At 43.7% G+C, this 144,179-nt stretch overlaps 2 protein-coding genes and 1 long non-coding RNA gene across 3 annotated transcripts in view; 1 reads left to right on the top strand and 2 right to left on the bottom strand.

The window, feature by feature from the left end:
- Window positions 1-13,419, bottom strand: part of sema5ba (sema domain, seven thrombospondin repeats (type 1 and type 1-like), transmembrane domain (TM) and short cytoplasmic domain, (semaphorin) 5Ba) — a 120,735-nt gene extending 107,316 nt beyond the window's left edge. The window contains exon 1 of the mRNA XM_084179907.1: window positions 13,184-13,419. Coding sequence (XP_084036033.1) covers window positions 13,184-13,382 — 199 coding nt within the window. The 5' untranslated portion in view covers window positions 13,383-13,419. The remainder of the gene's footprint in view (window positions 1-13,183) is intronic.
- A 24,575-nt stretch (window positions 13,420-37,994) lies between these two features.
- Window positions 37,995-74,659, bottom strand: LOC311143995. Its single transcript, XR_014614460.1, has 3 exons — window positions 74,530-74,659; window positions 44,546-44,619; window positions 37,995-38,045 (listed from the first exon to the last, which is right to left on the bottom strand). It is a non-coding gene; the product is annotated as an uncharacterized lncRNA (long non-coding RNA).
- Window positions 74,660-76,522: 1,863 nt separating this feature from the next.
- On the top strand, window positions 76,523-137,552 carry LOC311144121 (protein disulfide-isomerase A5-like). Its single transcript, XM_084180096.1, has 17 exons — window positions 76,523-76,606; window positions 82,879-83,008; window positions 85,277-85,364; window positions 95,852-95,935; window positions 96,131-96,176; window positions 98,845-98,937; window positions 103,430-103,490; window positions 106,495-106,562; window positions 108,652-108,743; window positions 111,157-111,228; window positions 112,759-112,895; window positions 115,724-115,794; window positions 116,514-116,677; window positions 117,304-117,434; window positions 121,709-121,779; window positions 135,205-135,339; window positions 137,091-137,552. Exons 1-17 carry the CDS (start codon window positions 76,541-76,543, stop codon window positions 137,160-137,162), a joined length of 1,581 nt encoding a protein of 526 aa, XP_084036222.1. The 5' UTR covers window positions 76,523-76,540; the 3' UTR covers window positions 137,163-137,552.
- Window positions 137,553-144,179: the final 6,627 nt, after the last annotated feature.

Genomic DNA, 144,179 nt, shown 5'->3' with positions numbered 1-144,179 from the left:
TCTTACTAGCAGCAATATCCTTGCCTGTGAAGCCCTTTTTGTGTAAAGCAATGATGACGGCACGTGTTTCCTTGCAGGTAACCATGGTTAACAGAGGAAGAACAATGATTTCAAGCACCACCCTCCTGTAAAGCTTCCAGTCTGTTATTCTAACTCAATCAGCATGACAGAGTGATCTCCAGCCTTGTCCTCGTCAACACTCTCACCTGTGTTAACGAGAGAATCACTGACATGATGTCAGCTGGTCCTTTTGTGGCAGGGCTGAAATGCAGTAGAAATGTTTTTTGGGGGATTAAGTTCATATTCATGGCAAAGACGGACTTTGCAATTAATTGCAATTCATCTGATCACTCTTCATAACATTCTGGAGTATATGCAAATTGCCATCATAAAAACTGAGGCAGCAGACTTTGTGAAAATTAATATTTGTGTCATTCTCAAAACTTTTGACCACAACTGTAGAGTGCAAACAGTACAGAAATCTACCAAAAAGCAATTAGTAGTCAAAAAATACAATCTCTCCTGGACAACATTTTAGCCTTAACATTCTCCTACAGCAATGAAGGTGTACATTTGTCCGTTTGGAACATCAACTTTATATTTGACAAATTAGCCTCCTTGGCTAAAATAAAGAAACATAAGAGCAAACCAAAAATAATAGATAATGAAAAATGGTTTGATAATGATTGCAAAAATCAAAGGAAGTCATTGAGAAATATATCTAATAAAACACACAGAGAACCAGACAACAAAAATATACACCTTCAGTATTGGGAAACACTGAAGCAATACAAACATACCCTGACAACAAAAAAAGGAACAGCACATTAGAAATCAGCTGGATGTAATTGAGGAATCCATAGAATCGAACCACTTCAGGGAGATTTTGAATAAATTAAACAAACCTCATCATGAGGAATTGGCTATCCAAAATTGTGATATGTGGAGAAATCACATTGCAAACCTCTACAGCAATATAACAAAGATACTGTATATATACAAGAAAAATTACATATCCTTGAATCAGCAGTCAAATACTATCAGAATCCTGTGGATACCCCAATTACAGAAAGATAATTATTGGAAAAACTATACACTCTCCAACCCAAGATGGCCTGTGGTGCTGATGGTATTTTAAATGAAATGATCAAATATACAGACCACAAATTCAAATTGGCTATACTCAAACTCTTCAACATTATCCTCAATGCAGGTATTTTCCCCGATATTTGGAACCAAGGATTGATCACACCAATCTATAAAAATTGAGACAAATTTGATCCAAATAATTACAGAGGAATTTGCGTTAACAGCAACTTAGGGAAAATTCTCTGCAGTATCATAAATAGCAGACTACGTCATTTCCTTGATGAGCAGATTACCGCACAACAGACCACATTTATATCCTCCACACTCTAATTGACAAACAAGTAAACCAAAACAAAGGCTAAATATACTCATGTTTTGTAGACTTCAAGAAAGCATTTGATTCAATTTGGCACAAAGGTCTTTTTCATAAACTAATAGAAAGTGGTATTGGAGGGAAAACATATGATGTTATTAAATCAATGTACACTAAAAACAAATGTGCGGCAACAAGTAAACAGACTTCTTCTCTCATGGACGTGGAGTGAAACAGGGCTGCTCAATAAGTCCAACACTATTTAACATCTACATTAATGAATTGGCAAAAACATTAGAAGAATCTGCAGCACCTGGTCTCACCCTACACAACACTGAAATCAAGTGTCTGCAGATGACCTGGTGCTACTGTATCCCACTAAGGAGGGGTTACAGCAGCATCTAGATCATCTGCACAGGTTCTGGCTCTGACAGTTAAAAATTTTACATTTGAGCAGACGCTCTTATCCAGAGCGACTTGCATTATTTTTTTATTTTTCATATTGGCCCCACGTGGGAGTCAAACCCACAACCCTGGCATTGCAAATGCCATGCTCTACCAACTGAGCTACATCCCTGCCGGCCATTCCCTCCCCTACCCTGGACCAATTGTGCGCCGGCTACGACAGAGCCTAGATTCGAACCATCTCTAGTGGCACAGCTAGCACTGCAATGTAGTGCCTTAGACCACTGCGCCACTCGGTTAACCTAAAGAAAACAAATATAATGATATTCCAAAAGAGGTCCGGAAATCAGGATCACAAATATAAATTATATTTAGACACAGTTCTATTAAAACACACCAAAAGCTACACGTATCTAGGACTAAATATCAGCAACACAGGTAGCTTTTACATGGCTGTGAATGAGCTGAGAGACAAAGCAAGAAGAGCATTCTATGCCATTAAAAGGAACATTAAAATCGAAATTCCAATTAGAATCTGGCTCAAAATATTCCAATCAGTTATAGAACCAATTGCTCTATATGGCAGCGAAGTATGGGGTCCACTCTCTAATAATGAATTTACCAAATGGGACAAAATACTGCATGCAGAGTTTTGCAAGTGCAAAGAAAAACTCTAAATGACGCATGTAGAGGAGAACTGGACCAATACCCCCTCCTTATTCCAATAGAATTTTACAACCATCTAAAAACAAGCAACCCCCAAAACATTTAATCACACAGCCCTACAATGTCAAGAGATGAAACAAGAGAAGAGTCCCCTTAGTCAACTGGTTCTGAGGTTCACTAACCCAAACCAACCCCATAGAGCCTCAGGACAGCACTCAGAAAATCTGGCCCAACCAAATCATCACAAAACAAAAGTAAAAATATATCACCTATTGGAAAGACACCACAAAAAATCGAAGTAAACTTCAATGCTATTTGGTTCTAAACAGACAGTACATGGTGGCAGACTATCTGACCACTGTGACTAATAGAAAACTGAGGAAAACACTGACTAGGTACAGACTCAGTGAGCACAGTCTGGCTATAGAGACCGGTCGTCACAGGCAAACCTGGCTGCCCAGAAAGGACAGGCTGTGCTCACTCTGCTCCAGGGGAGAGGTAGAGACAGAGCTGCATTTCCTATTACACTGTCACATACTCAGACCTAAGAGAATCTTTCTCTTCCCAAATTATCATTCAGTACAAAGAATTAGAAAATATTAAAGATTAAGAAGAAAATAACATATTTATTGGGTGAAAAGCCAAAATGTGCATGTCATGTGGCTTCTCAGTCAGGTTGAGACTGGTCTACTACTATTGCTTTAATGTATTGTTATTCTCATTAATATTGTAGTTGCTGTTAATGGTAATCCCATTTCCACTACTACTATTATTATTGATGCCTTATTGCTGTTGTTCCCACCATTCTTTGTTATATGTTTACTTTGACAATGTAAGTAATTTAACTTGCCATGTCAATGAAGTCTACTGAATTGAATTGAGAGAGAAAGAGAGAGAGAGAGAGAGTTATGTTAATTAAGGACCACAGAGACTGTTTCTCTACTATATTGTAACATGATGAATCTGTCAAACTCTTGGCCTCTTGGGGCAGCGTGTTCAGTAGAGTTAAATTAAAGGTGACAGCAGCATGAGTAATGTCTGTGATATAATTCTAATAAAGAGATTCAGAACATGAACACTTCTAATTCACATTGAAGTGGGTTACAATAGATGTCCTGAAAACACACTGGAAACACCCTCTGCTCTGATATGGTTGTCATGATCCATTTTGTGTTGTTATAGTTTCAACAAAACATAGTGTATCTTTCTTTACATTGTCATAGAAACAAACAGCACATTATCACTGATTTCCCCTTTGCATATGGTTTCAGTAGGCCTATAATGTAAATGTATGAAGTAGCATCTAAGAGGGACACAGATGTCTGTTAGTGCGAAACGACCTATGCTTTGTGGCTTGCAGCAGCAGTGAATGAGTGATTGGGAAGATTGTGATTGTGTCCAGCTACTGGCAGCCTCCTCTGTTCTGCTCCCTTCTGCCCCGTGCCCCGAGCTCGGAGCCCCCTGTGGGATCCAGCAGAGAGGGACAATGCTGTAGCCACATCAAGTCTGTAGCCACATCAAGCATACGGATCCTAATGCAACACAATGCCCAGTCAAAACGACCCCTTCCAGGACACACGCCAGGCTCCCAACCACAGCCACAGTGCCCGCCATTTCAGACATTTGGCACTCGCTTTCACAAATCAAAACAGTTTCTCCAAGCAGAGTCACAGGGAGTCACACAGTAGAGTGGTGGGTCCTTTAGTGTAGCAGAAAAAAGACACAAAAAGAACATTTTCTACCAAAAGGGCCCAGCTGATCTCCATGTGACCTGAGCGTGGGTTTACTAAATGGATTTCTCCACATGGGAGACTGTAAGGCGAATGGGATTTATAATTTTTTGATGTAGAACACAATATCACAGCAGTTGGTTGCTTAGATTCATCATTGTAGTTGATGTGTAGTGTGTTTAGTAGCATATAACATGACAGAAAGCCTTTTAAGACATTTTCATAATTCACTGTGGACTTCAAAAACTATTTCATTTTTGCCCCTTGCAAGACAACTTTGGGAATCCTCATTTTGTTTACTGCATGAAGCTACAAATGCATTTGCCATTTAGGGAGGAAGTGAGTGTTTGAATTTGAAAAAATAACAAAACTAAAGAGATTAAAGAAACAAAAGAAAGCTAATTCTGATTAATCTCTCTCATGATATCGTGAACTAAAATACAACCTCACTGTCAGCTTTAGAGAGGAAATTCATAGCTGGGATGATATAACAATTCACACTTAACTGAATTCTTGGCAAAGCTCTTGGGAAAACCAATTAGACCCACAGATTTCCAATACATTACAGCCTTTAACTAAACCAGCGAATGAAAAGACTACAGTAGGATTGATTAGAACCATATGGCCCCATTATCCTGAGCATCCTTTATTAAGACATAGTGAGACGGGAGCAGAGTAATCATAGGGATGGATTATTAAGACAAAACTAGACAATAGCAGAGTAATCATACACTCTTAGAAAAAAGGGTTCCAAAAGGGTTCTGCGGCTGTCCCCATAGGAGACCCCATTTTGGTTCCAGGTAGAACCCTTTTTGGTTGCAGGTATAACACTTTTGACTTCCATGTAGAACCCTCTGTGGAAAGGGTTTTACATGAAACCCAAAAGGGTTCTACCTGGAACCAAAAGGGTTCTACCTGGAACCAAAAAGGGTTCTTCAAAGGGTTATACTATGGGGACAGCCGAAGAACAATTTTATGTTCTAGATGACACCTTTTTTTCAAAGACTGAATGGTGGAGCTGGTGGTATCTCATCCACTAGGCATGGCATGTATCTCTGATATGTTTGCAGACACACTTTAAAGGGACAATCTGCAATTCAAACAATAACAACGCAGGCACCAATGCTTTGGTACAAAGCTTAAGGATGGGGCTTAAAAAATGTAACCACTCTAAAATTCCTAGACAGAGCTATGGATGCAAGAACTGACAATCCATGAGAAATTATTGTTTTAACCATGTGTTGAGGGTATATAGTACAATAACACTGCTTACAAACAAAGGAGTAAAGCAAGCTTCTATTTTGGGTTCTGAAGGTGTATGACAGTTGAACTAAGCTCAAGAGGCATTTATAAGTTAAGAATCAATAGGTATATATCATTAATTAAAAAGTCTAAAAATAGATGTACCAATTGCAGATTGCCCCTTTAACACACATCCACAAAAACTAACATCCAACCCTCTCAGGTTGAACATGTAATTATGTGGTTTAATGTCTTGTATGGGGATGTGCTCGTCTAGAAAACACACACGAAACAAGAACACACACACACACACACTGAACGAGAAGAAACATCTACATGTCAAACTGTGTGATTAATGGCTGTGGATGAAGCCTGGAGCGAGGGGGAGAGAGAGGGAGGGGAAGAAGAGAGAGAAGAGGGGACATTTCTCTCACAGGCTTATCCAAAAACCTCCTAAACCGTGTTGAAGATTAAACATCGTTATAGGGGTGGGGGTGGACTGTGCAGAGAGCAACAGAGTGTTTGTGCTGTACTGTACATCTTCTTATACAATCAACTCCCAAGATGGTAGTCAGATCAGAACAGATCAGATCAGAACAGAACAGATCAGAAAGGGTTGCCTTGGCTATTTAAGAACCTCCACACACCACATTCCCTAAACACTGTCAACACAGTCACACATTGCAACAACCATGTCAGAGTGTGGTTAAGTGAAGTGGTTCCCCAGGGGCCTCAAACTAACTAGCACGTGTACCCAGCATACGATGGCTGTCTGGGCATGCTGTACCGAGTGTGCGAGGAGAGACAGGGGGAGTGGGAGTGTAGTATACTGTATGCATGTGTGTGTGTGTGTGTGTGTGTGTGTGTGTGTGTGTGTGTGTGTGTGTGTGTGTGTGTGTGTGTGTGTGTGTGTGTGTGTGTGTGTGTGTGTGTGTGTGTGTGTGTGTGTGTGTGTGTGTGTGTCAGTGTGTGCATGCAAACATACCAGGAGAGACAGTGTGAGTGGGAGTAGTGTTGACAGCAGTGTGAGCTCTCCGGGTGTAGGAGGTTGTTGATAACCTCTGGGTCATCCCATACACACGCACACAAACACCAGCCAACAAACACATAGAGACACATAGAAAGGACACCATGTCTAATGTCTAATGCAATCCAGTTGGATCTGTGTCCAACAAGTGAGTAATGTTTAATAAATAAGCCAAGAATTTGCTCTGTTGCCAGGTGTAGAAACCGATTTTGATCTTGTTCAGAAATTGTTCATGGGTTACATATCCTTTCTTTGATTGAACTGTAATAACGTCACACAGAGATAAATGTTCTAGTACATGCAGGAGCACTTTATAAGCCTGCAAAGTGGCCAGCTGAATTTGATTCACTTGTGACAGCTTGGCTTGTTTACTTTGTTAAAAGGCTTTCTGACAGTAAAGGCCTTTCTATCTTGACAGACATTTATCCCCACGCTAACAAATGGTCTTATATGGGTGTCCAGCTCCCTTCACCTCATAAAGTCTGTCGGGCAATCCATCACACACACACACACACACACACACACACACACACACACACACACACACACACACACACAGCGACAGACAGAAAGACAAACAGAGAACAATTAAGAGAGATAAATATGAAAGCCCTCCACCCCAGTAGTCGCCCCTGGCCTGGATCTGCAGTTGATGGACGATTATTAAATGTTTTCACTGATCTGCAGAGCGACAGATTAATGCATTAGCCACCAGAGCTGGCGGGAGAAGACACTGCCTTAGACACTCGAGGGACATGAATCATAACCTTTATATACCCGCATTGACAGAATTTAAAAAAGACACAGCTTTTCTTCACAGAAAGACAGCCTCTACTGAATAAGAAGTAGTGTCTCTGTCTCGCCGCAAACACTGTATAATAGGTATACACAAGAGGGCTTGGCAGCTACAAAGGCAGCTTGGAAAGCCCACAAAATTTGTTCTTAGTAATTGCATAATTAGACGACAGACAGTTGAGGGAAAGGAAACTCAAACTCTCTCATGAGCGTAATCCAGATCCGTTCATCTCATGCAATCTGATGGAATCCCTCTAATTTGTACACAAAAACAACATGAAAGGACAGCCCGATAAAGACAGACAGACCTCATCATTCTGCCACCACAGTCTTCCTTTACCTAATCCAGTAAAGTGTTGTGGGTAGCTTGTTGAGTTAGCTACTATCATATCTGTTGGGCATCAGGGTTATGATGTAAACACAGTTTAAGAGTCATGCAATTTGTTGATCCTGATCCTGATGATTAGTCCTATCTAGTCTAGGAGGTCTACTCTGTGATGGCTGTTGTTTGAGTGTGACCCCAGATATCCTTCAGAAAGACAGGGCCTGGATACAAAGTTTTTTAATTAATTTCTAATAGGAGATTATAGACAACTCTTTATTTCAGGATTCAAATCAAATCACCACAGTTTAATTAGAATGAGAGAGAGATTATGTTTTCTCTCAGTTCTGTGCAGGCCTCGATCGTCAGTAAGTTAATGCCTTTTGTTGACATTCAAATCCCAAACCATAACAAACCACTGGCAGTTGACCTTGGGGTCAGTCCGATAACCTTGGAAACCAAACTATTTATTTGGAGTAAACGTTTTTTGGAGCCTTATGTTACATTTTGGCTTCTGGGGGCAGAACTGTTTACTTAATTACATAACATTTCCATCAGAAATAGAAAACAAATATGAGAAATGCTTTTTCTCATTAGTACATTAATTGAGCATGGTGTTGATTGCTCTGCTCAGGGGCTAACTTGTTAATGATGTATGAATGACACATATTGTGTTGAAGGCACCTGTCTGTCATCACAGACTCAAACATGTGAAATAGTTACCCTGCAGACAATATAACGGTTAGATAGCAGGGTATTGTTTATGCTAATTCTACTGTATTTCACAGATTATGTATATATCATTGAGTGAATGGACATTTTCACATACTAAGTACTACTAACATGGCTACTAACATGGTAGGACTGAGAAAGCATCATTTTTGTCAGAGTCAATGAACAGTGGTGTATCAGGAAAGCCGCTGCATGCATGAAAAAACAATGATCCAAATGTCCCAGACAAACAATGCTAATAGACAGCATTGGTCGTGCCCTACTCAGGTAAAAGTCAAAGCGGGTGTGGCACAGCCTGAAGTATTCAGATGCTTCCTGCTCTCTGCCAGATGATCTTCCATTCTCCTCTCCCACACAGGGGAACATTCTGACCTCCCTCCCTCCCTCCCTCCCTCCTCCTATCCCATCCCTCTCCCTCTCTCCCTCTCCCCTCTCTCCCTCCCCTCCTTCTCTCTCTCCGGAGACCTCAAGATCTTATCAGACACAGCAGATTGCTGCAGCTTATCTTCCCAAATTCCACCCAAAATGTTTTGTTTAGTCTCCCCTCTCTTCTTCTGTCTTCCTCTGACTTGGTGGATTTCCCTTGTATTTTCATGTGGTTTGTGTTGCAGTGTGTGTGTGTGTGTGTGTGTGTGTGTGTGTGTGTGTGTGTGTGTGTGTGTGTGTGTGTGTGTGTGTGTGTGTGTGTGTGTGTGTGTGTGTGTGCCTCAGTGAAGCACATCCCTCCTCCAGAGTGTGCAGTGATAATGGAGGCCAGGGACACAGTGTTTGTCAGCTGAGAGAGGGCCACTCCGGAGAGGGGAGAGAGAGAGGGCTGAGGCTGGGCTGGGCTGGATGGACACACACAGGACCAGGGGGGTAATCGGCATGTCAAGCAGCCAGCCAGGCAGAAATTTTAAAGGAGGTGTCTTTTCAGAAAACATCTAGGGCTGCTAGCAATTTGGCAAAGGTGCCTGGTGAGGAGCATCACACCTGTGTCTTTGAAACGGTGGGAGAGAATGTGTGTTTGAGGACAGGAGTGAGGCTCACAGAGCAGGGACCACTATGACTCATGTTCTGCGACAAAGAGAGACAAAGAGAGAGATAGACAGAGAGAGAGCGAGAGAGCGAGAGAGCGAGAGAGAATACCGCTCCCGCTACCTTCAATTCAACTAACGTGCCATTAAAGGCCAAACTTTTTCCCCTTCATCCATTATTATCCTCCTTCCCCAGGCTCTGAGTGTGATAGCCAATCAGAAGAGAACATCACTCTCTCTCTCTTCCTCTTGTGCTCTCTCTCTCTCTCTTTCTCTCTCTCAAGAGGCCCTTCGGACGGTGACACGGCTTAGACGACAGCGTCATTATCCAGACAAGAACAGATAGCGAGACAATCCTGCCGGAGAAGACTAACACTGCCTATTACAGCAGCTTTGGGTTGAGAGATGAGAGAAGAAGAGGGGAGGGGAAAGAGGAGAGAAGAGGAGGGAGGCAGAGATGGAGAGGCGAGGGAGAAAAGAGGTGAGAAGAGGAGGGAGGCAGAGATGGAGAGGCGAGGGAGAAAAGAGGTGAGAAGAGGAGGGAGGCAGAGATGGAGAGGCGAGGGAGAAAAGTGGTGAGAAGAAGAGGGAGGCAGAGATGGAGAGGCGAGGGAGAAAAGAGGTGAGAAGAAGATGGCTCTGCAACTTGGTTCACTGAGTTCATGAAGCAGATGAACTGGCTTTAAGAGCGACGACTCTGAGAGGAAAATGTGCGATCTTCAACTAAAACGCCTATTTTTTCGTCACAAGATCCACTTAGCCGTTTAAGCCTTTTCAAAGCAAAGGGGCCTCCAAGGTATAGCGGTTAACACACCGCCACAGGAACATCTTAAGAGGAAGCTTCACCATGCTCCAGTGAAGTGCACCAGCTTCAGAGGCTAGAGAGGCCAAGAGAAGCCCCCTGATCCTGATCCCTTCTCCCTGCTCAGACACACACACACATCACCCCAGCCAGATTAAAAAGGCCCCCGTCCCGTGTGCAACCCACCCCACCCCTCCACAAGGTGACTTGGCTCAGTGACCGCTCCACCACCCTACGATAAAACGTTCATCAATCACTGGGTCTAATCTCAGGTTCAGCCTGACACCTTCATTGTTACGGTGTTTCTATAGCTGCTGCCCCCACATAAAGGGTTATACTGCCAGATATGCTAAGCAAATGGGCCATCTGCTCTCCATCTGTGAGAGCCATTCTAAAGTGGGTATAGTATGCCTTTGATGTGCAGTAGGCAGCACTGACAGCAGTCTAAGGATTATCTGGTAGCTGTAAGCACACTGTGAAGGTAGGTAGGTATGAATGGAGCTGAGCGAAAGGATATTTTTGATCCAGGTAACTTACCATTACAGATACAGAGAAGGTCTTGAGAATGGTGCTGAAACGGTGACATTTAATAGTCTTAATTATATCCCCTGCTCTTTCTATACTTTTCTACTGATTCATTAAAATCTGAATCTGTAAATGGAAAATGGAGTTCCTGAGTTTTTTTGTAAAGAAAGAAAGAGTCCTCCTTGGCTTCCAGCCCTCCTCCTGGACCCTGGAGGACCTCATGATAACATTAATAAACTGGCCCCCGAAGGAACACCATCAGGTGATAATGCTGCACTGCAATAAAAAGCAGGCTATAGGGGCCCCAGGAAATGTTCATATGACTCATTGATTTTAGAGAGGTTTGGGCATATTTCCAATAATAAGTAAACCTTCTAGCTTTATCACTTCACTATTTCTTTCTTTCCTTCTTCCTTTCCCCACACTGAATTTATTTTACCAATCTATCTATCTATTCATGGCCCTTGGAAAGGTTAACAAACACACCATCTCCTGAAATAAACACAGCCATTTCAGTGTCCATCCTCCCTCATTCACTCTGCATGTCTGTTTCTCACTAAGGAGAACACCTAGTTTCTTGACCCGCTGCATAGATGAACAGAGAAGATAAAGGGGGTATCACTGTACACAATGTTCTCTCTGTATCTCTGTCCTGAATGATGTATGTATGTGCGTGTGTGCGTGCGTTTGAGTGTGTGTGAACCAACCAACATGAGGAATTATTGAAGCTGGCAGACAGAGAGATTGAAATGTTATCTCCCTGTCTTACTGGTGTGTCTGTCAAACGGTGCTGGCATCAACATAAAGCATCTCTGTTTCTCTCTGTATAACAGGGTTCTTCAACAGGTAGATAACTAGCTACCAGTAGCTTGCAGCCCACTTATGAGTAGCTGTCACGCCCTGACTCAGGGGACTCGTATATGTTGAGTCAGGGTGTGTAGTTTCTATGTTGTGTATATCTATGTTGTAGTTTCTATTATGTCTAGATCTATGTTGGCCTGTGTGGTTCCCAATCAGAGGCAGCTGTTGCTCGTTGTCTCTGATTGGGGCCCATACTTAGGCAGCCTATTGGCACTAGTGGGTTGTGGGATCTTGTTCCGTGTAAGGTATGTTGTTTGTGTGCTACCTTGGACTTCACGTTTCGTTTGTTGTTTTGTTGTGTGTTTACTCGTCAAATAAACATGTTGGCATATCACGCTGCGCCTTGGTCCGTCCCGTCTATAAACGATCGTGACAGTAGCTCGCCAATCAATTCTGAAAGTATGTGCATTTTTTCATGTGTTCCATCGCAAACTGTCATTAACATAAAGCGTCCGGCTACCCAATCAAAGCCACACTGACATTATCCTACCCCTGGTTACCAACTATTGGTTTAAAAAGCCAAACGTAACACAATATCTGCCAATTAATTTCCAGCAATATTGCCCCTGTCTGTCTGTTTGGTGTCTATCACTCATTAGCGATGCTAATGATAACCGTCTTGTGGGTAGACAGAAAGACTTTCCCCACAAACCTTTTCAATTAAATGTTAACTGTTAAATGTTAACTACAAAGTAGGCTTACCTGACAAAACTATATCTTGATTATTTGTATCAATTGGGTTGCCATTGTTTTGCAAACAGCCATGACGTGCTGAAGCAGTAGGCCTAACAGCAGAAACATGCCAGACTGACACATTTCCTCTCTTGCTAAATGCGCAATTAAAGGGGAATAACACAAAAAAGCTCAAAAATGGTTTTCTGATGTGATTTAAGCATTGACATGGACTCATAACATCCATTTTCGTTGTTTCTTTATGAATAATTGTAATATTAAGAGTAAAAAACAGAAAATAATCCAAAACCAGGAAAAATAAAACAGAAAACAGCATTTGGGAAAATACAAAAGAGAATTCTATGGGGCCAAAAGACTGTTTATGAACCATGATCCTACCAGGTATATTGACAGAAAACACATCTCTTGTACACCAAGAACCCAGGGAAGAGTTTCAGGGTAGAGGAGAAGAGAAGAATGTGCCTATTTGAAAGCTATAAAAAAAATGTAGCTTGCGACATGTTTCATATTTTTTAAGTTGCTCTCATGCTAGAAAAGGTTGGAGACCCCTGCTGTATAGTATAGATACGACAGAAGGCTATAGAGCTTGTCTGTACAAAGGGCTGCTCCTCCCTGTAACCTGTTAGGCTTGGAGTCTGTTCAGTAATTCTCTTCATTGATTTAATCATAATGGGTGTACATTTCCACACTGATCCCTTTGGCAAAACATTCTTAGGTAAAACAATTTAATCCAAACTTTTGTTCAAGAAGAAGAGCCTTTAGGTAATGACACTCTGTATGATAGAGGTGAAAGGATTGAGAGTGTTATTATGGGGGATCTAAGACCAATGTGATGTCTAGTAATTAAATGGGTTTAAGTCTACTGTAAATAGACAAGTTTGCATACATTCGTTAGAGGAAGGGCCTTGTCAATAGCTCTGTCCAGTCAGGAGGGTGTGTACAGTGTACAGTATATTAAGACTTACCTTGGAAGGTGACCACAGGGTGTTCTCTCCGTGTACACTCCGGCCGGGACAGGTACTGGGGGGCGGGTGTGGGGGCAGGTGGGGAGGGGAGCAGGTGTTTCTGGGACAGTGCGATGGGGAAGGGCAGCAGGAGCAGGGGGAGGAGCAACAGGCCAGGCACAGACAGGGGGGCAGCGTTCCGCGGCAACGCTGCTGTCATGGTGATGGGGGCGGAGCCTCTCCTCTAACTGCCAAGGTGGGCCTCTGGGATACAACTGTGAGAAAAGAAGAAGGGAAGAAAGAGAGAGAGTTCGAAAAAGAAGACGTGTTGTGCAGAGTCTGTAGTTGCATGGTAACACTTCTGGTTCTTGACACATATGTACAATCCCGGAGACTGGGGTTTGATCCCCGCATCCACCCTGTTTTTCCCCCTTGTCCCACTGTTTATCCCACTTGCCTATTTCTCCCTCTCCCTGTCTAAATAATGCGTCAAAATATGAAAAGGAGACAAGTGAAAAACAAAGAGACAGGTCAGAGAGTGAGTAGAGAAAACTGCAAACAGAGACACCTAAACATCAAGGAGCCATGTCTGTGAAGTACCTAACCCCTGACCTCACCATAATCATTCAAAATACGCAATTAAACCTCAGAAGTTAATTTAACGGCTGATTAAAATCAGAAAATTGAATAAGAAGGTAGTGGATTGTTCAATGGGGTGCAAGTTACCATGAGTTAATGTACCAGAACCCTGTGAACTTAAAATCTATGGCTCATAGAAATGTGCTTAACACAAGAAAAATCCCTATCCTTAACTAAATGTTTTAACTAATGGTTTTGAGTAGATGACGCACATGAATAGCTGAAATATCTTACTCATCATTTCTAACTTCCTGCTCTCACATTCACAGGGTTAGGTCTCCTTGTAATAGTATTCCTTTTAATGGACCGATCAATAACACATCATTAGCTTGGTTGAGTTTAAAGTCAACCTTATTGCCCACAATCAATTAACCCACTCTCTCTCACTACAGCTGGTAACTAATTAGGCACATAAGAGGCTGGGGTGATTGTCATTATAATACAGTAACAGTCAACAAAACAGGCTCAGGGTAAATGCCAAGGAACACAGATGTGCCACTAGACATACAGTACCAGTCAAAAGTTTGGAAACACCAACTCATTCCAGGGTTTTTCTTTATTTGTACTATTTTCTACATTGTAGAATAATAGTGAAGACATAAAAATAATAAAAATAACACATATGGAATCATGCATTAAGCAGAAAAGTGTTAAACAAATCAAAATATATTTATATTTGAGATTCTTCAAATAGCCACCCTATGCCTTGATGACAGCTTTGCACACTCTTGGCATTCTCTCAACCAGCTTCACCTGGAATGCTTTTCCAACAGTCATGAAGGAGTTCCCACATATGCTGAGCACTTGTTGGCTGCTTTTCCTTCACTCTATGGTCCGACTCATCCCAAACCATCTCAATTGGGTGGAGGTCGGGGGATTGTGGAGGCCAGGTCATCTGATGCAGCACTCCATCACTCTCCTTTTTGGTAAAATAGCCCTTACACAGCCTAGAGGTGTGTTGGGTCATTGTCCTGTTGAAAAAACAAATGATAGTCCCACTAAGCCCAAACCAGATGGGATGGCGTATCACTGCAGAATGCTGTGATAACCATGATGTTTAAGTATGCCTTGAATTCTAAATAAATCACAGACAGTGTCACCAGCAAAGCACCCCCACACCATAACACCTCCTCCACCATGCTTTACGGTGGGAAATACACATGCGGAGATAATCCGTTCACCCACATCGCGTCTCACAAAGACACAGCGGTTGGAACCAAAAATCTCAAATTTGGACTCCAGACCAAAGGACAAATATCCACCGGTCTAATGTCCATTGCTTGTGTTTTTTGGCCCAAGCAAGTCTCTTCTTATTATTGGTGTCCTTTAGTAGTGGTTTCTTTGCAGCAATTCGACCATGAAGGCCTGATTCACAGTCTCCTCTGAACAGTTGATGTTGAGATGTGTCTGTTACTTGAACTCTGTGAAGCATATATTTGGGCTGCAATTTCTGAGGCTGGTAACTCTAATGAACTTATCCTCTGCAGCAGAGGTATCTCTGGGTCTTCCATTCCTGTGGCGGTCCTCATGAGAGTCAGTTTCATCATAGCACTTGATGGTTTTTGCGAATGCACTTGAAGAAACATTCAAAGTTCTTGAAATGTTCTGTATTGACTGACCTTCATGTCCTAAAGTAATGATGGACTGTTGTTTCTCTTAACTTATTTGAGCTGTTATTGCCATAATATGGACTTGGTCTTTTACCATATAGGGCTATCTTCTGTATACCCCCCTACCTTGTCACAACACAACTGATTGGCTCAAATGAATTAAGAAGGAAAGAAATTACACAAATTCACTTTTAAGAAATGCATTCCAGGTGACTATCTCATGAAGCTGGTTGAGAGAATGCCAAGAGTGTGCAAAGCTGTCATCAAGGAAAAGGGTGGCTATTTGAATATATTTAGATTTGTTTAACACTTTTTTGGTTACTACATGATTCCATATGTGTTATTTCATAGTTTTGATGTCTTCATTACTATTCTACAATGTAAAACATTTTTAAAATAAAGGAAAACCCTTGAATGAGTAGGTGTGTCCAAACTTTTGACTGGTGGTGTACATTGAAAAGCCCTAAGCATACAGCATTCCATGCGTTTGCATGGAAAACAGTTTCAAGAAGGGATGGGTTACTGAGTGCAATATTCCTCATGTCAACCCTAGCTAGAACATCATTTGCGATGAAAAGTATGCTGTGAATCTGCAAGTAAGCAAAACACTACTGTTAGATACACTGCTATGTAAAGTATATTCAAGCCTAATAGTAGTCCCTTCAGTAAAATAGAACTGGTGTTAATTAAAATAGTGCTTGGCTGGTGTAGAGAGAGAAGACCAGGAGGGGCAGCAGCAGCTCTACAACCCACAGAGCAGAGCTGGTCTTGGCACAGACACAGTCAACTAGACCCGTGGGTAAACGCTAACAGCAGGTGGAGGTGTGAGTGTGTAGACTAGGCTCCACTGGCACTTTGGGTGGACAGATTTGGTTTCATTAGTCCACATACACACATCATCAAATCACACACACGCACGCAAGCATGCACGCACTTATGCACACACGCGTCTAACTCACAAAACTGGCGAATTAAACCCTTGAACAGCTGGTCACAGTCCCTTCTGGGTCAGCAATCAGGCAGACCTGGCACCAAGTGTGTGTGTGTGTGTGTGTGTGTGTGTGTGCCTGGGTGCGTGTGTCCACCACTGCTCCCTTAGTGAGGACACTAAAAGAAGAGGCCCACTACACTCTTAGAAAAAAAGGTTCCAGAAGGGTTATTCGGCTGTCCCCATAGGAGAACCCTTTTTGGTTCCAGGCAGAAGCCTTTTGGGTTCCATGTAGAACCCTCTGTGAAAAGGGTTCTACATGGAACCCAAAATGATTCTACCTGGAACCAAATAGGTTCTACCTTGAACCAAACATTGTTCTTCAAAGGGTTCTCCTATGGGGACAGCCCAAAAAAACGTGTAGGTTCTAGATAACACCTTTTTTTCTAAGAGTGTATGACAGACCCTCTCTGATGTTCTCCTGCTTGAATGCTATTTGCCAAGATGAAACCAAGGCGATTGCTCCTCTGTGGCACAGGTACTCCTCTCAGCTCTGTCAGCTGTCTATCCAACACTTTTCCATCCCACTTGTGAATCCAAGCCTTCACCACCACATCTACACTTGTCTCTGACACACACAAACACAGCATAACAGACTGCCTGGCTGGGAGAAGGAGTCAGTCAGTAAATGATCCATGGACTGTGGACAGTGTGCTCATGGATTAGAGGGGAACTTCCAGGGGTTTTGACTAATGAATGCCCAGACACGTCCCCTGTTAATAGCCCTCTGAGGATCGAGCAGAGAGACTATGGTTGGAAGCAGGAGGTACAATCATTGACGCACGCACGCACACACACACTGGAGGTGGGAGATCCAGTCATTGAGATTGCTCTGATTTCATATAGTCTCTCAGCTCACTCACTGCCATTGGATGCCATCCTGTAGCTATGGTAACAGTGAATATTTTGAACCAGGTCTTCAGTAGATGGGGCCAGGTAGAGTAGAGTGTTTGCACTGAGCCCACAGCGTGTCAAGACACATCAGAGAAACCATCCTGAGAAATAAAGAGCAGCTCAGAGATTGATGATGTAACGTAGGCCATGAAAGTAACCTCATAGAAAAAGGTACGTCTTCTAGACCAAAATGCTAAATATGTTTTCTCTATCCACTAAGTGATACCCACATACTGCGTGTCTGAAAGCAAGGTGAGAGAGAGTGAAGTCTGATAAATGCCATGAAATGTAAATAGTTGCATAGCTTGGCTGGTGCAATAGCAAGTCATGGGCCCTGGAGACAGAATAATAGTCTATGAGGAGAGACACTTTTTAGCTTGTCTTCTTTCCCTTGTTCATATTCTCTTTCTCTGCTGTGTGGGGGTTGGGGTGGGGTGCATCTTTTTTACCCCCCGCTCCCCTCAGTCTTTCAGACCTTTTAAACTTAACAGCCTCATTCAAAATGATGCCTTTTCACTAAAACTAAAGCAACGGACAGGACGGGAGAGGCGGAGCGGTAGGGTGGAGGCCATAAAAAACTCATTTAAAACACTCTGTCTTTAATAATGTCAGAGGGCTTTTATCCCATTCTATAAGGCCGCTGGGCCAGCAGGTGTGTCAGACAGTTTCCCTCTCCCTACTAGCCATAAAGGTTGAGGATGAATCACTGGCTCCCCTCTCCGGCTCCACTCTGCTTCGCCATACCGGAGACGGATGATTTAGGGCCCTGAGCGCTCTGCCTGCACCTTCCCTCATCCGGGTTGGTGATGGGTCTACTCTCTACCCTGTTGCCCAGGGGACTACTTCTAATTACAACTCAATAGAAAGTCCTTCAACCGAATCACATCTGAATCAATTAGGACACTGATTAAATTGCTTCCAGCCCATTGGGAAGACAATGCCTGTGTCCCAAATGGCACCCTATTCCCTATGTAGTGCACTACTTTTGACCAAAGCCCTATCGGCCCTGGAAAAAGTGCAATAAATAGGGAATAGGGTGCCATTTGGGATGCAACAATCACTGGTGCTGTTCATAAAAACCAAGGTAGGCTAGCTACCCCATATCAGAGAAATAAAGTGTTTAACTGCGACTGAACGGATGTTGCTATTGATGTTTACGCTTCAAAAAAATAACAAGAAAAAAACTAATCTAAATTAAATTGGTAATTTCCGTTGGGAAAGTCTCCAAGGAGGACTGGTTCCGCTCCAATGGGTTCTTTGATGCATTTTATCTTAAGCTATGTTGATTGGATGTGATTGTTAAGCATCTTGTATTATTGAGGCCCCATGAGCAGTAAGTGTATGAAAAATGTACCGTTCTCACTAAGCCTTCTGTTGCGCGCACACACACACACACACACGCACACAAAAACATACACGCACGCACACACACACACATAACCACACACACACACATAACCACACACACACATAACCACACACACACGCAAACGCGCTAACATCGACATTAGCTTTAGTACCAGTGGAATACCAACACCAGCTCATCAGATCAGAAGACGCTCCCAGGTATCCTGTCTGGCAGAGATGCAGACAAATAGAGCTGATTTGCGGCAGAAGTAAATACAGCACCTGTTTCTCAATTAAACCTACATAATATCCACGTTTCTCAATTAAACCTACATAATATCCACATTTCTCAATTAAACCTACATAATATCCACATTTCTCAATTAAACCTACATAGTATCCAAGTTTCTCAATTAAACCTACATAATATCCACGTTTCTCAATTAAACCTACATAATATCCACGTTTCTCAATTAAAACCATTTGATTTCCCAAATGGGTTTTTTAGGAAATTAGATGCTGCACACTTCATTTCCCACTTCTCATGTTTGTTGTTCACTTAGGGAAATAACTAAGCTAAGCAAACACACACAGCAAGAACGCAAAGCATACCAACCTACTGTACAGCACCAAGAGACATCTAGGAAGTAAGAAGGAATATCTACAGCCCACTAACTACTAACACACTATAGCATTTGACAACTTTGACCAATTATAAGTTAAACTCACACTGTCTTTTACTGCCTTAACTCATAAATAACTAGTAGGCATGAGGCACCACACAGGAACAAACATACTGCTACCATACTCTCATCCCTATTCAACCCCCCCTCTCTCCCCCCTTCTCCCCCTTTCTCCCCAAGGGGTTTGGTCCCGTCGGGGTTACATTGACCATGTCTAATTCTATTCAATAGCTGAGCCTCACCAATCTTTTTAATGTCTGCTCTGAGATGGCCCATAGGTGTCTGGGCAACGGGCGATGGGGGGGGGGGGGGTTGGGGGTTGAGGGGGGTGAGGGGGGACAATTGGGGCCCGTTATGAGCCAAATAGGAGGGGAGGATGTGGGGAGGAGGGGGGGGGGGGGGGGGGGGGGGTTAATAGGCTACACACTTGGGGAAGACCATAGGAATGTGGGACAAGATGGGGAAGGGCTGATATAAAAGGACCTTTTTGGTAAAAGGGTGATGGGAGGGTCGTAGAAATCTCTTATTGAGTCGCCATGCTCACGCTTGAGTAGGTCTGTTAAAATAGAAGAAATGGCTTTCCCAAGGAATGTGCTTGAATGACCTCGGAGTCTCGGACACAGAAAAGAGCCTTGGGACTGACTGGGGGTGAACATAGGAATAAACATTCTATTTATAATTCTATGGGGGTGACGGCATTAACAGGGCGTGACGGGGTTGAATCAAACGATATGGAATGTGTATGATATCATACCATCATTACTCAGTGTCTATATCATAACCATATGATAACACATAGAAAAGGCAGTTGGTGTCTCCATGTGCAGATACAATAGTAGAAGGATAACACAGTTATTTGACTGTGATCTATCCTAGCACAAAGGGCCAGACAACAAAATAATATTATTGTGTGTTTGTCTGCACTTTGCATTCTCCAGAGTGGAGACAGTCCACAGAGCACAAAGTGTATTTCTTCGTCTTTGTGTAGTGCTACAGAATGTGTGTCTGTGGGCTGTGTCTTTCTAGGAAGTGAGTGCTCATACACAGCAGCCAGTAGAATCTCAGGGAGGGCAATCATCACTTGCTGTCTGTCTACATCAGTGAAAGCACCCACTGGCCTCGCTGCCAATCTGAGAAATCCCAGTTTTGAAGAGCCTATTACACTCTTACAGCACTCCTGTTCTGTTTCCCCAGACTGGTCTGGTTACGTATTCTAGCACTGCTTCAGAGTCTGGTTGCATCCCAAAAGGCACCCTATTTTCTATAGTGCACTCATTTTGACCAGGGCCCTATGCCTATGGGCCCTGGTAAAAAGTAGTGCACTATATAGGGAATAGGGTGCTATTTAGGACACAGCCTCTGAGTGAGAACAACTTGCATTACACCACTCAGACTCCAACACACAAAGAAAAGTCCTGATTGTAATCGCAGATTGCACCTCTTAACGTTGGCTGATTTATATTGGAACAAAACAATTAGTTACAGCACCTCCAGGGTTTTATTACGGTGCATGAAGCACAGTTCAAAGAGCCCAAATAGGCTCCAACAATGAAGAAATTAGATTTTGATTAGGACACAAAGGCCTGAGGCGAGAGGGCCACTTATTGAGCTGTTCTAAACGTCCAATTACACTGCCCCACAATCACACAGCCCTCCAATCACACTGTCCTCCAATCACACTGTCCTCCAATCACACTGCCCTCCAATCACACTGCCCTCCAATCACACTGCCCTCCAATCACACTGCCCTCCAATCACACAGCCCTCCAATCACACTGTCCTCCAATCACACTGCCCTCCAATCACACTGCCCTCCAATCACACTGCCCTCCAATCACACTGCCCTCCAAATCACACTGCCCTCCAAATCACACTGCCCCCAATCACACAGCCCTCCAATCACACTGTCCTCCAATCACACTGCCCTCCAATCACACTGTCCTCCAATCACACAGCCCTCCAATCACACTGTCCTCCAATCACACTGCCCTCCAATCACACTGCCCTCCAATCACACTGCCCTCCAATCACACTGCCCTCTAATCACACTGCCCTCCAATCACACTGCCCTCTAATCACACTGCCCTCCAATCACACTGCCCTCTAATCACACTGCCCTCTAATCACACTGCCCTGTGAGCGGCTAAAGTGATTTGATATGGCCTGTAATGTAGTGACGATTTGAGAACCGTTTGTATCATCAGACTCCAGATAGTACTGCTGTGTGTGTGTGTGTGTGTGTCTGTGTGGTCTAGAATGATGTATGGTTGGTCAGAAGCAATCTGCTGGCAGAGCCCTGGGAGGGAAAGGGTATCTTCCAATCTCTGGCCTGTCAGACCGCATCACACACACACACACACACAGAGACACATACACCCAGACACAGAGACACAGACACACACAACCACAGAGCTCTCCACCCAAGTCTGATCTGTAATAACACACGGTGCCTGGCCTTCAAAATATCTATTATGACATTAGTTGGCAGACAGTCTCACACCTTATATGTTCAGACAGGGTGTGTGCCAAATGGCATCCTATTCCCTACATAGTGCACTACTTTTGACCAGGGCCATTTGGGTGCCATTTGGGACACAGACAGAAGCCACATGAAGTGCATTTCTCTAGTTTACCTGATACCTCTTCATTGTGTACAGTCTATGAGCCTTCACTGTGAGAACTTTAACCCTGGTTCTTGTATTGATTTGTTTGGGAGGTTTGCAGGGAAACTTGAGTGTTTTAAACAAACGGTTTAAACCTTCAAAGTGAAATAGTTAAACATTGGTCCAAGAGGTTCTGCTGTACAGGAGATACTGCTGCTATATACTTTCATTAAAAGTTTTTAAAATAACTTGTTGGAACTTGGAATTGAAAGGACCCACTCCTTAATCCAACAATTTGCCTTGAACCAATACTGAGAATCACTGAACCAATACTTTGATGTGTTCCACATTAACCTATGACAGTATGAGTCAACATACCCATTTCCAATCTCTAAGCTCCAATGCAAAGCCTGTAGTATAGAGCACCATCTTGCATTTGACTTGTCCCCCATTGCCTTTGATTACTTCCAAAATTCACCCATTCTGAGAAAAAATAGGCTGCACTACTCTACTTCTATAAAAAATATTAATGGTATCAAAATAAATTGTGTCTTCAATTGTTCTGAATAGGCTTCCATCTAGGTCTCCATCTCTCAGTGGTCAGTTTCTTCCATAGTGATACAATGGCCTATTTATCTAACGTGACCAACGCACCACAGCAGAGAGTTCAGGAGGACAGGACCCAGCTGCAAGGGACAAATAGGGCGGGGCATGGGTGACCGCCAACAAAGAGTACAAGTGACCTGGGATGACAACCTCTGATTGGCTGGGTGTCCAGGGGGGAGGACCTCTGATTGGCTCCCACAATAGAGGGGTGTCCATCCCACAAAACCCAGGTTGTTAACAGGATTGGAGAGGTCACCACCTTTCCTCTCTTTTGCTCAATAGCTTTCTCTCTCTCTCTCTCTAAAATAAGCTGTTGATTTTTATTTATTGGCACTCATCCCAAAAATAGAGACTCTTTCTGAAGTTAGGTGTGTGTGTCTCTGTGTCAGTCAGTGTATAATAGTGTGTGTGTATTGAATGAAGGTTTTCCTTGCAGTAATTACTCACTGCCATCCCCGGTGGAATTTAGAGCGTGAGTGCTGAGACCTCTCTCTCTCTCTCTCTCTCTCTCTCTGTGCCAGGGTGGTATGCCACAGCTGATAAGAACTATGACCAGGATGGCTGCGATACTCAGACAAACAGATGTGGGTGGGGCTTACTTTCAATCTGCTTCCAGCCTTGGAATTGGTCGATTTGAAAAAAAGTCCAGAGCCTATCCTTGGAGCCATGCAAACCACCATACACCACCATTTCAGCGGATGGCAGTGAATTATCACACAGTTTTACTGGGCTGTATGGCATTCTATGGGAGTGAAGCTGGAATTATGAAACCAATGATGCAGAGACGGCTCAGCCTAATTAGCTGCTATCTCAAGGACAACAGAAGGAGTGCTGTTCTCATTAACTGGAGCGGACACAAAACAAAACACACACACAAGGGCCGCCAGACACTTTAAATGATGAGCAAATTGATTACAACAGACTTCAAAAGGACAGCTGCATAGATCAAAAGATAACTCTTGATATGATTAACAAAACTCTGCACACTCCTGAATAGACTCATGAATGCATAGAAAACAGCTGGATGGATGCACACATACACACACACACACGCAGGAACGCACACACACATGCACACACACACACAGACACACCACCCACACACAATTTCCTTACAGCTAATAATCACAGGTATCGATGGCAATGCTCCTGAGTGGCGCAGTGGTCTAAGGCACTGCATCGCAGTGCTAACTGTGCCACTAGAGATCCTGGTTCGAATCCAGGCTCTGTCGCAGCCGGCCGCGACCGGGAGACTCATGGGCGGCGCACAATTGGCCCAGCGTCGTCCAGGGTAGGGGAGGGAATGGCCGGCAGGGATGTAGCTCAGTTGATAGAGCATGGCATTTGCAACGCCAGGGTTGTGGGTTCGATTCCCACGGGGGGGCAGTATAAAAATATATGTATTCACTAACTGTAAGTCGCTCTGGATAAGAGCGTCTGCTAAATGACTAAAATGTAAATGTAAATGTAATACAGCGTGTGTGTCTGCTGTGGACAGTGACCCGATAGCCCAGTGTTCCAGGAGGCTGTGGACAGTGACCCAGTAGACCAGGGGTCCAGGAGGCTGTGGACAGTGACCTGTTAGACCAGGGGTCCAGGAGGCTGTGGACAGTGACCTGTTAGACCAGGGGTCCAGGAGGCTGTGGACAGTGACCTGTTAGACCAGGGGTCCAGGAGGCTGTGGACAGTGACCTGTTAGACCAGGGGTCCAGGAGGCTGTGGACAGTGACCTGTTAGACCAGGGGTCCAGGAGGCTGTGGACAGTGACCTGATAGCCCAGTGGTCCAGGAGGCTGTGGACAGTGACCCATTGACCAGGGGTCCAGGAGGCTGTGGACAGTGACCCGATAGACCAGGGGTCCAGGAGGCTGTGGACAGTGACCCGATAGACCAGGGGTCCAGGAGGCTGTGGTTGTTATTAATGGTACTGAGCCTCAGTCCTGATCCCATCAGCAGAAGGCGGCCTGGGGGGCAGACAGGGGGGCAATGGAAACACCCTCCGTCAGAGAACCTGTCTTGTCCACTAGTACACACACACACACACACACACACACACTGATTGAAGTGAACACACACTTGCAGACACACACACACACACACACAGACAGACAGACAAGACAGGGGGGCAATGAAAATACCCTCTGTCAAGACCAGGAGTGGGCTGCCTGGGAGAGGCCTGGCTGAATTCAATCATAGAGGCGTCTTAGCTACTTGGAGACACACACACGGAACGGACATACACACTTGAATCCCTTTAAGCCTGCAGAGGCTAAGCTTGTACGGCAGTGCAGTTCAGAGTAAGAGGAAAAGCCTTCCATGGGGACCTCAGCATTCAGTCCCTGTTGTAGTAGTTTTTCAACTCATAACGACTGATTGAACTTCTGAGTCACCCAGGAAAGGGATGTAGCTCAGTTGGTAGAGCATGGTGTTTGCAATGCCAGGGTTGTGGGTTCGTTTCCCACGGGGAATAAATAAAAATAATAATGTATGCACTCACTAACTGTAAGTCGCTCTGGATAAGAGCGTCTGCTAAATGACTAAAATGTAAATGTAAATGTAAAGCACTATAAAATGAAGCGAAGCGACACATTTCACCATCACTCTATTCAGAGAATCAAATGTAGCTGGAAGGACACGGTGAGCCCTGTACTGTATAGTAGAGAAGTAGGCAGTACCGTAGTTGCATGAGAAAAACAGATGCCTCCATTCCAGGCACTGAAGGTCAACCTTGGCATGTCATCGTCACCAGTATAAAAAGTCAGATTAGGGATGCGTCCCAAATGGCACCCTATTCCCTTTATAGTGCACTACTTTTGAAAAGGGCCCATAGCAGACAAGTATTTAATGCCAATGTAATCTCATGTGCAAATGTTTTATTTCCATCTCCCCTCTTTTCCAGAGCACTCCTCCATAACGCCTCATTATCAATTCAATTATGAATTGTCTCTAAGCATGGATCCCATTATAGGGAGGCTCCACTGGAGCAGGCCAAACAACACGTTTAATAGACACCAAGCACATATGGGCTGAGGAGTATGCATGATATGATTGGAAAACAGGTCATTGATACTGTACAATGATTTGATTGCACATCACATACTGAGTCCTTATATTATGATTGTCCATGGAGGCATGAGGGTGTCCTAAAATGTCAACTATACAGTGGTGTGTTTTGATTCTTCTCATAACACTTAGTGTTGATGGAGCTATGTACAGTATATCTGCTTCCCCACCCATACACAATGGAACCATTTCCTTGTACCAAACCGATCAATCAATCAGCATGATGAGACAGACTGGTATCATTACTGAGTGAAAGGAGATACTATTGTATCTCTAAGGGGAGGATGTCACTGGTAGGACTGCATAATTAACAACACTGAGGTCATGTAATGGCCTCATTGACACAGGCTCTAAGACATAGAGGCTGCATTCAGGCCTGTCTTTTCTGATTCTGTCCTAATCATCACTCGTGCCACATGGCACTGCAAGGCAATGGCTAACACACACATATTAACCCTCATGCCAAACACTCCAAAAAGTAAATGAGTGTAGTAAAATACATAGCACTTTTTCAACTGGAGGCGAGGTCAGGTCAGGTCAGGTCACCAGAGATTTAATGAATTGTGAAAAACATAATTCAAACCCTATTTCACCCTCTCTATTTTAAAAGGAAAACAGGGTGCTGGTGTTAAAATGTACAATCTCACACACACACACACACACACACATATATATACACACACACACACACCCAGCCGAACAACTATTTCATCGGAATTCAATATGAATCCTAGAGTACTCAAATTAAGTTCTACCTTGTTTCATTTATTCCAGTTGATTTGGTGCTAACTTGTCCGTCCACTCATTGTCTGTAGAGGTACTAACAGGACCGCATTCTCATGCCACTGAATCAGCCTGGCACATAGAGACAGATAGACAGACAGGCTCTGATGTCTGTGCACATATGTGCTCTAGCTTTGGCTTCCTGAAACCAGAGAGAGACACACAAACACACACACACACACGTCTGGTTCCTATGCTGCGGCTGCCTGAAACCACAGGAGACGTGGGCAGGCAGCCAGGTAGGAGGAGGTGGGAGGAAGCATTTCAATAAAGCGCCGCAATTTGGCTTCTCTGTTTGTCAGAGCACATTGATCACAGCAGAACAAACGGCTGGCTGATTTGGACCATGGTGGCAGAGGATGGATGGATAGAGATGGAGGGAGGCATGGAGGGATAGACAGAGAGATGCCGTACCACCCTATTCCCACTCTACGTCCCCCTTATTGGATTTTGGCTGAAGGCATTAATCACTCAGCGCTATTGTGCTGCCCGGGGATAAAACACGCCACACACGCACATATGCGCATGCACACACACACTCACACACACACTGAGGGAACGAACATAAAACTTATAATAAAACTGGCCCACCTCCCACCGGCTCCAAAGGGCCTGTCTGGAGAGCTTTTGTGTTCCAAAATTAACGTTTTAGAAAACGCATACATTTTGTTGTTGATGGTCGCATAACAATCTATCAAACAATTGCAGTCAGAGTTTCCAATTCTACCGAGATAAGGAGATATTCTAAAAGAGAATGAAGAAAGTTGATGACATTGAGAAGTAGTCTGTCTGGTCAGTCTCCACCAGGGGAGGCCAGGACAGGACAGTAGTATCTCTCTGTCTGGTCAGTCTCCACCAGGGGAGGCCAGGACAAGACAGTAGTATCTCTCTGTCTGGTCAGTCTCCACCAGGGGAGGCCAGCACAGGACTGTAGTATCTCTCTGTCAGGTCAGTCTCCACCAGGGGAGGACAGGATGGTAGTATCTCTCTGTCTGGTTAGTCTCCACCAGGGGAGGACAGGACGGTAGTATCTCTCTGTCTGGTCAGTCTCCACCAGGGGAGGACAGGACGGTAGTATCTCTCTGTCTGGTCAGTCTCCACCAGGGGAGGACAGGATGGTAGTATCTCTCTGTCTGGTCAGTCTCCACCAGGGGAGGCCAGGACAGGACAGTAGTTTCTTCTGTCTGGTCAGTCTCCACCAGTGGAGGCCAGGACAGGACAGTAGTATCTTCTGTCTGGTCAGTCTCCACCAGGGGAGGACCGGACAGGACGGTAGTATCTCTCTGTCTGGTCAGTCTCCACCAGGGGAGGACCGGACAGGACGGTAGTATCTCTCTGTCTGGTCAGTCTCCACCAGGGGAGGACAGGATGGTAGTATCTCTCTGTCTGGTCAGTCTCCACCAGGGGAGGCCAGGACAGGACAGTAGTTTCTTCTGTCTGGTCAGTCTCCACCAGTGGAGGCCAGGACAGGACAGTAGTATCTTCTGTCTGGTCAGTCTCCACCAGGGGAGGACCGGACAGGACGGTAGTATCTCTCTGTCTGGTCAGTCTCCACCAGGGGAGGACCGGACAGGACGGTAGTATCTCTCTGTCTGGTCAGTCTCCACCAGGGGAGGACATGATGGTAGTATCTCTCTGTCTGGTCAGTCTCCACCAGGAGAGGACAGGACAGGATGGTAGTATCTCTCTGTCTGGTCAGTCTCCACCAGGGGAGGACAGGATGGTAGTATCTCTCTGTCTGGTCAGTCTCCACCAGGAGAGGACAGGACAGGACGGTAGTATCGCTCTGTCTGGTCAGTCTCCACCAGGGGAGGACAGGACAGGATGGTAGTATCTCTCTGTCTGGTCAGTCTCCACCAGGACAGGACAGGACAGGACGGTAGTATCTCTCTGTCTGGTCAGTCTCCACCAGGGGAGGACAGGACAGGACGGTAGTATCTCTCTGTCTGGTCAGTCTCCACCAGGGGAGGACAGGACGGTAGTAGCTCTCTGTCTGGTCAGTCTCCACCAGGGGAGGCCAGGACAGGACGGTAGCATCTCTCTGTCTGGTCAGTCTCCACCAGGGGAGGACAGGACAGTAGTATCTCTCTGTCTGGTCAGTCTCCACCAGGGGAGGACAGGACAGTAGTATCTCTCTGTCTGGTCAGTCTCCACCAGGGGAGGCCAGGACAGGACAGTAGTATCTCTCTGTCTGGTCAGTCTCCACCAGGGGAGGCCAGGACAGGAAACTCTAGTCTGGGAAATATGTACGCCTCTTAACAAGTCTCCTCAGACTCTAAAACCACCTTCAAACGGGACGCCTGCAACAGGTCTCTATGCCAGTGTTAGCCTGGGACATCAATGAATTGGGTTCCTTTCACATTAATTGGTCTGTCTCTAATGCCTTGATTACGCCCTGGTAACCTGTGGGAGCTGCTTTGTTTTAGAGTCCGAATGGAGGCTCAGTGACAGCACACACACACACACACACACACACACACACACACACACACACACACACACACACACACACACACACACACACACACACACACAAACACTTGTACACACCAAAACCCCATTCCAGGGGGATCTTTAGCCTGTAGTTGTATCTGCCACTCAAGGTCCTATTCTTCAACCCCCCTCACCTCCTCTTCCCACTTTCCTTAGATGCTCTTGGGTGTCAGGGGGATGGCCGAGCCCCTTGAGGACATCCCCTTCCTCTTCCTCTCTTCCTCTCTCTCGATCTATCTCTCTCTGAGTACCCTTGCATCCTTTCATTCCTCTCTTTTAGATGCCCACTCCCTCTCTTCTGAGTGTTCTGAGGGGAAGGCTGCTGTCACACACAAACACACACATAAACACACACACAAACACACACACAAACACACACACAAACACACACACAAACACACACACAAACACACACACACACACACACAGACATACACACACACAAACACAAAAACACACACACACACAAAAACACACAAACATTCACACACAAACACACACACACACACACACACACACACACAAACACACACACCACCTCTGATCAGGATTACTACTGGATTTCAGCAGAACAATGCAATGTGTTCCGAGGATAGGGAGAGGCTAAATCAATAATATTGAATATCACAAAGGCTATATTCAAAGTGCTTTGAGAACATTTCCTGTTTTATTGTCAGATGTTAAAATGTCTTTAAATTTGCAGACCAACTTTGAACTGTGGTATTCAAATGGCCTAATTCAGATGCCTCTTGCAGAACTGTGTCAGCTGAGAGATTGAATGAACAATGGCTAGTTAATCACACCAGTATTTATGTAGACTTACCTATAATGAGATTATGATGGGAATATTTTTCCTCAGGTCACTTTTATTCGATCTTGTGATCTTGGTCCCCTCAGCTTTCCACTCATACACGGGTGGCAGGCTATGATGTTTGTGGCATCCCTCTCAGCGACAGACACACACACACACACACACACACACAGTCCTGTGGTAGGTAGCTAGCTGACATGCTCTCCTCTGTGGTTTGAGGTTAACCACAGACCACTAACACCTGAAAACAGCAGCCAATATCACCTTTCTACCAGGGCAGTCAGAGCCTCTGTTGATGTTGGAGAGCGAGGGAGAGGAAGGAGAGATTAGGCTGCTGTTAGGCTAATCACTTGAAACATCCAATAACACACTTTGTGAATGGATAAACAGGTTGTTTTATACGGTCCAATCAGCATTACAAATTGGACATGCATGCAGAGTAGTGAAATTACAAGGCATGACACGTGAGAATGGAACAATGAATTGGCATGTGTAAATGTAACTATAGATTTACATACGCACTCAATAAACAGTCTATAAACACATAATGAGCTAGTTTGAGTTTGAGAATGGTCATTATAGTAGAACGAGCAAGGGGAGGGGGGCATCATTTTACAACAAAGTTATTGATCAAACCCAATGCTGCTTCAATACACTAGACAACAACAACAATGTTCCTGCTGGCAAAGCACACAACAATAATTAAATTCGTTGTGATATAACTAGAAAAAAACATCTTGCTTCCTATTTTAATTGCTTTGTGGTCTCACAACACGATTTCCCATTACGGACGTCTTGATGCATGACCCCGTCTTTGTGCCAGGAAATGTGGAGATGAAATGAGAACAACACACTGTGATCATTGTCTACAATGTCTCAGCTGCTGTGGAACAACAGCTCATCTTCCGCTGCTGGATTTCAAAAGGCCAGACTGCTCTCTCTCTTCCTTTCTTAATTGATCACTTTCTTTTTCTCTCTCTCCCTCTCGCTCACTCTCTCTACCGCTCTTCCTCTCTCTAGCTCTCTCCCCCTCTGAAGAGAGAGCCTGTTGTGTAACTGTAATTGTAACATAACATTGTAAAATAAATAACTTCTAAAGACCTTCCTAATTATTTTAAATTATTTTAAATTATTTTATTTAACCTTTATTTAACTAGGCAAGTCAATTACGAACAAATTCATATTTACAATAACAGCCTACTAAGAGACAAAAGGCTTCCTGTGGGGACGGGGGCTGTGATTTCCAAAAAATGTTTTAGGACACATAAAGAGACAACACAGCATGGCAGCAACACATGACAACACAGCATGGTAGCAACACCACATGACAACAACACGGTAGCAACACAACATGGCAGCAGCACAAACATGGCACAAACATGGTTAGGCACAGACAACAGCACAAAGGGAAAATAGGTAGAGACAACAATACATCACGCGAAGCAGCCACAAGTGTCAGTAAGAGTGTCCATGATTGAGACTTTGAATGTAAAACTGTCCAGTTTGAGTGTGAACTCAGAATGTGACTGGCAGAACGTGTGTTGTTGTCACGATCGTCGACTGATGAAGACCAAGGCGCAGCGTGATAAGCGTACATTCTTTATTTAGTACACACATGAACCAAAACAACAAACCAAACGATACGTGAAGTCCTAGGTTATACACAAAACCTTACGGAACAAGATCCCACCAAATTAACATGCCAAAAGGCTGCCTAAGTATGGTCCCCAATCAGAGACAACGAGCTACAGCTGTCTCTGATTGGGAACCACCCTGGCCAACATAGATATAAACGATCTAGACGAAACACATAGAAAACTAAACAATGAAAATCCACACCCTGGCTCAACATTTAAGAGTCCCCAGTGCCAGGGTGTGACAGTACCCCCCACCCCCCAAAGGCGCGGACTGCGACCGTGCCACACCAACACAACGGGGTAGGGGCCGTGTGGGCATTCCGCCTCGGAGGCGGATCCGGCTCCGGGCGTGACCACCACTCTCTCTCTACCCCCCCGTAGCGCCCCTGGTCTGGTCCGAGCTGGACTGGACACCGGTGGAGCGGATTGCTCTGGCTCCGGTGTGGAGCAGCTGACCGGTGCTGGACCAGGCACCGGTGGAACAGGCACGGACCGTGCCGGACTGACGACGCGCACCACTGGCTTGGTGCGGGGAGCAGGAACGGGCCGGACCGGGCTGGCGACGCGCACCACTGTCTTGGTGCGAGGGACAGGAACAGGCCGGACCGGGCTGACGACGCGCACCACAGGCTTGGTGCGAGGGACAGGAACAGGCCGGACCGGGCTGGTGACGCGCACCACAGGCTTGGTGCGGGGAGCAGGAACAGGCCGGACCGGGCTGGCGACGCGCACCACAGGCTTGGTGCGGGGAGCAGGAACAGGCCGGACCGGGCTGATGACGCGCACCACAGGCTTGGTGCGAGGGACAGGAACAGGCTGGACCGGGCTGGCGACGCGCACCACAGGCTTGGTGCGGGGAGCAGGAACAGGCCGGACCGGGCTGGCGACGCGCACCACAGGCTTGGTGCGGGGAGCAGGAACAGGCCGGACCGGGCTGGCGACGCGCACCACAGTCTTGGTGCGAGGGACAGGAACAGGCCGGACCGAGCTGGCGACGCGCACCACAGGCTTGGTGCGGGGAGCAGGAACAGCCCGGACCGGGCTGGCGACGCGCACCACAGGCTTGGTGCGGGGAGCAGGAACAGGCCGGACCGGGCTGGCGACGCGCACCACTGGTTTGGTGCGAGGGACAGGAACAGGCCGGACCGGGCTGTGGAGACGGACTGGAGGTCTGGAGCGGAGAGCTGACACAACCCGTCCTGGCTGAATGCCTATTTCCACACAATCTGTGTGAGGCATCAGCACAGGAAGTACAGGGCTGTGCACTCGTACTGGCACTACAGCACGTGGCACTGGCGCAGGATATCCGGGACCGAGGAGGGGTACTGGAGGCCACGAGCGTTGAGCCGGCACACTCCGTCCTGGCTGCATGCCCACCTTAGCACGACACGTGCGTGGTGCTAGCACAGGACGTACAGGACTGTGCCGGAACACTCGCGGCACAGTACGTGGCTCCGCATAACACGGAACCTGCCCAGTCTCACGCTGCCTAGCCTGAGTACGGGGAGTTGGCTCTGCTCTACCTCCAGGCTCCGCCAACCACCCTTCCAGCCCCCCAAACCTGGTGGCCTCCTCTCCTAGTCCACCGATTCGTCCTGTAGCTGCCTCCAGCAGCCCCGTCGTCCACGCCGTGTGCCCCCCCAAAAAAATTACTTGGGGTTGCCTCTCGCGTGTCCGTCGTCGGCACGGTTGGTGCCGTTTCTCCTCTCCCGCCTGGGCATTTACTTTTGCCCATGGCCCTCTGCCCGTGAATATGTCCTCCCAAGACCACCATTCGCCCACCTGGGACATCGCCAACTTCTCCTCCTGGGCACGCTGCTTGGTCCTCTCTTGGTGGGATCTTCTGTCACGATCGTCGACTGATGAAGACCAAGGCGCAGCGTGATAAGCGTACATTCTTTATTTAGTACACACATTAACCAAAACAACAAACCAAACGATACGTGAAGTCCTAGGTTATACACAAAACCTTACGGAACAAGATACCACCAAACTAATAAGCCAAAAGGCTGCCTAAGTATGGTCCCCAATCAGAGACAACGAGCTACAGCTGTCTCTGATTGGGAACCACCCTGGCCAACATAGATATAAACGATCTAGAACGAAACACATAGAAAACTAAACAATGAAAATCCACACCCTGGCTCAACATTTAAGAGTCCCCAGAGCCAGGGCGTGACAGTTGTACTGTATGTGGAGGATGAGGGTTGCAGTAGGTATCTCAGATAGGGGGGAGTGAGGCCTACGAAGGTTTTATAAATACGCATCAACCAGTGGGTCTTGCGTCAGGTATACAGAGATGGCCAGTTTACAGAGGAGTATAGAATGCAGTGATGTGTCCTATAAGGAGCATTGGTGGAAAATCTGATAGCCGAATGGTAAAGAACATCTAGCCACTCGAGAGCACCCTTACCTGCCGATCTATAAACTACATCTCTGTAATCTAGCATGGCTAGGATGGTCATCTGAATCAGGGTTAGTTTGGCAGCTGGGGTAAAAGAGGAGTGATTACGATAGAGGAAGCCAAGTATAGATTTAACCTTAGCCTGCAGCTTGGATATGTGCTAAGAGAAGGACAGTGTACTGTCTAGCCATACTCCCAAGTACTTGCATGAGGTGACTACCTCAAGCTCTAAACCCTCAGAGGTAGTAATCGCATCGGTGGAACCACATTACCTTTCTTTTGGAAGTGTTCAGAACAAGGTTAAGGACAGAGAGAGCTTGTTGGACACTAAGAAATATTTGTTGTAGAGCGTTTAACACAAAATCCGGGGAGGGGCCAGCTGAGTATAAGACTGTATCATCTGCATATAAATGGATGAGAGAGCTTCCTACTGCCTGAGCTATGTTGTTGATGTAAATTGAGAAGATTGGAGACCTAGGATCGAGCCTTGGGGTACTCCCTTGGTGACAGGCAGTGGCTGAGACACCAACACTCCTTAGCCAACACACATGAATGGAATGGTCTACCGTATCAAAAGCTTTGGTCAAGTCAATAAAAATAGCAGTACAACATTGCTTAGAGTCAAGGGCAGTGGTAACATAATTTAGGACCTTTAATGTTGCAGTGACACATCCATAACACATTATTATCAATTTTTATTTTATTCTATTTTTTACACCATTTTCTCCCCAAATTAGTGATAACCAATTGGTCGTTACGATCTTTTCTCATCGCTGCAACTCCCCAACGGGCTCGGGAGAGGTGAAGGTCGAGACATGCGTCCTCCGAAACATGACCCGCCAAGCCGCGCTGCTTCTTAAAACACTGCTCGCTTATCCCGGAAGCCAGTCGCACCAATGTGTTGGAGGAAACACTGTTCGACTGATGACTGAAGTCAGCTTGCAGGTGCCCAGCCCACCACAAGGAGTTGCTAGAGCGTGATGAGCCAAGGAAAGCCCCCCGGCTAAACCCTCCCCTAACCCGGATGACGCTGGGCCAATTGTGCACCGCCCCATGGGGCTCCCAGTCACAGCCAGCTGCGATGCAGTGCACACATCCATAACTTGAGCGGAAACCAGATTGCATACCAGAGTGAATACTATAGACATCAAGAAAGACAGTCAGTTGATTGTTGACAAGTTTTTCCAGCAGTTTTGATAAACAGGACAAGATAGAAATTGGTCTATAACAGTTAGGATCAGCTTGATCTCCCCTTTAAATAAAGGATGCACCATGGCTGCCCTCCAGGCACTGGGAACCTCCCCAGAGAGGAGACAGGTTAAAAAGGTGAGAGATAGCTCTGCAATGATAAGGGCTGCAACCTTAAAGAGGAAAGGATCTAAACCATCTGACCCAGGGCCCTATGAAGGGAATAGGGTGCCATTTAGGACACAGCCTAACTCTCCCAAAATACAATCATGTATCTTTTTCCCTTTCTCAAGCCATTGTAAAGGTTATAAACTGAGTACTTTATGCGTTTAAGGTTTTCTGACGGCAACATAACCACAGAGAGAGCCAAGCTAATAAGGCCTGTCTGTCAGTCGGTCCTGCTGAGGTTAACACAGGGAGACACAAAAGAACCACACGGCTCAGTGTGAGAGAGAGAGAGAGAGAGAGAGAGAGAGAGAGAGAGAGAGAGAGAGAGAGAGAGAGAGAGAGAGAGAGAGAGAATACAAGGCTTTGAGTCCTCAGCTAGCCAGTCCCAAACCTCAGAGTAATTAATTTGGTGAGAACGCCAACTTCCAACTTCCTTTACAGAAACAGAGGACTGGGTGTATTTCTGAATGTAGGCCTACATAAGTGATCAATGGCTTCACATCACACTTTTCACGATTTGAAAGAAGGGGCTTATCTGGAAGTATTTTATATAGAGAGGACATGTTTGATTTGAGGGGAGGGACTTTTCTGAGGGTACTTTACACAGAGGGGAATGGTCTCCAAAATTCTATTGGCTGACATGGTTCCTTCCACATCAATGCCTAATTATATGACTTTGGTGGGGAAAATACAGTGCAGATAATCTTACAGTATTTAAAGTCATTCGACATGATATTTATGATCAAATATAGATTAAATCATTACATTCATTATATGGGGTGCCTTGAAGAAGAATGTAGCTTTAGATTCCCCGTGACTTAATATCAACCTTAGACCTGAACAAAGCATGCTGCTGTAACACACAAAAAATTCAAAAAACTTGTGAATTAATGGCAGACTGAAATCTCCGCTTGAGAGGAAAAAGGAATAACTTTGTAAAATGTAATATTATGTTTACATATTCACCAAATTATGTTAAAATGTTCAACAAACTACTTTCATATGAATTTTGAATTAAAATGTTGAGTCACTGCTGTTTATCAGCCCACTAGACAAGCTAAGTTAGCTTGTCGGACGTGATGGCTAGCTAGCAGGCAATCTCGTCCTGGTTATCAGCTGTTTAGGGATGAACAACTAAACAAACTAATCGTAAAATCAGCAGCGTCAATTGTGAAGAACCGGACAGTTTTTTATTCTCTGAATTGGTGAACTTGCTAGCCAGTTAATGACAAATTTAGCAAGGGACAGATGGCAACTGATGCGTTCATTTCACTCCATGTCATTGGCTTGGCAGTACAAAACAGTTGTGCCCGATTAAAAATGTAGGAAATGCTGCTAGCTATGTTCTGTTCAATCTAGGCTTGCTAGCCAGCCAAGTTACTTGTGCATTTTTACATGATCAGTGTGGCACTGCACAGTGGACAGCGGCACTCAGTTCAGCACTGTGGAAGGCTGCATTACCTTCAGCACCAGGCCAGCTGAAGACAGCGCCACAGCTCTGCTCACCCAACACACCTGTGCAGGATTCCTAATCAGCACACCTCCAAGGCATTCCCTAATCAACTGACTGGCACAAGAGTGCAGGCTGGACATCACTCAAGTGGAGCAGTTAGGAAGACAGCCAGAGCGTGCCTACTCTCCCACTTACACTGAGTTTCGTGCTACTTCCACAGACTCCTCAGAAGGAGAGTTACGGACTCTGCCAGTGAGGCCACACCGCGGTCGGCGCAAGAGACTACTGGTGGCAGTCATTTTTAACCACCCTCTTGCCTGAACAGCTTGTGGAATAGAGAGCCAGAGAAACTAAAAGCTAAAGTAAAAGCATCTGAAACTTGGAACTCTTTTGTTGTGTGTTTACACATTGCCTCTTGTGTAGTCGGGCACACCCCACTGTTACCGACAATCAGTCAATACATGCATGCAGTGTCTGTTTACCTAACGTTTGTTAACTTTCTTTTTGTCACTTTCCCCTCTTGTGTTTCACCATTGCATATAAAGAAAATGTTTTGAATAATGAAATTATCAATTAAAAGTAAATCTGTGACCACTTAAGGCTATGAATGTGCAAAACTGTTTAGAAAACATTGCACATTAACAAAGGTAGTTGTGGTTCTCACCAACTTAAACCAGCACTGAAATTTGAGCAGTGAGGTTAATTTCTCCCCACTTGGCCTTATGTTTCTGCTCTGTTCTCCTCAGGTTGAAGCACATCCCACCCCATCACCCAGACAGATGTAAAGAACTTGGGAACCTCCCGTCCACCAGGAAAGTCACCCTATCCCAGGAGTTTAGTCAGGAGTTTATTCGGCCGTGTGCAACATCACTGTAGAAGTAAATCCACACGTTAGTCTCTATCATGCAGAATTGTGAGCTCATTGTAACATTTGAAGCTCATTCTAAAATAAAGACGTGGGTGATTTCTGCCCCAGGGTACTGCACTGTGTACACGTTTTTATTCCTTCCCAGCACAAACACCATGTTCAACTATTCATGTTCTACAATTTAGATCACAATTAGTTGAATGAGGTGTTAGTGAAGGGCTGGAACAAAAACCTGTAAACTCCTGTCCTATGTATAAAAGAACATGTGGCTGTCATGACAGAATTTGCCCTCATGTACTGAACAAGCATATGAATGTTAATCTCCCTGATGTCCCTCACTTTGGGAAGCTAAAATGTTTATTCTATTCTAGTAAACTATTTACTTTGTTCGTATTCTTATATTTTATTATTTCTTATTGTTGTTGCATTGTCAAGAAGGAACCTTTATGTATCCTGTACATATGTTGGACCATGTGTATCCTGTACATATGACAAATACAACTTGACTTCTTTTGTTATGATGGACTGTGTCACAGGAAAACCAATAGAGTTCATATTTATTCAAAATGACAAGTGTTGATGTTTCCCCACTGTTCTGGTTTTGAGGCTTGGGTATCTGGGGGCTGCAGTTCATCTGTCTATTCCCCTGCAAGGAGAAAGAAAGGCATTTATAATATTACGATGGTGTATTCATTTAATTAAATATATATTCCTGTTTGACTTGCATCCATATAATTAAATTGGACATGCTCTCCTTTATAATATCCCAATATTTGTTTTGTATCCCATACATTTAGCTTACATTAGGATGAAGTACCCTAGGCCTTCTAATCTAGTTAGATTGTATCATATCGCCTATCAACATTAGTTATCAATGCATAAGATGAATATAAAACCAAGCTATCTTGCACATCAGTGTCATTTAATAATAGGCATTTGGTGTTATAGTTGTATGAATTTTTCACAATGCAAGCCTGCTAATTGGAAATAAAACACCAGCAGTCCTAATGCAATGCAATATTAGCTTCACAGTGAAACACCACTACTCTGCCTCTTTATCATTCTTAAACAGTAAGCAAATTATTATTTTTTTGCTTCAGCCTCTGTACAATGCATGAAAGCTTACCTGCAATTTGCGAGAGGAGGACCCCACATACAATTATTCTGGTCGGTGTAGCTTAACTCACTAACTAACAGGTACTGAGAAAATCGATTCTGTTACTTGTTTACTTGTTATTCATGTTAAATATTTCCATTCTGGGATAGTTGTTCACTGAATTGCTAGCACTAGTTGCTCACGCTGCTACATTGGCTACAATGTAAACAGACGTAGCTAGCTAGCATAAAAGCTAGCTTTGTTGATGCCAGCTGCGTGATGATGCTGTTTCCTGTTTAGGTTAGAGGTCACGCAGAAGCACATTTAAAACGTAACAGATTTTAAGCGCTCTGCGTTCTCCCATACTAGACAGTATACTCTCTCAGGTGTTCTTGGAAGATCACCTTTGAAAGAACGGGAGAACACAGAACGAAAGTGCACATTTTGGAACACTGCCACTGGCTTGTTTCTGAAGTCTGTCAGAAGTATTAGACATCTCTGTGCAACCATGGAGAAGATAAGAGAGGATATGAGGAGGAGGGTGGCACCTCAGATCCTCCCATCTCTGCATCTTTCACCACTGCCCACCTCACCTTTAAAGTCTCCTTGAAACTTCCCAAAAAAATGCTAACCTCCCCTGTTATTGGGGGTATGATATTTGTGCGTCTGTAACTTTCTCACTCATCATTATTCACGATTCATTCAGGACTATCCGTAATCATGGTAGCGTCCACATTAATGTAGAAGTGTTTAGTCACTGTCCCAATACTTTTGGAGCTCACTTGGATGTGAGATATAGGATGTACATACAGGCTCTCTCAAGTCATCTATCTTCAAGGTAGACTCAGCGAAATGATGTTGCCACGAGCAGCACCGCTTCCTAATACATATTTGAAATGGAAATAGAAGTGATAGAAATAGGGTTGGGGGGTTTCTCAAGTAGTACTAATCAAACCTATTGTTCTTCAAGTGTGAAAAGGATGTGACGGAACAGCGACCGGTTTGGTTTGATTGTGTTCTAAGAAGAAAAATCCCAATTTATTTTTGGTATTGATGTTTTTTGCTCTATCTTTGATAGGAAGTGATTTATAATAATGATGCTTATTTAACTCAAAATGAAAGTTATTTGTTCTCTCTCTCTCTCTCAGACCAACTAGAGGATGGAGAGAGAGAGAGAGAGAGAGAGAGAGAGAGAGAGAGAGAGAGAGAGAGAGAGAGAGAGAGAGAAAAAGGAGCTCCAGAACACAGACCCTCTGGCTCCTCTCTAAGATGAGGTGTACTGTGTGTATACCGCTACATGAGAGGCCAGCTCTATAATTCCTGAATGATTAAGCAGAAACACAGGATTATGGGAGTAATTGACATCTGGCTGGGCCGAGGGTTTGGTGCTTCGTTGCTCCATTTCCCACAATTCTCAGGGATCTGGAGGAACCCGAGAGACCCAGTGAGAGACAGAGAGAGAAAGAGAGAGAGAGAGAGAGAGAGAGCAGTCTAGATTTTGGTTTAAGTTCAGACAAAGCCTCTGAAGTCATGTGACCAGACCTGTTGGAGCATCATGCCTGTGAATGTTCAATGCTGTTAGATGATCTTGAGGATTGTAGTCAGAGTTCATGTCGAATATTCTGAGCCAATCACACGCCTCCTTCCAAAGATCAAGTCGTAATTGCACATTATCGACATCTAACCACATTGGTGGCAAATATTTGTTTATAAATGGACAAGACAGCACTAAAGAATCGTTACCATTCCATTGTATTCTAACAAGACTGTAGAGAATTGAAATAAATTAATGTTCACATGGCAGGAATGTCTATACTGAGAGTAAAGGTGATTATATGGTTTCCTTATAGAGCACACAGATTACAATAATTATCCAAAACACCAGTCCTGCTCTGCTCTTTCTCACTCTCAGGATTTCCAATCATCTTTCTCTCAGACTCACTCAGCCCTACCGGCCTCAGACTGAACCATCTGTTGACTTACTATGACTGTGATATGTGGTTGTCCCACCTAGCTATCTTAAGATGAACGAACTAACAGTAAGTCGCTCTGTGACTAAAATGTAAAATGTACTTTCAACTGAAAGAGAAAAAAAATACTGTTTGACAGATTCACTAACACACAAAGTAACCTGTATACAGGCATTTACTTCCAATTACGACAAGTTTTAAAACCGTTCAGGTCCTGTGTTTAATCACACACACATACCAATAAACATATATACACAGACATAAACCATTACATTATTAATCACTACATTCAAATCCACTTCCAGCAGTTATCCTCACTGTCAGCTTAAGACACCAGCTCTAAACATCGCAATCAGTCCAATATGGAATAACTCTCACAAGAGTCCTACAGAGAGAATGTCCAAGCTGATGTATATGTTTTCATAGCCTTTCCCATCCTGCAGTAATGGCACATCAGAACTGCTGAGGACAGGACAGCTAATCATTAGCCAGTTAGCCACTGCTCTCTTCTGGCTGCTGATCCAGGGCCAGGGAGGATGGTAAAGATCCGGAGGACAAGAGGACCAGGGGAGCTGCCAACTTAATGACCCAGAGAGAGGAGCTGATTTACGGGCTCCGTGGCCCCATCGTGGCCCATAGACAAAAGCCCTCCCTCTATTCTCATTTACTGCTGGAGAGAGACGTAGTTCATAAAGAAGAAAACAATGTTAGAGGAGTGATGAAATGTTCCTCTGAGAAAACCAAGACGCTCTGCATCACCTCCTGATCGTAATCCTCCAGGCCCATACAAAATTTAAAAAAGGCAGTTCTGTGTGATCTGTTTTTTTTTGTATCTTCATCAGAATCTCGTAAGTGATTGCATATTTTGTATGCAATGCAAGGCTCAAGATCAGTCAAAGCAGACAATAAATAATTGATAGATAAAGACATTTGATGCTGCAAGTCTTCGGCAATGTCTGAAATTCTGAATACTGAATGAATGAGAGGGGCCAAACACTGTACCCCATGAGGACTACAAGCACTTCATCATGGATAGAAAGTAGATGGATCTGAACCTGTCCAATCACTTTGACTGACCTGTAAACCCAGGTGATTGGTCACATACATCCAAACCTACACTGTTCAAAGACATCATCCACATAAAATCCTCACCTCTATCATAACTCACATGGCTAGATGAAGCTGTGGAAGCCACTGGGGTGGCTAGATGAAGCTATGGAAGCCACTGGGGTGGCTAGATGAAGCTGTGGAAGCCACTGGGGTGGCTAGATGAAGCTGTGGAAGCCACTGGGGTGGCTAGATGAAGCTATGGAAGCTACTGGGGTGGCTAGATGAAGCTGTGGAAGGCACTGGGGTGGCTAGATGAAGCTATGGAAGCCACTGGGGTGGCTAGATGAAGCTATGGAAGCCACTGGGGTGGCTAGATGAAGCTGTGGAAGCCACTGGGGTGGCTAGATGAAGCTGTGGAAGCCACTGGGGTGGCTAGATGAAGCTATGGAAGCCACTGGGGTGGCTAGATGAAGCTGTGGAAGGCACTGGGGTGGCTAGATGCAGCTATGGAAGCCACTGGGGTGGCTAGATGAAGCTGTGGAAGCCACTGGGGTGGCTAGATGAAGCTGTGGAAGCCACTGGTGTGGCTAGATGAAGCTATGGAAGCCACTGGGGTGGCTAGATGAAGCTGTGGAAGCCACTGGGGTGGCTAGATGAAGCTATGGAAGCCACTGGGGTGGCTAGATGAAGCTGTGGAAGGCACTGGGGTGGCTAGATGAAGCTATGGAAGCCACTGGGGTGGCTAGATGAAGCTATGGAAACCACTGGGGTGGCTAGATGAAGCTGTGGAAAACACTGGGGTGGCTAGATGAAGCTATGGAAGCCACTGGGGTGGCTAGATGAAGCTGTGGAAGGCACTGGGGTGGCTAGATGAAGCTGTGGAAGGCACTGGGGTGGCTAGATGAAGCTGTGGAAGGCACTGGGGTGGCTAGATGCAGCGAACCTTTCATGGTTGTGTAAGTAAAGAACCAAAGCTCATCATTGGTAAGACTCCCTGCGATCCTCCGTCTCGTGTGAATGGCTCCTCTGTGTGACCGGCAAAGGTTCTGCCAGAGGCCCCTCTCTTTGTCCCCTGAATGGACAGCGCTAGGCCACGTTTTTAAGGCACACTAATATACCATAGCTGACCGACAAAGGCGATGTGGTAATTTGCTAGGGATAATGACGCTCTCTTTAAATCGCCTGGGGGTCAATAACAGACATAGTCTTTAAGGCCAGGGGCGCCTCCAAATTGGCATCCTATTTCCTTTATAGTGCACATAGGGCTCTGGTCAAAAGTAGTGCACTATACATTTACATTTTAGTCATTTATCAGACGCTCTTATCCAGAGCGACTTACAGTTAGTGAGTGCATACATTTTCATTTTCATACAGGCCCCCCGTGGGAAACGAACCCACAACCCTGGCGTTGCAAGCGCCATGCTCTACCAACTGAGCTACAGGGTGCCATTTGGGACATAGCCCTGGACTACAGTTGAGATGAGCCCTTAAACTGGGTCTTCTTTCCCTCCATCCTCCCTATATCCTCCCTCCATTCACAGTTGAAAAGCTGCTTGTTTTCTTCCAGCTCGTTGTCATCCTGAACTAAATATCAGCAAACAACAGCGGGAAGAGGAGGGAAAACACGTTAACACGGCCCGTGCTCCTCAGGCTTCAGATAGTCCACATAGATCTGGGAGAAAGGAGGACAAAGGAGGACAATGCAAACAACAAACAGAAAGGAGCTTCTTCACAAGCTTTTACACAAGGCCCAAATGGGATGGGGCATTTCTGGTCCACTGACAGGGTTTGGGGAAACATTTGGGGCACAAATCTAATCAAGCTGGGCAAATCAGAGCAACGGAGGAGAAGGGAATTATAAAATGCAATAGAAGCGAGTGCCAGCCAAAAAGGCTTTCAATAGGGTAGACTTTCTACAGAGTTGGCCCATGCGCCTCATCATGACAACTGGGTGAGGTAGTTGGAAAGTTGGCGTCTGAAGCTTTAGGTGTTCAATGAGCTCAAATCTTTACTTCCTGGGCAAGCATTCTTTCTACACTCAAAGGAAGCGACCTCTCTGGCACCTGAAAAAAACCCATTCCTCAATCCTCACCTTACAGAAATAACTATCTCAATAAAAAGCTTTTAGAAGATAAATAACAGATAGCTGCATACAGTACACTTATCTATTACATAAATCTATTACATAAACTTCCGCATTCTTGGAGAGGAGCAGAGAGAAGATATCACAGGCTGTTTTTTTTTTAACACATCACCTCTGAGCTTTGATTCTTTGATTAGCCCACATAGAGCCAATTAGACGAAGTTCCTGGTGGACTCCCGCCTGCCGCCAAACACTCTTTGTGGGGTGGAGGAGAGAAGAGAGTGAGAGAGAGGAAAGAGACAGAGAGGAGAGAGGAGCTGTAGGCGAGAGAACTTCACCATTAACAGGATTGAATAACAGGTTTCACCCCTCCTCTCTCCATCTCTCCATCATCACCACGCTCCTCTTTTCAAAACACTCATTTTCTGAGTTAGAATAAAGGGATTTTAGATAAAAGGCTCCCTGCCTCAGGCAATTTACTACAGGGGCTGTAGAGAAGAGGGGGAGGGTAAAAATAGAGTGAGAGAGAAGGAATGATAGATGGCTTTGAGCTTCCTACGTTTGGTCTCCACTGGGTCCAATGATCTCAGAGGTATGGGACAAGGGGACGTGTGGGACGCAGTCGGAAACTAAACGCTGTCCAATCTAATATACACACGTACCAAACAAAACCAATACCAAGATCAATCACAACCCGAAAACTTCTACAAAAGCGTAACAAAAAGTGTAGGCTGGAGAGTTTGAGAGGACTTTGTCTAATGAGCCATATACTATAGAAAATACATGATCAGTTTGAGGAGTGAGGGCATAAAACAGACATAAAGGACATTCCCTGCTTTCTACCAGAATAATAAAATAGGAAGATATGCCTGTAAGCCAAAGATACATTTCCATTTTAACCCAAAAATGGACAATCAAGTTTTGAGGAAACTAAGAATAGTACTCACCAGCTAGTCATCACTGGCACATGGTCCTGTGGCTACAGGGATTGGCTGAGAGGGCTGTTCTATCCTTTAGATACCTATTTCAGGGAGAGAGAGAGAGAGAGAGAGAGAGAGAGAGAGAGAGAGAGAGAGAGAGAGAGAGAGAGAGAGAGAGAGAGAGAGAGAGAGAGAGAGAGAGAGAGGAGAGGAGAGGAGAGGGAGAGAAATAGAAGGGGGAGGGGTGAGTCTTTCAATTCACACTAGTCGTTCACCTCCTTCCCATAAGTGGTGTGCAGTGCCACAAAGAACCACTCACACTCTTGTAAACAAACCGCCAACTTTTTAATGGAGGGGAGAGGGCGTTTCTTATGTTCATGGGCTGTGGGGGGTGGGGGGGGGGGGGGGGGGGGGGGTCTGGGAAAAGATGGATCTGCACATACCGTTTTTGAGAAAGTTCCCGTAGCTAGAGTGTGGAGCCATGACGATAAATTGCAGATTGATGCCTGCTTCTCTGCTAGTTCTGAATATCCTTATTAGGGAGCAAACACAAAAACAGGTGGACCAATGCAAATAGGGATGTCTGGAGGATTTGCTATGGACACAGACCCTGAATTTGGATGTAGGCAGCACAACTACAGACAGACAGTGGCAGGAATGTTATGGCTGCACAAGGCAAGCACCCACAGCCTACTGCTCGCTCTCTTCCACCAAATCAAGAGGGCAGAGAATTCTCACAAATACAAAGATGAACAGGGGTTAGGGCTTTAACATTGGTTGTGTCTAACCTATTCTCTTCAGCCACTGTCAAATGTTGTATCTTCCTTTCTTTTTCTCTCTCTTTCCCTCTCACTCTCTCAATTATTCATGCACACACAGACACACAGAGAGACAGACTGAGACAAACTCTTAGACAAACATGCACATCATGTCTAGAAACAAATATTTGTGAGATTGACTAGAATGCTAATGGAAACTGTTAAGAGAAGTGTGCTGATTCACCTCATTCTTATCGCCACCTCCCACCTCTGAAACAACGGCTCACAGCGGGACAGGACTAGAGGGGATATGTTCTCCACCATCAGACTACCCCACTGAATACAGATCACAAACACATCCAACCATTCATGCAGAACCAGAGTGATGGAGAGGATTGGTTGTGGTGGGATACCACTTAAAATCCCAATTAAAATCACAGCATGCTAAATAAGTGGTGTAAATCACAGCACCAGAGGCTCCACTTTGGTCTTAATTGGAGAAATGTCCATGTTCTGTCCCCTGTTGGGAGCCTGGTGCCACTGTACCCTGCACGATTACAATGCTCACACACTGTAACACGGTCCAGCAGGAATGCAATAGACTCAATGGGGGGCAATAGGAAATCAAGGCAATGTGAATGAAATGCTTATTTAGTGGTTAGAAATTAACACGATAATGAATGATCTTACACATTGTAGGTTGGGTTTTCCTTTATTAAACTCACCGTGGAGGGTCTTTAAAAAAGTCTGGGACTCATAGACAAACATAACTCATGGTCTTAATGGAGAATAAATTCTACTCCCATACAGCCATTCGGACTGCCCTCAGACTTTACTTCTTTACTTGGACAGGGAGCCGGTGCATGAAGATTATATAAAGGTTAATGGATATGAAAGTCTGAGGAAAGTACCGACATATGTCAGACCAATTAGTTTGACCTGTTCACTGCTCAGTCAGTCTGACTGACTCAGGGCATTATCAATCCACACACATTCCATTTGGCCTCCTCAGATCTCCTAAGGGCACCATCCAACAGCACCACGGCCCCATCGGTACACACACAGCCTCCCAAACTGATGAAGGAGGAGAGGAGCGGCAGTCAGTGAAGGACTTAATTAAGATTAGAGGAGGACAGAGACAGAGCTGCAGTTAGCCTGCCTGTGACGTGCCAGCTGGGCACAGGGTTTAAAAGTTTTAGAGTTCTCCCTGAGTCCTCCCTGAATACCTGCCTGGAGGTCACAGTCTTCTGTAGAGAAACTGGAGAGCGAGAGGGAGGTAGGGTGGGAGGGAAAGAGGGAAGGTGGAAGAGAGAAAGAAAAAGAGAGGAAGAGAGAGAGAGCAGAGATAGGGAGAAAGACAGAGAGAGAGAGAAAGTGCAAAGCTAAATTCAGGGAGCTGGGATGGAGAGATAGAGTGTGCCAAATAAAGAGTGAAATAGTGAAAGAGAGGGATAGTAATTAGAGAGTAGATAATAAGACTGGTCCAGAAGGCTGAGAGCTGGGAGCTCAGGATGATGTGATGAGCTGAGATGAGATGACCGCATCAGAGGGCCACGCTCAATAAAACCATTAACACACAGAGAGACGCTGCTTTAAAAAGGTCAGCCTGACAGAGGTAGACAGCCTCTGCGTCCCAAATGACACCATATTCCCTACATAGTGAATTTGAATTGGGACGCAGCCAGCATCTTAGCTTCCACAACCTAAAACCATGGTATCACTCTGACAGGGGAAGTTATACATTACCCTATTCTTCTATTCTCCCTCCCAGTGGTCTGTCCCTGTAAAACGGAGTCCTATATCTCAGACAGTCGCCTGTCTGTGTTGGCAGAGGAACATAGTTTCCAGCCCAGTTTCAGATGTCTCTAGCCCTTCATCAAAGCTCTTGACAGCAGTGTGCTCTAGCTAGTTAACCACCACTGAAACCAACGGTCACACCTTGACAGAACTATGGAACTGAGGGCTCTCTATCTCTCTCTTTTTCCCTCTCTCCCGCTCCCTTTCTCTCGCTCTGTCTCCTCTCTTGAGCTCACAGGCAGTAAAAGATAGGAGCTCAATTATAAACTTGTGTAAACTTGTGTAACCACAGTCACTAGTGAATGAGTGAGTGAGAGAGCGTCGACAACAAGTCTGAGCTTGTGGATACAGAGAGAGCCGTGTTCAGACTGGCTAAGTAAAACCCCCCTAGTGCCTTGTGTGTTTCTGTTTCTTCACTTGAGTGTGTGTTATTGGGCTGGAGACTGGAGCACTTACACACACATACACACACATACACACACAAACACAGGAGACTGAAGTGGCACTCTGTAGTAATTAAATAGCGGAACCATTAGAGCACCCTGAGGTATTAGCATCAGCCATGGCAGCCTCAGTCTGCAGCTACACGCATGCACACACACACACACACACACACACATGCACAAACACACATACATACACACAGGCAGCTCTAAAAACCAACCAGCCAATACACAACTGTTTCCAGATAAACAAAATCAAATTCATTTCAATGTTTCCTATCTGCATCATCACAGATGCCTGGATTATACAGCAGGATTAAAACTTTACTTTTTTTAAAGTTGGGAGAAAAGCACTACTACTACTGTGTTTCCTGTGAAAGGCCAATCTTTGCATGAGGTAACGAAGGTAAGAGTCTCTCAGACAGACAGCGTCTCTCAGACAGACAGCGTCTCTCAGACAGACAGCGTCTCTCAGACAGACAGCGTCTCTCAGACAAACAGCTACTGATTACAGGAGTGTGCTAGCTGAGTAAACATTACAACAGCACTGCTGAGAGAGGGGCTGGTTTGATTACAGTTTGTTTTGGGCCTTGAGGGGCAGGTGGACTGTTTGATTATTATGTGGTGACTGTAGTGACTGGTTTACCTTAGGTAAAACTATTATCAGGCTCACTGATCCACATGTTATTTCAGCCTTGTATCGTCTGCAGGCCTGGTTATCTGCTGTTGGAAGAAGCCCAATGGAGAGTTGATACAGCGATGGACTTGGAGTCAGGGTAACCTTGACACAGATCAAATCCCCCACACTGACACAAATCACCTATGTTATGTAGTAATTAAATCTCCATTATGATTTTTACATCTCTCTCTATCCCTTTAACCATCTCCTCTCTGCCCCACATAGCTGAAAAGCACTAACAAGAAAGGCTTCCAATACCAACATTTATTTTTCCATTCCCTCAGGCTTCCCACAGACCTGAATTTTTATATTTTTTTATTTAACTAGGCAAGTCAGTTAAGAACATATTCTTATTTACAATGACGGCCTACACCGGCCAAACCCGGACGACGCTGGGCCAATTGTGCGCCGACCTATGGGACTCCCAATCACGGCCGGTTGTGATACAGCCTGGAATCGAACCAGGGGGTCTGTAGTGATGCCTCAAGCACTGAGATGCAGTGCCTTAGACCACTGCGCCACTCGGGAGCAATCAGGCACACAACTCTGATATAGAAACATGTTTGATATGCTGCAGACCCAATCATCAGAATGTTTCATGTTTGCCAATCTTTCTCCCAGCTAGGCATGCAAGGAACTGAGGCGAGGCCCAGAACAAAACAGTGCCTCTGGGATAAGAAGATTCACGACACGTTGCGGAGGTGGGACATTGATCCAGGAGAGACTACCTGGAGGGGAGAACCAGGCACCACACCGCTCAGCCTTGTTTTGTTCTCCCTACCTTCCTTCCACTGCTGGCCTGGAAACAGCCGTAGCTGGAGTGGAGGGGGAGCGTCAGTAATTATGACCCCGACTGAGGGCGTAATAAGGCCCCTGCGCCTGGGAGAGAGAGTGGGTGGAAAGGAGAAGAGGACGCAGTGCGGCACACGGTACCTCACTATAGGGGGATTCAGTACAGATGAAACACATCTCATAGGGGAAGCCGAGTCTGCAGAGAACTTGCAATGAACATGCAGAGCTAGGGCTGTGACGGTCATGGAATTTTGGATGATGGTTATTGGTCAGCCAATTGACTGCAGTCACCGTTATAATAATTTGAATAGCAAATGTGCATCTTTTTTTATATATAAACTCAGAAAAAAAAGAAACATCCTCTCACTGTCAACTGCGTTTATTTTCAGAAAACTTAACATGTGTAAATATTTCTATGAACATAACAAGATTCAACAACTGAGACATAAACTGAACAAGTTCCACAGACATGTGACTAACAGAAATTGAATAATGTGTCCCTGAACAAAGGGGGGGACAAAATCAAAAGTAACAGTCAGTATCTGGTGTGGCCACCAGCTGCATTAAGTACTGCAATGCATCTCCTCCTTCTCCTCCATCTTCTCATGGACTGCACCAGATTTGCCCATTCTTGATGTGAGATGTTACCCCACTCTTCCACCAAGGCACCTGCAAGTTCCCGGACATTTCTGGGGGGAATGGACCTAGCCCTCACCCTCCGATCCAACAGGTCCCAGACGTGCTCAATGGGATTGAGATCCGGGTTCTTCGCTGGCCATGGCAGAACACTGACATTCCTGTCTTGCAGGAAATCACGCACAGAATGAGCAGTATGGCTGGTGGCATTGTCATGCTGGAGGGTCATGTCATAATGAGCCTGCAGGAAGGGTACCACATGAGGGAGGAGGATGTCTTCCCTGTAACGCACAGCGTTGAGATTGCCTGCAATGACAACAAGCTTAGTCCGATGATGCTGTGACACACCGCCCCAGACCATGACGGACCCTCCACCTCCAAATCGATCCCACTCCAGAGTACAGGCCTCGGTGTAACGCTCATTCCTTCGACGATAAACGCAAATCCGACCATCACCCCTGGTGAGACAAAACCGCGACTTGTCAGTGAAGAGCACTTTTTGCCAGTCCTGTCTGGTCCAGCGACGGTGGGTTTGTGCCGGTGATGTCTGGTGAGGACCTGCCTTACAACAGGCCTACAAGCCCTCAGTCCAGCCTCTCTCAGCCTATTGCGGACAGTCTAAGCACTGATGGAGGGATTGTGCGTTCCTGGTGTAACTCGGGCAGTTGTTGTTGCCATCCTGTACCTGTCCCGCAGATGTGATGTTCGGATGTACCGATCCTGTGCAGGTGTTGTTACACGTGGTCTGCCACTGCGAGGACGATCAGCTGTCCGTCCTGTCTCCCTGTAGCGCTGTCTTAGGCGTCTCACAGTACGGACATTGCAATTTATTGCCCTGGCCACATCTGCCGTCCTCATGCCTCCTTGCAGCATGCCAAAGGCACGTTCACGTAGATGAGCAGGGACTCTGTGCATCTTTCTTTTGGTGTTTTTCAGAGTCAGTAGAAAGGCCTCTTTAGTGTCCTAAGTTTTCATAACTGTGACCTTAATTGCCTACCGTCTGTAAGCTGTTAGTGTCTTAACGACCGTTCCACAGGTGCATGTTCATTAATTGTTTATGGTTCATTGAACAAGCATGGGAAACAATGTTTCAACCCTTTTCAATGAATATCTGTGAAGTTATTTGGATTTTTATGAATTATCTTTGAAAGACAGGGTCCTGAAAAAGGGACGTTTTTGCTGAGTTTATATATACTGTACGCACATTTTCACCTCTCATCCGCTCCTGACTGCATGAGCTGTGCTGTTGCATGGAGGGGGGCATTGCCTAGGCAACCAAATACTTTTTTACTACAACACTTTGCATGTTTCAGCTAGGAGCAACAAAGTTTCATCACGTTGTACATAGTCCATGTTACCGCTGAAATGGACTCCACTGTACTAATGCCTGGCCGTCCCGTCTCCAGTCAGCTGTTTTTTTGAAAAATTCAACCGTTACGATGGTTATTTTATTTTCATGACGGCTTTCATCCATAATTGTCAGTTACACAATTATACGGTAATTGTGCCAGCCCTATGCAGAGCAGACCTAAGACAACGTTTTCCCTCCATGCCCAGCTGTGCTAACTGACAGAACAAGAGGAAAGCCTGTCACTCAGTTGACTTCAGATCTGCTACATAGGCCTAAGACAAAGTTCTCTCCATGCCCTGACCCAACACCCACCATAGCATCCATTTTGGATCACAGGCCAGAGGCCCTTACAGCTTCACATGGCTCTGGCCTTGCCACAGTTTGATCTGATCTGTTTGACGTGACCTCTCACCATCAATGTGTTAGGAGCTAAATCCAAGCCAAGCCACACACTGACCCCTAAGCTATCTGATGTATGATGTGCTTAGGGCCCTCCCATATTCATAAAGCATCTCAGAGAAGGAGTGTTAATCTAGGATCAGTGCTGCCTTTTAGATCATAATGAATGTGATTATATTGATCAGCAGTCCTATGAATACGGTCTTAGGCCTCCCTATCGCAGTAGTAGTCCCTCTGCCACTCAGTCATGCCGCTCAGTTGTCTTAGAGACTCACCTGATTTTGTAGCTGACAGCCAGAAAAGGAGGGAAAGTGGGAAGAAGTGAGGCGAAGTAATATTTACATTGTAATCATTTAGCAGATGCTCTTATCCAGAGCGACTTACAGTTAGTGAGTGCATAAATGTTTCATACTGGCCCCCGTGGGAAACGAACCCATAACCCTGGCGTTGCAAGTGCCATGCTCTACCAACTGAGCTACAGGGGACTATATAATATAAAAGGCTTCAAGGTGGCTTCAGGTGGACTCGGACTGGACTCAGACGCGAAGGACTGTCTGACTCTGTTTAATAAAAACAAAGCACTTTGGGTAAACTCCACTGGGAGATAGCGAGGGAGGACTTCTGTGGTTCAAACAGAGCAAACAGAAAAAGACCAGCAAGAGACAGACAGACAGAGACAGAGCGAAACAGAGAAGAAATCAGACTGAGGGCGTGGGACTCAATTCCTTTCCTTTTCTTTTCATTTCACAAGCTAGAATTCAACACCATTCATCATCAGCTTGAGGACCATCAAACCATTCAATGCTTTGTGCCATTGCCTTCTCCAGTTAACTGCATGGAACATGAAAACACAGACATTTCAGAAGAACTTCACTTATCTCTGAATGAGTGAAGGAAAAAGAAGAGGAATGATTGAATAATTTGATGTTTACTGCCAGAGACTCATCAGTCATACATGTCGTTTGCTTAACAACTCTTGAAATTAAAGCACTTAGCAATTAACATTGAATACCCGAGCCAAGAGACAGGTTCAAATTATATGTGACATACTAAAGGAGGCCATTCATCTGTGTTCAAAGAGAGCGTATCCTAAGGGGCAAATAAATAGACGAAGAGCCTGAAAGGTATGTGTGTGTGTGTGTGTGTGTGTGTGTGTGTGTGTGTGTGTGTGTGTGTGTGTGTGTGTGTGTGTGTGTGTGTGTGTGTGTGCGTGTGCGTGTGCGTGTGCGTGTGTGTGTGTGTGTGTGTGTGTGCATGTGCACGCGCGCGCGCGGCAATCGTGTGTGTCCGCACGTGTGTCTCAGTACATGGGAGTGTCTCTGTTTATTTTTTTTAATTTTATTTTTATTTTTTTTTAACATTATTTAGCAGACGCTCTTATCCAGAGCGACTTACAGTTAGTGCATACATTATTCTTTTTTTTTTTTCATACTGGCCCCCCGTGTGTCCAATTGTCTCTGGCTTTAAAAGATTGATAATGGCTGCAGTATAAAAGCTCAAACAATATGTCATTCTTGGAGCTAACTTTATTAGCTTCTCTCCTGATAACAACAGTTATGACTTGACTTATCCCCTGTGGAGCATAAAACCGACAACACAGAGGGGAATGTAATATAATATTAACACAGAGATTTCATCAGCAAAGACACACACACACACACACTCTCTCTCTCTCTCTACGACTCAATCACGTCCTCCCATTGTCTGTCTGATTAAAGATCACAGATTATCAAACACAGACCAGATGAAACCACCACCTGTCACCTCACAGCTCTCCAATCTGTCCCGAATGGCCCCCTATCCCTATATACGGCACTGCTTTTGACCAGGGCCCATATGGTTCATTATATAGTGCACTATATAGGGAATTGGGGGCCATTTGGGACACACCCCTCCTCAAAGCTGCACTTATTGCAATTAATGAAGAACCCCATTTAAGTTACTTTATAAAAAATAGGTACTACTCCTCTAAAACAGATCCTCTGTCTATGCTGCCTGTCTGGAGTACTGCCTGAGCCTAATAAACCATGTGAAACACTGAAATAATAAATTGTAATTGAAGCCACTGAATAAAGTGCCAATCCAATAAGTAATTACCGTCAGAGAAAGACAAGGACTCAAAGCCAAGGGAGGACGTGCTCAGTGCTCCACTGTCTTTCCCCAATAGACACGACTGCAATTAATGCCATAGTCTAAATCCCTTAGCTTAGAGGGAAAACAGTCAGGTTGTGTCCCAAATGATACACTATTCCTTATGTAGTGCACTACTAACTATATAGGGGATAGAGTTCCAAATGGGAAATACCCTTTTGAGACAAACCCTCAGTCTAAATGGAACACAGTTAAAGTAAGACCATGTGGATCAGGAGGATGTAACAAATCACCATGGGCCATCAATTACTGCTGTTGGCGAGAGTATTCAAGTAAAACAATACAAAATGACCACGCATCAAATCGAACACCATTAGATTAGAAGCACATTTCTATGATAAAGAAATATATGATAATTTATCTGTTCAACAGAGCTTATGAAATCCACAAGACTGAGTGACAAATCATCGTTTTTCATCGAGGAATTGTTTGAACGCAATCTTTTCCCCCTTTGACAAGTTTTCACTTCACTTGGATTCCAAAGTAGTTGCATCAGGTGTGTAGATCACTGAACTAGCCCAACAAAAGTGAATCAACTTCTGGCAGAGGAAGAGAGATAGAGTGAAATGGAGACAAGGAAGAGAAGGAGGGTAGAAGAGGAAGATGACAGAAGAGTGGGCTCCTTTAGTCAATGTCAGAGTGTCCTGGCAGGTTTCTGTTGCAGTGACCCTGAGGGCTGAGCAGAGACACTAGATCACTGATTTTGGCACCACCACCCAAGCACGCAGGCACGTCACACGCAGGTCACAGGCACACACGCAGGTCACAGGCACGTCACACACAGGTCACAGGCACACACGCAGACAAACGTGGACGTACTCCACACAGGGTGGGCCAGCATGAGACTAGCGCAGAAATGTGTGTGTGTGTGTGTATGTATGTATATATGTATGTATGTATGTATGTATGTATGTGTGTGTGTGTGTACTGAGTGTTCAGAACATTAGGAACACCTGCTCTTTCTGTGACATAGACTGACCAGGTGAATCCAGGTGAAAGCTATGATCCCTTATTGATGTCACTTGTTAAATCCACTTCAATCAGTGTAGATGAATGGGATGACACAGGTTAGAGAAGGATTTTTAAGCCTTGAGATAATTGAGACATGATGTGTGCCATTCAGAGGGTGAATGGGTAAGACAAAATATTTAAATGCCTTTGAACGGGGTCTGGTAGTAGGTGCCAGGCGCACCGGTTTGAGTGTGTCAAGAATTGCAACGCTGCTGGGTTTTTCACGCTCAACAGTTTCCCGTGTGTATCAAGAATGGTCCACCACCCAAAGGAAATCCAGCCAACTTGACACAACTGTGGGAAGCATTGGAGTCAACATGTGGAATGCTTTCAACACCTTGTAGTCCATGCCCCAACAAATTGAGGCTGTTCTGAGGGGATGCAACTCAATATTAGTAAGTAAAATATCCTAATGTTTTGTACACTCAGTGTATGTGTGGTGTCTAGCATCAGCGTATGCTGTCAATGTCACAATTGAGACTTCACAGGCCCAACACTTGGGGGAAGGAGACCTAACTGGCATGGAGATATAAATGCAGAGTTTACACTGCCATACATAAATCTACATCAGCCCAGGAGGAGATCCAATGACATACAGTGGGTGACTAGCCTCTTCAGGATACTCCCACCATCTCCACCATGCCCACCACAGTAGGTTTGATCTCAACATCAAACCCTGAGATCCCAACAGGAGAAGCTGGGCTAAATTAGTTGAAATTATGTCACAGTGACCTACTGGGATTAGACTGGCACTAAAAGACTTGCAAACCAGTTGATACAGTATATCACTGGTCTCTGTTGTCCTAAAGCCCCACCTTTCTGTGGAAGACAGACAGAATAAACTACAGCCTTTAGTATGATTGGCCCAGCGTCGTCCGGGTTTGGCCGGTGTAGGCCGTCATTGTAAATAAGAATTTGTTCTTAACTGACTTGCCTAGTTAAATAAAGGTAAAATAAAAATAAAAATAACAATGATGATATCAATCAATTAACCAGGAACCACTCTGGCCATTCTTCTCTATGAACCTGTTCTAGAAGAGAGGATCACATCACTCATTATAATGTGAACTTTATGCTTACAATACATACACATTAACTGTGCGAGGGTGATGAAGAACTTTTCTACTAAGTAATGGGAAAACAATGGGAGCGAGACAGATAAACAAACAGTAAGAGTGCCCAAATCTCTGACTCAGTACTGACGTCAGTATTGTAAATCTTTCAAAATGACACAAGGCCACTAAACAGTTATTGTAACGGCCTGCCTTGCTCTACTTATTTCATATAGATATAGCACTTCTCAAAGGAGGTAGAGAAGTTAAACACAGTGTAAGACCGGCAGAAATTGGCTGTCTGAGTCTTTAACAATCCCCTGTTTAACATCTTGTTTACTCCTCTCACAGCAGAAACAGAAGCAGACTCTGTCATTGTCCAAAGCTTAATGAATAGGAGCGTTGAGGCAAAGTCAAAGAGCGGGCCGCCACCATCACCACTGCTTTGTTAACTGCTGAGGGTAGCTCGGTGGCTGGGCTCTACGCCAGCAGAGGCACAGCAGGGCGCATCATTGTGTGTGTGTGTGTGTGTGTGTGTGTGTGTGTGTGTGTGTGTGTGTGTGTGTGTGTGTGTGTGTGTGTGTGTGAGAATTGGGAAAAACCCCAGTTTAGAGGTGAGAGGGGAGAAACTCAATTGGCCCATGCAATAGAGGAGTGCAGCGTTGAATCAGAAACTACTATGCATTCCCATGGGAATTATACATGTAATGACTGGTTTACTGCCTTGACACAGTGGGGTAACCTAGCTTACTGCCTTGACACAGTGGGGTAACCTAGCTTACTGCCTTGACACAGTGGGGTAACCTAGCTTACTGCCTTGACAGTGGGGTAACCTAGCTTACTGCCTTGACACAGTGGGGTAACCTAGCTTACTGCCTTGACACAGTGGAGTAACCTAGCTTACTGCCTTGACACAGTGGGGTAACCTAGCTTACTGCCTTGACACAGTGGGGTAACCTAGCTTACTGCCTTGACACAGTGGGGTAACATAGCTTACTGCCTTGACACAGTGGGGTAACCTAGCTTACTGCCTTGACACAGTGGGGTAACCTAGCTTACTGCCTTGACACAGTGGAGTAACCTAGCTTACTGCCTTCACATAGTGGGGTCACCTGGCTTACTGCCTTCACACAGTGGGGTAACCTGGCTTCAGCCCCACATTTAAGTTACTGTCATCCAAACCTCTTCTATGTCTCTCTTTTCCTGAGGGCATCATAACTCACTTACAACATGTTGCTAAAATGAGAGAGCAGAGTGCAGCTGAAAAACACATACACCTGTGTTGGAATAGTGTAACTACAAGTACTACCTTTGTCCATCTGCTACCTACCCATCTATCTATCTATCCATCTCTCTATCATTCTATCATTCCACCATCCATCATCGATCCATCACCCAACACACTCACACACACACACACACACACACACACACACACACACACATGCATATTGATGCCACACACACATGCACACTCACACATAGACTCACTTTCAAACTTCACATCCACTGCAGCTACTCTGTTTATTATATATCCTGATTGCCTAGTAACTTTTACCCCTACCCACATGTACATACTGTATTACCTCAATTACCTCAACTACCTCGTTATTGTTTTTATTGTGTTACTATTTCCTTTTTTATTTAGCATATGTTTGTCTTACTTTTTATCTCTGCGTTGTTGGGAATGGGCTCGTAAATAAGCATTTCACTGTTAAGTCTACACCTGTTGTATTTGGCGCATGTGACCAATAACATTTGATTTGATTTGATTTACTACATGAACAGACCCCTAGAACATCACAACAAGATCTCACGGTTTGACATGGTTTGACTTAAGTATTCAATGTTTGTCCAGGGGGGGATAAATGTCAAATTTCGACGGTTAAGTTTAGGCATTCATTCTGAATGGTTAAGGTAAGGGTTAAGGTTTGGGATAGGGTTAAAACAAAACAAAAATTAACAAGTGCCTAGCACTGGGATTGAACATGCGACCCTCAGAGCCGGAGCTCGCAGCTTACGCCCATCCACCATCCCCGTCCACAACAAGCCGCAAGCCTACTTGACGGTTATAGCGCTCACCGTTGCCCCTAGTGGACAGTTCTGAAGGCATCTCCCGACACCCTGGGGACGTGGAAGAACGTCAAATATCGCCTTGGAAGTGACCTGGCTGAACATCCACACTGTGATGATGGTGATGATGGTTAGAGAGTGAGCATGGATCTGGTGTGTGTGTTTGTGTGTGTGTGTGTGTATGTGTATGTGCGTGTGGCCAGGCAGGATTTAGCATTGAGCTGATGAGATAGACAAGGCTGTCTGGACAACATGTCAGTCATCATGCAGTCTGCAAGGCCATGCTAGACACACACACACACACACACACACACTAGACAGACAGAAACAGACTAGATACATGCAATGGCTGGTGCTGGGCTGGTGTGTTAACTAAACACACACATGGGAGCACTGATGTCTGTCTGAACAAACCCAGAGGTCTTGTCTGTTCTTATACCAACATGCCCACCAACAATTCAGGCCAAGGGTTTGAAAATAAGACAATTTGATTTGGCACACATACACATAAAACCTACACATATTCTGTATCATGCAGCACTGAGTCTGTTTGGCGCATACAGATTCATTTCAGTGGACCATTCAATAAGCTCTCCACAGACCACAACCAGAAGATCCACCTAAGTCTCTCCAGGAGGCCATTTCAGCGGCAATGTGTGTTTGCGAACTTGTCAAATACCGGCCAGCATGTCCCGCTCATCCACCCCCAACCCACCTCCACATGTCCTCTCTCTGCTCCCCTTAAACCTCTAACACTGTAAACACGCTCCATTTGGGAAGCCTTCAATGGGGCCCTTGTCCAAGCCAAGGCATTGCACTCCACTGTAAACAGGGGAGGCCTGACAGCAGACATATTTACTTTGAGACATAGAACATTTGGCCCAGCCTGGCACACTGCCTGTCTGTCTGTCTGTCTGTCTGTAGCTCGCCACCCCAGTCTCCCCCAGTCTGCCCCAGCCCATGGGGGCAGAGCAGAGGTGGCCTGGTTCCTGGCCCCTCACACAGCCAGGCAGCAGAGTAGTGGGCCTGGATGTCTGACCCTGGAGGTCAGGGTCAATGGCAGGGAGGAATGACAGCCAGGTGTTACCTCCTCTCTGTGTGGGTGAGTCCAGCAGGATGTAGTTTGTATGCTTTGAGCACCGTCCCACTACTGAGTCAGCCAGGGAGGGTAGGAGGGGTTAGGAGGAGGGGAGAGAAGCCAGGTGTGGAGGTCGTCCAAAGAAGGAGGCCTTTCTCCTCTGACCATGATGCTTAACCAAACACATACAACACCACACACACCAGCCCAACAGGGATAAATGAGAAGGAGCAGTGGAGGGGAGGACGAGGGAGAGAAATGTAGATTTTTTTTCCTTCTCAAAGTAAAGACCCTCAAAGGGATTTAAATGTTCCTGGAATTCCAGCCAGGTTGGCCACAGTTAGAACATGAAAGCGAAGCAGGTCCCACTAACACTGCTTTGAGGTTTCCCTTCACATTAACATGGAGCTGAGGTCAGACTAATCCATATGTTAAAAGGATTAGCTATAGGAGATGTATAGGGAATCCTGTTTAATGGTTTCTCCCATTAATATTATGGCTGTGTCCCAAATGGCACCCCATTCCCTATATAGTTCACTACTTTTGACCAGGGGCCATAGGGAATAGGGTGCCATTTGGGAAAGGCTATGATTATGGAAATGCACGTACTTTACCAACACTTATTCCACCACCCCGGAGCTAAATATCCCAGATAGATATTGACGGTACTGTACAGTGTTCCTGGAATCATATGAGGAAACAGGGACTGGAAACAGGGGTTGGTCCTTATCTGTGTCATGCAGACGTCTTGCCTGCAGTATTTTATCAGAGTCGTTTGCCTCATTAATGGGTTGCACGATAAGAACTGCACCTTGCCGTACCGTACCACATCTCAGAGTTGACTGGCCCTCATGCTGTCTGAAAAGGCCACCGCCTCTTTGATGTCTCAGGATGGAAAAATGAAAAGAGGGGAGAGGATGGGGGTGATTATAATCAACAACGTGGCTAGGAGGAAATAATGGAATAGGTTTGTCCAAGACACCACGCAGGTGAATATTTACATTTTAGTCATTTAGCAGACGCTCTTATCCAGAGCGACTTACAGTTAGTGAGTGCATACATTTTCATACTGGCCCCCCGTGGGAATCGAACCCACAACCCTGGCGTTGCAAGCGCCATGCTCTACCAACTGAGCTACAAGGGACTATTTCTTTCCAGTATTGCACACATTCATTGTCGCTCGAAATTGGCCATAAAACAAGTGTGTTGTAGCTTTGAGAAAGATAATTTATCAAGTTGGTTGTAAACAAAGTATAAACAAAGTGCTCGGTTACTAAACTGTGAGTCCCACTATAGGAAGCAGTGGAGGCTATAGAAACAGAATGACTAGGATTTCATTGCATTTCTAGCGTGCTGGTTCTGACTGGACACACACACATACACACACACCCTGGACATTAATCACTGTCAACCCTCTCCTCTGTCTAAGGGTGTCTGGGAGGAACATCAGTGCCCCCGCACAAAACTACTGATCGCCATAGAAACAAGCGCCAAGCTCACGGCAAACAAGCCAGCGACAAAGAGGGAAGTGGTTTGGTGTAGCACAAAAAGTATTTCTGCCTTTAAAGGTGCAATATGCAGAAATTGCTCTGCCATTTCCTGGTTGCTAAATTCTAATAGTTTGCCTAATTTCAGTTTATGTGACAAAACAAGCAATGTATAGTGTAGAGAATCATTGTACCATCTAAACCGCTGTGAAATATATTTTCAATAACCAAGAATGTATTTTCATCTGTTTGAAGCTGAAAGTAAACTAAACTTAATGGGAAGCATAGAAATAGCGCACATAGAACATATCTACCGCTTCTTAGACTTGCTTTCAATGAGAATGACAGATCTATAACTGACATTTCTATGTGAATTTGGTCAGGTCACCCAAAAAGTTACATATTGCAGCTTTAATTGAATAAAAGCTGCAAGGACACATTAATATGCATAACGCTTTATGCTGCCTTGCACTTTCATAGTGTTTACCTCTTGAGAAAACATTCAGAGCCTCTTGTTCTTTAGCCTGGATAAGACCATGGCCTCCCAGAACTGTATGGTTTGAGGCTGAGGACTTAAGACACCTCTCAACCATTCAAACCATGAAACACATTAGGCCCCCATTTTAAGAAGGCAAAAAAGCAAGGCAAGCATCGAAACAGCTTTCAGAATGCCTTGCGGTGCTGAGTCTGTGCTGTTGTATTGGAAGTGATCCTGTCTGGTTTGACAATAGCTCTGTCTGTGTTTTTGTAGCTGTCGAAATGTCACCGATTGTGTCTGACCACTGAACTGTCACTGTACCCACATTGCAACCGCTCACTATAACCAGAGTTCTGCTTGGTATCCAGCTACCCAAAGCCCTGGTAAGAGACCCTTTTGGGGAGTGTGGAGGATAACTCGTTTTTTTTGGCATCAGGCTAATGGGTTCCTCTCACCTGCCAACAAAAGGTCATCAAGAGACAATATAATTATTACCCTGAACATCTGGCTGCTGAGTGCAGTTGGTTCTACTGTATCAGGCCCAAATGCCACCCTATTCCCGTTATAGTACACTACTTTTGACCTGGGCCCATAGTGCTCTGGTCAAAAGTAGGGCACTGTATAGGGAATAGGGTGCTATTTGCGACACATACTGTATCCAGTGGTGTAAAGTACTGAAGTAAAAATTATTTAAAGTACTACTTAAGTAGTTTTATGGGGTATCTGTACTTTACTATTTATATTTAGACTTTTACTTTTACTCCACTACATTCCTAAAGATAATAATGTACTTTTTACTCCATACATTTTCTCTGACACCCAAAAGTATTTGTTACATTTTGAATGCTTAGCAGGACAGGACAAATACTTTTAGACGTTTACTCAAGTAGTATTTTACTAGGTGACTTTCACTTTTACTTGAGTAATTCTCTATTAAGGTATCTTGACTTTTACTCGAGTATGAGAATTGGGTACTTTTTCCACCACTGACTGTATTTGTATCAGGCCAGTGTAGTATTCTAACCTTCTAACCCCAGCTCACAATATTTTGCCTTATCAAATCAAACTTTATTTGTCACATGCTTCGTAAACAACAGGTGTAGACTTATGCCTCGATCACACCAACAGCGTCATTGTGTTTTGGTACACCAGAAGTACATTCATTTCCAATGGAACGCTGTGTTTGTAACACTCTGGCTCCGGGACTTTTGTATTTGAGCCAGGGTGTATTGTGTTTTGTTGGGTTTTGGGTGTTTTTCTATGTTTGCATTTCTGTCACGTTTATTTCTAGGTTTGGTCATTGACTCCCAATCGGAGGTAACGAGTGTCAGCTGTCGGCTCGTTATCTCTGATTGGGAGCCATATTTATACTGCATGTTTTCCTGTGGGCATTGTGGGTTATTGTTCCTGTTTAGTCTTTGTCACTATTGGACTTCACATTCGTCGCTTTGATTTGTTGTTTTGTCGTGCTTTAACTTAATAAAGTACCATGTTCGTTTCACACGCTGCGCCTTGGTCTCCTTCACTCCTCGACGATCGTGACAGAATAACCCACCTTAGAAAGACCAAGCAGCGTGTCCAGGAGCAGGGACACTGGACATGGGAGGAGGCACCGGGCAAGGAGATAGAGAGGCTGGCGATGGCCCAGGTGGGCACATCGTGGTCCTGGGAGGACATGCTCGGAGGCAAGGGACCTTGGGGAAGGATCAAGGCCCTGGCGAGAGAGGAGCAACGGCGGCAGCAGGGCCATCGTCGGAGGGTCGTGTGTCAACCCCAGAAAATTTTTAGGGGGGGGCACACGGCATGGACGACGGGGCTGACGGAGGAGAAAAGGGGGAGTATCCAGGAGGCCACCAGGCCAGGGGTACACCGCCCTGTACGTCCTGTGCTGATGCCTCACACAGAGTGTGTGAGGGTAGGCATTCAGCCAGGACGGGTGGTGTCCGCTGTTCGCTCCAGGCCTCCTATCCGTCTCCACAGCCCGGTCCGGCCTGTTCCTGCCACCCGCACCAGGTCTACGGTGTGCGTCGCCAGCCCGGTCCGGCCTGTTCCTGCCACCCGCACCAAGACTACGGTGCGCGTCGCCAGCCCGACCCGGCCTGTTCCTGCCACCCGCACCAAGACTACGGTGCGCGTCGCCAGCCCGACCCGGCCTGTTCCTGCCACCCGCACCAAGACTACGGTGCGCGTCGCCAGCCCGACCCGGCCTGTTCCTGCCACCCGCACCAAGTCTACGGTGCGCGTCGCCAGCCCGACCCGGCCTGTTCCTGCCACCCGCACCAAGACTACGGTGCGCGTCGCCAGCCCGACCCGGCCTGTTCCTGCCACCCGCACCAAGACTACGGTGCGCGTCGCCAGCCCGGTCCGGCCTGTTCCGACCACCCGCACTAAGTCTACGGTGCGCCTCAGACGGCCAGAGTCTGCCGTCTGCCCAACGGGGCCTGAACTGCCCGTCTGCCTAAAGCCTGCAAAGCCGCCCGTCTGCCATGAGCCATCAGAGCCGTCCGCCAGACCAGAGCCGCTAGAGCCTTCCGCCAGACAGGATCAGCCAGAGCCTTCTGCCAGACAGGATCAGCCAGAGCCTTCTGCCAGACAGGATCAGCCAGAGCCTTCTGCCAGACAGGATCAGCCAGAGCCTTCCGCCAGACAGGATCAGCCAGAGCCTTCCGCCAGCCATGAGCTGCCAGATCCGTCGGCCAGCCATGAGCAGCCAGATCCGTCGGCCAGCCATGAGCAGCCAGATCCGTCGGCCAGCCATGAGCAGCCCGATCCGTCAGCCAGCCATGAGCAGCCAGATCCGTCAGCCAGCCATGAGCAGCCAGATCCTTCAGCCTGCCATGAGCCGTCCAGCCAGGATCCGCCAGAGCCAGCCAGCCAGGATCCGCCCCTTAGTCAGGTACTGTCCCTTAGTCCGGTGCTGCCCCTTAGTCCGGTGCTGCCCCTTAGTCCGGTGCCGCCCCTTAATCCAGTGGGGTTTAATTGGGGGGTGGTCATGTGGAGGAGGCTAGGGAAGCGGGTGGTGACTAAGGTGGGGTGGGGACCACGACCAGGGCCAGAACCGCCACCGTGGACAGACGCCCACCCAGACCCTCCCCGAGACTGTATGCTGGTGCGCCCGGAGTGCGCACCTTTAGGGGGGGGTACTGTAACACTCTGGCTCCGGGACTTTTGTATTTGAGCCAGGGTGTATTGTGTTTTGTTGGGTTTTGGGTGTTTTTCTATGTTTGCATTTCTGTCACGTTTATTTCTAGGTTTGGTCATTGACTCCCAATCGGAGGTAACGAGTGTCAGCTGTCGGCTCGTTATCTCTGATTGGGAGCCATATTTATACTGCATGTTTTCCTGTGGGCATTGTGGGTTATTGTTCCTGTTTAGTCTTTGTCACTATTGGACTTCACATTCGTCGCTTTGATTTGTTGTTTTGTCGTGCTTTAACTTAATAAAGTACCATGTTCGTTTCACACGCTGCGCCTTGGTCTCCTTCACTCCTCGACGATCGTGACAGTGTTTGCCTTGCAGCTTTGCGTTGCACAGGCAGTTGCAGTGTGTTCTGTGTGGTGTGTACATTGGATTAGTCGAACGTATGCATCAAATTGCATGCGTAGATGGCATGACAGAAATGGTAGCAGAAGGTGAATGTTGAACTTTTGTTGCACAAATAACCAGATGATGATGTGTACCATTTTGCGCAATGACGCTGTAGGTGTGTTCGAGGCGTTACAGTGAAATGCTTATTCAATACAGGTGGCAATTAATATCCCTTCTATCACCACACAATGTCAGGGTCCATCAATGACTGTAGGGGTCCACACATACTGAGAAATGATAGTGTCAGCCAGTTTGGTCAGAGGCATAACAGGAAAGGGAAGGTTATGGAGAGAAATCTTTGTTGTTGACTTGAATCAAAGCAATTGTGCCACTGCTTTGAAGTTTTAAATAAAAAAATTATTACAGAAGCTTTGATTGATTTTTGTTCAAAGGTTTGTTGAAACATATAATGAATCCAAATTGAACGATGAATACATTTTTCCTTATGTAACTGACAATTGCTTTCAATCCACTAAAAGGTCTTATTAGTCTACACATCATAATACAACCTTTCAAGATGAGAACAGATTAATCAGGTCAGAAAAACTGCTTTTGATGAACACTTTAACATGCACATTCATTTTGGCAAAGATTGAAATGCTGTTGCATACACAACCTTCAATTAGCCAGGGACACATTCCCAATAACAGATTATCAAACTATCAAACAACTGAACTATCAAACAAAAAGATGAGAACTAGGCTACTGCAAGATTATCAATGCCACTGATCAATCAAAAGCAAAGAAGGATGGGACCCAAACACAGCATCCCCTAAGGACCAGTTGTCCATCCATCCAAGTTTCAGAACTGTGTGGGTTTATCCCAACTGCAATACAGTAACTGTCAATCAACCCCAGTGTGTTACATTTGTCCATGGTTTCAATAACAAACTCTGATTCTCCCATCACATTTAGCGTTGCAATATTATTAGGCCCACACTGTGACTTACTCTCAGCCAGTGTTTAAATCAAATCAAATCAAATTTTATTGGTCACATGCGCCGAATACAACAGGTGCAGACATTACAGTGAAATGCTTACTTACAGCCCTTAACCAACAGTGCATTTATTTTAAACAAAAAAGTAAGAATAAAACAACAACAAAAAAGTGTTGAGAAAAAAAGAGCAGAAGTAAAAAATAAAGTGACAGTAGGGAGGCTATATATACAATAGAATAAAGTGACAGTAGGGAGGCTATATATACAGGGGGGTACCGTTGCATAGTCAATGTGCGGGGGCACCGGCTAGTTGAGGTAGTTGAGGTAATATGTACATGTGGGTAGAGTTAAAGTGACTATGCATAAATACTTAACAGAGTAGCAGCAGCGTAAAAAGGATGGGGTGGGGGGGCAGTGCAAATAGTCCGGGTAGCCATGATTAGCTGTTCAGGAGTCTTATGGCTTGGGGGTAGAAGCTGTTGAGAAGTCTTTTGGACCTAGACTTGGCACTCCGGTACCGCTTGCCGTGCGGTAGCAAAGAGAACAGTCTATGACTAGGGTGACTGGAGTCTTTGACAATTTTGAGGGCCTTCCTCTGACACCGCCTGGTATAGAGGTCCTGGATGGCAGGGAGCTTTGCCCCAGGACCTCTATTTAAGACCCTCTATTTAAGACCCTCTATTTAAGACCCTCTATTTCAGGGGTAGGCAACTAGATTCAGCCGGAGGCCAATTATGGGCTGAGCGTATGGTTGGGGCGCCGGAACATAATTATAATCATTTGTACACTGCAAATGACCGCAATTAAGCCCGATTATTGAAAATAACATAATAATTTCATACCTTGATATATTGAGACACGATCACATATTTCTCTCTGTATTTGTGGGAATACTTGGTGTAAGGAGGCGGACAAGCTGGAGTTGTGTCTAAGGTGCCAAAGGACTGGACAGGAAGATGGTAGGCAGTTGCAACTAGTTTTTATTTTATTTTCAAGCACAGGTGAATGGCTTTGTACAGTTGCAGGAACCCATTCACAAAAAGGGTCTGAAAGCGCCGTCACTTCCTTTACAACTCCCAGAACGAGGCGTACATCAAGTTACTGTAAGTACACATCTCAGCTTCTGAAATACAACCGCAGTTAGCGAACAGATATTCACATACAGAGCACAGCAAAAGGATTCTCAACAATATTAGGTGATCAGTGTAATAATGGCCAAGAGATCGCTAAAACGTGTTGTTTGTTGCTTCTGTGCCAGCTTGCTGTGTGCGCGCTGTGTGCCTGCCCCGAGCAGCAAACACTTCGCTCATACGGCGCTCTGCTGCACATTACACACACCGGTGCTCAATACATTAAATAGTACCTTTGTATCTGTGATCATTTATACTAGATGGTGACGGGACGAGAACCGTCACACTTGTGAACAGATTTTACATAAAAAATCAATTTAAGCTGAATTCCTGGTGATTTTAGTCTTTTTTTTTTTTTACCAAAATCACTCGCGGGCCGAACCCTGCTCTATTTTAACGTGTTGATGAGATACGGAGAAATGCACATGAGAACATGAAGAGAGCCGGGAGGGGAGAAGAGGCTGGATTCTTAGGCTGCACCGAAATGGCACCCTATTACCTATATAGTGCACTATTTTCAACAGTGCTACTATAATCAACTGTTAATTACAGTATTCCGGGCCCTGGTCAAAAGTCTACACTATATAGGGAATAGGGTGCCATTTAGGACAAATACTTACTGTTGATTATCTGATTGTGTTGAAGAGTTTCTGACCAGGGGGAGAGGATGTTACCACTTGCTCTGGCAGCTCTCTAGCCATGCCGCACACACAAACACACAAACACACACACACACACACTGTTAAAGCCACCGGCTGTTCTCTAGTCATGCTGAGGACCGCAGGACACCCAGTCGCTAACATTAATGAGACTATTATACAGTATGTCCCACTGGAGACAGCTAATCAAAGACAGTTAATGGCCAAATCAGTGATTAAGTGTGGGGTGGCTGTAACGATGGGCTTTGTTTGGTTCACTTTACAATCCCTCTGTGTTATTGGACTGGGAAGAGGAAGAGGTCAAAACAGAGTTATGGCTGCTTCTACTTATAGGTGACTGTAAATGAACATTTTTAAAAATGATAGAAAATGCTAATCTTTCCACAAAATATAAAAACTGAAAAGCCAGACGTGATAGTCCTGGGGTCTCCTAGCTAGACTGCGTTGATGTATGCTAGAGGCGTCTTCCTATATGAACCATGCCCTACAGTACGCCTACAGCCATTTCCTCTTGGCGCAAAGCCTTAGGCAAGAATAGAGATTTCTCACCCCTCAGGTAAGTCTAAAAGGGAAGGGAAAGGTTTTGTATTGTGTGAGAGTGCATTTCCACTTTCACAAAGGACCTGTTCCTACGGGACATTGACCCTAGGCAAAAGGCCTCAAGACCAAAGACTCATAGAGGCTATGGTGAGGGGAGACAGCCTCAGAGGCCTACACACACACACACACACACACACACACACACACAGTCAGAGAGCTCCTCCTTGAACACAGGGGTATTAAATCACTGGAGCAGGGATAATGTTCCCACCATCACCACAAAGCCTCTAACACCCATCTCCTAACACAGTCCTCCGGGTCGCCTGTTACTCTCAAAGAGCCCCCTTCCTAATGCTTTGGGGGGGTTTCACCATTTCACTATCATGCATCCACGGCATCAATGGGAATAGTGTTCCTCCCCCCACAATGGCCAGATCAACTGTGGGAGCGTTTTCTGCCCCTCCCCCCTTTCTTTCTTTCTTCTCCTCATTGAGGCCTTGTAGGGCTGAACAGGCACATGCCTTCACGTCCGCTTCACGTACAACTACAGAGTCTCTTGTCCAACAACAAAAGCATATCCTCAATCCATAATTGATATGGTCAGTTGAGGTTTGGATGAGATACATACACTAAAGTGCCCCTTCAAGACCATAAAAAACATATGTGTGCAAGTAACAATGATTATAACAGGGTCATTTCAAGGCAGAAAAATCCCTTTATAAACTGTTGACCAGACTGTCAATCAACTGAATTTCAGCACTTAAATATATATATTTTTGACTTCCAGACTTGAAATCACCATTGTCTTCGCTTTCTTCTCCATTCTGTCTGTTTAGGACAATAAGGAGGAGAGGATGAGGAGAACAATAACAACAAGGATAACATTGACTCTGCAGACAAATTGAGCCTGTTCGCTCGCATCAAGCATTAATTAGGGGTTGCACACAGTATGCAGCCTGACAGCGGAGCGGCCATATTGGATTTCACAGGCTTGTGATGCTGGCTAGAGCAGTGAACCGCAGAGACCAGGTTACACACAGAGGATGTGTCTCAAATGGCACCCTATCCATAGGGCTCTGGCCAAAGATAGTGCACTATAGGGAATAGAGTGCCAATTAGGACGCACTCAGACAGACACTGAAGACCATGCCAAAAACACAGTATTCAAAAACAATGACCACCATGGGTCCTGAGAGATTGAATGGGTCCAGTCAGAGTCCAGAGAGACTTCATAGAATAATTCATTCACATCCTATCCATTTATTCTCTGTGTGTGAGCAACCTCCCCACCCAGAGAGAAGCCCCACGTAGGCTATTCCTTTTCTCTCTAGTCTAGATTGTCTGGTTGTAAAGCTTTAAAAATTACTTTCCATCCGTTCAACACTCTACCCTCACTTCCTTATTGCTTTAAGGCCTAAGAAAAGTCCCTGCATTTTGCTGGCAACAAGACAAAAACCCAATAGTCAAACTATCCCAGAACCAGCCTTTATTTTTCCTGCTTAATGGCAAGTGAAATAATGAATCAAACAAGCAACAGATCCCAGCTATCACTCTGCTAAATAGGCCCTTTCCATTCTGTTAGTTTTTCCCATCACATGAAAGATCTAGGGCCCTGCTCGGCTGTCCACAAGGTCACTAGTATTTTTACTGTCAACCAGTAGCAGGTAAAATACAGTGGGGTCCGAAATTATTAACACCCTTGATAGAGATGAGCGAAAATGACTGTATAAAATAAATGATTAACATACTGGGCTATATTGTATGCAAAAAAACTGGAAATTATATTATTTTATACTAATACAATTGCTCAGAGAAATATATTTTATTTAACAGGTAATATTTGTTTTGCTTCTCAAAAACGTAGGGCTCAAAATAATTGACACACCTGTTTTGAATACCTTTCAATACCTCACCTTGTGAGGATAACGGCAATTTGCCTTTTTCCCAAATGTTTTATGAGTTGGAGAACACATTGGGAGGGATCTTAAGATCCTGACTCCCGACATTTTCATGCGAATCTACATGTAAAATCGATGCACACTCAGTTCTCAAATTACGGCCGGCACTCTGTTCAAAGGTGCAAAGTACTATCGGACAGAAAAAGCTATTGGTGTGTCTGAAATGTTGATTTTGTGGCCAATTAACCATTTCTTTGTGGATATTGATGTGTGCTTGGGGTTATTGTCTTGCTGGAATATCCACTTGCGGCCAAGTTTCAGTCTCCTGGCAGAGACAACCAAGTTTTGGCCCAAAATGTCCTGGTCCTGGGTAAGGTTCATGATGCCGTTGACCTTAACAAGGGCCCCAGGACCAGGGGAAGCAAAATAGCCCTATAGCATCAAAGATCCACCACCATATTTTACAGTAGGTATGGGGTTCTTTTCTGCTTATGCATTCTCATTTCGACGCCAAACCAACCTCTAGTGTGCGTGGCCAAAGAGCTCTATTTTCATGTCATCTGACCAAAGCACCGGTTCAAATCCAAGTGCCAATGCCGTTTAGCAAACTCCAGGCATTTACAATTGTTGGATGACATGAAAATAGAGCTATTTGGTCACACAGAGATGGATTTGAGGCAGAGTGGAGAGTTTAGGGAGTTGGTGACACTCTAACCGGTCCACTTTACACCAAACAAGCCCCATGACAGTCCCATCAGGGAGGGAACCTATCATCAGCACCAGTGGACAAACAAACAACTGAAGGATCTCCAGATAGATAGAATGGCAAAGGAGGACCTTCACAAGTCATTGTGCCTCAAGCTATTATTCCAATGTATTTACACAGTGGATAGCGATGGAGGGACTTGACTGTTCGCCATTTGTGTTCAGAATATTAAACATTTGATAGTAAAGGACAGGCGTCTACAAAGCCAAAAACCACAAGACAAGGTGGGTGGCACACACACACACACTGACACACACACACCTTTAGATCCAGCACCAATACCACCAAACACATCAGAGAGATGTTTTCTCTGAAAAGGCATGTGGGTAGCTACGTAGTTTTGTTTTTCTGCTCAGCACTAATTCAATTACCATATGAATAAAACTGAGCCCCACTTTTAAAGGATAGATCACTCTCTCTCTCCCTCCAACGGCCCACAGCCCTGAACAAAGCTCAACAGGCAAAACCAAACTCCCCAGGCTGGAAGGAGGAGGCACGACAGAGCCAGACAGCCTTACAGCAGTTCTGTTGGTATCTTTACTAAGTCAAAGTTTGGCATTGGCAAGTTGCTTTGAAGGTAGTGGCGTACTTCACTCAGAATTCCACCATTGTAAAAGCGTGGAATATGTAAACAACTTCTCTGTGCCAAGCGACAGGTCAATAGGTGAGGTGCTATATAGCTATGTTTATTATTGTCAAGAGGCATTGCTTACAGAATAACTCAGGGGCATTCTAACTATGAATCTGTCTCTATTGTGGCAGGAGGCCCCTGGAATACCAATGGTTGGCTATTCAGTATGCTTTGAGAGAAATAACACTGGCATAACATTACATTATTATGTAGACCCTATGAAAAACATAGTTCAATCAACATATAATTTATTTCTGGGCCCAAAAAGGTGTATTTTTTAAATCATATTCTCACATCAACATTAGCTGGCAGCTGCACATAAACTAAAGTGATTGCGTACATCTGAAATGGAGCTAAACCTCTGTGTGCGTCTTATCTCTCCCCTATAGTACAAAACACCAGATCTACTGTATCTTTAGAGTATCCGTTATCTCCTCTGGCTCTGACACGCACTCTCTCCTCCAGCATCCAGCAGTCAGGAGTATATTGAGCATGGGCTGTGTCTGAAATAGGGCTCTGGTCAAAAGTAGTGCACTAACAGGGAATAGGGTGCCATTTCGGATGTATCCATGGTCTCCCTTTTTTACATCCAGGTACTGATATCTAACCGGCAGGTTGGTCAGATCAAGTTCCTCGGTCTGCCTGCATTAAACTTTTATCTCAGTTGTCCCCTCTCAATTGATGCGCCGTCCGCCGACGTCAGAAATAATTAATATGGCTTAAATATGCACTATTAAAACTTTGATGAGGGCCAACGACTCATTATTCCACCCATCAGACTTATTAATGAACAGAAATAATTTATGCTGATATCAGATGGCTTTTGACTTTGCCATTCCCCCTATATAATAGATATGTGGACGCCATGGTTACATAGACTACCACTATAGTCGTCTGTCCACAAGGCTTTGGTGTGTGTTTGTCTCAGAGAGACCCTTTGCTTAGTTAACCCACCAACGAAGAACTGTCAAGGGCCCTCATAAGTTCATTAAAGATGAAAACCTGTTTTACATTTGAAAGGACGGACTCAGGAATCTAAGACAGTACTTGAATTAACGTCCGTCCGAGTGGGGGTTTGTATGAATATTAATAGAGTAGGCAGCACATTTGTTCAAGGCATGGTGGTGTAAAGACTTCAGTGAACTTCTGAACAAGACTACGTCCAAAATTGCACCATATTCCCTTTATAGTGCACTACTTTTGACCAGGACCCATAGGGCTCTGGTCCAAAGTAGTGCACTATCAAGGAAATAGGGTGCAGTCTGGGACTTACACCAAATTAGCACATTTGTTTGCTGAGGGCAAACTGGAGACTGAAAACATTACCCTGGTCTCATTACAGGTGTCTGATGGAAAACAGTGTATACATCCAGGTTTGAATAAGGATTAGATAGAATCATATAAGAAATAAGCAATGTGTTATTATGTGCAACGCTGTGTGACTGTGAGAGAAGCTGTCAGCAGAGCAGTATGCTTTCCGTTAGTTCACTGATGCCGTGATTGTTTCCAAATGCTATTGTGAATGGCTGGAAAAGCCCTTTGCATTGTTACTGACACACTGTCTATACAAAGCCAATTAATGCCAAATGACAGGAGGATTGTGTAAGTTAGAAACAAATTCGCAACTTTCATGGTGCTTGACATAGGCTATAATGGAAACACTATAGGGAAGTGAGTATCCAAGAGTAGAATTTAAACACGAAAAGTAATAAGACGTAAAATGTTTTTTACGCAAATTGTGGAAAAGAAAACCAATTTATGCACATCTCCAAACAGTCTATCAAGAGCTTTGAGCCATAGTGGTATGCACTGAATTAACCAATTGGTTGCTATGGGCCTACTGAAAAAGTATATTTAATTACAATTCATGTATTTTTATTACAGACTTCTGAGTATTAACTCAATATTAAAGGACTACTGACAAACGAACCAACGGCTCACGGGCTGAACTAATACATTTGACATGCAGATAGCTTAGTAAACAACATTAAACAGTGCAGCCGCAATCCTGTAACAGAAACTGATGTGTTGGCAGAGGTTCCATAGACAAACCAGTCCAGAAATAAACGATAAACCTCGGATTTCAAGTCAAATAGCCTCACTGTCCTCACTCTATAGCCCAACAAAACAACATTTTTCCGACAGTATTTCTGGGCAATTCAGGCCCAACATATAAGAGGAGATTTCATAATTAGATAAAGTATTCAAAAATATGAAAGTATACGAAAATATGGCAGCAATGCCAGGTGTAAATGCTTTCCGTCACATTCGCCTCCACTCTCTCTCCCTCTCACCTGCCTGTTGTTCCACAGCTGTGCAGCGTTGCTGAACACTGCCCTCTATCGCGCTCTAAAAATGCAACATTCTCAAATGGATACAATACCAATTTTAAAACGGAGCCTTGAACTTGAAAAGGAATCAGTTGGTGTTTCAGCCTAGTCGTCATTCTTTACCTTTTTGTCTGTTTAGATGTGTTGTAATCCCTGAAGTAAGTCTATGTTATTCTATGCGATGTCGCCGCAGGGTGAACATGGCTTGGAGAATAGAAGTGTCTGAGATGCGTAAAGGGGGAGAAAGACTTCACCTACCATAAGATTCAATGCTAAATTCAGAATTCTGACATTTACTGTATTCGTTTATTGTTTTTAATTTCGACAACCTAATAATGAATCAACTTCACATCAAGGAGGAATAAGGGAAAAGGGGAAGGCAACTCGCGGTCGTTGAGAATATAATGTTCTCTGTGCGCAACGACCTATATTCGCTCATTTTTTATTTTTGCAAAATCCGCAAGCTGTAAAACTGAGATTTAGCAGGTGTCAGTGAGATGCCAGTAATACATCTACAATTTTATCATCCATCCACTATCAACTTGGCACCCATGACGTTGCGCAAGACGAAAGAAAAAGGACAACCGGTGCAAGGTCTATTCTCCAAGCTGCACGAGTCATTTCAATGTTATTTTATGACATTACTATTCTCATTTATTTGAGAAAAACATACATTTCTAATCACAGGACAAAATAGATCAAGAAAGAAAGAGAAAAGTGAATTTGGAGAGTTTACTCTCTGGACCTCTGCATCTGTCTAACCTTACCCCACGGTTCCTGATTACGGACAGCACAACACAAGTAAGTTTGTAACAGTGGAAATGTGGCGGTAGGCTCCTGCAGCCCAAAAATGCCTCTGATCCTCCGCTGGAACGTGAGTAGAAAGTAAAGCTCGAGCGGTATAAAAGAACCGCTAACTGCTCTGAATAAATATGCGATATTATGGAACAAACTACGACGCCAACAGAGCCCTCTATTCAAGTTATGGTAAAATGGACAAAATAACACAGAGATATACTTTTATGTCTAAGTAAGACCATTTGTGAACTGAAACTTCTAATAAATCGCATGATAAATGGTTTGGTGTTAAAATGTGGAAACGGTGCTCAATATAGGCTTTTCTATCAATTAATTGAAAAAAATGTGTGTTTTATTCCTTATCTATAACTAGCACCATTTTGGAAAAGGATAATCATTCCAGAATAAAATGCTTAATGGAAAGTTAGGCTATTTGTTTATTTCGTTTTAAAAGTTCAATTTAAATCGAATTACTATCGTGCAATTCCAATATGACCAAGGGACATGAAATTCAACAGTCCAATACATACATGAAAGTCTATTCTTACCTTTGATGTTTTTTTCCCAACCTGTTCTAAATGTCACGCAAAGCACGAGGGCTCTTCTTGACTCTTCAGGCTACCTCAACAGAAGTGTATCTCCTCTCTCCGAGGTCTCGATCAAAACGACCTGCAGCTGGTTACTGCGCTCTCTCTGCGAATTGGACTCTACTACAAGGACCATCGCAACTCTAACTGAGAGGGGTGCACAAGAGAGAATGTGTTTTTTTTTTTTTAAACAAACGCGTATACATACTTGGAGTATGGAGTAACGGTTTGTCATGACCTCCATGTGTTTCATATTAAAGACACTTCACTAACGAGAGTTGTTTTATTATTATATGGTGATGTGCAATAAATGTTATTTTACTTACAAAAACACCCCTCATTTCCCATGGTCTCCCCGATGCTGATATTCTATGTGAGGTTGGTACCAATTTAAAGCCTGACTATTTTTTTTTTTTTTTTAAGGGAACCCTTGTCAACCTGCTTACAATTACTTTATATCTGAATCTATGGAAGTTCACGATAATTTTCACACAAAAAACGTGAATATATTGTGAACCATATACTGTACCTGACATTCAATTCTCTCTGATGGCAGTTGATTCCAGCTTTGAAGTTTGAATAGTTTAGTTCAGTCACAGTGGTCTGACTGTAGTGGCGATTCCTGATTTCCCGCCACTAGTACAGGTTGAGAGCAGTAGCCTACATGATGCGCCCACATCGAACTGGCTTTCCAGACTTGGAGCGTTGCCTGAGTGATGTTCCCATTTATTTGCAGATAAATAACTTAGGCCTGGAGCAACTTTGCATTTAAATAGAATAGGGTATAAAGTAAGGAGAGGTGCACTAGAGGTTAAGACCGTTGGGTCAGTAACCGAAAGTTTGCTGGTTTGAATCCCTGGGCTGACTTGGTGAAAAGTCTGTGGACTTGCAATTGAGCAAGGCACTTAACCCTCTGGATAAGAGCATCTGCTAAATGAAGTAAATGTTATAGTGAGATGGTAAGAACCATATGCTTACTCTCACCTGGCTAACACTTCCTCAGTGCCATTTCTAGACATAAGCGGCCCCAACCAATGAAATAATAATTGTAGGAAGTCAGGGTCTTCATTTACAGTTAGATGGATAGTAGAATACACAACGTTCAATTTCGAAATTTGGTAGTGCATCAGCAGTTTTTCTCTTGTTATGTCTGTCACTGACAGTCACTCAATTAGCCCATGTCAGCTAACATATCATAGATTGCTACATTTTTACATTTACATTTTAGTCATTTAGCAGACGCTCTTATCCAGAGCGACTTACAGGAGCAATTAGGGTTAAGTGCCTTGCTCAAGGGCACATTAACGTCATTTAGCAGACGCTCTTAGCCAGAGCGACTCACAAATTGGTGCGTTCACCCTATAGCCAGTGGGATAACCACTTTACAATTTGGGGGGGGGGGGTTAGAAGCAATACTTTATCCTATCCCAGGTATTCCTTAAAGAGGTGGGGTTTCAAATGTCTCCGGAAGGTGGTGAGTGACTCCGCTGTCCTGGCGTCGTGAGGGAGCTTGTTCCACCATTGGGGTGCCAGAGCAGCGAACAGTTTTGACTGGACTGAGCGGGAGCTATGCTTCCGCAGAGGAAGGGGAGCCAGCAGGCCAGAGGTGGATGAACGCAATGCCCTCGTTTGGGTGTAGGGACTGATCAGAGCCTGAAGGTACAGAGGTATGTTAGTCTAGCCAGCTATCTAAACCGTGTAGCCTAGTAATCATGGCCGAAAGAATTTCTGACCGGCATAAATCATGGCAAAATGGGTAGAATTGCAGGAAATTAGCTTTAAAACCAAATATCGTTTAGGGCTCCCAAAACGCTAGAAGCGCTTCAATCTGTGGCGGGGCCAGGGCCCCTCTCTGATACTGCGAACTATAGCCTATCCTCCAAAACTACATTTCCTAAGAAGCCTTGCGGGCTGCTCAAGAATCGGTGTAAAACGCGATTGCGCGTGCGTATCCAGACGTGGCAACGGCATCATGGCTTCTTGGAACGGCAACGGAATTGGGATGAGAGAGCTGAAAATGTACATATTCGTCTTGTTGGTAAGCTGTTTATGCTAATTCTTTGTGTCATATAATGGTGTTGTTCTTTTTATTTAATCTGCAAAAGCCTGCGATGTGTCTTTACCGTGTCTTCGTGCAGGGAGGCAAAGTTGACAGCCCTAGCAATTTTAAATCAGAGCCTGAACCTGAGGCTCATAAATACAAGTCAATTGCATCTTACTGTTGTTACATATCGACATTAGGCTACATTTCATATTGTTTGATCAAAACGGTGTACATCCTCGTGAATGGATTGCCAGCACAACATGCATCTAGTGTCCCTTCCGAGAATGGATATAGAATTCCTATGATGACGTAAAGCGAACCTGGCTGGAACAGAGCCTTGAAAATAGGGAACAATTATTACACATAATCTACAATAGAACCCAATAATCTCTTTTACATTGTTGCAGATTTCTATTCAGGTTTCTATTAATCTCTTTTTTACCTAGTTGTCCTGCATACCTCACTTGTTCGTCTCTCTATGTTGTGTGTCATTCGTGTGACTGCCTGGCTTCAAGGCACAATAATCTTTTTTGCTGACTGTCTATTTTGGAACACCGTTTTTGGGAAGAGAACTGTGATTTGGCGGAATGCGTAAATTAGCCTCCTAATTTGAACGCTTTCTTTCCTTTTGAAGCGTGAATGTGATAAAGACCGCCCGTTGCTCTACTGGTCACCCCCCAACAAGTTGCAACTATTTTCCACGGTGGGCGTGGTTTACGTTTATGATCAAAATGCCCTTTGGAATCACTTACAGCTAGGTGATTGAACGAAGGTGGGGTTATTATGACTCATGGTCAGTCATTTGAACATTTTATTATGATGATATGTCGACCCTTTTATTAGTATAACTACATTCATTTCTTGAGGAATGCAATGATTGCTGGATATGTAACCTTGTTTGCAAAATGTTTTACATTGTTACAGTAGGCCTACATTATTTTACTTTGTTACCAACACTCATCCCTTGATTGGCTACATAATGGCTGAATTTCGACGTCATTCCAATCTCAAGATTTGTGCCCATGGACCTTTCTGGTTCAGCATCCTGTTTGGTGGTTTAGTAACTGCCATGTCAAACAAAGGTGGGTACTGCTGTAGCTGTTGTGTAATGGCAAGCAAGGGAAATTGTGTGTGTGTGTGTGTGTGTGTGTGTGTCTGTTGCTAGCTCCTGTATGTCTGTCTGTTTGTGTAAGTTCAAGTTTTATTGTCATATGCACAAGTACAGTGAAATGCTCAACTTGCATGTTCTACCCAACAGTGCAGTAATCAATATCAAAATATACTGAACAAAAATATAAACGTAACGATTTTACTGAGTTACAATTCATATAAGGAAATCAGTCAATAAATTCATTAGGCCCTAATCTATGGATTTCACATGACTGGGCAGGGGCACAGCCATGGGTGGGCCTGGGAGGGCAGGGGCACAGCCATGGGTGGGCCTGGGAAGCTAGGCCCAGTCAATCAGAATGAGTTTTCCCCCACAAAAAGTTTCATCAACTGTCCAGGTGGCTGGTCTCAGACGATCCCACAGGTGAAGAAGCCGGATCTGGAAGTCCTGGTCTGGCGTAGTTGCACATGGTCTGCAGTTGTGAGGCCGGTTGGTCGTACTGCCAAATTCTCTAAAATGATGTTGGAGGCGGCTTATGGTAGAGAAATGAACATTCAATTATCTGGCAACAGCTCTGGTAGACATTCCTGCAGTCAGCATGCCAATTGCACGCTCCCTCAAAACTTGAGACATCTGTGCCATTGTGTTGTGTGACAAAGCTGCACATTTTAGAGTGGCATTTTATTGTCCCCAGCACAAGGTGCACCTGTGTAATGATCATGCTGTTTAATCTGCTCCTTGATATGCCACATCTGTCAGGTGGATGAATTATCTTGGCAAAGAAGAAATGCTCACTAACAGGGATGTAAAAAAATGTGTGCACAAAATTGTAGAGAAATAAGCTTTTTGTGTGGATGGAACATTTCTGGGATCTTTTATTTCAACTCATGAAACATGGGACCAAGACTTTACGTGTTGCGTTTATATTTTAGTTCAGTATAACTAATACAAATTAAATAATAATAATGATGTGTGTGTGGAGATAAAGGGAGACAGAGCAGTAGGTCAATCTGTGTGCTGAAGACTGTCCCTCTGGCGGCCCTGCCTAGCTGCCTGTCAAAGCCATTTTAAAAATATCTCAATCTGGATTGAGTGACCTCCTCCTCTTGACCTCCCATCATGGTGAGTTAGTTGGTTGCCTCGGTCAAGCCGCCCCCACCCACCCTACACTATACCCTCTAGAGCGCTTCTTCCCTATACAGTGCACTACTTTTGACCTGGGCCCATAGGGATCTGGTCAAAAGTAGGGTACTATATAGGGAATAGGGTGCCATTTGGGATGCAGTCATTGATAAAGGTGTTCATCATCATAATCCATCTCCTGAAATCAATGGTTGATAATTGAAAAGGGCCACAATGGTTTCCTCCCTGTCAACGGTTTCATCAGGGACCATCTTATCATCACTGAGAAGGAAGAAATGTCTATATGTCAGCTAAGATGGTGTTATCAGATGCATTGTCCTTAGCATCCTATGCATGCACATAAACACACTTATATGCATGGTCACACGCATACACACACACACACACAAACATGTAGACCTACACACAGACACATACACAGTCACACTGACACACACACAGAGGGACTAACACAATGTACACACACACACTCTCTCTACTGTTGTTCAAGTCATTAATCAGTGACAAAATGAAGGAGAGTGTTTGACAAACCCGCCCCTGATTTGTTCTGATTCAGTGCGCACCCTAAAACAGAACTTAAAACAAGACTCCGTTTATTAAGCAGATTTGTCACGGCAGATGGAGGGTATAGCCATCGCCGGCGAGAGAGAGCGAGCGAGACGATCGCCTGGGTTTCTCTCTGCTCGCTGCTTAGTTAGCGTGATACTTTTTACGCTGATGTAACGTGACACTTTTTTGGGATGAAGGTAGGTGTAAAGTGTTGTAATTGACTTCCTCAATGTATTCAGGGTCTCTGGCAGTTTCCCAAATGCTACCCTAGTCCCTATCTATTGCAATACATATGGAATAAAGTGCCATTTGGGACGCAGCTTCGGGGTGGGAAGAGAGAAGCTCCTGCACTTAGGCCTACGCTACATACAGCTGCATACATCCTATCTTCATTGGATATGCCACCTAGCTGAGATCCGGCATATGGGCTGAGTGTGATCAATAATGAAGGGACTTGCCATAGATTATAGTTCTGGACTAAACAGAATTAATGGGATATGCCTGATGTGTTAAGTCAGTTCACAATATTCGGTGTGATACTAGTGACCTTATGCCTCTTGCATATGACCAAATATGACTCTTATTTTTCAATTCAGTGCAGACAAGGCCTGAATGTCAGGGTATCTTAAACCATAAGCCTTATAAGTGTATGGGCAATTCCATGTTAACAGAGTGATGCAGGGACTCTAAAATGTATGTCAGACAACCAATGATTGCAATGATCAGTGGAAATTGTTAACAGTAGTCCTTGTGCATAGAGTTGTATGGTTTGTTGAACTTTGCAATCAATGGTTTTGGTTTGACATCCATTTTAAAGTGAAAAATCTGAGTCTCAGCATCACTCTGTTATTGTGGAATTGCCCGAATGCAAACAAGAAAACAACATGATTTGGTGAATCATAGTGTAGCAATAGGGTTAGTTTGAATTGTGCATTGCGTGGTAAAGGAAGTAGGCATATCTTCAGAAACATGATACACATGTACAGAATAGCTTAGCCTAGTTCTTCAGCCTCAAACACTCACCAGAAATAAACAAATACATAAACAAGCAATAATAGTGTTGCAACCACCACAACATGAAATATACGCCTAACATATAAGGGGCCTGTTTTTTCCTCATGACTTGCTCTCCTCACTAGAACATCCCTGAGGCTATGGACATGAGCTAGGCCTAGCTACCTCTTCAGCTGTGGATGATTAGCTGCCTAGCATGCAGTGTATCCCCCTGTCTGTTCTGTCTGTCTCCATCGATTGAGAGTCTAATCTCTAGTCTGAGACAGTCCTCCTGCTGTTCTCTGGGTGTTGATAATATAACAGGGAGCTGAAGTTTTGTGTGTGGGGGTGGGTGGGGGGCACAGATAAAATGAAGTCAAATCAGACAGTCATTAGGATGCTGCTCACATTGACACGGGACAGTGCCATTATGTCATGTAGCCTAAGCCAACGAGTAGGTACCTAGATAAGGGAACCAACCAATGCACTGATTGCCAGGCAGCAACCCAGCCATTGATGGGGCTTGTTACATTATTGGCTGCCTGTCAGCTGTCACGGCATGTGATGTGTGAGAAGCGAGCACTACAAGGTCAATGTTCCAGGAAATGTTTTTGCAAATCCTCTCCTCGTTCTTTGTGTGTGTAGCTGTGTGTGTTTTGCTCCATCCATGCTGATGTCCTTGTCCCTCCTCCCCTCCACATCCTCTCCCAACCTCACATCCGCCACTCTATATAGTGCTGCTTTTCATTTCACCATAATACTATGCTATCCATCAACTTCCTGTGAATATAATTGTGCTCCTTGTACGTTTCACTCTGTTGATCTTCTCAACAATATGCGTTATGCACACCCACTCTAAGTCCGCAAATGAGCCTGGAGAAATGTGATTGCGTGGGGGAGAAATTATCACCAGTCTTTCGTACATTTCTAAAGGGTTCTAATGTTAATGTAGCTGTGAAATAGGCCTACTCTGCCTCAGTTCAAGAGCTGCCTCCAGATGCTATCAAATAGCTGAGGACTGACTCATTCTCACACTCAATCGCCAATACCAGTTCTGTCTCGTCTTAACTACTTATTTTTTGCATACAGTTAGTTCATACTCACATGTTGTCTCACAAATAGATGAGTTTTCAAATCCTGTTTAGTATCTAGCATTTTATCAGTCATGCTATTGTGAGAAGCAGGCTATGGTTCAGTGGATAGCTATTCAATCCCACATGAGTAAGTTGGACCTTAAAGCTCCCCGTTCATTCTGCACGGTGGTTGCTCCAGTGCCTCTCCTCTCAAGTCTCCACTCTCCCTAACTGAGATGCCCTAGCCAAGGGAAGGAGCAGTGGAGCAGTATCGGATGAGTGAACAGGTGGAGAAAAGAGGCCGGCCCTGAGATGCCGATTCTTTAATTACTCCTCACTGTCATCTCCACACGCCCGCCCTTTAGTCTCCGACCGAGGGGACGTCACCTTGTCATCATCTCAACAGCATCCGTCCGCACCACGGCCACCAGCCTCCCACCTCCCACACCTAGAGACAGAAGGAGTAAAGGGGATGCCCCCTATAGAGTTAATCAGTCATGCAGACAGAGTAATAAGGAAAAAAAGATGACTCTTCACTTTGTACTGTAACTTCTGTTCTTTTACATTCCACCTTTTTTAATGGAAATTTACCACGAGAATGTGCTGAATTCCTGTCACGCCCACCTTACGAGGGATCCAGCAGGGAATTGGAAATGAGAAAACCGAAACCCGACAGGTGCTTGTTTTGATATCCCGTTATATCACTCATCACTGTGATTTGATGAATGGGTAAATCCATTTGAATTCAATCACTTTTTGACAGCACCTCTTTTGATTGGAACGAAACCTTCCATACATATTTGCCCATTGTAGAAGTGCTCAGAAAGCTACTTTTTGGACCTGAATGCCAAAACATAGATAAAGGTGCTCAAAGTTGACCCATTTTGCATACCCCACCATACCATGAAATATCCATGTCTTCATCACTGGAAAAGATAAAAGGTTGAAATTGATATAATTTAAAAGCTTACAAACAGGGTTGTCAAACTATTTGATCATTTTCTGGAGACTAATAATAATAATAATTTTAAAAAGGCATTTTAACCTTTTAACGTAAAATATCTAAACTCAAACTCCAATTTTATTTCATATTCACATATGTTGTAGCTTAGACCCTATTTTACATAATCTAATGCGTTTGTGTTGTGCCCACCATTGAGACCCTCAGTCTCACACAATGAGATGACTCAGTCTTTGTTTCACCTTTGATGCTGACCACATACATAGGGTTTTGTCTTGCACATGAGGTGTCTGACATCTCATAATATCACAAAAATGACCATTCTTCCGCACTGAAGCATCCAATGTGTGAGTTATTCTGAATGTGAGTCGGCCACTGAATTAATACAGTGAATGAATGAATAAAATACAGTATTTATCCATCTCTATGTCTGCAGGTGTGCCTGGTGTCTGTGCTGCAGGCGGCGGTGAAGGTCTCTCCTCTGATAGAGAAGGTCAGTGACCACAAGGACTTCAAGAAACTCCTGAGGACCCGAACTAATGTCCTGGTGCTCTACACTAAGTCAGGTGGGTTTGAACCAATGTCCTGGTGCTCTACACTAAGTCAGGTGGGTTTGAACCAATGTCCTCGTGCTCTACACTAAGTCAGGTGGGTTTGAACCAATGTCCTCGTGCTCTACACTAAGTCAGGTGGGTTAGAACCAATGTCCTGATGCTCTACACAAAGTCAGGTGGGTTAGAACCAATGTCCTCGTGCTCTACACTAAGTCAGGTGGGTTAGAACCAATGTCCTGGTGATCTACACTAAGTCAGGTGGGTTAGAACCAATGTCCTGGTGATCTACACTAAGTCAGGTGGGTTAGAACCAATGTCCTGGTGATCTACACTGTCAGGTGAGTTAGTGGTTCTATGTCCCCAAGCTTATAGACTAGCCAAAAAAAAAGGCTTTGTGAAGTCTGTATTCATAAAGCCTCTCCGAATAGGAGTGCTGATCTATGATCAGCTCCATGTAATCTTATTCATTATGATCTAGGCTAAAAGGCTAAACTGATCCTAGATCAGCACTACTCTGAGACGGTTTGTGAATACGGTCCCCAAGCTGCCTTTTTCGGTGTAAATGACCTAAGTGTGACCTTATCTGTAGTGTTCTCTTATCTTATCTCTGACAATCTGTCACTTATAATGGTAAATGAATAACATTGTGGAAGGGCAGTGATTATGCATCACACTGCTTGTTTCTAATGACCTGTAGCTTATCATGTTCTCTTCTATTCCCTGGATTTGGAAGTACTACATAGAACAGTGTACTGAACAGAAAGACACTCAAAAGCTCAATGTGATCAAATGAAGCCATGAAACTGCATGCACTGACAGCCATTAGGGAAATCACCCTCTTGCATTTAATTACATTTTCATTTGCATATTTCAGGCCAGTAGAAAGTGCAGTGCAGTGCACTCATAGGCTTGTGTGCATGCGTGCTGCTCTATGCTGATGTTCATAAACAATCTCCCTCTCAAGGCCCCACCGCTCCCATGAATTGTGTGTGTGTGTGTATGTATGTGTGTGTGTGTATGTGTGTGTGTGTGTGTGTGCCGTGTACGTACGGCTCCACTCCAAATGTATTTGTTTCATAATTCATGAGCCATTTCAGCCAGTGTTAGGTCATTGGATAAGACTTGCACGTATCGAACGTCACACTGGGATTGATTGCTTGCCGTTGCCGTGGTGCTGCATTCTGGCATTCTCCAAAGGGAAGGTTTAGAAGGTTTACTCATTTGATTTCCTGCTGTCGGATCCTCTCCTTGACCGCCACTGGCACATCACTTGGTTCCTTTACAGCAGGGGCCCAAAAAGCTCCAGAATTGTCTGTCACAGATACTAAGTGTTCCGGTGCTTCCCAGTGCCCCATCTGCCCATCAACTGTTCTGAGACCCCAGCACCAACTTCAGGAAAAGTCCCTTGAGTAACTCGAATCTGCAAGCAATCTGAACTCACCATATATGGTGATCTCTAATCTGACACCAGTGCCAAATGTTTGAATTACCACCAACCAACCTGGTGTGAGTCAGGACCTCCAGAGGACAATGGCAATGCCCCAAAACGAAAAATAGAGGAGGTGTCCAACAGAGCCAGAGGAATTGTCCAACACATAATACTACAAGTGTTGAAGGGGTTGTAAAAGTGATGTATTGTTGTTCAACAGAGACGAAAGAATCACGGTGTGCTTACTTTACTTCTCTGAGTCCACATTGTATCTCAAAGGAGATTGTGTAATGCTGTACTGTATTGTTGTAATGCAGTTGATTACAGTTTATTATTTGATGGTTTCTCACTAGGCCTTGGACTATGATGTGTTTATGATTTTCATAACATGGTGGATGACTCTGTTAGGTAATGTGTTAGGTAATGTGTAGAATGTGTGAATCGTAGATTCTGCTCTCCCAGAGACTAGGTCTATTTAAGTAACACTAGGGTAATTTCCATGGATACAGTACCATTGTGTGGTAGATGTTTGAGTTCACAGTCCATGTTTTTAGTGTTATGACTCCAACCTTCATTGAATTCTAACTAGGATATAAAAAATCCAGCAACTTTCCCAGGTTTTCCAGAAACCCTAGTTGGAAGTTTCCCGGAATAGGCAGGAAATCCGGAATCCTACAACCAGGATTTCTGGAGAAAGAAAAATTGGGAGAAAGTTAGAATAGAATTGCAACCCTAATTATAACCTATTGTTAACTGTGTATTATAAGGTGACCTGAGTAGTAAAACTGAATTGTGTTTTTGTGAAATATAGGCCTAACTCCACCCCTCTTATCTTGTGTGTGTATAAACAGCTACCTCCGGGGACTCTAAGTTCAAGCTGCTGTCTGACGTGGCCCAGGTCGTCAAAGGACAGGGCACCATCGCCTGGGTCAACTGTGGGTAAGTACAGGATTGTTTGAATGGTTGATGATGGAATGACATGCATTAATACATCAGTCAGTGTGTCACATAATATGCTGTACAGTATATAACTTCCAAGGGATTTCCAAGAAGTGTTTTAGGTTAGAAAAATGTCCAAGTCACCATGTCACATACAGTATGTCCCATTATGCTTCTGAATAGCATTTTAGGTTGGAAACATTTTGAGGCATTCCTCCCAGTCCCAGCTCTGAGATGTATAGCTATAGGGAAGGAAGTTGTAAAACCCTCTTTAAATGGCTGCCTTGTAAGAACACAGTGAGACAGGCCTGGACTAAGTAATCGATAGCAGTTATTGAAGCCTAGGCCAGCTGCATACAGTCGTGTCATATCTCTTTATACCCATGCCATCTCTCCACTCTTCATCTCTCCCTGGCATATCCTCCTGAAGTCACAGTGGAGATATGCTCATTAAAATAGGGAGTCTCTTTCTCCATATCCACATTCTGCTGAGGGCTCTACAGAGGATAGAAAAGAGGAAACCGCTCTTCAGACCCTACATTTGTGTGTGTGCTCATGTTCGTTCTGTGTGTGTGTGTGTATTGTCCAAATGAGTTATGGGCACTGTTCGGAAAAAACACGCTTTCCCGTCCCTGTCTCCCTGAAGCCCCTGCAATAGACCTGTCAGGTCTGGGCAGATGAACCATTTGAAACGAAGTCTCTGGAAGTGTTCATACTGGGAGGATCCACCACACTCCCAAGACACACACTAGAATAATTGTTTTCCTTAAACATTTCTTTCACTTTTTCCCCCTGTGTGATCTGACTTCTACTCTAGTTGATTTCCTGCCATTTTATCTTCCCGTTGTTTTTTTATACCTGTCAACCTCAACCACTTGAGCCATTTTTGTTGCTCGGGAGAAAAAGCTTCAAACAGAAAACTACAAAAGAATCAAGATCACCCCTCTGACACCTACCACTCAAAGCATCCCTCAAAGTTTCTCTCAAGCCTGTCCAAGATGGAAGATGGATGAGGACGGAAAAGTGTCTAAGAACAATGTAGCCTGGTCAGCTGTTTTATATAGACCTATAAATATTTACTATGAGAGATTGTCTTTCTTTTCACTGCAGTAAATCTACTGTCAACCCTCTCTTTCTCCACCGTATGCCTTAATACTGAAGGGTGTGGTGCCTGAGGCTGGTCTAATGGTAAATGCTGCCGCCTGCAGCACGTACTGTATACAGTATATTACCTTCAGCGAGGGTACGAATCCTGCCCACTACTCTCTGTATCTCCCTCTCTCCCCACTCATTTCAACCATCGGTCCACTCTCCAAAAAATCGAAAGAAATACTGAAAGGTGTGGAATCTCCTGAAGATCCGCAGCAATTACATATACCTGTGCCAGAGACCCTTTACGGGGCCTTAGATGACAGGCTGCATAGCTGCTGTTCAGTCACACAGGTGATGCAGTGCCAGCTTCTATAGCTGCTAGCCTAGCATTGTGAGTCTGGCGACTGGCTATGGTTTTCCCACCTTCTCCAGTTCTCCCATGGACCAGGTCCAAAACAAAGCTTAGTGTCAGTGTGAGAACGGTGGTCCATGCCAACAGAGGGATGTGAGCCAAGGATGACACACTCACCAGATGACAGGACCTGAGAGATGGCCAACAGTGATGATGTCACAGGAACTGGGCAGGAGACAGTGCCAGGTCAGGCATGGATGCCAGACTGCAGACGCTGCTGATAAAACAAGGAGATTTGTAACAAAATGACTGTAGTTTGTTGTTTTTGCTAATGAGCAATGGGCAAATTAATCTCTGACTGCTTGGTGTACCATCAGACTAAATGGTATTCTGAAGCCTCTTCCCAGCAGGCAAGCTACAACCAGTTTTGCCCACTGGGATTACTTTTCTGTAGTACCTGTCTCTCTTATCTATTAGTCTGTGGACAAAAGTTTGACTTCACCTGATCTCTCTAGAGGTGAATTACTGACAGTTCCCTCATCAGTTACACCTTTTCAAGGAACATCACACAGCCCATAACTTCCCGCCACTCTCCCTCTTGCCACTTCCTCCTCCCAACACCCCCGTGTTCCCTCTTCCAACCAACACCCTGTTGACTGTGGAATTGACCTGACTCTCTCCATGACACACCTTGGCGAGAGAGAGAGAGGCTACACTACATCCCCACTCATCCATGATCAGGGTCCTGGATTCCTGGCCGTGGGTGGAGTTGCTGAGCTTTGCCAATCCATTGTCTTTCCCACCAGCTGGGGGCTTTGATTGGTCAGTGAGTCAATTTGACTGCTGTGATGGCTCCTCCCATTGGTTGGTTGAAACAAAGGGCTATTTTTACCAGGGAATGATTGCAGTGGCATCAAAGGTGGTGACATGGGATACAACTCTTTGGTTGTGGAGTTGTCTATTAGCTACACCTTTTCCTGTCTGTCTGTTTCACCTCATATCCGCTGAGTCATTGAGGCTATGCTTGTCGTACTGCTATACTTCACAAGTTTGGGATGCCTTTTCATATCGACAATTTTCCACCATGACTATGTTGCCTCTTGCTTCTCAATGTAATCTGCAACACTTTCACAGTTTCGCTCTATTAAGGTTGGAACCGCTAGCTTACCAACACTACCTCAATCAGAGATGCAGTACTTGGTGACCTCCTGTAGCTTTGTTTGACCAGAGGTGGGAAATGACGTACATTACACCACTTGAAATGAATGTCCAATCTCTCTTATCCAAAGGACATTATACAAGAGTGCATCCCAAATGGCACCCTATTCCCTATACAGTGGCTTGTGAAAGTATTCACCCCCCTTCGCATTTTTCAAGGCACTGTATTGCAAGGCACTACACCAGATGACACATGGGGCCCATAGGACTGGTCAAAAGTAGTGCACTGCGTAGGGAATATGGTGCCATTTGGGACACACTCCAAGTGTAATGATGAAGTCTACCATCACCACCAGCCACCTGACAGAGACGGACACCCATCTTCCTCCTGCTCCAGCTCTGCAGTGAGACTATTTCTCCTGGCAGACAATGGGCGCTCTCTGCCACATATGTAACACTAATGATGGTGTCTCTTTTTATCTTAAAGGACAGAGTGCTGGATATATTTTGCTGATGGGGGCCTGTGCTGTCAGAGCTGTAATTGAATTTCATCTCTTTGAATTTCCATTAGCATAGGGCATAGCTCTGTTCTAGGTAGACGGGCAGGCCCTCTCTCTATCTCTCGCTCTCTCCCTATTTGTACTTATGTAATACATTTCCATGCTCATTATCAGTGGAGAGAAGGGGAGTTATTATTGTCGAGAGACCTGTGCTTGCATTGTGAATTTGTGCGTGGGTGGCTGGATATATAGGAAGAGGGGGACTGTGTTTGTGTTCAGTGTTTATGTGCATGCATTTCTCTAAAGATGGTACCTCTTCAATTACAGAAGTGAGGCTCAATGTTCTTATGTAGATTTGTGTTTACATACAGTGCCTTGCAAAAGTATTCATCCCCCTTGGTGTTTTTCCTATTTTGTTGCATTACAACCTGTAATTTAAATTGATTTTTATTTGGATTTCATGTAATGGACACACACAAAATAGTCCAAATTGGTGAAGTGAAATGAAAATAATATATAAATAACGGAAAAGTGGTGCGTGCATATGTATTCACACCCTTTGCTATGAACCCCCTAAATAAGATCTGGTGCAACCAATTACCTTCAGAAGTCACATAATTAGTTAAATAAAGTCCACCTGTGTGCAATCTAAGTGTCACATGATCTCAGTATATATACACATGTTCTGAAAGGCCCCAGAGTCTGCAACACCACTAAGCAAGGGCACCACCAAGCAAGCGGCACCATGAAGACCAAGGAGCTCTCCATACAGGTCAGGGACAAAGTTGTGGAGAAGTACAGATCAGGGTTGGGTTATAAAAAAAATGTCAAACTTTGAACATCCCACGGAGCACCATTTAAAATCCATTTTTAAAAAATGGAAAGAATATGGCACCACAACAAACCTGCCAAGAGAGAGCCGCACACCAAAACTCACGGACCAGGCAAGGAGGGCATTAATCAGAGCGGCAACAAAGAGACCAAAGATAACCCTGAAGGAGCTGCAAAGCTCCACAGCGGAGATTGGAGTATCTGTCCATAGGACCACTTTAAGCCGTACACTCCACAGAGCTGGGCTTTATGGAAGAGTGGCCAGAAAAAAGCCATTGCTTAAAGAAATAAATAAGCAAACACGTTTGGTGTTCGCCAAAAGGCATATTGGAGACTCCCCAAACATATGGAAGAAGGTACTCTGGTCAGATGAGACTAAAATTGAGCTTTTTGGCCATCAGGGAAAACGCTATGTCTGGCGCAAACCCAACACCTCTCATCACTCCGAGAACACCATCTCCACAGTGAAGCATGGTGGTGGCAGCATCATGCTGTGGGGATGTTTTTCATCGGCAGGGACTGGGAAACTGGTCAGAATTGAAGGAATAATGGATGGCGCTAAATACAGGGAAATTCTTGAGGGAAACGTGTTTCAGTCTTCCAGAGATTTGAGACTGGGACGTAGGTTCACCTTCCAGCAGGACAATGACCGTAAGCATACTGCTAAAACAACACTTGAGTGGTTTAAGGGGAAACATTTAAATGTCTTGGAATGGCCTAGTCAAAGCCAAGACCTCAATCCAATTGAGAATCTGTGGTATGACTTAAAGATTGCTGTACACCAGCAGAACTCATCCAACTTGAAGGAGCTGGAGCAGTTTTGCCTTGAAGAATGGTCAAAAATCCCAGTGGCTAGATGTGCCAAGCTTATAGAGACATACCCCAAGAGACTTGCAGCTGTAATTGCTGCAAAAGGTGGCTCTACAAAGTATTGACTTTGGGGGGGGGGGTGAATAGTTATCCACGCTCAAGTTTTCAGTTTTTTTGTCTTATTTCTTGTTTCACAAGAACAAATATTTTGCATCTTCAAAGTGGTAGGCATGTTGTGTAAATCAAATGATACAAACCCCCCAAAATCCATTTTAATTCCAGGTTGTAAGGCAACAAAATAGGAAAAATGCCAAGGGGGGTGAATGCTTTCGCAAGTGACTGTACACCGCAGTCTAATCAACCTCCTCTCCATAGATGAGTGTGTCTGTATATTAGAGCCAGACCGATATATCAGTTCACCAATATCATGAGTGTGTTTGTTGACAGAGAATGATTTCTAATCACAGACAGGGTCCCTCTCCATGTTAAGTGACTATTAATGTCTATGCAGAAATCTTATTACCAAGTCTCGATGCTATGAATATTAATTCCACATTTCCCTTTGGAACCTCGGCTATTGTTGTCATTAACATTTCTCTCTCTCTCATTCTCTTTCTCTCTCTCTCTCATTCAAATTCAAATTCAAGCTTGCATGAAAAACATTGTGTCAATATTGCCAAAGCAACAATGTATACAATAATAAAATTATAAACAATAACAAATAATAATATAAGATGGTAGTAAATAATAATCAAAATTAAATACAAAAATAATAACAATAAAATGGTAACAGTCAATAGTAGAAATGTAATAAATATAAAAATATAAATATGGAAAATGAAACTATAACTAACTTATAACTAAATAACGGTCATCTTCACCATTACTTCAGTACTACAACTGCCATCATTTCCATTACCACCCATACCACTACTATTTAGAATGAACAACAATAATAATGGTAATAACAATAATAGCAATAACAATAATAATAAGTAAGTTACTATTTACTATGCAGATGTTATTATTCAGTGTCCCTCAGGCTATGGCAGGCAAATACATATTTGGCTGCAAGAGGAGCCATTGCTCCTTCGCCCATGAGTATTTTTAGTTTTTTCTCTGGGTTTAATAAGTTAAAATTTGGAATAAATGTAGTCATTTCTGTGAATAATGAATCTCTTTGTGAGGAATATTTATCACAGTAAAGGAGAAAGTGCATCTCTGTTTCTACCTCCCCTGTCGTGCAGTGACCACATATACGCTCCTCTTTGGGTAGCCGTGTCTTTTTATGTCTGCCGGTTTCTGTTGCCAATTGATGGTCACTCAGCCTGTACTTGGTAAGGATCTGTCTCTACTTCGTATCTCTGACAGAGTAGAGATAATCAGCCAATTCATATTCTCTGTTTAGGGTCAGATAGCAATTTAGTCTGCTTTGGGATTTTGTTTCGTTTTTCCAATGTTGTAAATATGAGTCCTTTGATTGGTTTATGATTTTGTTCATTGGAAATCTTTCTTTTGAAGCAGTGCTGGTGTCTGCTTGGTTGGTTAGGTCCAACACCAGCTGACTGAGAGGGCTCGTTTCTGGGCTCAGCTCTTGGGTTTGAAGTGCTTTAAATTGCAGACTTGAATTTGGAGTTGAATTTAGATGTAGCCAAAATGTTAATGATATTTTCTGTATTTTCATTACTACTGGAAAGCGGCCCAATTCTGCCCAACATGCATTAGTTGGTGTATTTCTCTGGACTTGTAGAATTTTCCGACATAATTCTGCATGTAGGGCTTCAATTGGATGTATGTCCCACATTTTAATGTCCAGTTTATTGAGTGGCCCCCAAACCTCACTTCCGTAAAGAGCTATTGGTAGGATTACACTGTCAAATATTTTGGTCCAAATTCTAATTGGGATGTTGATTTTGAATAATTTCATTTTTATTGCATACAATGCTCTGCAGGCTTTTTCTTTGAGTGCATTCACTGCCATATTAAAGTTTCCCGATGCAGATATGGTCAGACCAAGGTATGTGTAATGTTTAGTGTGTTCAATTATGGTGTTGTTCAGGGTGAATTTATATTTGTGTTTCTGACATCTTTTTTTGTTGTTGTGGAAAATCATGATTTTAGTTTTTTTGAAATTTACTGCCAGGGCCTAATTTATGGCAATATTGCTCTAGAATGTTAAGGTTCTGTTGAAGACCTTCTTTGGTTGGTGATAGAAGTACCAAGTCATCAGCATATAGCAGGTATTTTACCTCTGTGTCAAATAGTGTGAGTCCTGGGGCTGGAGAATGGTCCAACATGTCTGCTAATTCATTGATATAAATGTTGAAAAGATTTGGACTCAAACTGCAGCCTTGTCTCACACCTCAACGTTGTGAAAATAATTATGTTATTTGGTTTTTTATTTTTATTGCACACTTGTTTTCTGTGTACATACATTTTATTAAGTCATACGCCTTACCACCTTCGTGCCAAATAGAATCAAATGCTTTTTTTAAGTCACTAAAGCAAGCAAAGATTTTGCCCTCTTTTTTTTGGTGTACATGTTTATTAATTAGTGTGTGTAAGGTGTATACCGTGGGGGGGGGGGGGGGAGTATTTAGTCAGCCACCAATTGTGCAAGTTCTCCCACTTAAAAAGATGAGAGAGGCCTGTAAAAAAAATCCAGAAAATCACATTGTAGGATTTTTTATGAATTTATTTGCAAATTATGGTGGAAAATAAGTATTTGGTCAATAACAAAAGTTTCTCAATACTTTGTTATATACCCTTTGTTGTCAATGACACAGGTCAAACGTTTTCTGTAAGTCTTCACAAGGTTTTCACACACTGTTGCTGGTATTTTGGCCCATTCCTCCATGCAGATCTCCTCTAGAGCAGTGATGTTTTGGGGCTGTCGCTGGGCAACACGGACTTTCAACTCCCTCCAAAGATTTTGGCTAGGCCACTCCAGGACCTTTAAAATGCTTTTTACGAAGCCACTCCTTCGTTGCCCGGGTGGTGTGTTTGGGATCATTGTCATGCTGAAAGACCCAGCCACGTTTCATCTTCAATGCCCTTGCTGATGGAAGGAGGTTTTCACTCAAAATCTCACGATACATGGCCCCATTCATTCTTTCCTTTACACGGATCAGTCGTCCTGGTCCCTTTGCAGAAAAACAGCCCCAAAGCATGATGTTTCCACCCCCATGCTTCACAGTAGGTATGGTGTTCTTTGGATGCAACTCAGCATTCTTTGTCCTCCAAACACGACGAGTTGAGTTTTTACCAAAAAGTTATATTTTGGTTTCATCTGACCATATGACATTCTCTCAATCCTCTTCTGGATCATCCAAATGCACTCTAGCAAACTTCAGACGGGCCTGGACATGTACTGGCTTAAGCAGGGGGACACGTCTGGCACTGCAGGATTTGAGTCCCTGGCGGCGTAGTGTGTTACTGATGGTAGGCTTTGTTACTTTGGTCCCAGCTCTCTGCAGGTCATTCACTAGGTCCCCCCGTGTGGTTCTGGGATTTTTGCTCACCGTTCTTGTGATAATTTTGACCCCACGGGGTGAGATCTTGCGTGGAGCCCCAGATCGAGGGAGATTATCAGTGGTCTTGTATGTCTTCCATTTCCTAATAATTGCTCCCACAGTTGATTTCTTCAAACCAAGCTGCTTACCTATTGCAGATTCAGTCTTCCCAGCCTGGTGCAGGTCTACAATTTTGTTTCTGGTGTCCTTTGACAGCTCTTTGGTCTTGGCCATAGTGGAGTTTGGAGTGTGACTGTTTGAGGTTGTGGACAGGTGTCTTTTATACTGATAACAAGTTCAAACAGGTGCCATTAATACAGGTAACGAGTGGAGGACAGAGGAGCCTCTTAAATAAGAAGTTACAGGTCTGTGAGAGCCAGAAATCTTGCTTGTTTGTAGGTGACCAAATACATATTTTCCACCATAATTTGCAAATAAATTCATTAAAAATCCTACAATGTGATTTTCTGGAATTTTTTTCCTCATTTTGTCTGTCATAGTTGACGTGTACCTATGATGAAAATTGCAGGCCTCTCTCATCTTTTTAAGTGGGAGAACTTGCACAATTGGTGGCTGACTAAATACTTTTTTCCCCCACTGTATACATCATTGTCACAATAGATTGTACCTTTGTTAAGTTTTAACCAAATGTGATTAGTACCTTTTTGCTAAGTCCTGCTTATGCCAAATTATGATTCCTCCTGAGTCTCGGCACCGTTTAAAATTTTTATGTTTGATTGATGGTAGTACATTTTCTCTATAGCCTGAGGGACACTGAGTATCTATGTCTCCACGACACCATGTTTCCAGTAGGATTATGATGTCCTGTCACTTGATGTTTTTAATCAATTCTGGATTTGTTGTTTTATAACCAAAATGTGAAGAGTACAGGCCCTGGATATTCCAAGAGCTGATAGTTAATGATCTTATTTATAATAAGTGATATTCACTGGTTTGAGTAAAGTACATTTAAAAAAATATTATTATTATATATATACACACACACACACCATTACAAATCACTATTATTAAAATACCAGTGCCAATAAAATAAAGGATAGTTGTAAACAAATTAATAAGAATGGCCCAAAAAATAAGTGCAATGCAATCTGCAACCCTGTGTGTGTGCGTGTGAATTAAAGGGTCTAGCCCAGTAGTCTGCATATTAGATGCAGTAGTTGGCGCACCTCTCCAATCTATCTCTGATTGTTCTAGGTGTCTTTTGCCAGAGGTTACCTCAGCATATGTAGGCTGATGATCTGAATGATACATGGTGTGGACTGCATCATGTGGTGTACTTCTCTGAATGACAGTGTTCTGCCCGACCCTGAAGTAGTGGTTAGTGCTGTGTTGTGATGGGCCAGGTCCAGTAGAACTGTGTTGTGATGGGCCGGGTCTAGTAGAGCTGTGTTGTGATGGGCCTGGTCTAGTAGAGCTGTGTTGTGATGGGCCTGGTCTAGTAGAGCTGTGTTGTGATGGACCTGGTCTAGTAGAGCTGTGTTGTGATGGACCTGGTCTAGTAGAGCTGTGTTGTGATGGACCTGGTCTAGTAGAGCTGTGTTGTGATGGACCTGGTCTAGTAGAGCTGTGTTGTGATGGACCTGGTCTAGTAGAGCTGTGTTGTGATGGGCCTGGTCTATTAGAGCTGTGTTGTGATGGGCCGGGTCTAGTAGAACTGTGTTGTGATGGGCTGGGTCTAGTAGAGCTGTGTACACAATGTTGCAATAGAAGCGTTGTTTCTTGTATTATTCTCTCTTGTGTCTTTTAGAGGACTGTTTTACTTTGATGTCCTTTGTCTTCTGTCCTTATTTTGTCTTTCTTTTCTTCTGTTAACTAGATATTATTTGTTAGCTAGCTAACTTCTTCCAGGAGAGTCCCTAGCAACTGCTTAGCAACTGGTAAACAATTCAGCTAGCTAAGATAACTGTACAATTGTATGAAAAATAGTTACTTTTTCAAAAGCCTTTCTTCTTTGTTTGTTGCTTGTTTTGTCTCTTATTCAGTCTTGCAGTTTTCTTTTGGTTTTTTCCGATGTACTTCACTCTAAAAACCATGTCAATTTCTATATTTGTAGGAGCTAATTTTTACAGCAGCTGCTGCTCTATTTGGAATTTTTGGAATGTAATGTTTGGAATTTTCTCTCTCTCTCTCTCTTCTCTCTCTCTTCCCTCTCTCTCTCTCTCTCTCTTCCCTCTCTCTCTCGCTCTCTCTCTCTCTCTCTCTCTCTCTCAGGGATTCGGAGGGTCGTAAACTGTGTAAGAAAGTGAAGGTAGATCCCAGCTCAAAAAGTGGTGGATCAGATCTCCTGCATTATAAGTGAGTATCTCAACTGTAACATGTACTTCATTGTTTTACTGTATGTCCAGGGACTTGTGTCGCATAGAAGTGATGCCACCTGTCAGAAGAGAATGGCATGTAGGAATGTTCTCTAGGGAGTCATGCCATGCTAAACAAAAAGGTCACCTACTTCTTCTCTTCACTGATTGGACAATGTGCTTGTGTCTATTGCAGAGATGGGACGTTCCATACAGAATACAACAGGCCCGCTACATACAAGGTAATTACTCACTCACTCATTGTCTCAATCAACAGTAATAGATATGAATGTATTTATTTCAGTGACGTCTTCCTTTCCGTCCTTAATGAGTCAACAGTACACTAATTCATATGAAACATTGCAATTATTCAAGTGACATCTTTGTTTCCTGGTTAAATGAATGGGAGTTCATTGTCTCTTACTGGCTCTGTTTCTGTATATTACCATGGTTCTCTTCCCACATGATGATGCCGATTGGACTGAGTTCTGCTTAGTCAAGACTTGATAATCCAATGGGTTTATGAGTGCTTTATAATCAGGGCGCTGGCATAACAGTGTCTGGACTAATGGAGTGCTTTGCTCTGGGGTTGACCTTGATGTCTCTCTTGCCTGGCTGGCCCAGCCTATTGGCAGGGGATGAGCCTGTGAGCACATCCATACTGATGGACATTAAGAAAGCTGTCTTGTCATTATAATGTAAAGAGTCCTCCTTTTAAACTCAACATTGACGGTCGTTTTCAAAAAGAAAGGAGGACCAAGACACTCTTCATATAATTAATTAAAATGCCTTTATTTGTATGGCATGTTCAATGGAAACGGTTGTTTATCAGTCTGGTTGCTCGTCTTGTATTAAAGGTACTGTCTGCACAATTAGGTCTGGCCTTTGATAGACATCTATAATCTGAACATGTTAATAGTAACCTAGTTGGTCATGATATGTTAAGATAGGGGTAATAATCTCACCAAGGTATTTACAGTGCATTCGGAAAGTATTCAGACCCCTTGACTCTTTCCACATTTTGTTACGTTACAGCCTTTTTCTAAAATGGATTAAATTGTTTTTCTCCTCATCAAACTACCGGTACACACAATACCCCATAATGACAAAGCAAAAACTGATTTTTAGGATTTTTGGCAAATGTACTAAAAATAAAAAACATGTCACATTTACATAAGTATTCAGACCCTTTACTCAGTACTTTGTTGAACCCGATCTCCAGAGATGTTCGATCAGGTTCAAGTCCGGGCTCTGGCTGGGCCTCTCAAGGACATTCAGAGACTTGTCCCGAAGCCACTCCTGCGTTTTCTTGGCTGTGTGCCCCAGTCTGAGCTCCTGAGAGCTCTGGAGCAGGTTTTCATCAAGGATCCCTCTGTACTTTGCTCCTTTCATCTTTGCCTCGATCCTAACTAGTCTCCCAGTCCCTGCCGCTGAAAATCATCCCCACAGCATGATGCTGAAGCCACCATGCTTCACCCTAGGGATGGTGCCAGGTTTCCTCCAGACGTGACGCTTGGCATTCAGGCCAAAGAGTTCAATCTTGGTTTCATCAGACCAGAGAATCTTGTTTCTCATGGTCTGAGAGTCTTTAGCTGCCTTTTGGCAAACTCCAAGCAGGCTGTCATGTGCCTTTTACTGAGGAGTGGTTTCCGTCTGGCCACTCTACCATAAAAGCCTGATTGGTGGAGTGCTGCAGAGATGGTTGTCCTTCTGGAAGGTTCTCCCATCTCCACAGAGGAACTCTAGAGCTCTGTCAGAGTGACCATTGGGTTCTTGGTCACCTCCCTGACCAAAGCCCTTCTCCCCCGATTGGTCAGTTTGGCCGGGCGGCCAGCTATAGGAAGAGTCGTGGTGGTTCCAAACTTCTCCCATTTAGGACTGATGGAGGCCACTGTGTTCTTGGGGACCTTCAATGCTGCAAAAATGTGTTGGTACCCTTCCCCAGATCTGTGCCTCAACACAATCCTGTCTCAGAGCTCTATGGACAATTCCTTCGACCTAATGGCTTGGTTTTTGCTCTGACATGCACTGTCAGCTGTGGGACCTTATATAGACAGGTGTGTGCCTTTCCAAATAATGTCAAATTAATTGAATTTACCACAGGTGGACTCAATAATGTCAAATTAATTGAATTGACCACAGGTGGACTCCAATCAAGTTGTAGAAACATCTCAAGGATGATCAATGGAAACAGGATGCACCTGAGCTCAATTTCGAGTCTCATAGCAAAGGGTCTGAATACTTATGTAAATAAGGTATTTCTGTTTTTGATTTTTTATAAATTAGCAAAAATCTGTAAAAACCTGTTCTCGCTTTGTCATTATGGGGTATTGTGTGTAGATTGCTGAGGATTATTTATTTTTTAATCCATTAACATAACAAAATGTGGAAAAAGTCAAGGGGTCTGAATACTTTCCGAAGTCATTATTCAAAATCAAGGAATACATTGTGTTATTTAACAACTTTAACTGCTGTGTCATTGTCAGTATAAGTGTATGTCTGAACAGAACAGGAGACAGAAGAGGAGCAGTGTATTAGTTAGGGGTGAATAATGTTTCCTGTCCTACCTTCTGTTGTCTCTGGAGGCATATGGCTCTTCACGTTGGTCTGGAAGGCTTATCAAACTCATTATGAACCGTGGACGTGGGGAAATTGCTTACATGGTTACTTTGCACTGGATGGATGGATTGATGAACACTGAGATGGAAGTTAATACCATCTGCCATCTGTTAGACTAGAACTCCTCCTGTTCTGTTTAATATGAAGACTGGGATAAATGATGGAATGTTTGTGTTTAGCACTATAATGTCTAGACTCTAGGGTTAACATCACTTTATGCTGTTACAGTATGCTAATGATTGTTTAGACTGTCCCTCTTGTCTCTCTCTCTCACTCTCTCCTTCTCTCCAGTCCATGGTGGCTTTTTTAAGAGACCCCACAGGAGCCCCTCTTTGGGAGGAGAACCCAGAAGCTAAAGATGTTGTTCATGTAGAAACTGAGAAAGTAAGTACAGAAATAACACATTGTCTTACAACAAGGTGCATCTGCATGGTCATGTGTATTTACTGGCACAATATGGACACGTCGTTCAGTTCATAACGGAAATAGGTTGAGATGGCAGACCTGGGTTAAAATATGCGTATTTGTACAGTACCAGTCAAAAGTTTGGACACACCTACTCATTCAAAGGTTTTTCTTTATTTGTACTATTATTCTACATTGTAGAATAATAGTGAAGACATCAACTATGACAGAGTCACCAGCAAAGCACCCCCACACCATCACACCACCTCCTCCATGCTTCACGGTGGGAACCACACATGCGGAGATCATCCGTTCACCTATGGAATCATGTCGTAACCAAAAAAGTGTTAAACAAATCAAAATATATTTTAATAGCCACCCTTTGCCTTGATGACAGCTTTGCACACTCTTGGCATTGTCTCAACCAGCTTCACCTGGAATGCTTTTCCGACAGTCTTGAAGGAGTTCCCACATATGAGCACTTGTTGGCTGCTTTTCCTCCACTCTGCGGTCCGACTCATCCCAAACCATCTCAATTTGGTTGAGGTCGGGGGATTGTGGAGGCCAGGTCATCTGATGCAGCACTCCATCAATCTCCTTCTTGGTAGAATAGCCCTTACACAGCCTGGAAGTGTGTTTTGGGTCATTGTCTTGTTGAAAAACAAATGATAGTCCCACTAAGGGCAAACCAGATGGGATGGCGTATCACTGCAGAATGCTGTGGTAGCCATGCTGATTAAGTGTGCCTTGAATTCTAAATAAATCACAGACAGTTTCACCAGCAAAGCACCCCCACACCATAACACCTCCTCCTCCATGCTTTACGGTGGGAAATGCACATGCGGAGATCATCCGTTCACCCACACCGCTTCTCACAAAGTCACGGCGGTTGGAACCAAAAACCTCCAATTTGGACTCCAGACCAAAGGACAAATTTCCACCGGTCTAATGTCCATTGCTCGTGTGTCTTGGCCCAAGCAAGTCTCTTCTTATCATTGGTGTACTTTAGTGGTTTCTTTGCAGCAATTCGACCATGAAGGCCTGATTCACAGTCTCCTCTGAACAGTTGATGTTGAGATGTGTCTGTTACTTGAACTCTGAAGCATTTATTTGGGCTGCAATTTCTGAGGCTGGTAACTCTAATGAACTTATCCTCTGCAGCAGAGGTAACTCTGGGTCTTCCATTCCTGTGGCGGTCCTCATGAGAGCCAGTTTCATCATAGCGCTTGATGGTTTTTGCGACTGCACTTGAGGAAACGTTCAAAGTTCTTGAAATCTTCCAGATTTACTGACCTTCATGTCTTAAAGTAATGATGAACTGTCATCTCTCTTTGCTTATTTGAGCTGTTCTTGCCATAATATGGACTTGGTCTTTTACCAAATAGGGCTATGTTCTGTATACTGATTTGCTCCAACGCATTAAGAAGGAAAGAAATTCCACAAATTAACTTTTAAGAAGGCACGCCTGTTAATTGAAATGCATTCCAGGTGACTACCTCATGAAGCTGATTGAGAGAATGCCAAAAGTGTGCAAAGCTGTCAAGGCAAAGGGTGGCTATTTGAAGAATCTCAAATATAAAATATATTTTGATTTGTTTAACACTTTTTTGGTTACTACATGATTCCATATGTGTTATTTCATAGTTCTTATGTCTTCCCTATTATTCTACAATGTAGAGAATAGTAAATAAAATAAAGAAAAACCCTTGAATGAGTAGGCGTTCTAAAACTTTTGACCGGTAGTGTATATAAAAAATTAATCTGATAAATAGCCTACTATTTGAAACTATTTTAAAATACCTGTTTCCAAATACATTATTTTAAATACCCCTAGGACAAACAGACCTGGTTAAAAATGCATGTAGTATTTAAATATTTATATGTTCAAATACAGTGGCTTGCGAAAGTATTCACCCTTCTTGTCATTTTTCCTATTTTGTTGCCTTACAACATGGAATTAAAATTGATTTTTGGGGGGGTTTGCATCATTTGATTTACACAACATGCCTTCCACTTTGAAGATTCAAGAAATAAGACAAAAAAACAGAACTTGAGCGTGCATAACTATTCAGCCACCTTTTACAGCAACTACAGCTGCAAGTCTCTTGGGGTATGTCTCTATAAGCTTGGCACATCTAGCCACTGGGATTTTTGCCCATTCTTCAAGGCAAAACTGCTCCAGCTCCTTCAAGTTGGATGGGTTCCACTGGTGTACAGCAATTTTTAAGTCATACCACATATTTTCAATTCGATTGAGGTCTTGGCTTTGACTAGGCCATTCCAAGACATTTAAATGTTTCCCCTTAAACCAATCAAGTGTTGCTTTAGCAGTACGCTTAGGGTCATTGTCCTGCTGGAAGGTGAACGTCTGTCCCAGTCTCAAATCTCTGGAAGACTGAAACAGGTTTCCCTCAAGAATATCCCTGTATTTAGCACCATCCATCATTCCTTCAATTCTGACCAGTTTCCCAGTCCCTGCCGTTGAAAAACATCCCCACAGCATGATGCTGCCACCACCATGCTTCACTGTGGAGATGGTGTTCTCTGGGTGATGAGAGGTGTTGGGTTTGCGCCAGACATAGCGTTTTCCTTGATGGCCAAAAAGCTCAATTTTAGTCTCATCTGACCAGAGTACCTTCTTCCATATGTTTGGGGAGTCTCCCACATGGCTTTTGGCGAACACCAAACGTGTTTGCTTATTTTTTTCTTTAAGCAATGACTTTTTTCTGGCCACTCTTCCGTAAAGCCCAGCTCTGTGGAGTGTATGGCTTAAAGTGGCCCTATGGACAGATACTCCAATCTCCGCTGTAGAGCTTTGCAGCTCCTTCAGGGTTATCTTTGGTCTCTTTGTTGCCTCTCTGATTAATGCCCTCGGTGCCTGGTCCATGAGTTTTGGTGTGCGGCTCTCTCTTGGCAGGTTCGTTGTGGTGCCATATTCTTTCAATTTTTTAATAATGGATTTAATGGTGCTCCGTGGGATGTTCAATGTTTAGGATATTTTTTTATAACCCAACCCTGATCTGTACAACTTTGTCCCTGACCTGTTTGGAGAGCTCCTTGGTCTTCATGGTGCCCCTTGCTTAGTGGTGTTGCAGACTCTGGGGCCTTTCAGAACATGTGTATATATACTGAGATCATGTGACAGATCATGTGACACTTAGATTGCACACAGGTGGACTTTATTTAACTAATTATGTGACTTCTGAAGGTAATTGGTTGCACCAGATCTTATTTAGGGGGTTCATAGCAAAGGGGGTGAATACATATGCACGTACCACTTTTCCGTTATTTATTTTTTTTGAATTTTTTGAAACAAGTTATTTTTTTCATTTCACTTCACCAATTTGGACTATTTTGTGTACGTCCATTACATGAAATCCAAATAAAAATCTATTTAAATTACAGGTTGTAATGCAACAAAATAGGAAAAATCCAAGGGGGATGAATACTTTTGCAAGGCACTGTACATGCCAACTTTCCAAGTGTATTTCCAAATACATTCCAATATTCTATACTTGTATTTTCAAATACAAAATATATAAATACGTACCTCTAAATGCCTTTGAAACAACTTGAAAATCCCTAAATAGTATTTGAAACCAGGTCTTAATTACCATCAACCCACAGACCAATACCTTAACATCCCTTCAAATGTGTGAGCCGAGAGATTCTGTCCACTCTACCCTCTAACCTGCCACCTTGATGCATCCCAAGCTGACAGCACAGATCAATATAGAAAAAACAACACATGAAAGCAGACCAGACCAGAAAGCTGAAAAACTCTGCAGTTCACTTAAGTTAAGTTCAAACAGAATATTTTAATGGAGAGTTAGTCTGACTGCAGTCGGCACTCTCACAGACGGCTCTCCAACAGTGAGGCTGACGCTCCATCAGAACCCAGCTCCGCACAAAAGGGACACACACATACACACCCACACACAAAGGAAAGTTATTTTGATCCTATTTTCTACTCATCTACTTGGTGGCGTACCATGCCTGGGGGTGTTGAGGGATGTCAGCAGCTTCTACCGAATGAGAGTTTCAGGAAGTGCAGGAGGTGATGAGGAAGGATGAATAAAGAGGTAGGAGAAGAGAAGAGCCCACCCTCTGTGCAGATTGATCTCCTTCTCTCCATCAAAAGGCATCTAGTCAAACACTGTCTACTTCTGATGGTGTATTGATGAGCAAGTTTGTCAGTATCGGTGTTCTTGTGATAACTCTTGGTGTTGTCTTATGTCAGACTTTCGTCTGCAATGAGGGACTAGCGTCATGTAGGAGTGACTCCACCTGTCGGAAGACAGTGAATTCTTGGTTTTAAAGATGACACAGGTCGCTTTGATTTTAGTGACCCATAGGAAGCCACATATACTGACGGAAAAGGACAGTTCACATTCTGCAAGATGACCTCTGCTGAGTTCACTAGTTCTACTATAGATCATATTTCTCACTACTCTTCTCTTTTCTCACTCAGGACTTTAGAAAGCTTCTGAAGAGGGAGGAGAGGCCAATCCTCATGATGCTCTACGCCCCATGTGATTCATCACACACACACACACACACACACACACACACACACACACACACACACACACACACCTGATATCACTTATCGTCGGGATAAGAGCAAATAGTTCCTATTTGTAGATAATCTTTAATGACTTGCATAGAATATACACTACCGGTCAAAAGTTTTAGAACACCTACTCATTCAAGGGTTTTTCTTTATTTGTACTATTTTCTACATTGTAGAATAATAGTGAAGACATCAAAACTATGAAATAACACATTTGGAATCATGTAGTAACCAAAAAAGTGTTAAACATATCAAAATATATTTGATATTTGAGATTCTTCAAATAGCCACCCTTTGCCTTGATGATAGCGTTGCACACTCTTGGCATTCTCTCAACCAGCTTCATGAGGTAGTCACCTGGAATGCATTTAAATTAACAGGTGTGCCTTCTTAAAAGTTAATTTGTTGGATTTCTTTCCTTCTTAATGCGTTTGAGCCAAACAGTTGTGTTTTGTTGTGACAAGGTAGAGGGGTATACAGAATATAGCTCTATTTGGTAAAAGACCAAGTCCAAATTATGGCAAGAACAGCTCAAATAAGTAAAGAGAAATGATAGTCCATCATTACTTTAAGAGATGAAGGTCAGTCAATACGGAACATTTCAAGAACTTTGAACGTTTCTTCAAGTGCAGTTGCAAAAACCATAAAGCGCTATGATGAAACTGGCTCTCATGAGGACCACCACATGAATGGAAGACCAAGAGTTGCCTCTGCTGCAGAGGATAAGTTCATTAGAGTTACCAGCCTCAGAAATTGCAGCCCAAATGAATGCTTCACAGAGTTCAAGTAACAGACACATCTCAACATCAACTATTCAGAGGAGACTGTGTGAATCAGGCCTTCATGGTCAAATTGCTGCAAAGAAACCACTACTAAAGGACACCAATGATAAGAAGAGACTTGCTTGGGCCAAGAAACACGAGCAATGAACATTAGACTGGTGGAAATGTGTCCTTTGGTCTGGAGTCCAAATGTTGCTGACTTTCTACAATGTAAAAAATTAAGAAAAACCCTTGAATGAGTAGGTGATCTAAAACTTTTGACCGGTAGTGTACGTCATCAGAGAACTCCGTCAAGATGGGAAATTAAACTTAGGTCATCCCAAATGGCACCCTATGCCCTTCATAGTGCACTACTTTTGTCAAAAGTGGAATTAGGGTGCCATTTGGGACGTCGTGTTACAGTAAGCAGAGAGAGTTTGGGGAAGTGATGTGGTGGTAGAGGGAGGTCCCTTAAGGCTCTCTAGGACTGGTCCTTTTCCCTCAGTGCTAGACTCTACCATTGTATCTTGTCATTGATTTTGATAATCAGGTACAGTGAGGGAAAAAAGTATTTGATCCCCTGCTGATTTTGTAAGTTTGCCCACTGACAAAGAAATGATCAGTCTATAATTTTAATGGTAGGTTTATTTGAACAGTGAGAGACAGAATAACAACAAAAATATCCAGAAAAACGCATGTCAATAATGTTATAAATTGATTTGCATTTTAATGAGGGAAATAAGTATTTGACCCCCTCTCAATCAGAAAGATTTCTGGCTCCCAGGTGTCTTTTATACAGGTAACGAGCTGAGATTAGGAGCACACTCTTAAAGGGAGTGCTCCTAATCTCAGCTTGTTACCTGTATAAAAGACACTTGTCCACAGAAGCAATCAATCAATCAGATTCCAAACTCTCCACCATGGCCAAGACCAAAGAGCTCTCCAAGGATGTCAGGGACAAGATTGTAGACCTACACAAGGCTGGAATGGGCTACAAGACCATCGCCAAGCAGCTTGGTGAGAAGGTGACAACAGTTGGTGCGATTATTCGCAAATGGAAGAAACACAAAAGAACTGTCAATCTCCCTCGGCCTGGGGCTCCATGTAAGATCTCACCTCGTGGAGTTGCAATGGTCATGAGAACGGTAAGGAATCAGCCCAGAACTACACGGGAGGATCTTGTCAATGATCTCAAGGCAGCTGTGACCATAGTCACCAAGAAAACAATTGGTAACACACTACGCCATGAAGGACTGAAATCCTGCAGCAGCCGCAAGGTCCCCCTGCTCAAGAAAGCACATATACATGCCCGTCTGAAGTTTGCCAATGAACATCTGAATGATTCAGAGGAGAACTGGGTGAAAGTGTTGTGGTCAGATGAGACCAAAATGGAGCTCTTTGGCATCAACTCAACTCGCCGTGTTTGGAAGAGGAGGAATGCTGCCTATGACCCCAAGAACACCATCCCCACCGTCAAACATGGAGGTGGAAACATTATACTTTGGGGGTGTTTTTCTGCTAAGGGGACAGGACAACTTCACCGCATCAAAGGGACGATGGACGGGGCCATGTACCGTCAAATCTTGGGTGAGAACCTCCTTCCCTCAGCCAGGGCATTGAAAATGGGTCGTGGATGGGTATTCCAGCATGACAATGACCCAAAACACACGGCCAAGGCAACAAAGGAGTGGCTCAAGAAGAAGCACATTAAGGTCCTGGAGTGGCCTAGCCAGTCTCCAGACCTTAATCCCATAGAAAATCTGTGGAGGGAGCTGAAGGTAGAGTTGCCAAACGTCAGCCTCAAAACCTTAATGACTTGGAGAAGATCTGCAAAGAGGAGTGGAACAAAATCCCTCCTGAGATGTATGCAAACCTGGTGGCCAACTACAAGAAACGTCTGACCTCTGTGATTGCCAACAAGGGTTTTGCCACCAAGTACTAAGTCATGTTTTGCAGAGGGGTCAAATACTTATTTCCCTCATTAAAATGCAAATTAATTTATAACATTTTTTACATGCGTTTTTCTGGATTTTTTTGTTGTTATTCTGTCTCTCACTGTTCAAATAAACCTACCATTAAAATTATAGACTGATCATTTCTTTGTCAGTGGGCAAACATACAAAATCAGCAGGGGATCAAAGTATGTTGACTAGCTGAGTCCTTGGAGTGCTTCTGTAATGTCTTCTGTTATTTTTCCTACAGGGTGTGGTGTCTGTAAGAGGATGCAGCCCGTATTTCAACAGGCAGCTACAGAGACCAAGGGTAAATTTGTAAGTAAAATCCTCTCACATTTTCATTGCTTAAAATCCTAACATTTTGTCACCTGGTGAAAATCCTAACACATTGTTGCCGGTCTCTGATTTCGTTTTTGGGTTAGTTGTCAAGTAGTTATGTCCAAAACATTCCCATTCTCAGTTCTAAGACAGCTCAAATCAGTTCATCCGGTCAAATTAATAAACGTATTCAGTTGCTTGCCTGTCTACCATAGCCCCTCTTCTTGGTAGAATGGTATTTTGAATGCACTGAAGCTCTCCTTTAACCATGATCACTTAAAGGGATACTTCAGGAGTTTGGCGATGAAGCACTTTATCTACTTCCCCAGAGTAGGGTTGCGCGGGATCTAGATTTTCATACTGTCTTACCGTTTCTGTACCATACCGGGGTATATATACGGTATTACAGAATGTTTATTGGGGCGCTATTTTCAAAAAAAAAAAAAAAAAGGTGTAATTAATTTTTTTTGGGGGGGGACGCACAAAACAATTTAGGCAACAGGGATATTGATCCAGGAGAGGATTGAATGTATCTGCTGTAACCAATAAGTTTGATCTTGACATCTAGCCACTTAGCTAGCAAGTTAGCAAACCAGATGCATAGCTGGAGCCCTGAGCTGGAAATAATTTATTTGACACATCTTAGATTTCTTATAGTTGTACTTAACTTCTAGTTAGTTATAAGCAGTGGCGTAGCATGCATCTCGCAGCCCCCACATTTGGTTCCGGGGCTAAAATAAAACGGCTCAACAAGGAAGTCGACTAGTCTACCACAGATCGATATCACATAAGAGAAACCCCCATGTGACCACCTAGAAAAACAAAGACAGCGTGTTTATCACAAACACTCATCCTCAAGCAAAGCAGAGATACAGCAGAAACAGTCGGAGGGAAGAAAATACACCCAGCTACCGCTTAGAAACACACCTTGCTGCATGATGTAGTCCCTTGTAGCTCAGTTGGTAGAGCATGGCGTTTGCAACGCCAGGGTTGTGGGTTCGTTTCCCACGGGGGACCAGTATGAAAAAATAAAATGTATGCACTCACTAACTGTAAATCGCTCTTAAGATATTCTGTAAGAGAAAACAATGTATTCACTGCTGAGACTCTGAAGGGAGAAAGTACACCCAGTGCTTAAACATACAGGAGAGGCTTCTTTCTTTTAGAGAAAACAATGTAATTGCTCCGTGTGTTTGCCTCATGGAGCTGCATGGAAAAGAATGGGATCTAATTGAAGGTGTTTTTGGTTGCGTCCCAAATGCCACCCTATTCCCTATAAAGTGCTGATATGCCCAGGTCAAAAGTAGTACACTGTATAGGGTGCTATTTGGGACACATACATTGTCTGATTTCAGCAAGGCAGGCTGACGATGAGTGAATAAATAAGCCTCTTGTTTAGCGATTTGCATAATCGATGCATTTAGCTCTCATGTACACACACAACAAGTGGAGTGTTCTGTGATGTGTGTGTGGTGTGGTGTGCGAAGACCTGATAGCAGAAGATAAGTGATTTTGGAGCGCAAACAACGGTCAGCCAAGTCATCCAACACATTTTTCCCCAAATCGTCACAGATGTAGGAAGAGAGAGGAGGAGATTATTTCCCCTAAAAAGTTTATTTTAGTTCCTCATCAAGCTTGACTATGAGCCAAGTCTTCATAAAAGAATAAGAAAGTCCATATCACACCCAAGTAATGAAACATTCACATTATGAAGGCAGGGAACCTCACAGATTGAAATTGATTTGGCAGATGAGTTGCGTTGAGCTTTTTGAATTGCCCTTTGAAAGCTAACCTAGGGAAATTATTACTATGCATATTTCATTGTCCCTTTTCATCAAACATCTGGTTTTCATGTCTCGTTCTGTTTACATGGTTTCCCCTCCTTTGAGTCATTTATCTTCATTTAGTTTAACTTTGTGTTGGTGTTTCTATGATGAACTAACCTGTTGTGTGTGTGTGTGTGTGTGTGTCTCCGCTTGTGTCTCCGCTTGTGTCTCCGCTTGTGTCTCCGCTTGTGTCTCCGCTTGTGTGTCCGTGTGTGTGTCCGTGTGTGTGTCCGTGTGCTCCCTGTGTGTCTGGTCTTAAGGTGCTGGCCGGGATGAACGTGCACCCAGCTGAGTTTGACAGCCTCAAGCAGGAGTACAACGTCAAGGGCTACCCGACCTTCTGCTACTTCGAGTGAGTCTATCTCATCCGTCTCACTATAGGCTACCATACGTGCACACACACACCCCACGACTCAATCACTCATACTGTTTCCATTAACAGGCGGCCCAGGGGCATAGTTGTGGTCAATTTTGCAGTGTATAAAGTATTATAATTATGTTCTGGTCCTCCGACCATTCGCTTCGACTAAAATCGGCCCGCGGCTGAATCTAGTTGCCTACCCCTGAATTAGGGCTTCAGAAGTTCTAGCAGCAGGGAATCAAGTAGGTGGAATGGAGGATAGAGAGAAGGTGGAGGTGGTGGGTCTGTCTGTAGGCACTGGCAGACCTCACTCCCCCCTTCCTTCCTTTTCACAGGAGGCAAGGGTGGCACCAGATGTTCTGAATCTGTTTATCACTTAAGAAAGTTTCTTTGCGGTGTTGGTTGGGTCTTAAAGTATTCTGTTTGAAGCAGGCTCACAATGGGGGGCTCTTGCTGTGGCTGGCTGGGGAGGACATAGGCCTGGTGTCTAGTGGGTTTCTTGGCTGTTGGTTCAAAGACATCTGGCCATCTGAAGGAGGTTGGGGTGTGGGCTTTCTCTCTCCTCTGAGCTGCCTCACCGTCCCCAAGTCTCAGACATCACACATCAGGGGGTCCTAGAAGTAACTGTTACGACAGACTCAAAGTGCACTCAGACACTGTCAGGCTGACCCTGGATCACCTCTGTCAACTCAAACGGTCTCTTGTGAACTGTGTTTCTCTCAAAAGCCTCCAGCCTCTACCTCCAGCCCTATAGTCAGCTCTCCAGCCCAGCCTCAACACTTAGCAGCGTTATCCTCTCCATCTCAGTATTAAGGATTGTGTCATCTCAGGTAGCTTAGTGGTTAAGAGCGTTGTGCCAGTAACCGAAAGGTCGCTGGTTCTAATCCCCGAGCCGACTAGGTGAAAAATCTGTCGATGTGCCCTTGAGCAAGGCACTTAACCCTAATTGCTCCTGTAAGTCGCTCTGGATAAGAGCGTCTGCTAAATGACCAATTATTTTTTATTATTATCTCTCTCAGCCCTTTAATTAATGATGGGCTAATTAATCAGAGTCCTTAGCCTTGGCCCAGGGGGAGAGGTGGGGCTAACGAACTTACAGTGCCTAACGACCATGCAGCACCATTGGTTACAGTAATGAGACTCTTTCTCTCACTGATAAACATGAGCGCATCAGCCCAGGAACCAATCATTGCTGCTCCTAGAATTATCTTTCTTTCAGTCTTGCTGTTCAAGCTCCTTTTCAAATGCCTTTTTTTTTTTCAGTGAAGAGTGGGTGTATCTAAGGAGAGCAAGGGGACACAGTTAAACATTTTGGTAACACTTAAAGCCTGCAGCTATAATGCTTTCTAACTTGTTAGATAATTGTATCATAATACATTATACATGCATGTCAAGTGTTTCCAACATTTTTGCTGAGCTAAAATGAAAAGGTAAGCATCCAGGCCCTCTCCCTCTGTGCCTCTTAAACTACATGTGATGTGTGGCGCTAATACTGTACGGCTGCTGTTTTTCATTTGACATTACATTATATTGGCCCGATGTTCACGGCTCCCTACAGATCAGTGACAGTTACAAATTACTATGATCTGCAGGCATTAGGTTCAGCTGGAGCAGCTAGTGCTCTGCTCGCTTCCTACCCACCGCCACCGCCACTGATTCATTTCAGTCTCAGGAGATCAGAAAAGATAAAGAAGCTATTACATGAGGATCTGTTTCCATGTGGGAAGACCCACATAGATATCCACACAATTAGAATTTTAGCTACTGTTTTTAGCCAATTTATAATGCATGGTGAGGGGACAATACAAGACATGCACTTCTACAAGATGTGCTCTTTTAACTAGTGGTACATTTTAGGAGAAGGTAAAACAATTCATGTTGAGCTTTTTTGTTTGAGCTTTTCCTTCTTGTCACAAAACACTTCCTTTGTTTCCTTTCCACAACAGTGACCCAGGTCTCTCTGATGTACTGTATATCTCTCTGAGGAAACTATGTCCTCTGGACATAAAATGCACTTTCATAGAGGCACCTCTTTCAGTGTAGTCAGTAGGTTACATTGTAGTTTTTCCATAGTTCCATAGTTCTTAGAACACCTAGAAGCTGAACTCAGAATGTTGTGCAACACACATGACATGGATTAGTGTGTTTCCTAAATATAGTAATTATTCTGGGAGATACTGAACTAGCCAGCAGATGTTTTATAGATGTTTTATATTCCCTCTCTCTCTCTCACTCTCACTCACACTCTCTCTTTCTCTCTCTCCTTCTCTCTCACTCACACTCTCTTTCTCTCTCACTCACACTCTCTCTTTCTCACTCACTCACTCACACTCTCTCTTTCTCTCTCTCTCTCTCTCTCTCTCTCTTTCACTCTTACTCTCTCTCTCTCTCTCTCTCTCTTTAGAAAGGGGAAGTTCTTGCACCACTATGAAAACTACGGAGGCACAGCCAAGGACATCGCTGACTGGATGAAGAAGTGAGAGTTCAACCTATTCCCTTCCTGCCTTCCTTCCGCCTCAATCGCTTTCCCCTCGTAAAATAAGGTCAGGAGGTTTTCCTGACCGGGGGTTAGGGACCGGACCTAGGAAAAACTCTATGTTCCTGTGTGGCTCAGTTGGTAAGAGCGTGGTGTTAGCAAGGCCAATGAAATGAAAATGTATACCGGTACACTTGCTGTACTGTAACTCGCTTTGGATAAAAGCATCTGCTAAGTGGCATATTAAGCCTGCACGGAGAGTTTATCAACATACCCTGTGGTCTCACCTCGTAATGTCCCCACTCACTCTACTCCCGGGTTGGCTCTCCCATTCTCACACTCTTTTGACTGTCCACCGTGCTCTAGTCTATTGAAAGGGCACGGAGCAGATTTCACAGCTATTGCAGGAAACAGAGACAGAGAGGAAACAGACTGTTTGAGTTTCCAGTGGCTCTCACAGGCAGATGCTTCAAGGCATGAAAGCTTTCCTCTCCTTGGAGTACACTAACCGCTTCAGAAACAATCCCACGGTATATACCCATGACACACACACCCATGCACATGCACACACACACACACACACACACACACATCAAGCATCTGTTCGTGAACACTGTAGAAATGATCCTGACTCAGTCTTCCTCTAGGGTCCAGTATGACCTGCTAGGAGGTCTGTAGTACTAATAGTTAATGATCCAATATCCTTAGTGAACATTATATGCCTCTGTGGATGGCCTCACAACATCACCTCTGCAAGATGGGCTGAACCTGAATGAGCAGAGAATAAACTCTGCAGAGGTTGGCTTTTAGATTCCTCCATGGTGGCATTATGGGCTGTCTGTCATTATGGAAGAGAGCACTAACACCATACACACACACACACACCATACACACACACACACACACACACACAAAAAAAAAGTGGTCCAGCAGCAGTCATTAGTAGGCTAGCTAAGTAATAAGGAAGTGCACCTGATGTTGCCTAGAAACGAACTGGGCATCTGGCTATGAATGAGTACTGTGAATAAGTATCAACCTGCTGTGCATGTTAATATATTGGAGATGACATACAGTACTCTGGAGCACACTGTCTAGGAGCTGTAGACCTGTAACCACATCCCAGTTGCACATTGTGACATTTTAAAACAGATATCCAACCGCCTAGGGTAATTTACACGTGCTGTAGGCGGTTGTGTTATTAACACTCGTACATCTTCTCCTGGACTAGTGGCTAGTAGGAGTAAAAGACTGGAAGAAGTGGCGTGTGTGTGTGACTCCACTTGGTCTTGGCAGTGCTAGGGAGGGCTCTGTCATACGGGTGTGACCACTACAGGCCAGATGTGTCTGACATGACGTGAGATGGAGTATGAGCTACAGTACAGCTGGGCCTGCCCCTAGTCATAACATACATGTTTTAGCTCACTTCTCTGCTCTTTAAATGGCCCTCTCTCTCGCTCTCTGTCTCTCTCATTCTCTCTCTCCTCTCTCTCACTCCCACCACCCTCTCACCTGTCTCTCTCCCCTCTCCAGGCCCCAGCCCCCCCAGCCGAAGGTCCCAGAGGTCCAGTGGTCGGAGACTGACTCCCCTGTCTTCCACCTGACTGACGACTCCTTCGATGGGTTCCTGTTGGAACACCCGTCTGCCCTGGTCATGTTCTACGCTCCATGTGAGTAGCCTAACACACACACATACTCAAAGTAACAGGCTATGACGACATGATAAGGTTTGCATAAGCTTCATCATATCATTGCTGGAGCTTATGCAACAGATTGCTATTGTTACAAACACTTTGTAAAAGTGCCAAAGTTTAAATCTTCAGTTGGTTAGATTTTCATTGCAAAACATCCTCAGCTTCATCCAAAACTCATCTGATCATTGAGGAGAGAAGCAGGTAAACGTCAGGGGGATGTTTTGACAGAGTTGAAAAGCAGTGATATTGTCACAGCGCACCGTATCACTTCAAATATATGCAAATGCACATTTCAAAACGAATTTTGGAATGCAATAGTCATGCAACTGAATCATGCACTGTTACACTCTGAATCTGCCTAGGCAATGCAATATTTAAGGTTTCGAAAACAATCCACACGTATTGCGAGTAGTACAGTCTTGTTTGACTCTACCTCAACTGGCTCAAAAACTAGGGTTTTTCAGCACTTTCAAATCTTGCCCTCTTGTCTGCTGACCGCTTCCTCCCTGCTGGTCCTCCCTTAGGCCCTCTTTACTTTGCCTGTCATCCTGGTACCCACCCATGGTATATAAAGGACCATGACTCACTGGGGGTAAAAGTCCCATTTATATGGCTCCTTGTTATAACACAGAAAAGCCAGCTAGACCAACCCACCCTCTCCCATGGTGCCCTGCCTCTCACAATGGGCATCCTGGCTGGCACTCTTCACTTGGAACTGCTGTGGCTACTCACTGAGACGCCCAAGCCAAGAGCAACCAGCTGATACAAGCACATCAGGCAGGCATTTCAGCTCTCTCAAACACACACACACACAGGAGCCCCTCCTAGCACTGCCAAGACCAAGTGAATGCACACACACACACAAAATAACACACACACACATCAACACACACACTTGCCTAGATGCAGTTTAATGGTCCACCTGTCATAGTGAGATTAATGGCCTCGTGGTCAAGAGCATCAGCTTTTATTTTTGTTCAGCTCTTACGGAGACCGTTTGTTCCTATCCTATGTCTGAGCTGCTCCCTCCCTCCCTGCAAACTGTGGGTTGGTTCCGTTGTCTGTGTGCATCTGCAGACGCAGGATGCATAGAGACCAAATAACTAGTTTGTCTGTGAATGGCCGTGGTGGATCCTCTCAAGCATGACCGACGCTGGTCATTATATGTGTGCCTGCGTGTGTCTCAGACCTGTCCACGCCAAGGTAAACAGAATCTGGCCAAATTACCCAGCATCCTCTAGTCTATTCAGACCGGTGATAGGGAGAGGAGACGCCCACTGAACCTTACTCAGCCGAGCAGAGCAGCCTTATTTTAATACCCCAAAAGCCTTTCTCTTTCCAACACTCCAACAGATACACACACACACACTCCCCTGCTGTGAATCAACAACATTTCATGTAGCTTAACCCTCCTCCCCCAAAACTCCCCTCCTTCACCAGACACTAAATTAAGGCGATGGCACCAGCAGAGGTGAGGTGATGCAGAAGATAGAGCAATAAAATACTATTATTCTATGTCTCTCCCGTTTAAACTCCTATTTTTTTAAAGGTCAGATGCAGTGCTTTCCTCCACACAAATACTGTCTGACAATTCTACAAAAGATTCAAATTAAAACAAATAACTATTTTGCATGCAACAGTGTGTGATTATTTTATGTGAAGTTCACAGATGTTACTGATTGAGAACAGTATTCCTGGCCGTTTTGAATATGGCAATGTGCCAACTAAAGATCTAGCAGATGCATTCAGCCATGCACAACAATGCAATTAGAAAACACAAATATAGCATGCATTCTGCTCTTCAGAGAGCTTAGGAAATATAGGCTTAACAAACAAAACCTCTAGTGGATGCTGGTTACAAATACTGAGTTCAGAATGTGAACGTTTTTTTCAGCTCTAAAAATAAGATGAGTAGCTGCCGAGCTCATACATTTTTTATCAAACGCTGCATTTATTCATGACGCTGGAATTCAGTGTCACAGCTGTGTTGACAAGCAAGCTTGCAAACACACACACACACAGTCCACCCCATTCTTACACTGTATGGGAACATTAGTCCTTGTATCCTCTCACGTCCCCGGCCCTGCTATGTCACTGTGGTCTCTGTCTTCTCCCCTGTCACACTGGCTACAGAGGTGATGAGGACAGAACATTTCAATTCCTACAGCTACACACACACACACACACACCCCGGCATATGGATGGAGTCATGCCTATAGTTAGTGGACAGACATGACTAAATCCTTCAGGCTTACACTTCAGGGAGTTAACTCACTCTGATAAATGTCATACAATTGACTGTCCCTGCTAGGGAATGATAGTAGTAACCCACATTAATACGAGGTGAGAACGTTGCTCTCATTAGATCTGTGTGTTGCACCATGGTCGCTGACTTGTTAAGTAAAGAAAGCATGAGTTGGGCAACATTAGGCGTTATACATTTTTATATAGTAAAACTGTCAGTGGTAAGTTGAAAACAGGTGGGGGGAACCAAGGAGAATTCCCTGCAGTTTATTTTAATGTACTTGGATGAGGCCCTACTGAGAACATAATGTTGTGAATGGCTTGATTCAGTCAATTAAGAGGCACTTGGCTGGTTCTATTAAGGCCACTTACTTATATGATTATGGGTAAGTATGGTGAGAATCCCTAACACTAGCATTAAGTCATCGTTGCTTTGCTAGTCATGTCTGTTTATAATCTCTAACACTAGCATCAAGTCAGTGTTGCTCGGCCAGTCGTGTGTTTGTTTGTTAAGTCATCTTCGCTCGGCTAGTCATGTCTGTTTGTGTTTTGAACCGCAGGGTGTGGCCATTGTAAGAAGATGAAGCCAGAGTATGAGGAAGCCGCTGAATACCTCAACAAAGACAAAAATGTAAGTACAATGATGGTGTATGTAACATAGTGCTTGTGATGTGTGTGTCTGTGTGTTTATATGTATGTGCATACTTCTGTTGAAGCCTTGCAACACCTTGCGACACCAACTTATTCCAAACCCCAGCTGTGAGATATTACCTGAAGTGAACACCAGAACAAAGCGTTAAACCCATCTACTTGGCTGGTGCAGTCAGTCTGACACAAGAGCCTGGCTGCCAGAGCTCCTGATGTGTTTCTGATTAACTGGGTGTGTCTGCCCTCTTCACTGTGGTATTGCTCAGCCCAGAGCCAGGGCCAATAAAAATCACCAGAGATCGCCTCGTGATTGGAACAATTATCTCATCCCTCCCCAACCTGCTTTGATATGCTCTGCTCCTCTCCCCCGCTCTCCTCCTCTCTGCAACGCTGCTGGGTTTTTCACACTCAATAGTTTCCCGTGTGTATCAAGAATGGTCCACCACACAAAGGACATCCAGCTACCTTGACAGAACTGTGGGAGGCATTGGAGTCAACATGGGCCAGCATCCCTGTGGAATGCTTTCGACAACTTATAGAGTCCATGCCCCGACGAATTGAGGCTGTTCTAAGGGCAAAGGGGAGGGGGGGGTGGTTGGTTGAGTTGACCTTTAAGTCCTGTGATCCAGTCAGAACTAGCTGATCTATTATGTGATGATGGTGTTGTATCCTGATCTGACTCCTTTCCTCTTGATGCTCCAGAGCCCTGGGGTTCTGGCAGCCGTGGACACCACCATTCACAAGGTGGTGGGAGACCGTTTCAAGATCTCCGGCTTCCCCACCGTCAAGTACTTTGAGAAGGGAGAGGAGAAGTTCACGCTACCCCACCTTAGGAGCAAGGACAAGATCATCGAATATCTGCAGAAGTGAGCCATGTTCTTCTATAGTACCGTGTCCTTCCATATGGGTCAACATAAGCCTGGTCCCAGATCTGTTTGTGCTATTTTGCCAACTCCTAGTCATCGTCTCAGCACAAACAGATCTGGGACCAGGCTAGGACCAGGTCAACATACCAGTTTAGGATTAGTTTATGTAGATATGGGCTTAAACTGAGGCAGTTTTCTCTATTTCTGGAGTCATCAGTTTTGGTGTGTGTAATACTACTACATCAAGTCCATGAAGGGGTGTGTTAGGGTTCAGGCTGACGCATCACATTCTCTGCTGAGCTTAACTGTAGTCAGGTCTAGATATATGATGCCTGCTGTATCTCCAGTGGACTAGGAAGTCTTGAGAGATCAAGAGGATGTTAGAGGGTGCAAATGAACAACAGTAGGGTGCTTTGAGGGTGTTTTACTATACTGCTAGTTGCAGCAACATAATGCTCATGTTTTGTATTGTTGGAACCCTCAAGGTTTTAACAATAAAACATAGATTTTTCAAATAAACTTCCATTGAGCTAGTGCTACCAAAAGTTGCTGAATGTCTTTTCTTTTCAAACTGATCCACTGTTCATGTACCTTGGTTTGAGTGTGACCCCTCTGTCCCCCTCCAGCCCCCAGGCGCCCCCTCCCCCAGAGCAGTCCTGGGAAGACAAGCCGTCAAGTGTCAGCCATCTTGGAATGGAGGACTTCAGGGAAGCGTTGAAGAAGAAGAAGCATTCCCTCGTTATGTTCTACGCACCATGTAAGTTGAATGTGACATTTGGACCTACTAGTCTCAGGCAGGGCTACCTCATCACGAGACCGTGATTCCAAATCGTCTCTGCTGCATTTGCACCCTGCCAGTGACAACACTGCACCGCTTGTTAGTGTCCGATATAACCACATTTGATTTATGATTTATTTATTTATGACTTTTAACACCACCAATTGTTGATGATCTATGCTCCCCAAGGAGCAAAAAGGTTTAGGTTGGGTTTTACACCACCAATACAATAATTCTAGCCGTTTTCTTGCCAAGATCTGCCATCATCTGGTGGAAAATGACACAGAATGCTCAGTATAGACTTATCGTACCAGTGGGGGGAAAGTAGTATGACAGCATTGACAGGCCCACCACCCAATACAGCATCTCAATATCCTTTCAGCGGGCACACACACACATACTCACACACCCTTCCTTCCCAGTTGATTCAGGACAGGTTCATGGAATGTGCCGGCTGACAGTAAAGAAGCTCTGCAGTCACTGTCTGATAAGAGACTTCAAAGACCACACATCACTGCACCTTCTGTCTTCCTCTTAGTTAACAAAACAACGCCTTTGGTTTTTCATCCACAAAGAGGTTGTGAAGAGTGGAGATCCAGCAGAACACGGCAATAACAACCTGCTCTCTCTTTTTGTTCCTCTTCTCCTTATCCTCTGTGTAACATCTGCCTATTAGGGGCTTTGAGAGATCAAACTACTGAGTTACACTTAAAGACTTTCTCTAATCTAATGCCTTCAGACAATATGTAAATTGTTACCTAAGGGAGGGCGTCCGGCTGTCTGTTAATTGCAGCCTCTTCTTTGTCAGATCTTCTGAACTAAACTTTCACCTCTAACATATGTCAGAGTAAAGCTAATTATTTTTGTGTTGCACTTCACTAAATGCTCATTTGTATCATACATTTTTAGGCTAAATACTGGAAATGATTTGTAATTAAGAAAACATTAACTCTTAAGGGTGAGTTTACACCGGAAGCTACTGTATATTTGAATTGGACCTGTTGGGAATTGTCAGTTTCATATGTGAAGTGTAGAATGAAAGATGGGATCGGACAAACCGGTATATTATACCCTGCACGTATTGGAGAGATACAGCATATAGTATACAGTGCATTCGGAAAGTATTCAGACCCCTTGACTTTTTCCAAATTTTGTTACGTTACGACCTTATTCTAAAATTGATTAAATAGTTTTTTTCCCTCATCAATCTACACACAATACCCCATAATGACAAAGCAAAAACAGGTTTAGACATTTTAGCTAATTTATAAAAATAAAAAAAACTACTTTACATAAGTATTCAGACCCTTTACTCAGTACTTTGTTGAAGCACCTTTGGCAGTGATTACAGCCTTGAGTCTTCTTGGGTATGACGCTACAGGCTTGGCACACCTGTATTTGGGGAGTTTCTCTCATTCTTCTCTGCAGATCCTCTCAAGATCTGTCAGGTTAGGTGGGGAGCGTCACTGCACAGCTATTTTCAGGTCTCTCCAGAGATGTTTGATCGGGTTCAAGTCCGGGCTCTGGCTGGGCCACTCAAGGACATTCAGAGACTTGTCCCGAAGCCACTCCTGCTTTGTCTTGGCTGTGTGCTTAGGGTTGTTGTCCTGTTGGAAGGTCAACCTTCGCCCCAGTCTGAGGTCCTGAGCGCTCTGGAGCAGGTTTTCATCAAGGATATCTCTGTACTTTGCTCCTTTCATCTTTCCCTCGATCCCGACTAGTCTCCCAGTCCCTGCCGCTGAAAAACATCCCCACAGCATGATGCTGCCACCCCCATGCTTCACCGTAGGGATGGTGCCAGGTTTCCTCCAGACGTGACCCTTTGCATTCAGGCCAAAGAGTTCAATCTTGGTTTCATCAGACCAGAGAATCTTGTTTCTCATGGTCTGAGAGTCTTTAGCTGCCTTTTGGCAAACTCCAAGCGGGCTGTCATGTGCCTTTTACTGAGGAGTGGTTTCCGTCTGGCCACTCTACCATAAAGGCCTGATTGGTGGAGTGCTGCAGAGATGGTTGTCCTTCTGGAAGGTTCTCCCATCTCCACAGAGGAACTCTGGAGCTCTGTCAAAGTGATCATCGGGTTCTTGGTCACCTCCCTGACCAAGGCCCTTCTCCCCCGATTGCTCAGTTTGGCTGGGCGGCCAGCTATAGGAAGAGTCTTGGTGGTTCCAAACTTCTTCCATTTAAGAATGATGGAGGCCACTGTGTTCTTGGGGACCTTCAATGCTGCAGAAATGTTTTGGTACCCTTCCCCGATCTGTGCTTCGACACAATCCTGTCTCGGAGCTCTATGGACAATTCCTTAGACCTAATGGCTTGGTTTTTGCTCTGACATGCACTGTCAACTGTGGGACCTTATATAGACAGGTGTGTGCCTTTCCAAATAATGTCCAATTAATTGAATTTACCACAGGTGGACTCCAATCAAGTTGTAGAAACATCTCAAGGATGATCAATGGAAACAGGATGCACCTGAGCTCAATTTCGAGTCTCATAGCAATGGGTCTGAGTACTTATGTAAATAAGGTATTTCTGTTTAGAATTTTTTATAAATGTGCAAACATTTCTAAAAACCTGTTTTCACTTTGTCATTATGAGGTACTGTGTGTAGATTGATGAGGAAAACATTTTATGTTATCAATTTTAGAATAAGGCTGTAACGTAACAAAATGTGGAAAAAGGGAAGGGGTCTGTATACTTTCCGAATGCACTGTATACTACTTTAGCTCTTACACCAATTACATAAGAAGATTCAACATATTTCACACTCTTCTACTATGGAATGGAAATGGGAAAATCAAAGCATAAGGCTTGCTGCAGCTCCCTGTGGTTCTATTGTTGAATATCAATTATTACTGGTCGTGAAAGGGACTGAAAATGACTGTGAAGGCATTCACATGGTAAAAAGATGGAGAAAAGGAGAGGGTTCTCATTTAATGTGACAGTAATGATTTCTTGTCATTTTTCAGCAGAAAAGCAGCAGAAACTATCCAGAAGTATTCACTTAGTTGGTGATCATAGCTGTCTTGGTAATCTTCTTACTCAAAGTGGCAGCAGAAGTGGTATCAGTAAGCACTTTAAAAAAGTGAGTTCTTACAGTAGTTGACCCTAAGCAGGTACAGCTTCTCTCTCTTGTGGATATGCATCCCCCTGCTGAAAATCAAGGGGGCAGTCATTATCTGCCATATCCAACATTCTTTAGTATAAAATGGTATTCCTGCCATTCTGAGCCCTGGTAAAACATGGTATGCGTCCCAAATGGCATCCTATTCCCTATATAGTGCACTACTTTTGACCAGGGCCCTATGAACCCAGGTCAAAAGTAGTGCATTATATAGGGAACAGGGTGCCATTTTGGACATACCCAGCACATTGTGGTCAATGAGGCAGAGCAACATTAACACACCACATACCTGGAGCCAAGCCCATCCTCTCAGCTCTGACGCTAGTCGTCATAATATTAATAAGTGAGGAAATGGGGGATAACAGAGTTTTTTGGCGCCATTTATATATTATCACAGTCATCATCATGGTCCATAAATTAGGAAGTGCAGAGCGTGTCGCACAATCCAGGCTTTGTTTACAGAGACCGAATTCTGAATATATTTGTATCTTTCGGAAAATGTGTCATTCAACAAACCTTTTTTAGTGAGGAGAGTTGAGATGCTTGATTCACATTTTGCTAACCTTAATGTAATTGTGGTGAACTATGGCTGTGACTTCAGTCTGTTAGCTACGTGGGAAGCTTGTCAGACAGACTGGGTGTACCACACAGGAGGCTGTAAATGTGCCTGTCCCAGTCTGTACAGTGACTAGGGGATGGGTGGCGCACACATGCATACCTTGTGTGTGTGGGTGGGTGGGTGGGTGGGTTCAGGGAGCCAGCCGGTGACTGGGACAGATATGGATGGCCTGAGGAAAGCGGTGGGGAGATTTCATTTATGACTCCAATAAAGGGATTTATAAGTCCCTATAAAATACAAGTGAGCCATCACTAATGTGGGGTAATTCTGGAAGGGACAGGCGGGGGTGGGTGTGTGTGTGTTTCGGTGTGCTGTGTGCTTGGTTCTGTGTGTGAGTGTGTGAGTATGTGAGGGAGCATATGACCATTCTTATAGGTTGTGTGTGTTGTTTTGAATTACAATTAATCCAGTGTTATTGTCTTCATGTGTGGTGTTAATGGTAGTTGGTGTGAGCCAAGGGTCACAGTCTATTCTGTAATAACCCTGAGTGTCTCTGTCTCTGCTCCCTAACAGGGTGTCCCCACTGTAAGAACGCTGTCCCTCACTTCACCACGGCAGCAGATCTCTTTAAAGAGGACCGCAAGGTGAGCCTCCCTCCAGCCCTCTCCTGACTAGGGCTGTTGCGGTGACCGTATTACCGCCACACACTGGCAGTCACAAGTCATGAAGGCAGTCAAATTCCACGTGACCGTTTAGTCACGCTAATTAGGCTTCTCCAAGCTCTGGTGCTGCTGCTGGTCATTAGTAGCCTACCATACTTGCTAACTGCCTGGTACTCAGCACTCTATTGTCCCTCTAATCACTCTGACATCAATGCAAATGTTATCGAAAATCTAATCTAACGCTTCATGAGAGCCCATGAGCTCATGTTACGCAACATTTCTATAGGCTATGCAATTGCGCAAGAAAACAGAGTGATGGCCTCTACTAAAAAGAGGAGGATCCCATCAGCTTTCTATAGGCTAGGCCTACTATATTTATTTCTCAACTTTCCTAATATTAAGCACATTGCTTATATTTACAACAGGAGTATAGACTACCTGGCTGGCATGAAAATGAACCACGGGAAAAGCGTCCTCCATTCGCTATTTAAGTGCATAGATGACATGTATTTTTCCCCGCTGCCCCTGTTTCGATACAGGTGCATGATAATGGTCCATTCTAAATCCCCCCAAAAATCACACATACACTAACAGTCAATACTTTGGACACACCTACTCATTCAAGGGTTTTTCTTTATTTTTACAATTTTTTACATTGTAAAATAATAGTGTAGATATCAAAACTATGAAATAACACACATGGAATAATGTAGTAACCAAAAAAGTGTTAAACAAATCAAAATATATTTTATATTTGAGATTCTTCAAATAGCCAGCCTTTGCCTTGATGACAGCTTTGCACACTCTTGGCATTCTCTCAACCAGCTTCGTGAGGTAGTCACCTGGAATGCATTTCAATTAACAGGTGTGCCTTGTTAAAAGTTAATTTGTGGAATTTCTTTCCTCCTTAATGCGTTTGAGCCAATCAGTTGTGTTGTGACAAGGTAGGGGGGGTATACAGAAGATGGCCCTATTTGGTAAAAGACCAAGTCCATATTATGGCAAGAACAGCTCAAATAAGCAAAGAGAAACGACAGTCCATCATTACTTTAAGACATGAAGGTCAGTCAATATGGACAATTTCAAGTACTTTGAACGTTTCTTCAAGTGCAGTCACAAAAACCATCAAGCGCTATGATGAAACTGGCTCTCGTGAAGACCGCCACAGGAATGGAAGAGGATAAGTTCATTAGAGTTACCAGCCTCAGAAATTGCAGCCCAAAGAAATGCTTCACAGAGTTCAAGTAACAGACACATCTCAACATCAACTGTTCAGAGGAGACTGTGTGAATCAGGCCTTCATGGTTGAATTGCTGCAAAGAAACCACTACTAAAGGACACCAATAAGAAGAGACTTGCTTGGGCCAAGAAACACGAGCAATGGACATTAGACCGGTGGAAATGTGTCCTTTGGTCTGGAGTCCAAATTGGAGATTTTTGGTTCCAACAGCCGTGTCTTTGTGGTCCTCTGTAGCTCAATTGGTAGAGCTTGTAACGCCAGGGTAGGGGGTTCGATCCCCGGGACCACCCATACGTAAAAATGTATGCACACATGACTGTAAGTCGCTTTGGATAAAAGTGTCTGCTAAATGGCATATTATTATATTATTATTTGTGAGATGCGGTGTGAGTGAACGGATGATCTACGCATGTGTATTTCCCACCGTAAAGCATGGAGGAGGAGGTGTTATGGTGTGGGGGTGCTTTGCTGGTGACACTGTCTGTGATTTATTTAGAATTCAAGGCACACATAACCAGCATGGCTACCACAGCATTCTGCAGTGATATTCCATCCCATCTTTTTTGGGCTTAGTGGGACTATCATTTGTTTTCAACAGGACAATGACCCAACACACCTCCAGGCTGTGTAAGGGCTATTTTACCAAGAAGGAGAGTGATGGAGTGCTGCATCAGATGACCTGGCCTCCACAATCCCCCGACCACAACCAAATTGAGATGGTTTGGGATGAGTTGGACCGCAGAGTGAAGGAAAAGCAGCCAACAAGTGCTCAACATATGTGGGAACTCCTTCAAGACTGTAGGAAAACATTCCAGGTGAAGCTGGTTGAGACAATGCCATGAGTGTGCAAAGCTGTCATCAAGGCAAAGGGTGGCTACTTTGAAGAATCTCATATATAAAATATATTTTGATTTGTTTAACACTTTTTGGTTAATACATGATTCCATGTGTGTTATTTCATAGTTTTGATGTCTTCTATTATTTTACAATATAGAAAATAGTAAAAATAAAGAAAAACCCTTTAATGAGTAGATGTGTCCAAACCTTTGACTGGTACTGTATATTATTTAGTATATGTAAAGACTAGATTAAATCAAGAATAGTCTGATGGGTGACAATATTAGCCTAGCACTTGTGAATTATATATTATCATTTGTGAGTGATGCCCACTATAATAAACACTGCCTTTTTTTTTTGCTACTTTTTCGAACCATAGTCGCACACCTCATGTAGAGCTAGCCCATAGGCCTATATTTGTTTATACATTTAAGCACATTCATCCGCTTTACCAGGGGTGTAGAGCCTAACTGGCATACATAAGTAGCGCGTGTGTTTCAAGTTTGGGGAAGATAATTTTCACCATAAAAATGCACCTTTTATAATAAAAGCATTACATGCATAATTGCATTTGCGGTCACTTTTGTTAATGGTGTTTTCCCGCTAATGGAACAGTTGCGCTTATAGCCTACTGCCATGTGCACATTGCTGCACTTATAATGTGAAGAAATAGCCAAATAGTTTATCAACATATTAAGCTAAACGTTCTGATCTGTTGCATCAGCCACATTGCGTAAAAAAGGTTTTTTGATGCTAGTGGTTGTATTAATTTGGGATCTATCGCATCCCACAACTGTCCCAGACTATGTTTGGAATATTTATTTCTCGCACAGAATAGAATAGGTCAACTTTTGTACTATGAGGGATAGTAGATTAACATAGGCTAGTGCTTTTGCTGTTCATTAGGCCTACTCATCTTGTTGGCTGACGAAAAGTAAATGTGGACAGTTCTTCCAATATCTTCAATATGCACCTCGGAATTGGATAAGGACGTGCGCAGTTGCGTCCCCGATGTGTCTGTCTTCACTTGTAGCCTGTGAGAAAGACCTGATCACGTGATGGAGAGCCATGTGAGTGAGAGGTGCTTCCGAGCGCGGAGCACTCAGGGAGAAGGGCATAACGGCCACTGGCCGCAAAAGGCATGGATTTCTTTAGGGTGCATTACAGCCACACAAAGGGGATGCCGCCGTGAAATTTGAGCCATTATCAAGCTTGTCAAATTGTGAATGAGTGACTGATGAAGTGTGTACAGCCTGCGCAAAAAACAAAGCAGTGCTCATGCCTTTCAAGCGACTTTTTTCAAATCATCATTAGAGTCGCATCATGCAGCCTTACAATGTATTAAAAATCAAAACATAGCCCAATGTTTGTAGAACAACTAAAGTTACATGAATAACTCTCAATTAAGCATATAGGAATACCTATGTCTTCGTTAACCGCTCAACACAGAATAGCCACATGTGCGCACTCCCTCAAATCGTTTGTAGAAAATATCCTTTCTATTTTATTCAGCTTTGTTCAATTGTATTCTTCATACTATAAATGAATGCCACGGAATTCTAAGCAAATGTTGTCTGCTAAATGAACTAGTGTAGCCCACAGCCATTTGGCATAGCCAGATCAGGACCTAACATAAGGACAACTCGGAGTATGCTATTCTGTTCTTCTGAAATAGACTACATTTTCTTCATATCATGCTTCTTTAGACCTGTCTAAAATAAATAATGGATTTATTGTGTATGCTATATTACATGGATTTATTAGACTTTTTAATGTAGATGTTCCAAAGGTCTGCATCAGTGGCTTGTAGGCTATGTGTGGAAGCCAGGAGATGCTAAATGTGTTTATGTTAATTAACGGTCAATTACCGTGAGACTGACAGTTATTTGCTTGACAATCACCGGCGGACGAAATTTCTTGACCGCCACAGCCCTACTCCTGACACACACACTTTCTCTATTTTCTCTCGCTTTTCTTTAATTCTCTCTTCTCTTTCACATTCTTCTTTGTCTCAATGTACCGTTGTTGACCTTCATAAACATTACTACTCTTAGACGCACTCTCTGGCTTGGATACTGTACTCCCTCTCTGCCTCCAGCCTCAGTTAAACTCTGACTCCTTCACCCTCTCAATCCATCTGACAGCCTCCCTCCTTTAAAGTCTAATACATTCTGACTCCCTGACTCAGTCAACTCAGTCACTGTTTCCAGTTGTTAGCAAGACCCTCCCTAACTGTCTGACTCACCTCTGTACACACGCACACACACAGTAACGCCAACTCTCTGAACAACAGGGGAGCGTGCTTGGCTGCACTCACAGTAAGCATTAATCATCATAACACGAGCTGACCACAAAAACAAAGAAGGTAAAGTGTTAAATGACTGAAATCCATCACACGTAATGGTTGCGTCACTCAATCTCACAAAACTCTTTGGTATTTGGCTTGCATATCTTTCATTATTCACATTGTTGGAATGTGGAAATCTCTGATGGTAACATTAGAGACGTTTCCTAAATCACTGATTGAGGTAACTCCTTTTTCTGGACTTCATATTATCAAGCCAAAATTAGTTCTTGTTCAGAATAAGATCTGCACCCTCAGCCCAGAATGTGTCTAAATGGTGAATCTCTCTGCTGTGGATATGCATTGCATTAAACGCACGCCTAGGTCCAATAATTTATATTGTTATTCTAGACGCACGCAAAGCACCATCACCATCTACTAGCTCTTTGTTTATTGCCCAGATCCCAGTCACAGGGTGGGGCCGAAACAAGTCACTCTCTAATGTGTCCACTTCGTCACTGAGACTCTCAATAACAAACGCATAGCAGAGTGGGTGTCTGTAACGCTGCTTGGCTGAAGGATCTCCTATGTGTCAACTCCGAGTAAACAACACTTAGAACAGACTCCGATGTCTGCAGGCGGGGTGTGGTGTAGCAACCTCCATTTTGCTGCCACGATAAGAGTTTAAGGCTGAGTTGGGGGGGAAGGAAGGCTCCTTTCGTTGCCTTCCTTGTAGCCAGGGTTGGGCGGATTACTTGACAAATGTACTAGCCTAATCTAAAACCCTACTAATATATTTAGTATTAAATGCGCATATTCAATATCCTAGGCTACTAGTGATTTAACAGAGAAGGCAAGGATGTTTAGAACGGGATTCTTTTTTCCGAACTGCCCCCCTCTTTCATTCAATTGAGACTGATGACAGAAGCCTGGAGGTTTTTATTCTAGGCGTAAAGATATTTCAACATCATGTCTAGATGATAATAGGCTACACTGATATCTCGTGCTTGGCTGCCAAATGTTTAGGTGTCCACATAATATTTAAATTCAGGAAGTGTGATCATAATCATTATTTTAGCAATTCACGATAGACATCCCTCTTAATGAAAAGGCACCCCCAACCCACTGACGTGAGCTGCTAAACGGCGCACTTGCACTTGAGATGCATTTATGGCTGAGAAAGTAGTGAACTTGCCATTTCCAAAACGTTTTCGATGTAGGCCATTCATATGAAATATGTGCGCTGTACTTTTTTTAAGCATCAATTTGTCAAATCAGTTCTTGTTTTCTTGCTCGAACTGCGAGCAGCACCTGTCAAACTCTATAATGCCTCAGAAAACACAGGGATGTCATTGCACACAAGACTGGTAGGCTATTATCAGAGGACCTTGGAGTTGACCAAAAACTCTAGGTTATTCTGGCTGGAATTGTTACTCTCCCGCCATGTAGAAATTATTGACATGGCAGCACTGATGTCATTTAATAAATGACGATCGAAATAATAAGAAAGTAATTGTGCATATGACTTGATGGTGAGAGCCCAGCAATAGATTGACATGAAAGTCCCTTTAATCATAGGCTATTGTTACTTTGTGTCTCTAAAATCACAATGTTTCCATTTCTATACAGAGTCTTGTTTACCAAGATCTGAGAATTTTCACATGTATATGTACATGAACTGTATAACTGATAAGATTTCTGTAGGCTATATGTACACAATGTTCTGCCCATATGAACATATTTATTTTAGGCCCAAAAGACAGCCTTACATTATTTAATGAAAAGCAGCAAACATACACAACATTGTTTCCCATTCTTTAATAACAGACTCATAAACACAAACACGCAATATGCTACAGCTTGCTTCACAGCTGTTTCCCGCCAAAATATAGGGAAACTCTGTATTGTAGCTTACAGTGCGCTGAGGGCGAGTGCGCTGAGGGCTCTGTATGCAGCGTTGGACCTTCGCTGATACATTTTGCTCGATAAAAAGCAGCGTAAGCATAAAGCGTGGGCCCAGTCAGTGTATTGGCGCTATGCAGGCATGGATGTGGATCACAGTCTATTGGGCTGATTTTCTGCCTTGTTTACCCAAAACAAACACCACCAGTTTAGCTCTGATAAACAACCCAATTACAATTTAACACCACACAGTATTGTATCAAAAAAGGGGGGAGGGGCAATTAAGGGGGAAAAAGTGGGCTATCAATGTGCATGCAGAGGCTTTGTAGCTACAATACAAGCAATGTTTTTCTTCTGATTTAACTGAGTATCAGCAACTATTAAAGAAGGGGCGGGTTGGAAATGCACATTTCACAAAGATCTGTGTTGTAATTGTAATGAGAACACTGTGTATTGAAGCAGTGAAATGTTCTGTGTTTGAGACAGCTCTAATAACCTGCAAGGTGGATTTTCATGTTTTCATCCACTCCCATTAATTGGGAAGACTGTCAGAGAAGCATGTGGAACCTGGCCTGAAGACTTGTGTTAGCTTCACATAATCTTGTGGCACAAAAGACCCGGGCTCGAACCCAGTCAGTCACACATGGCTGCCCTGTGAAAGCCACAATATGAACTGTCTCTTCTAGACCCTGACCCAACTGTCCTCTACCCAGTATCTCTCAATGCTCATTGATGGAGCTCTTGTGTTGTGATTAATGAGGATCAATAACATCATTGGCCACATACCTTTAAAAAACAATCATTTTACGACTTCATTTTCCTCATGTCAATTTACTGCAACTGTGATTGATTGGCCCAGGCTGGGATGAGTATCAGGGTGTTAGCCTGCTCTGCAGGCAGTGATGGTACACTGTGGCCCTGCTGCTGTAAGAGATTCAATATAGGAAAAAGTTACATAGACATTACGCACATCTAGTGTTTTTAAGCAGGTGCTGTATACAAACCCTGGATTGCTGATGCTATGTATTGAACAATGAGAGGATTTGAAGCCACCGGTCGGCCATATTGGCACTCCCCTGAAGGAGCAGTCCTAATGAATGGAATGGAAGGACAAAATTACATGTTTTTAAGTATTTTGGTTGTTGTAGTGGGGACAGTAACATTAGAACTTATAGGAAAATGTTTTTGTATATATACAGCTAGGCTCGTGGTCCTGAAAAGACAGCGACCGTAATATCTGCACACTCCATGTAGGAGAGCGCACTTTTTATTAAACATAGGCATACAGTTGAAGCCGGAAGTTTACATACACTTAGGTTGGAGTCATTAAAACTTGTTTTTCAACCACTCCACAAATTTCTTGTTAACAAACTATAGTTTTGGCAAGTCGGTTAGGACATCTACTTTGTGCTTGACACAAGTAATTTTTCCAACAATTGTTTACAGAGAGATTATTTCACTTATAATTCACTGTATCAGAATTCCAGTGGGTCAGAAGTTTACATATACTAAGTTGACTGTGCCTTTTAAACAGCTTGGAAAATTCCAGAAAATGATGTCATGGCTTTAGAAGCTTCTGATAGCTAATTGACATCATTTGAGTCAATTGGAGGTGTACCTGTGGATGTATTTCAAGGCCTACCTCAAGACTCAGTGCCTCTTTGCTTGACATCATGGGAAAATGAAAATAAATCAGCCAAGACCTCAGAAAACAATGTGTAGACCTCCACAAGTCTGGTTCATCCTTGGGAGCAATTTCCAAACGCCTGAAGGTACCACGTTCATCTGTACAAACAATAGTACGCAAGTATAAACACCATGGGACCACGCAGCCATCATACCGCTCAGGAAGGAGACGCGTTCTGTCTCCTAGAGATGAACGTACTTTGGTGCGAAAAGTGCAAATCAATCCCAGAACAACAGCAAAGGACCTTGTGAAGATGCTGGAGGAAACAGGTACAAAAGTATCTATATCCACAGTAAAATGAGTCCTATATTGACATAACCTGAAAGGCCGCTCAGCAAGGAAGAAGCCACTGCTCCAAAACTGCCATAAAGAAGCCAGACTACGGTTTGCAACTGCACATGGGGACAAAGATCGTACTTTTTGGAGAAATGTCCTCTAGTCTGATGAAACAAAAATAGAACTGTTTGGCCATAATGACCATCGTTATGTTTGGAGGAAAAAGGGGGCTGTTTGAAAGCTGAAGAACACCATCCCAACCGTGAAGCACAAGGGTGGCAGCATCATGCTTTGGGGGTGCTTTGCTGCAGGAGGGACTGGTGCACTTCACAAAATAGATTGCATCATGAGGAAAGAAAATTATGTGGATATAATGAAGCAACATCTCAAGACATCAGTCAGGAAGTTAAAGCTTGGTCGCAAATGGGTCTTCCAAATGGACAATGACCCCAAGCATACTTCCAAAGTTGTGGCAAAATGGCTTAAGGACAACAAAGTCAAGGTATTGGAGTGGCCATCACAAAGCCCTGACCTCCATCTTATTTGTGGGCAGAACTGAAAAAGTGTGTGCGAGCAAGGAGGCCTACAAACCTGACTCAGTTACACCAGCTCTGTCAGGAGGAATGGGCCAAAATTCACCCAACTTATTGTGGGAAGCTTGTGGAATGCTACCCTAAACGTTTGACCCAAGTTAAACAATTTGAAGGCAATGCTACCAAATACTAATTGAGTGTATGTAAACTTCTGACCCACTGGGAATGTGATGAAAGAAATAAAAGCTGAAATAAATCATTCTCACTACTATTTATTTGACATTTCACATTCTTAAAATAAAGTGGTGATCCTAACTGACCTAAAACAGGGAATTTTTACTAGGATTAAATGTCAGGAATTGTGAAAAACTGAGTTTAAATGTATTTGGCTAAGGTGAATGTAAACTTCCACCTTCAACTGTATATAGCACGACCGATAGAAAGACTACAGTCACACACAACAAAATAATAAAAGCATCCCATTCACTCTGACATAATAAGCCAGTAGGCCCCAATAATGACAATACAAAAACACAACCATTTAGCATTTCCAAATTGAAATTCACTACTATTAGCTACTTTCCATTGCAAACATATTTTATCAAGTTCTGCACACAAAGTAACCGGTGATCTAAAGTTTAAATGCAACATTGTTTCACCCAGTCACGGTCTCCCAATATTTGCATAGATGGCTAACAGCAAGCAAGCTGCAATAATAAAACAGTGGCACTCAACAAAAACGTAACTTCTTGTTGAAGTTAATCTTGAAAAGGGCGATGCTAACAAATTAGCAAACACATCTTCCTCAGTCCTCAGTAACACCTGCACACTAGCCTACAATACAAACTATCTTGACCGTGGGTTAAACGAGTGCTCGTGCCATAGGCTCGCGCTCTCATTAGTGATGTTTCTCTAGGCCTTCGAGAAGACAATGTTTTCGAAAAAATGATGCAAAAACGATCCTACCTATTGCAAGTGAAAATGATTGCAACACTTCAAACTGTGAAATTAGTTTAGTCTCAGTGAGACGTCCATCGTTTACATATTCAACATATTGGTCCTCAGGAGACGGATGGTGATTACTTAATGGTGACAAGCACAATGTGCTGCATTGTGTCTTTGGGAGGCTGGCCGCATCCCAAATGGCACCCTATTCCCTGTATAGTGCACCACTTTTTACCAAAAGTAGTGCACTACATAGGGAATAGGTTGCCATTTGGGAAACAGGCTGACATTTGATCCATCCAAAAGGACAAGCGGAGCGGAGGGCGTGCTATGTATCAGAGAGATGGTATTTACGGCTCATTTGTGCTGTGTTCCTTTCTGACTGCTATGCTGCGACAGCCAAGACATAAATCTCTTTTGTTGTTATTAAGTAGGAGTGATTTGTTTTTTCCCACCCACTCCAAATGGTCTAGCTTGATAGGAATGTATTAGTAATTTTTTCTTAAAGGGGAAGTTCAGTTTTTTACAACTTAATGTTAGATGGTTCCTGACCCTGAAAGTAGTTTATGGGCCATAAGAAACTAGTCCACAGCTTTTTTCTTTTAAAGAAGCTAATGGTCTTGTGTGGCCAAATCATGCTTTCTGGTGTAGTAGCCTATTTTGAATGATTTTATTGATTTCTGTATAGACAGGAGTAAGCTAATTAGGCTATATAATTTTAGAAATGTAATTAAATGCACTTTAGTAAAAGCTTAGCTTCCCCTAGCCTTATTGACATGCCGTCTATGCTCCCGTGCATGCGGAAGCCTTTATTACTCCCACATTCTCCCACACACACCGCACGGCCTCCACTCCCTAATAGCCTACAGCTGCTCGCTCTGTGCCCCTCTTGTTCTCTCTCGCTCCCTTTTGGTAATGGCTCCGGGTTTAATAAAATAGTACAAAAAATTGCTTTTCTGCTGCTTCCCTCACTCGGATCTGACCGGTTGTCCTGGACAATATTTATGCATATTGGATCCAGGACTGCCCTGTGTCCATTTCGGAATGGGAGCTCTAACACTCATCACCATTTGTCCTCATCATTCAGATTATTCAAATTCAGCGCTGAGTACCAGGTAGGGCTGGGCGGTATACCGTATTTTACTATATACCGGTATATATTGATGCACGGACCTGTTTGGGTTTTTACTTTACCTTTAACGGTATTTTAATGTTTGATTTGTTAAATGTGATATGCCGTGTGTAACGTCCATTTTTATAGTTTACTCCGCTACTTGAGTCCTCTCTCTCTCTCTCTCTCTCTCTCTCTCTCTCTCTCTCTCTCTCCATGCCACTTTTCACACAGACCTAGACCCGCCCCATGTCACTCAATGAGCGCATTAGTTGTTGCTCAACCACGAGACACTTGCATTCAGTCTGCATGGTCAATGCAGCACATGCAACGATGTTGATGACTACAATGCTGCTTCCACTTTGCTTCTTAATATAAATCCACAACGTTTTATAATTACACTATTAGTTTGTTTCTTACATCTGTAAACAGCTAGTTTGTATTTTCTTAGCCACAACTTGCTATGTCGTGTTAGCCGCTAATGCTAATTGCTAGTTAGTTGGCTGGCTAGGTAGCTAGCTAGCTAATAAATGTACTGAGTCAGAGCAAACGTAGCTATACAGCCTGATTCCAGTGATGGTGTATGCCTAAATCTGCATGTTGTTTGTGCAACAGTATCTTCTAAATCAAAGAGGAATATGCAAAGCATTAATATGTTAGCTACATGATTATAGGGTCCCCTAGGAAACACTGACCAACACTTTGGTTCCTACCCTGTCACAATAACTTCTCCCTGGCATTTTCATTCATTGTCATGTCAAACAACACTGTATTCAAAGTGCCCACTATTATCTTCTAACTATATAATTACAAAAATCATTTTTTTCATGATTCCAACAGTTCACCCAAGTGTTTTGATCTAAATCGCAAGTCAAATTACAACATTTGGTAAAAAATAAAGCCTAGATTTTTTGGCCATATCGTGCAGCCCTACATGGCAGTGTGGAAATGATCTCAAATGAGTGCAGGAAATTGATGAAAATGCTGAACATTTATTTTTGGTTGAAGTTTAATTGAACAGTATAAAACAATCAGAATGGAGAGAGACCAATTTGAAATCACTTAGAATGTATGTGTTGCCGCCCTAGGGTCACGCACTGCAAATGAAGGCACATTGATGCCGAGTTGTTGGTGGTTTTTTACCCAATAAATTACTGGGAGTTTATACATAGTGTGCGACTCTCTTTATTTGTTTTTATAACATAGATAATTTTAGACAAAGCATGTAACGTATACGCCGGGAGTCAGGAAGCAGGTGAAGGAAGTAAGCATTTCACGGTAAGGTTGTACTCCTGAGTGGCGCAGTGGTCTAAGGCACTGCATCGCAGTGCTAACTGTGCCACTAGAGATCCTGGTTCGTATCCAGGCTCTGTCGCAGCCGGCCGCGACCGGGAGACTCATGGGCGGCGCACAATTGGCCCAGCGTCGTCCAGGGTAGGGGAGGGAATGGCCGGCAGGGATGTAGCTCAGTTGATAGAGCATGGCGTTTGCAACGCCAGGGTTGTGGGTTCAATTCCCACGGGGGGCCAGTATAAAAAAAAAAAAAAAAATAAAAAAAAATATGTATTCACTAACTGTAAGTCGCTCTGGATAAGAGCGTCTGCTAAATGACTAAAAATGTAAATGTAAAATGTATTCAGCGCATGTGACAAATACACTTTGATTTGAGAAGGTGAGTTTAATAATGAACCGATGCAGATGAACAACCATGAGACACGTACTGAACGTGAGAGAAAACAATACTACCTAATGACTGATACTACTGAGGGCTAAATAAAGGGAGCGTAATCAGGGTGATGATGAAGTCCAGGTGTGCGTAATGATGGGGAGCAGGTGAGCGCAATGATGGGTTGCCAGGACCGGTGGTTAGTAGACTGGCGACGTCGCGCGCCGGAGGGAGGGAGCTGATGAATACTCTCCCAAGTAATTGAAAAACGTGCCTATCGTGCGTGCAATGATATCAAAGGGAGAAAAAAACAGTGTTTGTTGTTTTAGTTGCAAACAGACGTGGCAGTTTCACCATTAAGGATTCCAGCTTTAAACAGCCACTACAAACTTACACCACAGTTAGCTCAAAATCAATGGGAGGGATAGGGGCAACTGAGCAGGTGAGGAATCATCTAACGTTAAGTTGTAAAATAGTGAACTTCCCCTTAAACCCAGAGCAGAGACAACCTGGCATGCTCAGTTTGGGAATGTGGAGGGAATCAATGTGGACGCAGAGCAGAACCACTCAGTCAGTGCCAAATTAGCCTTGTTGAAAGCATTTACTTGAAATGTCCACTTTCTTGTCGTGAATAACTTTACAGTATTCTGCAACATGCACCCATTTGACCCTAGTAGACCTAAGCTTGTTAATTTTCCAGCGCATATGGCAGATGTTTTTATACAAATGTTAAAACACTTTAGAACAATCAATGTTTTTAACCTCTCATTAAATTAGTTTCAAAGGAATGCAATACACTCCCCAGCATATCCATGAGGTTCTAATGTAGCGGGCCATTTTGGAAGTTAGTTGTGCTTGCTGTTACATAGTGTTTTCTGTGTATGACCATATGTTGAAGCTAAGCTTCTACATGCTTTATACCCCAGATAGCCTATGCTGCCGTGGACTGCACTAAAGGACAGAACCAGGAGCTGTGCAAGCAGGAGAACGTGGAGGGCTACCCCACCTTCAACTATTACAACTATGGCAAGTTCGCAGAAAAATACAACGGAGACCGAGAGGTAAGTGACACAGTGATCTTTAGTCTTAGTGCCCTATTAAAAGAGTGAATGAATGTTCATTTATGCACTGTATCCTTGTTACCGTTGAAGGTCAACTTTCACGATTGATATGCCTTATACTGTATTTACACCATTAACCTCTACAAGGTTATTACATACACTACCAGTCAAAAGTTTGGACACCTACTCATTCAAGGGTTTTTCTTTTTACTATTTTTTACATTGTAGCATAATAGTGAAGATATCAAAACTATGAAATAACACATATGGAATCATGTAGTAACCAAAAAAGTGTTAAACAAATCAAAAAATATATTTTAGATTCTTCAAAGTTGCCACCCTTTGCCTTGATGATAGCGTTGCACACTCTTGGCATTCTTTCAACCAGCTTCATGAGGTAGTCCCCTGGAATGCATTTCAATTAACAGGTGTGCCTTGTTAAAAGTTAATTTGTGGAATTTCTTTCATTCTTAATGCATTTGAGCCAATCAGTTGTGTAGGGGTAGGGGGGGTATACAGAAGATAGCCCTATTTGGTAAAAGACCAAGTCCATATTATGGCAAGAACAGCTCAAATAAGCAAAGAGAAACGACAGTCCATCATTACTTTAAGACATGAAGGTCAGTCAATCCGGAAAGTTTCAAGAACATTGAAAGTTTCTTCAAGTCCAGTCGCAAAAACCATCAAGCGCTATGATGAAACTGGCTCTCATGAGGACCGCCACAGGAAAGGAAGACCCAGAGTTACCTATGCTGCAGAGGATAAGTTCATTAGAGTTAACTGCACCTCAGATTGCAGCCCAAATGAATGCTTCACAGAGTTCAAGTAACAGACACATCTCAACATCAACTGTTCAGAGGGGACTGTGTGAATCAGGCCTTCATGGTCGAATTGCTGCAAAGAAACCACTACTAAAGGACACCAATAAGAAGAAGAGACTTGCTTGGGCCAAGAAACACGAGCAATGGAGATTAGACTGGTGGAAATATGTCCTTTGGTCTGGAGTCCAAATTTGAGATTTTTCGTTCCAACCGCTGTGTCTTTGTGAGACGCAGAGTAGGTGAACGGATGATCTCCACATGTGTGGTTCCCACCGTGAAGCATGGAGGAGGAGGTGTGGTGGTGCTTTGCTGGTGACACTGTCGGTGATTTATTTAGAATTCAAGGCACACTTAACCAGCATGGCTACCACAGCATTCTGCAGCGATACACCATCCCATCTGGTTTGTGCTTAGTGGGACTGTCATTTGTTTTTCAACAGGACAATGAACCAAAACACACCTCCAGGCTGTGTAAGGGCTATTTTACCAAGAAGGAGAGTGATGGAGTGCTGCATCAGATGACCTGGCCTCCACAATCACCCGACCTCAACCCAATTGAGATGGTTTGGGATGAGTTGGACCGCAGAGTGAAGGAAAAGCAGCCAACAAGTGCTCAGCATATGTGGGAACTCATTCAAGACTGTTGGAAAAGCATTCCTCATAAAGCTGGTTGAGAGAATGCAAAGCTGTCATCAAGGCAAAGGGTGGCTACTTTGAAGAATCTGAAATATATATTTTGATTTGTTTTAACACTTTTTTTGGTTACTACATGATTCCATATGTGTTATTTCATAGTTTTGATTTCTTCACTATTATTCTACAATGTAGAAAATAGTAAAAATAAAGAGAAACCCTTGAATGAGTAGGTGTGTCCAAACTTTTGACTGGTACTATATTTATCACAGGCCTCTTCTCTCTTCCTCTCCCTAGGAGGCGGGGTTTATAGGTTTCATGCGCAGCCTGCGGGGGCGGGACCAGGGCAAGAGGAAAGAGGAGCTTTAAGGCAGGGCGTGGCTAGGGGGAGGAGCCTGTCGCTGCACTGTGACCGTGGTAGGGGCCTCTTAGCACTGACATCACGTGATGTCATCATGACGTGAAATCACGGGGCGGAGACTTGAGAACCGTTGCGTTTCAGGGGAGAGGCTATACGGACACGCCTGGTACCCAAATTGATTACATGTCGCGCAGCTGAGAGTCGAGTGGAGACGAATGGATTCGGTTCAGTCAGTCGTCCTGATGAGCCCTTCCCAGCTAGCTAGTTCATGCTGGCTAGCTGGCAACAACAGCAGCATGGCGCTAGATTTTAAGCTGGCAGGCAGGCAGACACTGGAATCATTTCTGAGTGACAGTGAGGGCTTTGCATAGGCGCTTTGTTCAGTTTTTATGGGACTGTTTTTAACCGGTTCCCATGCTTTTAAAATAACGGTTCTGTTCCGGAACAGTATAGATCACTTTCGTTCTCGGTTCTGTTCCTCAAAATATTTCGTCCTTTTCAGGTTTTCGGATCTGTTCCCTGAACCGGTTCTAACCCCTGATTTGGTAGTAACCATCTGGATGTCACCGTGATACAGTCTACTGCTAAATGGGGAGTGTTTGCGCTGCAAGCCGGCAACACAACAACACAAGGCACAGTGTGTACTTCGCTCCCACTTGCTGAGCACCTCTGTCCTGCTGTCATCCTGTTCTGATATCGGCTACACTAAGCACATTTATTGTAGTGATGTTCACAGAAAATGTACAATTACGGCATTGTCTACATTGTTACTCCGATAAAAACAAACAATTACTTTGATAAAAACAGAATGATTCTGAACTGTCCCAAGTTTCAAATTCTCGTTAAAGTTTATAGACACAAGCATAAACTAGCTAGCTGGGGAGGGCTCATTAGTACGACTGACTGAACTGAATCTGTTCGTCCACACTCAACTCTCGTTGCGCGACATACGTCATAAATTGTACATCATACATTTTGGGCAACAGGCGTGTCCATATAGCCTCTCCCAGAACGCAGCTATTTTTTATACCGAGGATCGATCATGTTTGTAATGCCAGTGGAATTACCAACTGTCTGGCCACTTGAGACTTTTTTTCATGAATATTTTGATGGAACGATAAACAACAGAAGAACAAGAAAACAGGAACATTTGGCCCAAATACTGTGACTGCATTTGTGGAAAGCTACACCTTACTGCAGGGATTCCCAAACTCAGTCCTCGGGACTCCAAGGTGTGCACGTTTTGGTTTTTGCCCTAGTACTACACAGCTGATTCAAATAATCAACCAATCATCAAGCTTTGATCAGCTGTGTAGTGTTAGGGCAAAAACCAAAATGTGCACCTCTTGGTCCCGAGGACCGAGTTTGGGAAACACTGCCTTACTGTATCTATGCAATACCGGACCCTCCCTTCCCACTCCTGAGAATATGTGATTGGTGGCCTGTGGTGGTGGGCTAGCTGGGCTGTGGTTGTGTTGCATGTGCCACCTACAGCCAGCTACAGGGATCACGACACTACTGTCCTATCCCCCCTGGTTCGTTGCCCTGAAGAGGAATACTATCTTAATCTAAGCATACAACTGTTTGTTCCAATATTACGGTTTCAATATTTTTGTACCGACCTGTCTATCATGTTAGGTCTTGGTTTGTTTCAGGAGGACACTTCTCTATTAGCTGAAAACTGTGGCCTTAAGTATGTGTACGGAAGTTAATCACTCACCTCTTGAGTCAGACAGATAGTGGTTAATGATACTAAGCCCTAAAACATAGCAAAGCTCTTGTAGTGGTGCGTTAAAGCCTGGTGCTTCCATTCCTCCACGTGTTTCCAAATCAACCATGGGAGAAATAAATCAAATCAGACAGGAACATAAAATGCCAAAAATAAATTATTGCTACTGTACATGCATTTCCAGACATCAATGATTTCCAGAAGCCTCATGTTGTAGTGATATGCCTAGTATTACCTCTTTACAATAGTCCTACATTCCTCTACTGTATTCCATTAAAAACAAAGGCTTTGGAAAAGATATGGTACCAAATATGGTCATTAATGTGCCGTCTCCTATTGAACGTTACTTTTTCCTCCATCCTTAAAATGTTTACAAGAACAAGACACCGTCCCAGTCCCTCCCTTCCACCTTTTGCCTGCGTCGCAGTCAGAACCATTCAACTCAATATCAGTAGACCTGGGATTATGATTAGACTCTAGAACCCTCAAATTCCAATCTGGACCTCAGCCAGTTCCAATGCTTTTTTTCCATTCTTCCCCTCTAGGGACTTATTTAGACCTGGGACAGCAGGTGGGTGCAATTCATTATCAGGTAGAACAGAAAACCAGCAGTAGTCCGGACCTCGTAGGATAAGATTTGAATAACCCTGCTCTAGAAGATCCAGGATCTCAGTTCCATGATCCAAGAGCAGATTGCCTCTGTGTATGACTGTCTCTGTGCCCTGGTCTGGGAAATGTTCTCCCTTCTGTCCCAGCACATCCAACTGGATGACTTCAGATTTCACAATAATAGCGCAGAGATGTGTGAGAAAGTCGATGGAACCCTTAACACCCCCGTCACACACACAGAGCTTGGCACCATCATCGACACTGGAGCCATTACTAGTACCTTTGTGGCAACTTTTTAATGTTGTGTGTTTTCAATTCCCCGGCTTAAGCCGCTATAAATATTTAAAGGCTTATCTGTAGCTGAACTTGTGTTTTATTATTCAGGAGTTTGGTTCCTTTCATTATTGAATAAGGTTCTCAGGGATAGCGAAAACACAATTAAAGGGAACTAGCTTGTTTGCATTGCAGTTGGATGGTTTTAAGCTCTAGAGTTGCCAAATTAAAAGAACTGTTTTACATTTGTCTTGTATGAAAAATAACATTTATAGGTTAAAATGGTCCAGTTTACTTCCTGCCAATTTTTGGCACAGGAAATGTATTAAATAAAACATTTGGTGCGCACACACTCCCTGAGCTTGGCACGATCATCGATACGGAGCCATTACCATTATCTTTGTGGCGACTTTAATGCTGTGTTTTCAATTCCCCAGCTTAAGCCGCTATAAATATTTAAAGGCTTATCTGTAGCTGAACTTGTGTTTTATTATTCTGGAGTTTGGTTCCTTTCATTATTGAATATGGTTCTCAGGGATAGCGAAAACACAATTAAAGGGAACTAGCTTGTTTGCATTGCAGTTGGATGGTTTTGAGCTCTAGAGTTGCAAAATTAAAAGAACTGTTTACATTTGTCTTGTATGAAAAATAAAAGGAATAGATTAAAAGGATCCAGTTTACGTTTCCTGTGCTGAATCATCGCTGGAAGTATTAAATAAAACGTGGTCCAGATCGGGGTTAATGAACTGACTCTAATACATTGTTTGGGATTCTAAATGGGCTACTTCCAAATTAGGTCAGTCTGGAATGGACTGCTGACTGACATAGAACAATATCTCCATTCAATGTTACCATTACATTTCTGCAACATGCAAAACTAACAACATCATCACATAATGTTGGAATAATGCTTTACTGCTGTTTTAGATGTTCCGTTATCTTTCTGTTGGGATCATTTTCTTTGTATACTTTCTCTATTTTGTTTCTTCACTACAGGGCCTCCTCAGTTCTAGCAAATGGTTGAAGACTTTACATAAACCTATCATAAAGACCACCTTTGTCTTATCCCAAAGCCCTTCGTATTGTGTGTAAACTGTCACACCTATGCCAAGAAGTCATTGTTGCGTCTTTGATTTTCTGTGCCCAGCCTTACGTACAGTTTTGCGCCTTCGAATGAGGACCTTGCAAAAATAAAAACTCAAACATTTCCAAGATGTTCTCGATGGTCTTTCTCATTCTCAATGATTTATATTCTTGTCAAAATCTCCTTTAATTTTCATTATAATGCAATAGCTAAGTATTAGTCTACTTATAGATTATTTTAAACTGAGACAATGAACTATGAGTGAAGAATACCATGTAGCATAAAGTCAGAGCCGACGATAGTGAGAGCCAAAGAGCCTGTGATTTTGTTTGTCGAACCTTTGTGTGTTTGTTCAAGTATGTTCAACCTATGTCCTGTGAGATCCTAAATACCGATTGCAGCTGAGCTCTTTTGTTTAGTTACTTACAAACTCAGCCAGAGCATGGGTGTCCTAAGTAGACAACATAACTGGATAAGACCATCACCACCATACAATAAGTAGAAATAGAATAAATAGAGTTTGACCTCCAGAGGTCAGTGACTTGATTGACATAACCGGTGAAAGCTTAGCCTGGGTCCCAGATCTGTATGTTTCCCAAACAACATTTGGCATTACAATTCCACAAGAAGTTGGCAAGACCGCACAAATAGATCTGGGACCCAGACTAGTGAAAGCTGTTTTTAACCCACACATTTGGACCTCTGTCTGGGGTCTGGCCTGGTTCTCCATCATCCAGGATAAAAGACAAATAGACCTGTAGCAGTGCTCAGCAGAACTGACACCCAGGAGTGTATTGTGAGAGATGACTGCAGTCTGGACTGGAGGAGAATGGCGATGTGTCCTTAATAAAAGCCTCCCTCTCGTCAGACCATGAGGTGCCACCGTGTCACCATTTAGAGTTCTTATGTCAAACTTGACTAGAATACTTGGAAACTGGACTAATAACTGAGTCTAAAAACCTAGACTCAGTTTTAACTTTGGTTTATTTAAGACTATGCATGGCTACCTGGATAAAATACTGCTTGTTAGATGCATACAACATACGACTGCAGTAGCTAGGCCAGCTGATTTATGCCTGAGAGAGCATGACTAGATACTCCACTCAATCATACTTTCACTTGGGAGGATTTTGGAGGGAGCGGGCCATTTTCTCCTGGCTGGTCACAATCCTTTGTGTTGAAAGGAGGGTTGCAAAAGGTACAAGGAAATGGAAGTAGAAGATAAGCGATAAGACGGTGTTAATGCAACTCAAGGACTGTCTGGAACGATATTAGGTCTCCTTAACAAAAACAGATTTCCTTCCAGGTAATTGGGTTCTGTCTGAGAGCTGCACTGCAAACAAATGGGTCCCATCTTCTTGACCTCCAACTGTTCTCTATGCATATTCTTGATCTTCCCCGACCTGTACTTTTCATGCAAAGTGTTTACTACTGTCTTGGATTTCTTGTTTTCTTTTCTTTCCTGCATTCTCTCACAACAGTTACACGAGCAGATACATTTGACTCAGAATAAAGACATAATACTGAGAATTAAACCGTACGGTCTAAGGTAAATTGCTTCCAGTATTCAGTAGCTACACTACACAGGGCCTTCAGAAAGTATTCATACCCCTTGACTTATTCCACATTTTGTTGTGTTACAGTCTGAATTCAAAATAGATGTATTTCTCACCCATCTACACACAATACACTATAATGACAAAGTGAAAACATGTTTTTAGAAATGATTATAGCTGTAAGTCCTTCTGGGTAAGGCTTTAAGAGCTGTGCACACCTGGATTGTACAATATTTGTACATTTCTTTTAAAAATTCTTCAACCTCTGTTGTTGATCATTGCTAGATAACCATTTTCAGGTCTTGCCATAGATTTTCAAGGCAATTTAAGTCAACTTTAACTAGGCCACTAGGCAATGTCATCTTGGTAAGCAACTCCAGTGTATATTTGGCCTTGTGTTTTAGGTTATTGTCATGCTGAAAGGTGAATTTGTCTCCTAGTGTCTGTTGCAAAGCAGACTGAACCAGGTTTTCCTCTAGGATTTTGCCTGTTTAGCTCTATTCCATTTTTTTAATCAACAACAAAAACTCCCTAGTCCTTGCTGATGACAAGCATACCCATAACATGATGCAACCACCACCATACTTGAAAATATGAAGAGTGGTACTCAATAATGTGTTGAGTTGGATTTGCCCCGAACATAACTCTTTGTATTCAGGACATAAAGTTAATTTCTTTGCCACATTTGCAGTTTTACTTTAGTGCCTTATTGCAAACAGGATGCATATTTTGGAATATTTTTATTCTGTAGACTTCCTTCTTTTCACTCTGTCAATTAGGTTAGTATCAGTTTTCTCCTATCACAGCCATTAAACTCTGTAACTGATTTAAAGTCACCATAGGGCTCATGATGAAATCCCTGAGCGGTTTCTTTGTAGTGACTAGGTGTATTGATACACCATCCAATAACTTCACCATGCTCAAAGGGATATTCAATGTCTGCTTTTTTATTTTATTTACCAATAGGTTCCCTTTGCGAGGCATTGGAAAACCTCCCTGGTCTTTGAAATGCACTGCTCGACTGAGGGACCTTACAGATAATTGTATGTGTGGGGTACAGAGATGAGGTAGTCATTCAAAAATCATGTTAAACACTATTATTGCACACAGAGTGAGTCCATGCAACTTATTAAGTGACTTGTTAAGCACATTTTTACTCCTGAACTTATTTAGGCTTGCCATGACAAAGGGGTTGAATACTTATTGACTCAAGGTATTTCAGCTTTTCATTTAGAATTCATATGTAAAAATGTTGAAAAACATAATTACACTTTGAAATCATGGGGTATTGTGTGTAGGCCAGTGACATTTTTTTCTCTCCAATTGAAACAATTTTAAATTCAGACTAACACAACAAAATGTGGAAAAAGTCAAAGGGTGTGAATCTTTTCTGAAGGCACTGTACATCATAACACTGAGCTGTTATGTCCAGACTTTATATGATGGATAGAGGTCGTGTTTTTCTCTAGCTGGAGGTAAGCAGGAGGTAAGCTTCTCATATGGTGTTGAGTAAAGCTTAACCATGTATTAGATCGTAGGTAGGTAGTTAGCTGTAGTTAGGTATTGTATTTATTATAGGTTAGTATTGTTGTTATTGTAGGTTTCCGTAGGTAATTGTAGGTTAGTATCGAAGCACGAGGCTAGCTAGCTAGCGGGTAGCTACTGGTATCGATTAGCAACGCTGGAGAGCTGTTTCCAATGTTAATGTAGTCCTAGCCATCGTTTAATTTTTGCTGCGTTATGCGTTACGAAAGGAACTAGACACGGACTTGAA

This window comes from Coregonus lavaretus, assembly GCF_964263955.1.
Source record: "Coregonus lavaretus genome assembly, chromosome: 16".
NCBI classification, from domain to species: Eukaryota; Metazoa; Chordata; class Actinopteri; order Salmoniformes; family Salmonidae; genus Coregonus; species Coregonus lavaretus.
This window is presented reverse-complemented; position numbering and strand designations above follow the sequence as displayed.

Coding starts and splice junctions, on each gene's coding strand:
- LOC311144121 (XM_084180096.1), top strand. CDS start 76,541: ATGGCTTCTTGGAACGGCAACGGAATTGGGATGAGAGAGCTGAAAATG. Junction 76,607..82,878: donor TGTACATATTCGTCTTGTTG/GTAAGCTGTTTA, acceptor CTATGTCTGCAG/GTGTGCCTGGTGTCTGTGCT. Junction 116,678..117,303: donor ATCATCGAATATCTGCAGAA/GTGAGCCATGTT, acceptor GTCCCCCTCCAG/CCCCCAGGCGCCCCCTCCCC.